The sequence below is a fragment of the Coregonus lavaretus genome, assembly GCF_964263955.1.
Source record: "Coregonus lavaretus genome assembly, chromosome: 20".
Classification (NCBI taxonomy): domain Eukaryota; kingdom Metazoa; phylum Chordata; class Actinopteri; order Salmoniformes; family Salmonidae; genus Coregonus; species Coregonus lavaretus.
In genome coordinates, this window is record NC_140007.1 from 36,349,916 (window position 1) to 36,487,039 (window position 137,124).

General features: G+C 43.1%; 2 protein-coding genes across 6 annotated transcripts; both read left to right on the top strand.

The window, feature by feature from the left end:
* Nucleotides 1-9,613: 9,613 nt before the first annotated feature.
* On the top strand, nt 9,614-57,247 carry src (v-src avian sarcoma (Schmidt-Ruppin A-2) viral oncogene homolog). Of its 3 annotated transcripts, none has more exons than XM_084184895.1 (11): nt 9,614-10,038; nt 45,315-45,546; nt 46,065-46,164; nt 51,761-51,859; nt 52,219-52,322; nt 53,229-53,378; nt 53,505-53,660; nt 53,952-54,208; nt 54,302-54,455; nt 54,634-54,765; nt 55,069-57,247. In XM_084184895.1, exons 2-11 carry the CDS (start codon nt 45,324-45,326, stop codon nt 55,275-55,277), a joined length of 1,584 nt encoding a protein of 527 aa, XP_084041021.1. In that variant the 5' UTR covers nt 9,614-10,038; nt 45,315-45,323; the 3' UTR covers nt 55,278-57,247. The 3 variants fall into 3 exon arrangements, with proteins under 3 accessions (XP_084041021.1, XP_084041022.1, XP_084041023.1); XM_084184896.1 differs by having other exon boundaries at nt 9,623-10,042; XM_084184897.1 differs by lacking the exon at nt 9,614-10,038 and adding an exon at nt 36,331-36,700.
* A 15,380-nt stretch (nt 57,248-72,627) lies between these two features.
* On the top strand, nt 72,628-121,686 carry mical1 (microtubule associated monooxygenase, calponin and LIM domain containing 1). Of its 3 annotated transcripts, none has more exons than XM_084185267.1 (26): nt 72,628-72,763; nt 73,181-73,251; nt 93,955-94,265; nt 94,531-94,738; nt 94,997-95,104; nt 95,290-95,385; nt 95,614-95,769; nt 96,570-96,670; nt 98,095-98,352; nt 102,463-102,578; nt 102,890-103,016; nt 103,716-103,803; nt 105,899-106,046; nt 106,323-106,519; nt 107,741-107,841; nt 108,260-108,313; nt 108,624-108,858; nt 110,081-110,151; nt 110,387-111,047; nt 112,703-112,918; nt 113,045-113,148; nt 113,367-113,480; nt 113,839-113,932; nt 118,580-118,673; nt 119,011-119,081; nt 120,278-121,686. In XM_084185267.1, exons 3-26 carry the CDS (start codon nt 94,008-94,010, stop codon nt 120,484-120,486), a joined length of 3,885 nt encoding a protein of 1,294 aa, XP_084041393.1. In that variant the 5' UTR covers nt 72,628-72,763; nt 73,181-73,251; nt 93,955-94,007; the 3' UTR covers nt 120,487-121,686. The 3 variants fall into 3 exon arrangements, with proteins under 3 accessions (XP_084041393.1, XP_084041392.1, XP_084041394.1); XM_084185266.1 differs by having other exon boundaries at nt 72,630-72,763; nt 73,161-73,251; XM_084185268.1 differs by having other exon boundaries at nt 72,630-72,763; nt 73,161-73,251; nt 112,709-112,918.
* Nucleotides 121,687-137,124: the final 15,438 nt, after the last annotated feature.

Genomic DNA, 137,124 nt, shown 5'->3' on the forward strand with positions numbered 1-137,124 from the left:
TCAGGAGCCTTTGGGTCCCAGTACCGTTTGCAGTGCAGTAGCAGAGAGAACAGTCTATGACTTGGGTAGCTGGAGTCTTTGACTATTTTTAGGGCCTTCCTCTGACATCGCCTGGTATACAGTGCCTTCGGAAAGTATTCAGACCCCTTGACTTTTTCCACATGTTGTTACGTTACAGTCACATTCTAAAATTGATGAAACTGTTTTTTTCCTCATCAATCTACACACAATACCCCATAATGACAAAGCAAAAACATATCACATTTACATAAGTATTCAGAACCTTTGCTCAGTACTTTGTTGAAGCACCTTTGGCAGCGATTACAGCCTCGAGTCTTCTTGGGTATGAAGCTACAAGCTTGGCACACCTGTATTTGGGGAGTTCTCCCATTCTTCTCTGCAGATCCTCTCAAGCTCTGTCAGGTTGGATGGGGAGCGTCGCTGCACAGCTATTTTCAGGTCTCTCCAGAGATGTTAGATCGGGTTCAAGTCCAGGCTCTGGCCGGGCCACTCAAGGACATTCAGAGACTTGTCCCGAAGCCACTCCTGCGTTGTCTTGGCTGTGTGCTTAGGGTCGTTGTCCTGTTAGAAGGAGAACCTTCGCCCCAGTCTGAGGTCCTGAGTGCTCTGGAGCAGGTTTACATCAAGGATCTCTCTGTACTTTTCTCTGTTCATCTTTCCCTCGATCCTGACTAGTCTCCCAGTCCCTACCTCTGAAAAACATCCCCACAGCATGATGCTGCAACCACCAGGCTTCACCGTAGGGATGGTATTGGCCAGGTTATGAGCTGTGCCTGGTTTCCTTCAGACTTGACGCTTCGCATTCAGACCGAAGAGTTTAATCTTGGTTTCATCAGACCAGAGAATCTTGTTTCTCATGGTCTGAGAGTCATTTAGATGCCTTTTGGCAAACTCCAAGCAGGCTGTCATGTGCCTTTTACTGCGGAGTGGCTTCCATCTGGCCACTCTACCAGAAAGGCCTGATTGGTGGAGTGCTGCAGAGATGGTTGTCCTTCTGGAAGGTTCTCTCATCTCCACAGAGGAACCTCCGGCGCTCTGATTCGCCGGTCTACTGAGCCACCGGTCTGAGCGCACCACGTTTGCAACACCGGAATGGAAACCCAATGCAACCTAATCACCTCCAGCGCACCTGCACCTCATCATCTCATCACCACCCCTATTTAGCCCTGGACTGTTCAGTACTGTGTTGTGTGTGATTGTTAAGTGTTGTGTTGTTTACTCTCTCTTTGTAATTCTCTTTCTCATTATTAAGTAAACCTTGACCTTGTTAATTCCTGCGTCTGCATCCTGCCTCTTCGTATATCAGTACTCGTCACAGGAAGAGTCTTGGTGGTTCCAAACTTCTTCCATTTAAGAATGATGGAGGCCACTGTGTTCTTCGGGACCTTCAATGCTGCATAAATGTTTTTTGTACCCTTCCCCAGATCTGTGCCTCAAAACAATCCTGTCTCAGAGCTCTACGGACAATTCCTTTGACCTCATGGCTTGGTTATTGCTCTGACATGCACTGTCAATTGTGGGATCATATATAGACAGGTGTGTGCCTTTCCAGATCATGTCCAATCAATTGAATTTACCACAGGTGGACTCCAATCAAGTTGTAGAAACATCTCAAGGATGATCAATGGAAACAGGATGCACCTGAGCTCAATTTCGAGTCTCATAGCAAAGGGTCTGAATACGTATGTAAATAAGGTATTTCAGTATTTGTTTTTTATAAATGTGAAAAAAATTCTAAAAACCTGTTTTCGCTTTGTCATTATGGGGTATTGTGTGTAGATTAATGAGAATTTGTATTTATTTAATCCATTTTAGAATAAGGCTGTAATGTAACAAAATGTGGAAAAAGTCAAGGGGTCTGAATACTTTCCGAGTGCACTGTAGAGGTCCTGGATAGAGCCTTACGGTCGGAGGCCAAGCAGTTGCCATACCAAGCGGTGATGCCGATTTATAGAATAACCAGTTAGATTTATATTTTCCATGTCCTTGTTCAGCCACGACTCGGAGAAACATAGGATATTACAGTTGTTCAGATCACGTTGATAGGATAGTCTCGTTTGGAGCTCGTCCAGTTTATTCTCCAGTGATTGCACATTCGCCAAAAGAACGGAGGGTAGAGGCGATTTATCCACTCGCCGACGTAGTCTTGTCAGTTATCGAAAATCACTTCAGGTCCTAGCTGTATCGAAGTGCCGTGAAAAGAGTGTGTCCAACCATGTTTTCCCCTCTCACTTGTACTAACACTTCCTGGTCACCTGAGTACATGTAATCATGTAACCAGTGACCCATAAATTCAAGTTTTTTATTAGTTGTGTGTATGGGATACGCATGGTATACACTGAGTATAGAAAACATTAAGAACACCTGCTCTTTCCATGACATAGACTGACCAGGTGAATCCAGGTGAAAGCTATAATCCCTTATTGATGCCACTTGTTAAATCCACTTCAATCAGTGTAGATGATGGGGAGGAGACAGGTTAAAGAAGGATTTTTAAGCCTTGAGAGAATTAGGAAGGTGTACATCATCCGATGAAATGCTTACTTGCAGGTTCCTTCTTGACAATGCAACAACAATAAGAAATAGTAAAAGTCGGGTTGGCATGCCGAATTTATTCAAGTAGTCTGTGATAGTCTGTAGTCCTTGCCACATGTGACGTGAGTCTGAGTTGTCAAACAGCACTTCAAGTTTGAGTCTGTATTGTCTTTTTGCGTCCCCTAAAGGATTTGCAGAGCTCGTACCTGCCATAACCCTGTGAGAGTGCTCCTAGTGTACAAGAAGTTAAAACACCCCTAAAACAGACAACTACACCACACGTTAAATGAGACACACAAGCAGGCCAAAATGGCTCCTACATGGCCCAACGTGAACACTCACTTAGAGAATAGAGAATTTTAAAATGCAAAGTATCTGCACTGACAAATCTTCAGCAGCACAGTGGCAACAACAAAAAAACTCCCTAGAAGGATGAGAATCCAACTCATTCAGAGGCTGTGCCCATCTGACTGCAAATTGTCAATGGCCGCATTCCTCTGCCCAGGCATTGCCGACGCCTGCCAGATCTTACAACGCCTGGATAGGTATTTTACATATCAGCGAACCAAATGATATGTTATAGCAATCTGTCAGTCGATGACACACTCAATGACGGGGCATGCAGTCATTGGTTGATGTATGCATCATTATGTATAATAAATGCATATCTAATTGTGTATATGTCCAGCCTTATCCCAATCACAGCCAATGTCAAAATTGTTGATACCTCCAAAATAGCGCATGTGTGCAGACTTCCCCTGTTTGCAGGCGGTGCTTAAATGCGGAACCATTCACTCTAAATCCTTCCGCTAAGGTGTCAGCATACTAGGTTTGGTCCTAGCAGAACTCGGCTAGGCGAAGTGAACGTCTGTGCCTCGCATACTCCCTTAAAAGACCTTTGCTTGAAAAACGAGAAAATAGCCAATTAGAGCCATTATGATAAATGTGTGGCAGAAGAGGTGGGACTCAGAGCCAAAGGGCCAGCATTTATATGCCATCCAAAGAAAGGTTGGTGGACCAAGATTCAAGGGTCAGATTAGGAAGGAAGAGGTGGTGTTTGCTCGGTTGCGTCTAGGACATTGTACTCGTTACTATATCTGTGTTGGAAAGCATGCGAATGGTTTGCGTACGGAGTGTATGGTTGATGAAACATTGAAGCATGTGTTGATGTCTTGTTGTAAGTACTGGTATGTGGAAGAGAGGGAAAGATTGATGTGTGGGTTTATTGAGGTTGGACGGGGATGGGGGGGTTGGAAGAGAATTGGGGGATAGGAGGGTTTGATAGAAGTTATTAGGGCTCTTTATTTGCTTAGTACAGGATTAGATAGGAGGGTTTATTTTAATGTTTGTTTGCTTGTTTGTTTGTTTATGTATTTAGTCTGTAAACTGTGATTGACTACACACTCCAGTACAGCAGGTGGCGGCATGCACCTCTAACGTTTGTTTGCGGACCTCCATAATATACACGGGGTAACCCAGACACGTCACAGGGGCTATGAAGCTGAAGCATCCGTTCAGAACGTATGGTAAGCTAAGCCAGATGTGATTTGTGTGCAGGAAACATGGCTCAAACCGACTGTGGAGTTTATCATACAGGGATATGTAGGGTTCGTAGGGACAGAGATGTAGGGGGGGGGGGGGGGGGGATGTACCACCTTCGTAAAGCAAGGACTTCCTTACAGGATGCTAGGCAAAGGTATTGAACAGGAATACAGTGCATTCGGAAAGCATTCAGACCCATTGACTTTTCCACATTTTGTTACGTTACAGCCGTAGTTTTTCCTCATCAATCTACACACAATACCCCATAATGACAAAGCGAAAACAGGTTTTTAGAAATGTAAATAAAAAACAGAAATACCTTATTTACATAAGTATTCAAACCCTTTTCTATGAGACTCGAAATTGAGCTCAGGTGCATCCTGTTTCAATTGATCATCCTTGAGATCTTTCTACAACTTCATTGGAGTCCACCTGTGATAGATTCAATTGATTGGACATGATTTGGAAAGCCACACACCTGTCTACATAAGGTCCGACAGTTGACAGTGCATGTCAGATAAAAAACCAAGCCATGAGGTTGAAGGAATTGTCCATAGAGCTCTGAGACAGGATTGTGTCGAGACACAGTTCTGGTGAAGGGTACCAAAATATTTCTGCAGCATTGAAGGTCCCCAAGAACACAGTGGCCTCCATCATTCTTAAATGGAAGAAGTTTGGAACCACCAAGACTTCCTATAGCTGGCCACCCGGCCAAACTGAGCAATCATGGGAGAAGGGCCATGGTTAGGGAGGTGACCAAGAACCCGATGGTTACTCTGACAGTGCTCCAGAGTTCCTCTGTGGAGATGGGAGAACCTTCCAGAAGGACAACCATCTCTGCAGCACTCCACCAATGGTAGAGTGGCCAGACGGAAACCACTCCTCAGTAAAAGGCACATGACAGCCCTCTTGGAGTTTGCCAAAAGGCACCTAAACAAGATTATTTGGTCTGATGAAACCAAGATTGAACTCTTTGGCCTGAATGCGAAGTGTCACGTCTGGAGGAAACCTGGAACCACCTGGAACCACGGTGAAGCAAGGTGGTGGCAGCATCATGCTGTGGGGATGTTTTTCAGCGGCAGGGACTGGGAGACTAGTCAGAATCGAGGGAAAGATGAATGGTGCAAAGTACAGAGAGATCCTTGATGAAAACCTGCTCCAGAGCGCTCAGGACCTCAGACTGGGGCGAAGGTTCACCTTCCAACAGGACTATGACCCTAAGCACACAGCCAAGACAACACAGGAGTGGCTTGAGGACAAGTCTCTGAATGTCCTTGAGTGGCCCAGCCAGAGCCCGGACTTGAACCCGATCAAGCATATCTGGAGAGACCTGCAAATAGCTGTGCAGCAACGCTCCCCATCCAACCTGACAGAGCTTAAAAGGATCTGCAGAGAAGAATGGGAGAAACTCCCCAAATACAGGTGTGCCAAGCTTGTAGCATCATACCCAAGAAGACTCGAGTCTGTAATTAAAATTTGATAGAAATGAGAGATATGGTGTGCCTGAATGATGTCTGAGGGACCAGGATTGATGTAGCCACAGGGAAAGAGTCTGCCTTGGACCTCACTCTGGTATCTAGTGTGATGGCAGGAATCTGTGAGTGGGAGGTATGGGAGGAGTCAACAGTAGGGAGTGATCATTACCCTATAGTTTGCACAGTAGGCCGAAGGCAGTAGGAGGTGTCAGTGGATGTAGGCAGGAAGGGCAAAGTGGGATCAGTTTCAGGAGCTGAGTGAGCAGGTGATGGCTCAGGTTGATATGAGAGGGGATGTGGATAGTATGAATAACTGGGTGAGAACAGCGTTAGTGGGGGCAGCTACTGAGGCTATACCTAAGAGTTCAGGGAGGAGGAGGAGGAAAGCAGTCCCATGGTGGACGGAGGAGTATGGGGCAATGGTGAGGAGTAGGAACAGGGCATTTAGAGTACTGAAAAGGACGCATAACTTCCAACATCTGATTCAGTATAAGCAGGCCCAGGCCCTGGTGAGGAGAACTATTCGTCAGGCAAAGAGGTCATGTTGCATCGGTTCTGTGACACCATTGGAAGGGTGACACCTGTGGGAGAAGTGAGGTGGATGATTAAGAGGATGAGTGGGATTATCCAGCGTTGACGAGGGGGAAAGATGTGGCAATAACAGATGAGGAGAAGGCACAGATGATGGACAAAGCGTTTGTCCAAGTGCATAGCTCTGCAGATTTGTTAGAGGAGGGGCAGAGGGGGAGAGAGAGAACGAGAACGAGAGAGGAGCATCCTGGAGTGCTGGATAGGAGGGAGGATGGAAATGATGCGTTGAATGCACCATTTACCAGGGCAGAGGTGAAAAGAGCAATAGGTAAGGCTGGGTTAACTTCACCTGGGAAAGATGAGGTGTGCTATGTTATGTTGGCCCATCTTAGTGATGAGGCACTGGATAAGGTATTGTTGTTGTACAACAGAGTGTGGGAGGAGGCGAAACTACCAGGCAGCTGGAAGGAGGCAGTAGTGGCACCAATCCGGAAGCCAGGGTAGGACCCAATGAGGCCAACAAGCTATCAGCCAATAGCTTTAACATCACATGTATGTAAGATTATGGAACATATGATTACGGAGAGGCTAACTTCCTTCCTGGAGAGTAGGTGGCTAGTAACACCACATCAGAGTGGGTTCAGGAAGGGTAGGGAAACTATGGACCCAGTACTCTGCTTAGAAGCAGGGGTCAGGAAGGCTCAGGTGAACAAGGAGACGGTTGTAGCTGTCTTTTTTTATGTAGACAAGGCGTATGATATGATGTGGAAGGAGTGGTTGTTAATCAAGCTTGATATTATGGGGGTAGGAGGAAGAATTTACAACTGGATAAATGATTTCCTGTTTGGAAGGTCTATCCAAGTGAGAGTGGGGAAGTCTCTATCAGGCAGCTACCTGGTGGATAAAAGTACACCTCAAGGGAGCGTGATTAGTCCTCTGTTGTTCTCAATCATGATCAGTTATGTTTACTCTCAGGTACAGCCGGATATTGGGAGGTCGTTCTTTTCAGATGATGAGGCCTTTTGGAAGAGGGGAAGAAATGTGCCATACATAGTCAGGAAGGTACAGGAAGGAATTGATGAAGTAGAGCGGTGGGCATTAATGTGGGGATTCAGGTTCTCTGTAGAGAAAACTCAGACAGTTTTCTTTACCAGGAGGAAGCTGGGAGATTATCTATGCTTGAGGTTATATGGGAGAAACTTGGAGAGGGTGGAGGCCTTCAGGTTCCTTGGGGTATACTTTGACACTAGACTGACCTGGGCAGAACACATTGAGAGAGTGGTGGGAAAGTGGGTGGAGGAAGTTGAGCCAGACAGAGAAGTTTATTTGCTCTGATTCATGTGCAGTGTTGATGAGTCTCCAGTCCTTTAGCTCACGTAGCAGACAAGACCTGCTTTATGAGGTGCTACATACCCATGGCAGGATTAGAGAGATGGGTAAACCAATAAGATTTACTTGAATCCCAGCCCATGTGGGGGTGGAGGGGAACAAGGCAGTTGATGTACTGGCTAAACAAGCAGTTACTAGTGGGGATGTTGATGTTGTAGTTTCAATGAGCAAGGCAGAGGCAAAAAGCCTGATATGGACAGTGATGGTGCAGAGATGACAGGAGAAGTGGAATAGAGAGAATGGGAGTGTGGTGCCAGGAAAATAACCTCTCACTCAACATCAACAAAACAAAGGAGATGATCGTGGACTTCAGGAAACAGCAGAGGGTGCACCCCCCTGTCCACATCGACGGGACCGCAGTGGAGAAGGAGGAAAGCTTCAAGTTCCTTGGCGTACACATCACGACAAACTGAAATGGTCCACCCACGCAGACAGTGTGGTGAAGGCGGCGCAACAGAGCCTCTTCAACCTCAGGAGGCTGAAGAAATGTGGCTTATCACCTAAAACCCTCACAAACTTTTACAGATGCACAATTGAGAGCATCCTTTCGGGCTGTATCACCGCCTGGTACGGCAACTGCACCGCCCACAACCGCAGGGATCTCCAGAGGATGGTGCGGTCTGCCGAACGCATTACCGGGGGCAAACTACCCACCCTCCAAGACACATACAGCACCCGATGTCACAGGAAGGCCAAAAAGATCATCAAGGACATCAACCACCCGAGCCACTGCCTGTTCACCTCGCTATCATCCAGAAGGCGAGGTCAGTACAGGTGCATCAGAGCTGGGACCGAGAGAATGAAAAACAGCTTCTATCTCAAGGCCATCAGACTGCTAAATAGCCATCACTAGCACATTAGAGGCTGCTGCTGCCTATTGAAATCACTGGCCACTTTAAGAAATTGATATTCTGTATCTTAGTCCATGCCGCTCTGTCATTGCTTGTCCATATATGTATATATTCTTAAATCCCATTCCTTACTTTTTTGTGTGTATTGGGTATATGTTGTGAAATTGTTAGATATTACTGCACTGTCGGAGCTAGAAGCACATTCATTTTGCTACACCCACTATAACATATGCTAAACACGTGTATGTGACAAATACAATTTGATTTGATTTGGGTTTTGATTTGACTAAGGGCAGGCATTTATTTCAAGTACAGAGGAAAGTCGACGAGGGGAGGAGGCTATTTTTACAAGATTAAGGGTGGGACACAGCCAGTTGAATAATACCTTAAATGTGATAGGAAAGCATCTAACAGGAAAGTGAGATTATTGCCAGGAAACAGAGACTGTGGAGCATGTATGACTGGAACGAATTGCAAAAATCTCTGAAGCTGGAGACTCTTATCTCCCTCACTAACTTTAAGCATCAGTTGTCAGAGCACCTTACCGATCACTGCACCTGTACACAGCCCATCTGAAATTAGCCCACCCAACTACCTCATCCCTATATTGTTATTTATTTTGCTCTTTTGCACCCCAGTATCTCTATTTGCACATCATCTCTTGCACATCTAGCATTCCAGTGTTAATACTATTGTAATTATTTTGCACTATAGCCTATTTATTGCCTTACCTCCATAACTTGCTACATTTGCACACACTGTATATATATTTTCTGTTGTATTTTTGACTTTATGTTTTTTACCCCATATGTAACTCTGTTGTTTTTATTGCACTGCTTTGCTTTATCTTGGCCAGGTCGCAGTTGTCAATGAGAACTTGTTCTCAACTGGCTTACCTGGTTAAATAAAGGTGAAAAAAACAAAAAAAACAAAAAAAATGTATCGCTACATTGTGGGCAGAGGTAAAGAGAGAGGCTGATATCTAGTATGAGGGAGAAGGTGACACAGGAAATTAGTTTAAAGAGTATATTGAGCAGAACGTCATTAGATATAGTCTCAAATATTTTGTTATCTTTTTTAAGAGAAACGGGGTTGGCAGATAGGATTTAGTTTCTGCCGGTCTCTGGCCCACATTCCAGTACGGTAGGTGGCGGTAATGCACCAAAAACGTCACAAAATGTCGTCATAATATATGCACAAACTGTTTCAGATGGGAAGCATGCGGACGCCTTTACCCCATCCTCCCCTCCTCCAATGTTTTGGTCCTGTATTCTCTTTGCTTGTGTGTGTGAGTGATAGGCCTACTACGTGCAGCAGTGTACGCAGTAGCCTAGATATTTTTCTACCACAAAATCTAGTCATATCTATCCTCTGATTTGAAGGCAGTTGGCAAAGAGCTGGATACTCTCTTTCATAATTAGGGATTCAAATGATTGCTGCAATCAGACTAGTTCCGACTGCTGCCCTGATTCTTAGGCAATCCCCGTCTTGACCTAGCCCGCCCCTCCGGTTGAATGGGATCCCTCCGCATCAGTTCGATAATCGATTCTCTGCTGTGAACGTCGTCTGAAATCGGTTATAATTTTTGGGTTTACTTCGATGACGGAGTCTGTGACATTTTGTGGTTACATTCGATGAACTATTGTCCATCTGGTAAATAAACAAGCAACGGCAATACACTGGTACTCGTCAGGGTAAGTAAGTGACTTGTTATTTTTGTATATAATGAAACCAATGATTGAACATAAACAATGTATCCCAAATGTATCCGGTCCGTCAAGTTGTATTGAAATCAAATACATTCTGATCTCAACATTGCCGCAATGCTTCTAATACAGCTGATGTGAAATAGCTCGCTGGATCAGGGTGTTCAAGAGGGTCTTTCTAATCCAATAAATTGTGTATTTTTAATGTAAGTAGGCTAATTGTGTCCCTAAAAGTTTACGTAGTTATTAAATAGCTAGTTTTATGATTGGTACAAAGCTGTGAAACTCCATTGACCATCACATTATTGGCTCTTCAAGTAGCTACATTCATGCCAATATATGTCAATCAGCAATACACTAGCCTGTGTGTGAGAGAGAGGAATATGTTATAAGGTGTAGCTATGTAGGCCAGCTCTCTGCCGGTGCCTATAGTCTACTTACTAAACTATGGGCTGTGTCATATGCTCGGAATTAGTGTTCTCCCACTCAAGATGAGTCAACGAGCCAAATATTGACTCTTGATGAAGCCTAGCATGTCTCTTTAAAGTTTTTGAACATACAAGTTATGTTTTCCTCATTGAGTATGGCTATGACTAAGGTTATAAAAAAACTGGTTTCAGTGTTGAGACTATAGGGAGTGGTACACTTGATAAAGTGATAGGATGGCCTTGTATTTATTCAACACAGCTGCCATAATCCTAAAACACACACATATACATCACACATTGTTTACACACCTGCCAAGTGTTGTCTTGCACCTTTTGATCTGCCTGAAGTCTAGATATTGTATGAACCAACAAAGGCAAAATCTTCTCTGTGACCGTGTCTCCAGGACTTCACCTAGAATTTCACCCAGTTAATTTTAGAATCACAAAGAATTGAACATTTCCCAAGGAATTATATTTTTGTTTAGAATGTGCCATTGAATTTGCCAGTAAATTGTGGATGATTAGATGAATTGAAGGACACATCCTTAATTGAATATGAACTATGAACCACTCCGTTTCTGTGATGATGAGAATACATGTAGGGCGCAAGAATAGCAAGCCCATATCTGTTTCTGCATTATTGAGGAATTATGTTGTTTGACAAGAGCATTCTGAATCAAATCAAATCAAATCACATTTTATTGGCCACATGCGCCGTATACAACAGGTGTAGACATTACAGTGAAATGCTTACTTACAGCCCTTAACCAACAATGCATTTTTTTTAATATAAAAAAGTAAAATAAAACAACAACAACAGAAAAGTGTTGAGAGAAAAAAAGAGCAGAAGTAAAATAAAATAACAGTAGGGAGGCTATATACAGGGGGGTACCGGTGCAAAGTCAATGTGCGGGGGCACCGGCTAGTTGAGGTAATATGTACATGTGGGTAGAGTTAAAGTGAATATGCATAAATAATTAACAGAGTAGCAGCAGCGTAAAAAGATGGGGTGGGGGGGCAGTGGAAATAGTCCGGGTAGCCATGATTAGCTGTTCAGGAGTCTTATGGCTTGGGGGTAGAAGCTGTTGAGAAGTCTTTTGGACCTGGACTCCGGTACCGCTTGCCGTGCGGTAGCAGAGAGAACAGTCTATGACTAGGGTGGCTGGAGTCTTTGACAATTTTGAGGGCCTTCCTCTGACACCGCCTGATATAGAGGTCCTGGATGGCAGGAAGCTTGGCCCCAGTGATGTACTGGGCCGTACGCACTACCCTCTGTAGTACCTTGCGGTCGGAGGCCGAGCAGATGCCATACCAGGCGGTGATGCAACCAGTCAGGATGCTCTCGATGGTGCAGATGTAGAATTTTTTGAGGATCTGAGGACCCATGCAAAATCTTCTCAGTCTCCTGAAGGGGGAATAGGCTTTGTCGTGCCCTCTTCATGACTGTCTTGGTGTGTTTGGACCATAATAGTTTGTTGGTGATGTGGACACCAAGGAACTTGAAGCTCTCAACCTGTTCCACTACAGCCCTGGCGATGAGAATGGGGGTGTGCTCAGTCCTCTTTTTTTTCCTGTAGTCCACAATCATCTCCTTTGTCTTGGTCACGTTGAGGGAGAGGTTGTTATCCTGGCACCACACGGCCAGGTCTCTGACCTCCTCCCTATAGGCTGTCTCATCGTTGTCGGTGATCAGGCCTACCACTGTTGTGTCGTCGGCAAACTTAATGATGGTGTTGGAGTCGTGCCTGGCCATGCAGTCATGGGTGAACAGGGAGTACAGGAGGGGACTGAGCACGCACCCCCTGAGGGGCCCCCGTGTTGAGGATCAGTGTGGCAGATGTGTTGTTACCTACCCTTACCACCCGGGGGCGGCCCGTCAGGAAGTCCAGGATCCAGTTGCAGAGGGAGGTGTTTAGTCCCAGGATCCTTAGCTTAGTGATGAGCTTTGAGGGCACTATGGTGTTGAATGCTGAGCTGTAGTCAATGAATAGCATTCTCACGTACAGTGAGGGAAAAAAGTATTTGATCCCCTGCTGATTTTGTACATTTGCCCACTGACAAAGACATGATCAGTCGATAATTTTAATGGTAGGTTTATTTGAACAGTGGGAGACAGAATAACAACAAAAAAATCCAGAAAAACGCATGTCAAAAATGTTATTGATTTGCATTTTAATGAGGGAAATAAGTATTTGACCCCTCTGCAAAACATGACTTAGTACTTGGTGGCAAAACCTTTGTTGGCAATCACAGAGGTCAGACGTTTCTTGTAGTTGGCCACCAGGTTTGCACACATCTCAGGAGGGATTTTGTCCCACTCCTCTTTGCAGATCTTCTGCAAATCATTAAGGTTTCGAGCCTGATGTTTGGCAACTCGAACCTTCAGCTCCCTCCACAGATTTTCTATGGGATTACGGTCTGGAGACTGGCTAGCCCACTCCAGGACCTTAATGTGCCTCTTCTTGAGCCACTCCTTTGTTGCCTTGGTTTTGGGTCATTGTCATGCTGGAATACCCATCCACGACCCATTTTCAATGCCCTGGCTGAGGGAAGGAGGTTTCTCACCCAAGATTTGATGGTACATGGCCCCGTCCATCGTCCCTTTGATGCGGTGAAGTTGTCCTGTCCCCTTAGCAGAAAAACACCCCCAAAGCATAATGTTTCCACCTCCATCTTTGACGGTGGAGATGGTGTTCTTGGGGTCATAGGCAGCATTCCTCCTCCTCCAAACACGGCGAGTTGAGTTGATGCCAAAGAGCTCGATTTTGGTCTCATCTGGCCACAACACTTTCACCCAGTTCTCCTCTGAATCATTCAGATGTTCATTGGCAAACTTGAGACGGGCCTGTATATGTGCTTTCTTGAGCAGGGGGACCTTGCGGGCGCTGCAGGATTTCAGTCCTTCACGGCGCAGTGTGTTACCAATTGTTTTCTTGGTGACTATGGTCCCAGCTGCCTTGAGATCTTTGACAAGATCCTCCTGTGTAGTTCTGGGCTGATTCCTCACCATTCTCATGATCATTACAACTCCACGAGGTGAGATCTTGCATGGAGCCCCAGGCCGAGGGAGATTGACAGTTATTTTGTGTTTCTTCCATTTGCGAATAATCGCACCAACTGTTGTGACCTTCTCACCAAGCTGCTTGGCGATGGTCTTGTAGCCCATTCCAGCCTTGTGTAGATCTACAATCTTGTCCCTGACATCCTTGGAGAGCTCTTTGGTCTTGGCCATGGTGGAGAGTTTGGAATCTGATTGATTGATTGCTTCTGTGGACAGGTGTCTTTTATACAGGTAACAAACTGAGATTAGGAGCACTCCCTTTAAGAGTGTGCTCCTAATCTCAGCTTGTTACCTGTATAAAAGACACCTGGGAGCCAGAAATCTTTCTGATTGAGAGGGGGTCAAATACTTATTTCCCTCATTCAAATGCAAATCTAAGGGGACAGGACAACTTCACCGCATCAAAGGGACGATGGACGGGGCCATGTACCGTCAAATCTTGGGTGAGAAACCTCCTTCCCTCAGCCAGGGCATTGAAAATGGGTCGTGGATGGGTATTCCAGCATGACAATGACCCAAAACCAAGGCAACAAAGCAGTGGCTCAAGAAGAGGCACATTAAGGTCCTGGAGTGGGCTAGCCAGTCTCCAGACCTTAATCCCATAGAACATCTGTGGAGGGAGCTGAAGGTTCGAGTTGCCAAACATCAGGCTCAAAACCTTAATGATTTGCAGAAGATCTGCAAAGAGGAGTGGGACAAAATCCCTCCTGAGATGTGTGCAAACCTGGTGGCCAACTACAAGAAACGTCTGACCTCTGTGATTGCCAACAAAGGTTTTGCCACCAAGTACTAAGTCATGTTTTGCAGAGGGGTCAAATACTTATTTCCCTCATTAAAATGCAAATCAATAACATTTTTGACATGCGTTTTTCTGGATTTTTTGTTGTTATTCTGTCTCTCACTGTTCAAATAAACCTACCATTAAAATTATAGACTGAACATTTCTTTGTCAGTGGGCAAACGTACAAAATCAGCAGGGGATCAAAAATGTTTTTCCCTCACTGTAGGTGTTCCTCTTGTCCAGGTGGGAATGGGCAGTGTGGAGTGCAATAGAGATTGCATCAACTGTGGATCTGTTGGGGCGGTATGCAAATTGGAGTGGGTCTAGGGTTTCTGGGATAATGGTGTTGTGAGCCATGACCAGCCTTTCAAAGCACTTCATGGCTACAGACGTCAGTGCTACGGGTCGGTAGTCATTTAGGCAGGATATCTTAGTGTCCTTGGACACAGGGACTATGGTGGTCTGCTTGAAACATGTTGGTATTACAGACTCAGTCAGGGACATGTTGAAAATGTCAGTGAAGACACTTGCCAGTTGGTCAGCACATGCTCGGAGTACACGTCCTGGTAATCCGTCTGGCCCTGCGGCCTTGTGAATGTTGACCTGCTTAAAAGTCTTACTCACATTGGCTACGTAGAGCGTGATCACATAGTCATCCGGAACAGCTGGTGCTCTCATGCATGCTTCAGTGTTGCTTGCCTCGAAGCGAGCATAGAAGTGGTTTAGCTCGTCTGGAAGTCTTCTGTCACTGGGCAGCTCGCGGCTGTGCTTCCCTTTGTAGTCTGTAATAGTTTTCAAGCCCTGCCACATCCGACGAGCGTCAGAGCCGGTGTAGTACAACTCAATCCTGTATTGACTCTTTGCCTGTTTGATGGTTCGTCGGAGGGCATAGCGGGATTTCTTATAAGCGTCCGGGTTAGAGTCCCGCTTCTTGAAAGCGGCAGCTCTACCCTTTAGCTCAGTGCGGATGTTGCCTTTAATCCATGGCTTCTGGTTGGGGTATGTACGTACGGTCGCTGTGGGGACGACGTCATCGATGCACTTATTGATGATTAATAAACTATTAATCTCTGTATAGGCTAGCCTATATCCCTTCCAAAATTCTGCTCATCTGTCACCAAAAATCTGACACGCAAACCAAACGTATACTCCAAGGAGATTTAGTTCTAATGCCCCAAATCATAAATGATGACGAGAAGAGCACTGCAGTGTTTTTAAGCACGCAAAATGTCATTTACATTTATTTATTTTGTACTAAAACAATGGGAGAATTCAATATGATTTTACTGCTCTCTTGGCAGCCATCCTCTCTCTCTGCAGGTCTTTTCAGGTGGCCTGTCATAAGTGTTTCATCAACATGCCTAACTGAATCTTCCCTGGATAAACGAAATGCCCCTTGGAATCCTTCAAAAGAATGTCCCTCAGTGAAAGCTCTGGAACTTTGTAGGCTCCAATGAGATCACAGGCAGAAATTCCTGTTAATTGGTGGATTGGCCCCTTTGTTCCCCCTATATACTGAAGCATTCTTTTTGACAGGGTAGTACACTACACTGGGCCTGGCGGTAGTCAATGACTCGCTTGTTTCCAAAGCGGGGCGTCCAAGCCTTGAGAATGATCTGCCTATGAACCAAGTTGTGACTTGCTCTGTTAAAATGTCTTTGGCCTTAACAAAAGCAGAAAAATGGAAAGGGCATTTAGAGGGGCCTTGTAGAGCGACTTGAGGAATGACTATTACTATGAGTACAGTTATGACCCTATACTGTTACCTTTTAATTGGAGAGTTAACCTTATTTGGCTGTAGGAGGCAAACTAGGCAAATAAAATGAAAACAGAACAGGCTAGCAGCTAGTTTGCTAGCAAGATAATTTCAACCGAGCTGCCCCAGTTTCCTCCAGGTCAGACGAGGATTAATTTCGCGTGAAGTTCTAACAACTTAATTGGCTATAATATTATGAGTAGGGGGGGGCTGGTTCTTGGGCCTGAGGAATAGGATAGTAATGATGCACAAATGGCGGGATGGTGAAAAGAAAAATCCAGACACAAGCGTAGACACGTGCTGTTTTGTTGGTCCAAGTAGAACAGCACAACGTTCCCTGATGGCTTATTGAGGAGTACTTAACAAACAACACTTATCTGATGCCAACAATGCCTAGAACAATCCCCCTTCAATTTAGCCTTCGGATTTATAATTCAGTCATAGCACTCACTGCAGTTGTATTGGTACTTTGGGCGGCTGGCGTGAGGACTGTGACAGCCTCCCACTGAACTCAATTAATTTTTCATGTGGTGAACATACCAAACTTATGTCGCTCTATCTGGCCCATTTTTGGTGATAATTAGTGCCCAGCAATTTTCAAGGGCAGCGATTTTAAGTGGTGGGTGGGGGATTGGAAATGCCACCTGTTCTCTATCTCTGTTGAAATGGGCTTTGTTTGGGGTAGTTATTCATACATGGTTGACGAGGACAACTTATTTTTCAAGTGAGCCCTGGTCAAGTGAGTCCTAACCCATCTTCAGGGCCTTAGAAGTCTAACCCTTGTTGTAATGTACTGACAGAGCTTCATGTAAAAGTGTGTTTGTGAACGTGTGCATGTAAAAGGGAATCAGACTTTATGACCTGACGTGTACAGTATTACCAAGTTTCACTTCCAGGTTACAGTCAGCTGAGCAGTGAACAGCCCGCAGGATGTTACGTCAGAATATTTACAGCGGGGAGAACAAGTATTTGATACACTGCTGATTTTGCAGGTTTTCCTACTTACAAAGCATGTAGAGGTCTGTAATTGTTATCATAGGTACACTTCAACTGTGAGAGACGGAATCTAAAACAAAAATCCAGAAAATCACATTATGAATTTTAAGTAATGAATTTGCATGTTATTGCATGACATAAGTATTTGATACATCAGAAAAGCAGAACTTAATATTTGGTACAGAAACCTTTGTTTGCAATTACAGAGATCATACGTTTCCTGTAGGTCTTGACCAGGTTTGCACACACTGCAGCAGGTATTTTGGCCCACTCCTCCATACAGACCTTCTCCAGATCCTTCAGGTTTCGGGGCTGTCGCTGGGCAATACGGACTTTCAGCTCCCTCCAAAGATTTTCTATTGGGTTCAGGTCTGGAGACTGGCTAGGCCACTCCAGGACCTTGAGATGCTTCTTATGGAGCCACTCCTTAGTTGCCCTGGCTGTGTGTTTTGGGTCGTTGTCATGCTGGAAGACCCAGCCACGACCCATCTTCAATGCTCTTACTGAGGGAAGGAGGTTGTTGGCCAAGATATCGCGATACATGGCCCCATCCATCCTTCCCTCAATACGGTGCAGTCGTCCTGTCCCCTTTGCAGAAAAGCATCCCCAAAGAATGATGTTTCCACCTCCATGCTTCACGGTTGGGATGGTGTTCTTGGGGTTGTACTCATCCTTCTTCTTCCTCCAAACACAGCGAGTGGAGTTTAGACCAAAAAGCTCTATTTTTGTCTCATCAGACCACATTACCTTCTCCCTTTCCTCCTCTGGATCATTCAGATGGTCATTGGCAAACTTCAGACGGGCCTGGACATGCGCTGGCTTGAGCAGGGGGACCTTGCGTGCGCTACAGGATTTTAATCCATGACGGCGTAGTGTGTTACTAATGGTTTTCTTTGAGACTGTGGTCCCAGCTCTCTTCAGGTCATTGACCAGGTCCTACCGTGTAGTTCTGGGCTGATCCCTCACCTTCCTCAAGATCATTTATGCCCCACGAGGGGAGATCTTGCATGGAGCCCCAGACTGAGGGTGATTGACCGTCATCTTGAACTTCTTCCATTTTCTAATAATTGCGCCAACAGTTGTTGCCTTCTCACCAAGCTGCTTGCCTATTGTCCTGTAGCCCATCCCAGCCTTGTGCAGGTCTACAATTTTATCCCTGATGTCCTTACACAGCTCTCTGGTCTTGGCCATTGTGGAGAGGTTGGCGTCTGTTTGATTGAGTGTGTGGACAGGTGTCTTTTATACAGGTAATGAGTTCAAACAGGTGCAGTTAATACAGGCAATGAGTGGAGAACAGGAGGGCTTCTTAAAGAAAAACTAACAGGTCTGTGAGAGCTGGAATTCTTACTGGTTGGTAGGTGATCAAATACTTATGTCATGCAATAAAATGCAAATGAATTACTTAAAAATCATACAATGTGATTTTCTGGATTTTTGTTTTAGATTCCATCTCTCACAGTTGAAGTGTACCTATGATAAAAATTACAGACCTCTACATGCTTTGTAAGTAGGAAAACCTGCAGAATCGGCAGTGTATCAAATACTTGTTCTCCCCACTGTACTTAAGGGTGCTCAATATGCCAAAGTCAAACCAATGTTAAATCGATATTGTTTGTGTTCAGCTTAGAAACCACTGTATATGATAATAAGCAGTCACTCACGCAGCCCTCTCTTCAAGCAGCTATCTGATAGCAGTCACTCACCCAGCCCTCTCTGCATGCAGCTATCTAATAGCAGTCACTCACCCAGCCCTCTCTTCAAGCAGCTATCTGATAGCAGTCACTCACCCAGCCCTCTCTGCATGCAGCTGTCTGATAGCAGTCACTCACCCAGCCCTCTCTGCATGCAGCTATCTGATAGCAGTCACTCACCCAGCCCTCTTTGCAAGCTATCTGAAGCCCTGTGGCTGGAGACATTTGAATGGACTATCTGATTGTGGTTCATTAAGTGGAACAGAACAGAGGAGGGACTGTCCTCTCATTCCTCCCAGGGTTCCAGGCTACTGAAGCTAGTCACTTCCTGTTCTGGCCTAGCCTACTCTGGGAACAGTGTGACCGGGACCATACATCTCATCTCAATCCCTCCACTGTTGCTTGGGAGTAGGGACGGGAGGGTTATCAGTCGAAATGTCTTGTTTGGATTTTCCTCTCACTCCCACCAGTTCTCTTGACAGGAAAAGGCTCATTTTCATTCAAAGAGATGTCTCTCTGTGTCTTTATGCAGTCACAGCTGGGCCACTAAGTCAAGTTGTATGACTGCATGACTGCTTGCTGCTTGCTTCCTCTTGGCCAAGGCTGCCTTGAAAAAGAGACTCCTATCTCAATGGGACCCGCCTGGTTAAATAAAGGATAAATGAACGTTGATATTCATACTCTATCCTCTTTAAGATGCTGGACCAGCCTAGGTCTTTGTTCCTCTCAGGGTCCCCTGCCTGAAAATCACTATATTGAAATGGGTTTTATGTAAATGTTGTATTGACAAAATGACCCCCTTAAGTTGGACTTGCTGGCCTTTACCATGCAGATGTAATCTAACTGAAGGCACAACACATAACCTTTTTGTCTGTACTGATCTGAAGTACCATGTCATTATGAGTACAAGAGGATGTAGGTAGATGACACGATCTCAGATCCAATCATTTTCAGGGGAATGGAAACACACTTCTCCTTTCTGGGTCGAGAGTGTGGCTATAGTGTCTCTTGGAACAGAATACAGACAAGAACTGCATGAATGTGATTCCTGTGAGGGCTATCCATTGAGAACAACCACTACAAGGCTACAGCAGGTCAGGGAGAAAAAGGTAAAAGGGAATTCTGTGTGTAGGAGGACTCGTAATTGAATCAGTAATGGGTGAAGCAGTGGCCGTAGTCCCCCTGATGCTTATCTGTGTAAGTGTGAGAGCCTCTCCCTGGGGTCCTCTTCCTCCTCATCAGTCTTGTCAAGAGGGTGCAACAGCATCTCTATTTCCTAAGGTGGCTGAAGAAACTCTGCATGCCGCCCTGTATCCTCTCCAAATACTACAGCTACACCATCGAGAGTACCCTGACCGGTTGCATCACGGCCTGGTACGGGAATTGCTCCATCCACAACCGCAAGGCCCTCCACCCGCCAGCGGGTAGTGAAGATGGCCCAGTACATCACTGGAACCATGCTCCCACCCATCCAGGACATCTACACGAAACGGTGCCTGAGGAAGGCACCCAGCATCATCAAGGACCCCACACACCCCAGCTATGAGCTGTTCTCTCCCTTACCATCGGGCAGATGGTATCAGAGCATGAGATCTGATACCAACAGGCTCAGAGACAGTTTCTATCTACAAGCCATCAGACTGCTGAACACTTGAACAGGACTGACCACCTGCTCTAATTCTCCACACCTTAGCACACATGTACTCACTCATGCACAGACACACACTCGGACCCCCCTTTGCTATCAGCATGACACAACAGGAACTGGGATTCGTCAGACCAGGCAATGCGTGCCCACTGGAGCCTCTACTTGTTTTTAACTGATAGGAGTGGAACCTGGTGTGGTCGTCTGCTGTAATAGCCCATCCGTGACAAGAACTGACGAGTTGTGCGTTCCGAGATGCCGTTCTGCACACCACTGTTGTACTGTGCCGTTATTTGCCTGTTTGTGGCCTGCCTGTTAGCTTGCACCATTCTTGCTATTCTCCTTTGACCTCTTATCAACAAGGTGTTTTCGCCCCCACAGGACTGCCGCTGACTGGATGTTTTTTGTTTGTCGCACCATTCTCTGTAAACCCTAGACACTGTCCTGCATGAAAAGCCCAGGAGGGCGGCTGTTTCTGAGATACTGGAACCGGCGCGCCTAGCACCGACGATCATACCACGCTCAAAGTCGCTTAGGTCACTCGTTTTGCCCATTCTAACGTTCAAGCAAACAGTAACTGAATGCCTGTCTGCCTGCTTTATATAATAAGCCACAGCCACGTGACTCACTTTGTGTAGGAGCGAACCATTTTCGTGTTGGTGTACCTAAACTGGCTACTGGATGTACATTCATGCTGCTGCTACCAGACTCTTATTATACTGCTCAATATATATATACTCATTCTGATTGGCTTGGCCTGGCTCCCCAGTGGGTGGGCCTATGCCCTCCCAGGCCCACGCATGGCTGCACTCCTGCCCAGTCATGTGAAATCCACAGATGAAGGCCTAATGAATTTATTTCAATTGACTGATTTCCTTATATGACCTGTAAACTGTAAATCTTTCGATTTGTTGCATGTTGCAGTTATATTTTTGTTCAGTATAAATGGACAGTAAAATACATGTTAGCATAAGTATAATACAACAGAAAGAACATTTATAGTCCAATATTTACACGTGTATTGGGGAAGGTGGGGCAAGTGTATATATATACAGTGAGCTCCATAATTCACTGGACAGTGACCATTCTTTTGTTATTTTGGTTCTGTACTCTAGCACTTTGAGTTTGAAAGGATACAATGACAATGAGGGTGAAGTGCAGACTGTCAGCTTTAATTTGAGGGTATTTTCATACATATCGGATGAACCGTTTACGAATTATAGAAGCTTTTGTACATGGTCCCCCCCATTTTCGGGCATCAAAAATCATTGGACAGTTTAACATAATGTAGAATAAAGTAATCATTGTTAATATTTGGTCGCATATCCTTTGCATGCAATGACTGCTTGAAGTCTGCGATGCATCGCCATCACCAGACGCTGGGTATCTTCCCTGGTGATGCTCTGCCAGTCCTGTACTGCAGCCATCTTCAGTTCCTGCTTGTTTCGGGGACTTATTGCCTTAAGTCTCCTCTTCAGCATGTAAAATGCATGTTCAATTGGATTCAGATCTGGTGATTGACTCGGCCAGTCAAGGTTTTTCCACTTTTTGGCCATCAAAAACCCCTTTGTTGCTCTAGCAGTATGTTTAGGGTCATTGTCTTGTTGCGTGATTAAGTGCCGTCCAATGAGTTTGGAGGCATTTGGTTTTATCTGAGCAGATAAAATATTTATGTAGACTTCAGAATTCATTGTTCTACTTCTGTCTGCAGTCACATCATCGATGAAGACAAGTGAGCCTGTTCCACTGGCAGCCATACAGGCCCAAGCCATAACACCCCCTCCACCATGTTTCATGGATGAGGTGGTATGCTTTGGATCATGGGCATTTCTTTTTTTTCTCCACACTTTTGTCTTTCCATCACTCTGGTACATGTTAATCTTTGTCTCATCTGTCCACAATATTTTTTTCCAGAACTCTTGGGGTTCTTTTAGGTGCTTTTTAGCAAACTGTAATCTTGCCTTTCTGTTCTTCAGGCTTATCAGTGGTTTGCATCTTGTAGTGTACCCTCTGTAGTCCTGCTGGTGTAGTCTTCTGCGTATGGTAGACTTTGACACATCTACAACTGCATCCAGGAGAGTGTTTTTGATCTGTTGGGCTGTTATCAGGGGTTTTTTCTTCACCATAGAGAGTATTCTCATCCACTACAGTGGTCTTCCTCTGTCTACCGGGTCTTTTGACATAATTGAGTTCACCGGTTGTTTTTTTCTTGTTAATGATGAACAAAACTGTTGACTTGGGCATGGCCAGGGTTTTTGCAATGTTCCTGAATGATTGATTTTCATTTCTGAGCCTTATGACGGCCAACTTCATTTGCATCGACACTGCTGTCTTCCTCATGTTGTCACACCCCAATAACAACCTCCAAAGGCAATAGCAACGTCTAGAATCATTACTATTCATCAACAGCTCTCCTGCATTCACTAACGACACAAATGAATACACCTGCCTAACGACACACATCTGTGAAGCCAATTTAACAAATACTTGTAGTACCTTAAAATGGGGGGACCATGTACAAAAGGTGCTGTCATTTCTAAACGGTTCATCCGATATGTATGAAAATACCCTCAAATTAAAGCTGACAGTCTGCACTTCACGCTCATTGTCATTGTATCCTTTCAAACTCAAAGTGCTAGAGTACAGAACCAAAATAACAAAACAATGGTCACTGTCCAATGAATTATGGAGCTCACTGTATATATAATATATATACATATGTATATATTATATATACAGTGAGCTCCATAATTCATTGGACAGTGACCATTGTTTTGTTATTTTGGTTCTGTACTCTAGCACTTTGAGTTTGAAAGGATACAATGACAATGAGCGTGAAGTGCAGACTGTCAGCTTTAATTTGAGGGTATTTTCATACATATCGGATGAACCGTTTAGAAATGACAGCACCTTTTGTACATGGTCCCCCCATTTTAAGGTACTACAAGTATTTGTTAAATTGGCTTCACAGATGTGTGTCGTTAGGCAGGTGTATTCATTTGTGTCGTTAGTGAATGCAGGAGAGCTGTTGATGAATAGTAATGATTCTAGACGTTGCTATTGCCTTTGGAGGTTGTTATTGGGGTGTGACAACATGAGGAAGACAGCAGTGTCGATGCAAATGAAGTTGGCCGTCATAAGGCTCAGAAATGAAAATCAATCATTCAGGAACATTGCAAAAACCCTGGCCATGCCCAAGTCAACAGTTTTGTTCATCATTAACAAGAAAAAAACAACCGGTGAACTCAATTATGTCAAAAGACCCGGTAGACAGAGGAAGACCACTGTAGTGGATGAGAATACTCTCTATGGTGAAGAAAAAACCCCTGATAACAGCCCAACAGATCAAAAACACTCTCCTGGATGCAGTTGTAGATGTGTCAAAGTCTACCATACGCAGAAGACTACACCAGCAGGACTACAGAGGGTACACTACAAGATGCAAACCACTGATAAGCCTGAAGAACAGAAAGGCAAGATTACAGTTTGCTAAAAAGCACCTAAAAGAACCCCAAGAGTTCTGGAAAAAAATATTGTGGACAGATGAGACAAAGATTAACATGTACCAGAGTGATGGAAAGACAAAAGTGTGGAGAAAAAAAAGAAATGCCCATGATCCAAAGCATACCACCTCATCCATGAAACATGGTGGAGGGGGTGTTATGGCTTGGGCCTGTATGGCTGCCAGTGGAACAGGCTCACTTGTCTTCATCGATGATGTGACTGCAGACAGAAGTAGAACAATGAATTCTGAAGTCTACATAAATATTTTATCTGCTCAGATAAAACCAAATGCCTCCAAACTCATTGGACGGCACTTAATCACGCAACAAGACAATGACCCTAAACATACTGCTAGAGCAACAAAGGGGTTTTTGATGGCCAAAAAGTGGAAAAACCTTGACTGGCCGAGTCAATCACCAGATCTGAATCCAATTGAACATGCATTTTACATGCTGAAGAGGAGACTTAAGGCAATAAGTCCCCGAAACAAGCAGGAACTGAAGATGGCTGCAGTACAGGACTGGCAGAGCATCACCAGGGAAGATACCCAGCGTCTGGTGATGGCGATGCATCGCAGACTTCAAGCAGTCATTGCATGCAAAGGATATGCGACCAAATATTAACAATGATTACTTTATTCTACATTATGTTAAACTGTCCAATGATTTTTGATGCCCGAAAATGGGGGGGACCATGTACAAAAGCTTCTATAATTCGTAAACGGTTCATCCGATATGTATGAAAATACCCTCAAATTAAAGCTGACAGTCTGCACTTCACCCTCATTGTCATTGTATCCTTTCAAACTCAAAGTGCTAGAGTACAGAACCAAAATAACAAAAGAATGGTCACTGTCCAGTGAATTATGGAGCTCACTGTATATATATACACTTGCCCCACCTTCCCCAATACACGTGTAAATATTGGACTATAAATGTTCTTTCTGTTGTATTATACTTATGCTAACATGTATTTTACTGTCCATTTATACTGAACAAAAATATAACTGCAACATGCAACAAATCGAAAGATTTACAGTTTACAGGTCATATAAGGAAATCAGTCAATTGAAATAAATTCATTAGGCCTTCATCTGTGGATTTCACATGACTGGGCAGGAGTGCAGCCATGCGTGGGCCTGGGAGGGCATAGGCCCACCCACTGGGGAGCCAGGCCAAGCCAATCAGAATGAGTTTTTCCCCAAATTCTTGTTAATCTAACTGCACTGTTAGACTTAAGGACAACAAAGTCAAGGTGTTGGAGTGTCCATCACAAAGCCCTGACCTCAATGCTATAGAAAATGTGTGGGCAGAACTGAAAAAGTGTATGCGAGCAAGGAGGCCTACAAACCTGACTCAGTTACACCAGCTCTGTCAGGATGAATGGGCCAAAATTCACCCAACTTATTGTTGGAAGCTTGTGGAAGGCTATCCGAAAGGTTTGACCCAAGTTAAACAATTTAAAGGCAATGCTACCAAATACTAATTGAGTGTATGTAAACTTCTGACCCATTGGGAATGTGATGAAAGAAATACAAGCTGAAATAAATCTCTACTATTATTCTGACATTTCACATTCTTAAACTAAAGTGGTGATCCTAACTGACCTAAGACAGGGAATTTTTACTAGGATTAAATGTCAGGAATTGTGAAAAACTGAGTTTAAATGTATTTGGCTAAGGTGTATGTAAACTTCTGACTTCAACTGTACATTTTGGTATTTTATTAGGATCCCAATTAGCTGTTGCAAAAACAGCAGCTACTCTTCCTGGGGTCCACACAAAACATGAAACATGACATAATACAGAACATTAATAGACAAGAACAGCTGAAGGACAGAACAACATAAAAACAATTTTTAAAGGCACACGTAGCCTACATATCAATACATACACACAACCTATCTAGGTCAAATAGGGGAGAGGCGTTGTGCCGTGAGGTGTTGCTTTATCTGTTTTTTTAACCAGGTTTGCTGTTTATTTGAGCAATACAGTGGCTTGCGAAGGTATTCACCCCCCTTGGCATTTTTCCTATTTTGTTGCCTTACAACCTGGAATTAAAATGGATTTTGGGGGGGTTTGTATCATTTGATTTACACAACATGCCTACCACTTTGAAGATGCAAAATATTTTTTCTTGTGATACAAACAACAAATAAGACAAAAAAAACAGAACACTTGAGCATGCATAACTATTCAACCCCCCAAAGTCAATACTTTGTAGACCCACCTTTTGCAGCAATTACAGCTGCAAGTCTATTGGGGTATGTCTCTATAAGCTTGGCACATCTAGCCACTGGGATTTTTGCCCATTCTTCAAGGCAAAACTGCTCCAGCTCCTTCAAGTTGGATGGGTTCCACTGGTGTACAGCAATCTTTATATCATACCACAGATTCTCAATTGGATTGAGGTCTGGGCTTTGACTAGGCCATTCCAAGACATTTAAATGCTTCCACTTAAACCACTCGAGTGTTGCTTTAGCAGTATGCTTAGGGTCATTGTCCTGCTGGAAGGTGCCAGTTTCAAATCTCTGGAAGACTGAAACTGGTTTCCCTCAAGAATTTCCCTGTATTTAGCGCAGTCCATCATTCCTTCAATTCTGAAAAGTTTCCCAGTCCCTGCCGATGAAAAACATCCCCACAGCATGATGCATGCTTCACTGTGGGGAGTACCTTCTTCCATATGTTTGGGGAGTCTCCCACATGCCTTTTGGCGAACACCAAACGTGTTTGCTTATTTTTTTCTCTAAGCAATGGCTTTTTTCTGGCCACTCTTCCGTAAAGCCCAGCTCTGTGGAGTGTACGGCTTAAAGTGGTCCTATGGACAGATACTCCAATCTCCGCTGTGGAGCTTTGCAGCTCCTTCAGGGTTATCTTTGGTCTCTTTGTTGCCTCTCTGATTAATGCCCTGCTTGCCTGGTCTGTGAGGTTTGGTGGGCAGCCCTCTCTTAGCAGGTTTGTTGTGGTGCCATATTCTTTCCATTTTTTAATAATGGATTTAATGATGCTCCGTGGGATGTTCAAAAGTTTCTGATATTTTCTTTATAACCCAATCCTGATCTGTACTTCTCCACAACTTTGTCCCTGACCTGTTTGGAGAGCTCCTTGGTCTTCATGGTGCCGCTTGCTTGGTGGTGCCCCTTGCTTAGTGGTGTTGCAGACTCTGGGGCCTTTTAGAACAGGTGTATATATACTGAGATCATGTGACAGATCATGTGACACTTAGATTGCACACAGGTGGACTTTATTTAACTAATTATGTGACTTCTGAAGGTAATTGGTTGCACAATATCTTATTTAGGGGCTTCATAGCAAAGGGGGTGAATACATACGCACGCACCACTTTTCCGTTATTTATTTTTTATACTTTTTTTAAACAAATTTTTTTTCACTTCACCAATTTGGACTATTTTGTGTATGTCCGTTACATGAAATCCAAATAAATATCCGTTTAAATTACAGGTTGTAATGCAACAAAATAGGAAAAATGCCAAGGGGGATGAATACTTTTGCAAGGCACTGTATGAGATGGAACGGAGTAATAATGGCTCTATATAATACTGTACGCTTTCTTGAATTTGTTCTGGATTTAGGGACTGTGAAAAGACCCCTGGTGGCATGTTTGGTGGGGTAAGTATATGTGTCAGAGCTGTGTGTAAGTTGACTATGCAAACAATTTGGGATTTTCAACACAATGTTTCTTATAAAAATAAGTGATGCAGTCAGGCTCTCCTCAACTCTTATCCAAGAGAGACTGGCATGCATAGTATTTATATCAGCCCTCTGATTACAATGAAGAGCAAGATGTGCCGCTCTGTTTTGAGCCAGCTGCAGCTTAACTAGGTCTTTCCTTGCATCACTGGACCACACGGCTGGACAATAATCAAGATTAGACTAAACTAAAGCCTGCAGAACTTGCTTTTTGGAGTGTGGTGTCTTTATTACGGACAGACCTCTCCTCATCTTTACAACCATTGAATCTATATGTTTTGACCATGATAGTTTACAATCTAAGGTAACGCCAAGTAATTTAGTCTCCTCAACTTGTTCAACAGCCACACCATTCATTAACAGATTCAGCTGAGGTCTAGAACTTAGGGAATGATTTGTACCAAATACAATTATCTTAGTTTTAGAGATGTTCAGGACCAGTTTATTAGTGGCCACCCATTCCAAAACAGACTGCAACTCTTTGTTAAGGGTTTCGGTGATTTCATTAGCTGTGGTTGCTGATGCGTATATGGTTGAATCATCAGCATACATGGACACACATACTTTGTTTAATGCCAATGGCAGGTCATTGGTAAAAATAGAAAAGAGTAGAGGGCCTAGAGAGCTGCCCTGTGGTACATGTTTGACATTAGAGAAGCTTCCATTAAAGAAAACTCTTTGAGTTCTATTAGATAGATAGCTCTGAATCCACGATATGGCAGAGGTTGAAAAGCCATAACACATACGTTTTTTCAACAACAGGTTATGGTAAATAATATCAAAGGCTGCACTGAAATCTAACAGTACAGCTCCCACAATCTTCTTATTATCAATTTCTTTCAACCAATCATCAGTCATTTGTGTCAGTGCAGTACATGTTGAGTGCCCTTCCCTATAAGCATGTTGAAAGTCTGTTGTTAATTTGTTTACAGAGAAATCGCATTGTATTTGGTCAAACACAATTTTTTCCAACAGTTTGCTAAGAGCTGGCAGCAAGCTTATAGGTGTACTGTTAGAACCAGTAAAGGCCGCTTTACCATTCTTGGGTAGCGGAATTACTTTGGCTTCTCTCCAGGCCTGAGGACAAAGACTTTCCTCTAGGCTCAGATTAAAGATATGACAGATAGGAGTGGCTATAGAGTCAGCTACCATCCTCAGTAGCTTTCCATCTAAGTTGTCAATGCCAGGAGGTTTGTCGTCATTGATCGATAACAATAATTTTTCCACCTCTCCCACACTAACTTTACAAAATTCAAACTTGCAATGCTTTTCTTTCATTTGTTTTATTATGCATGAATACGATGGCTCACTGTTCATTGTTGGCATTTCCTGCCTAGGTTTGCCCACTTTGCCAATGTAGTAATCATTAACATTCAGTAATCTTGCTCTGATTTGTCATCCTGAGGGTCCCAGAGATCAAATGTAGTATAGTTTTGTTTGATAAAATCAATTTTCATATTCAAATGTTGGAACTGGGTTCTACAGTTTGAGCCCCTGCTGTCTCTGGCTCCACACCCACCCCGCCAGGCCATCTAGATGTGTGAAAGTTAGTGTATAAGCTAATGATCCATCATTTATGACATTCCTGGGAGTGTGTAAACTTACATTTTGTATGACCATATCATTTTTGTATGTTCTCTATAGTTATGTAATTGAAAATGTATCAATTGACCAATTCGGCACATTTGGGCAGACGTGATACAGAATGGTCCAGTATTACAATGCTTCACTCGATCAATCTGAAACTTTGCACACACACTGTTGCCATCTACAGGCCAAAATCTAAATTGCTCCTAAACTGCAATATTATATTGTGGCCTTTCTCTTGCATTTCAAAGATGATGGAACAAAAAAAATACGCATGTTTATTTGTTTGTGTTATCTTTTACCAGATCTAATGTGTTATTCTCCTACATTAATTTCACATTTCCACAAACTTCAAAGTGTTTCCTTTCAAATGGTATCAAGAATAAGCATATACTTGCTTCAGGTCCTGAGCTACAGGCAGTTAGATTTGGGTATGTCATTTTAGGTGAAAATTGAGGGTCCGATCCATAAAAGGTTAACAATGCCGACACTCTCTTCCACATTTACTGGATTGGTGCAGAAGAGAACCTCCCCTGACAGTATGTATATTTTTCTGGTAAAGACCAGTATGTAGGGGATCTAGTTTCAGGCCTTTCTTTTATGCCTGCTACGCTAGGTTATGCAAATGCTAACCAAGGCGTGGAGGAGACCTGTTATGTTTTAATTATCATGCATGATGAGCACGTTTGTTTAATGTAGGGAGGGCCTCAACTGTTTTATTGTCATCTTGTTTGTCTACCACTGGCGTTGCTGGAGAAGCATTCTACTCTGTTACAAAGTGCTGAATCTATTGACAAACATTGGAAAAGTGTGGTTCAGCATCTACACCATATGTAGCCATATCGTCTTCCCCCTCCCCCTAATCTGTCCATTGTACGGGTCCCATTGGTGCAGTTACTGGCAAGATAATAGAACCGTGTTCCTGGAGAGCTACCGTACCGTCCTGTAGGTTTTCGCTCCAACCCTAATCTAGCGCACCTGCTTCTAATAATTCACTGGATGATAAACTGAATCAGGTTAGTTACAACTGGGATTGGATTGAAACCTACAGGAGGGTAGCTCTCCAGGAACAGGGTTGGAGAGCCCTGGAATAGATAGATATCTAAGTCCAACCCAAAATTGTGTCACCTAACTATTTCTAGGCTGTATCTGTGAGAACTGGTCTACACTCTCTGACCAACTCTCCCTGTTGGTACACAAAACAATAGACAACACAAGGAGTCCCGGGTCCATAACCCGGATGGGCCCCACAACAAAACAAAAAAAAGAGGCTCCTGCCACATGTGTAGCCTAATGTTGGTTCAAATCTATAATGAATGTTTGTACTTTTGTAGAAGGATAATTTTAGGATTGTTCTTGTCTCACTGAGGAAGTGTTCTTGGCAGCCTCAAAAGGGGAAGATATTAAGGAAACATTTAATATTTCCAGGCAAGTAACAAACCAAACACTGTCACCTGATTCAGTCCTGTCACCTGATTCAGTTGATTCTAAATCCAAACATCCACTAGCTTGTGGAAATTGGTGTTGTTGACGAGAACAGCAATCAATCTTCTTTTGGTTTAGTACTGCTTATTGGTTTCAAGAATGGAAACACTCTAACGTTTTTCCTACTCTAAGTTGTTGTGAAATGTGTCTCTTTCCTATTTGACATTGTGTGTTCCCTGGCTGATGGTGTGGGATGTTGGGATGTTCTGTGATTGAATCTGTGGCCTGTGGCATCATGAACTTCTATCCACGTCCTGGGTGTGGGGTGTCTCTACCTGCTCTCAGAACATTCCTCATGTGTGGTGTGTGAGAGGGAGTGGTGTCAGGACTTGTCTCATTCTCCACTCTGCATTCCACAGACATGACTGGGGCTCACACTGATATAACAAACCTGGGTGTACAGACACCTGAGAGTATACATGCATAGATGTAGACATGCACATGCAGTGTTCCCCAATGAGTATTTCCAAAAGCGGTGGCAAAGTTAGTGTGTGTGTGGTGGGGGGGGGATGTTTAAGCTTGCACTGAAAACATTATTTATTTTTGTATCATATCTTATGGAGTGGTGGCCGCTGCTAAATGAATATAGGGGAAACACTGACACGTGTACACACGCACACACACACACACACACCAAACCTCTTCACTACACACACCTGGTTGTCTCATTCCTCATACCTGTAATGGAGAGACTAATATTTGGACTTGTGTTTACACACACATGATTATGTTTAGAGTTGCTGTGAACTGCCATTTTACATCTATATGGTTGGGGCCTCAGATTTCAGAGGGACATGGAGTGTTCTTAAATGGTAACAGTACTAGGCACTTCTGCCTAGATCAGAAGTTAAACGGTCAAAGCCCTGAGTTAGTGAAGCATGCAGCACTCTCCACTCTCAGTGGATGCTAGCTGCTCAGAAGTTCCCTCTTTAAAATAAGATGAAAAAGAAGGATCATTGAAGGTTTAGGTTATACTTCAAAGCATCTCGGTGCTTTCTGTAGGTTTTTACATCGACATTTTGACTGGTTCTCCTTATTATCTAATGTTTCTGCCTCTGACATATTGATGTTGCATAGTGATATTTTAATCTGATCTGACAGTGTTCAGAATGTGAACAAACTAAATTATAGGGATGAACACATGTTGGCTTTCAATACATTTTTAACACAATGAGTCCCACTGTTGTGATTTAGGACTTCTAACCCCTTTTTAAACATTGTGTGTTCGAGCTACAGACTTCTGGGTTGTACAATTTGGATTCGACTATTTCTTCTGCATCCGTTGGTAGCATTAGTCTGTGTGATTAACGGGGGCTGAGCTAGAGCGGTGTTTTTGAGACAAGGGCGGATTCCGAAGGGGCCCGGGGCCTGGTCTCTTTTTTACAAAAACGTATTTAGAGTCAATGGTTTGAGCTACAAACTCCTAAAAGCTATCTATGGAAAGCTGAGACTCTCACGAACACGCACGTGTAACATGTTTTGCTCTATGACGCTCACAAGCTACACGAGTCATTAGAAGGAAAGGGGATGTTCTACATACGTGTAGAAGATCATAGGAAATCCCAGGACATAGTGTCTAATACTGTAATAAACTAACATTGTTGCTGTCACAAATTCCACACAGTTGTCACTGACTAGTTGAATATTCATTTCCCACTGAGCAATCAATTTCTGTTCTTACAGCATTCATATGAATTCATTTTTATCAGGTTTTTGCTTTGGTGGATCTTAGTTTTTACATTGACATTTGCCAATAAATCTCATGAATTCAACTATTTATGTCAAAATGTTTTGTGTTCTATTTGTAGCCTTGGTTGTCCTGAAAATAAAACGGTAAAACACTTCATTGTGAGGCTGGACTTGGAGATGAATAAAAGTCAGATAAATGAAAAGCCAATTTTTGCGAGGGTCTCGGGACTGATGGAGTTAAGAGGATCTGTGTGTTTTCCCACTACTTAGGGTTGACTAGTTCAATAACATTTTGGAAGCAGGGAAAGAGAGGATGTTTTTTTCCTTGTCATGTGCCATCATAGGCTGTGGAAGGAATTTGATTATTTTATTTCCCTCTGGAAATCTCCTGAAAGGATTGGAGAGGGAGAGAGTGAAGGAGAGAGAGAGAGGGTAAGAATGGGAGAAAGCTAAACCCTTAGAGGATTATATTTTTCTACCATCTCACGCTCTTGCTCTCTCTCTACTTGTCCCTCAAACACATGTCCATATTTAGATGAAGGGAAAGAGATTGGGAGGAGATGTGATTGTTTGGGGGCAATGGCAGGTGAACAGGGTACCCAAACATTACACAGACTTCCAGTAAGGCTTCCAGGATTCCAGTGTGAAGCTATGGCAAATCAGATTTAAACAATTCAACAATAAATCAACCATTGTATTCTTAGTCTAAATATACCACAGTGGAACAATGAGGCTTCTTATGGTCTCTATAGAACACTATTCACACACAAAGGTCACTGCAGTGCAGTCACTTCATTGCTGAGGCCCAGATGCTTAAAGAGACAGGTCAGTTAAATATTTTGATGAACCATCCCTTTAAGATCCTTAACTTTCAGGCAGGAGAAAGTGACTTAGGCTTGGGTTGCTTGCTTCAGTCTCTATTTATCTGAAGATATATGGCCAAGATAGCAGCCATGAATCCTAAGGCCAGGAAACCGAACACGCTTTTGTATAAACACGGTTTCACAAGATAACTGTAACCTAACAAACTGTTCTTATAACTGTCATGTCTCACGTATAGGAATGGCACAACTGCTGTTATAACGGCTACTTCGAAGCTGTCCTTTAACACAACAAGATTATGAACTGCTGTCTCACCTACCCAGTGTCTTCCTTACAGTTTAACAGTAGCCTCTGTAAACTGTAACCTATTTTTAAGGCTTCACTGCTGCTCTGAAGCTGTCCACATAAGTAGTGTTTTGGTTTGCTACCTTTTTATTAGTCCAGCAGTGATGATCACTTTTGGCACCCTAGGATTTATCTCTTTCATAGTCTTGTGATTCTAAGCAGTCGACCAATTTTAGTTTTTCAATTCCAAAATCTTTACGCATCATCAGAAACGGAAAGAGTTATATTTAGCAGATCCACATCCCAAACTTGTGTAAGCTAACCAGGTCGAAGCTGAGGAAATTATCTTAATTCTCCATGTCTGTCTCTTAAGAGCCTCTTCTAAGCCACTAGGAATGGTACAGCACAGTCTGGGTTGGGATGGAATATATTTAGGCCTATGGCTCAGCTCAGTCAGAGTTGCGTGGGAAATGGTGCTGTCTAACATGGGATTTGATATGCCCATGGAGGTCTAATCTGTGGACTGATGTGGGACTTGTGATTCAGATCAGATGGGCCAGGCTGGGCTGGGAGGCTCACTGCAGGGATGGAGTGATACTGGCATGCTGCACTCTGCTAGCTCTGCTCTGCTCTCGTCTTGCCACACTCTCTCATGTTTACATTTACATTTACGTCATTTAGCAGACGCTCTTATCCAGAGCGACTTACAAATAGGATTGTCACAGAATAGTTTGAATTGTCCTCTACTGACTTTGCTATGTCTCTGAATCATGGTTGCAGGGAGTGTGATAGAAGTTGCTTTTCTTTGCTATCGCTACACTCTCATTTTGTCACAGGATACTTTGTGATGCAATATTTTGATGTGTCCTATAATGAGTAACTTGACTGAATTATAGGAGCATGGAGAATGTGGAGTGGTATAAGTTGTGTTGGGCCAGTAACTGAGCGGTTAAGAGCGTTGAGCCAGTAACCGAAAGGTCGCTGGTTCGAATCCCCAAGCTGACCAGGATAAAAATCGATCTGTGCCCTTGAGCAAGGCACTTAACCCTAATTGCTCCTGTAAGTCGCTGTGGATAAGAGCGTCTGCTAAATGACTAAAATTAAAAATTAAATTAAAACAAATGATTAAAGACTGCAAAAGGAGGAAAGTAGGGAAAGATGGAAAAAGGGAGAAATATCTAACCTTTTTGTAGCTTGATGTGAAGGTAAAACTTTGAGACTTCACATTCACTTCTGTTGTTTTGGTTCATTCAGCACTCCCTTCCTCCACAACGTTCCTCCCTCCCTCCCTCCACGACGTCACAGGAACTGTCCCCTAAACGAATCCCCTCTAATACAAAATGGCCTAGATATTTTCGAGTTGAGCCTCAATTGCAAAAATATTTCATATGTGTTCCAGTGAGATTAAGAACTGGGGATAACAGGCCTTTAGAAAAACCATGGACCTGGGAACCCTGCCAGACCAGTGGCTCGTTTGTTGTTTTTCAAGTCGTAAAAATGTAACCTGCCTGTGGAGGGACCGGGTTTTAAGACCAACCAGCCTCAGCCTTTTTTGAGGGCAGTCTGACTTTTATGGTCACACTGACTGGATGTTTTGTTTTGAAAACAGTAAGTGATATGAACTTAGATTGGGTAAAGCAGAAATATCAGTGCTGCTGACACACACACACACACACACACACGCTTGAACAGTGAAAGGGATCAGGACTCACAGCCTCTGATCCTATTAAGAACCACAGTACAGTAAACTCCTAAGAGTCAACATGAGAAAAGGATGAACACTGTGTTTTTCTCTCTATCTGAGAAGCTTGCTGCCGTTTTCTGCACGTTTCTCTGACAAATAAGTGTGAGTGTACAAGTGCATCTGAGCCGTTGCTTGTGGAATGCGAGGAATCACCTCCATGGCAACGGCTGGTGTGTCTGTGTGGAGAGGTAAATATTGGCTCCACTAACTCTCCATCCTGACCTGGTGTCTCTCAGTGATTGGAGAGCAGAGCAGGGTCTCTTTCTCTGTCTTTCTGGGCTGACACAGCCTGTGGTGAGTGTCGACCGAGCCGCCCTGCTGTACTCAGGTCAGCACTCACTAGCAGCCAGTGTCCTCCTCTCACTGTGGGTGGATGTTTACATTTTGGCCCTTCCAAACATGGGAGAGCTATTTGGCCTAGAGTGTTCCTGGCTTGACTTGATACACACACTGTATCACATGAAAAGAGTTTGAACACAACAAGCTTGAGAGTGTTAAATTGTGTATGGATGGACTCCATTGAAACTACACAGTAATAATTCACCTATTAATGTCTTACTGAATAGGAAGTGTGCATGATGGATGTAGGCTAGGTCCTGTTACAAAGGTTGGCTGAATCGAATAGAGGGATGTGTAAACACTGCGTGCCATTTCAAATCCAATTTTATTTGTCACTTGGTAAACAACAGGTATAGACTAACAGTGAAATGCTGACTGACGGGCTCTTCCAAACAACGCAAAGAGGGAAATAAAAGATAAATAGTAGAAAAATGTTGTTTGTGGGAAGAAACAAAAAACCCTCATTCTGTACTTGAACTTTGTTAAGGGCTATGAACCAGAGCAGCTCTCTGTCTGAGCAGGATAAGCATGACTTAAGTTACCTAATGAGTTCTCTGACTGAATCCTAGCTCTGTGGCGTCTGTAGGGGAGATTTACTGTTGGGTGCCTACTCGTATTTAGCACACTGCAGCAGATGGATTTGTCTAGGCAGGATGAGATATGTGCTCGGCGGCAGTAGCTGCCTGCAGTGAGTACAACCGGTATATCCGGTCCTTTTAAATTGTATTGCAACCAATGTTCGGTTACAGCTAGTCCTGACTCCCCAGATGGAATGTCATCACGGCATATCCGAACGCGATTACGGAATTGATGTTGATAATCTGAGGAGAACAAGCGGATGGATTAGGGCTGCGATTGGTGGGCAGTGACGCAGGGAGGGCAGGGAAAGTGGGAGGCTTTGTCCCACTTTCCCTGCCCTCCCTGGCCACATAGAGAGCATTAAGATGAAGGAATACTTCCAAGGCCTGATCCAGGGCTGCGTCTGAAAACATTAAATCCTTGTTTTCTTCAATTCCTCTCAAAATGCGTTTGGAGGAGGAGGTCCAAGGTCCCTCCCTCGGACCTCCTCCAATTAACTTTGAGCATGGAATGGAGGAAACAAGGACTGGAGGAAGCAAGGATTTTATGGTTAGTAAATTTTTCAGACACAGCCCCATAGGGGTGTACTACGATGCTAGCTAGATCTACTTAGGATTCTGTGTGTCTGAAAATGTTATGAAGGTGGATATTGATCCTCCACCTGCCGTTACCTCCAGACAGGCATGTAACTGCACTTGCATTTCACACGTGGATTATCCCAGCAAGTCAAATGCTGAACTCTTCATTGATACAATGCTGAGGAAATTACCATGATAACAGCATTTTCGGCAGTTAAATGCAACATCAAAGCACGTGAATGCATCCAACTGGTATTTACGACTTCACAACTGGTAAATTCACACCTCACACTTGGTTACGAATGCAGCATTAGCCCCGAGTTACCCAGCCCCAGAGCAGGTTAGTTCTGAAGGATTCGTTGCCACTTTCGTCTCAACTGTTATCCTGAGTTGAACTCAGAGTTCGCCAAAGTTAGCTCGCTAACTCCTCTATCTCGCGTCATTGTACCCCTCAGGTTTAATGCTGCCTAGTCTTTGTTTTACTTGATGCCCTCCCCCTAAATTTACATTTTAATCATTTAGCAGACACTCTTTTTCAGAGCGACTTACAGGCACAATTAGGGTTAAGTGCCTTGCTCAAGGGCACATCACCTACCCTGCTCGGGGATTCAAACCAGCAGCCTTTTAGTTACTGGACCATCACTCTTAACCGCTAGTCTACCTGCTCCCCCTCAACCCACTTCTTCTCTAGAAGTTGATGTGTACCTTCCGCTTAAATGAGAACATTGAGCAATGACATGAAACCTAAGCCTCAGGGATATTTTACCTAGGATCCGATTTGTCGATACTTAATGTACAGTACCTCAGTTTTTGATATGAGTCTTTCTCTCTATTTTTTCTTTAGCATCCCTGTTGACTATACCTGTGGCTCAGATTTGTCTCCAGCTGATAACAATGGTAGTAGCCTGGGAAGCAGGTCACATGTTATTATGTAACAGGACAGAGTCATTCTGTATGTTGATTTGTTGTCTAGAACCTGTGTGGTTGGATGTACTATAAGTTGCATGCCAAGAGAAGGAAGAAGCACATCTAGAGTACATGTTTGTGTTTCCTGGCCTGAGCCTAAGAGCCTCAGTACAAACGTGATGGGTATCTCTCCAACAGTCTGGCATCTGTTGTTCTTCATTTCGGAAAGAAGGCTAGTGGATAGGATGGGGCTTTAATGTCAAACTTCACCACTGATGTCAGACTCAGACTGTCAGAGCAAGGCCACAATGACAGCTTTTTTTGGGGGGGACTCAGAACTTAAAACAGTCTATTTTTTCCCACAGGTGGTTCTCCTTTCACTGGAATGAGAGTGCAATACTATGTAAATATTGGCTTAAACATTCTCACTTCTAGTCAACAGTCTATCATCATTATAGTTGGCTATAGGGTTTCAATCTTAGCCTGAACAAATAGAATCAAGCCTGTATGCTGTTTTATTACTTTCATAATATAATAATATGCCATATGCTATTTTCTCCAAAGCGACTTACAGTAGTGTGTGTGCATACAAATTTGTTTGGGTGGCCCCAGCGAGAATCATACCCACAACCCTGGCGTTACAAACAACCACTATTCATGAGTAAATGAAGACTGCTTAATGATCAAAAATCTGTTCGCATCTGTTACAAGACCATGGTGCTTGCCTATGGAGCTGTGAGGGGAACGGCACCTCCGTATCTTCAGGCTCTGATCAGTCCCTACACCCAAACGAGGGCATTGCGTTCATCCACCTCTGGCCTGCTGGCTCCCCTTCCTCTGCGGAAGCATAGTTCCCGCTCAGCCCAGTCAAAACTGTTCGCTGCTCTGCTCTGGCACCCCAATGGTGGAACAAGCTCCCTCACGACGCCAGGACAGCGGAGTCACTCACCACCTTCCGGAGACATTTGAAACCCCACCTCTTTAAGGAATACCTGGGATAGGATAAAGTAATTATTCTACCCCCCCCCCCCCCCCTTAACAACAACCAAAAAAAATTGTAAAGTGGTTAACCCACTGGTTATAGGGTGAATGCACCAATTTGAAAGTCGCTCTGGATAAGAGCATCTGCTAAATGACGTAAATGTAAAAAATGTAAATGTAAAAAAGGGCTTCAAATTTATTTTACAGAAACACTAACTGAATTCATCAGGGAAATGTTATGAATGTGTTATTGAATTAATAGGAAATGTTCAGACAATGCACCGTCATAAATAGATGAATGACACAATAGCCTTTGAATTGTCTCAGTTTCACTTTCTTATTCAGAGATGATCCTTGTTATCCTTTCAGAAGAAACAGAAAAATGAAGAGAGCGAGAAAAAAACGTAATATACATAAGACAACCGGCAGCTAAATTAAAAGATTATTCCCCTGTTCAGCCAAAGCCCATGAGACTTGAAGGATTTGGAATCCGTTACCGGTTTCTTGTGCATAATTAAGCAAATCCATCATTCCCCCATGCCTTGTTGCCAGAGGGATTTTGCTGGGTTTCTTTCTGCCTCGTATTGGGTGGAGCAGGTGCTGAGTGCTTAGTTACCTCAGGCTTATTAGACCCAATGAGGCACAGACTGGACCTCACTGGTTTATCACAAAGAAAGGCAGAATCTGGGTGGTATAGTTCTTGCTATCTCTCTCTCTCGCACTCTCTCTCTCTGCGTTGTCTCTCTCTCTCTGTCTGTCTCGCTGTCTCTCTGTGTGTCTCTCTGTCTCTCTCTCTGTGTGTCTCTCTGTCTCTGTGTCTCTCTCTCTCTCTCTCTCTCTCTCTCTCTCTCTCTCTCTCTCTCTCTCTCTCTCTCTCTCTCTCTCTCTCTCTCTCTCTCTCTCTCTCTCTCGCTCTCTCTCTTTCTTTTCCTTTTCCCGCCCAAACATGATGGTCGCTTCATGACTTTAATGAACCATTTCCATATTTCCCGGTGGCTGTCATCTGTGGAGAGGCGGTGTGTGAAGAGAAATGAAAACACACGCAAGATTGTGGTCGACCTCGGTCCATAGCAAGCACAGTGTCTTGGGCATGGGCACAGTGCAGCCTGATTCAAACCATACAGTAGGGCTGAGCCAGCACAGTACGGTTCGGTTAGGATGTACAGTACCAGTCATAAGTTTGGACACACCTACTCATTCAAGGGTTTTTCTTTATTTTTACTATTTTCTACATTGTAGAATAATAGTGAAGACATCAAAACTATGAAATAACACATATGGAATCAAGTAGTAACCAAAAGAGTGTTAAACAAATTGAAATATATTTTATATTTGAGATTCTTCAAATAGCCACCCTTTGCTTTTATGACAGCACTCTACACACTCTTGGCATTCGCTCAACCAGCTTCACGTGGAATGCTTTTCCAACAGTCTTGAAGGAGTTCCCACATATGCTTAGCACTTGTTGGCTGCTTTTCCTTCACTCTGCCATCCGACTCATCCCAAACCATCTCAATTGGGTTGAGGTAGGGGGATTGTGGAGGCCAGGTCATCTGATGCAGCACTCCATCCTTCTTGGTAAAATAGCCCTTACACAGCCTGGAGGTGTGTTGGTTCATTGTCCTGTTGAAAAACAAATGATAGTCCCACTAAGCCCAAACCAGATGGGATGGCGTATCGCTGCAGAATGCTGTGGTAGCCATGCTGGTTAAGTGTGAATTCTAAATAAATCACAGACAGTGTCACCAGCAAAGCATCCCCACACCATAACACCTCCTCCTCTATGCTTTACGGTGGGAACTACACATGCGAAGATCATCTGTTCAACCACACCGCGTCTCACAAAGACACGGCGGTTGGAACCAAAAATCTCAAATTTGGACTCGAGGCCAAAGGACAAATTTCCACCTGTCTAATGTCCATTGCTTGTGTTTCTTGGCCCAAGCAGGTCTCTTCTTCTTATTGGTGTCCTTTAGTAGTGGTTTCTTTGCAGCAATTTGACCATGAAGGCCTGATTCACACAGTCCCCTCTGAACAGTTGATGTTGAGATGTGTCTGTGACTCGAACTCTGTGAAGCATTTATTTGGCCTGCAATTTCTAAGGCTGGTAACTCTAATGAACGTATCCTCTGTAGCAGAGGCAACTCTGGGTCTTCCATTCCTGTGGCGATCCTCATGAGAGCCAGTTTGATCATAGCGCTTGATGGTTTTTGCGACTGCACCTGAAGAAACTTTCAAATTTCTTGAAATGTTCCGTATTGTGATGATGGACTGTCGTTTCTCTTTGCTTATTTGAGCTGTTCTTGCCATAATATGGACTTGGTATTTTACTAAATAGGGCTGTCTTCTCTATACTCCCCCCCCCTACCTTGTCACAACACAACTGATTGGCTCAAACACATTAAGAGGGAAAGAAATTCCACAAATTAACTTTTAAGAAGGCACACCTGTTAATTGAAATGCATTCCAGGTGACTACCTCATGAAGCTGGTTGAGAGAATGCCAAGAGTGTGCAAAGCTGTCATCAAGGCAAAGGGTGGCTATTTGAAGAATCGCAAATATAAAATATATTTTGATTTGTTTAACACTTTTTTGAGTTACTACATGATTCCATATGTTTTATTTCATAGTTTTGATGTCTTCACTACTATTCTACAACGTAAAAAATAGTAAAAATAAAGAAAAACCCTAGGTGTAGGTGTGTCCAAACTTTTGACTGGTAGTGTATATGATGTGAATCAGGCATATTGTGTTTGATTGCAGGGTTCGCTGTGAGTGTGAGCTGACAATAGACTTCTTTGTTTGACCAGTAGTGTAATAGAGGATGGGTGGAATGCCCCAGAGCCAAGACTTACATTTACATTTTAGTCATTTAGCAGACGCTGTTATCCAGAGCGACTTACAATTAGTGAGTGCATACATTTTTCATACTGACCCCCCGTGGGACACGAACCCACAACCCTGGCGTTGCAAGCGCCATGCTCTACCAACTGAGCTACACTTAGAGACCTATCTGATGTTTACTTCACTCAGCTATCTGAGACTAGATTTGGTCAGGTTTGGTCAGATCTGACAAACAAGCTTTGTTGGAGTTTTGTTTTGGAGTATTGTGATAGAACACCTCTGGCTAGATGTTAATGGGATGAAATTTTGTTTTATTTTAAGTTGCTATATATATTGCATGCTATAGTCTAAAGCTGATTTTAGTATTGAGAAATTACGTTGATTGCCACTAATAACATGGTTTCAGCATATTCACAAGCGATAATGTATATTACTAAATAAATACCTGCGACATATCGTTCAAATAACTACTCCATCATAAAAGTGCCAGTTGTGTGAAATATGAAGGGTTTATTTGACTGAGTGAGACGGTGAGATGGGAGAGGAAATGGCTTATTAACCATGCAACCAGTCTAGTGGATGAGACACACAAAAGACAAAGACCGGCTTGCTGTGCCACCCGTCCTCTTTGTGTCTGCCCGAGTGTGTGTGCCCTCTAACCTGGCCAGACTGTTAGCTATTGTACAGTAGAACTACCCCGTTGTACAGACATACCCTTGGGTGACATATGGACCGCCTCTCTATCCTCATTGACCCCCGTGCTCTAACCACCAGCACCCCCCCCCCCCCCCCCCCCCACCCCCCCCGACACCGGCTGGGCTAGAAATGTAATGAGCCCCGCTGGTTCAGCTTTTCCCCCTCATGAAAATGTTTGTGTGAGAAAGATGGAGGATGGCAAGCTAGACGGGCTGCTGCTGTGTAGTGTACATTCCATCCATTGGAATCTCCTATGTTTGATAAGCAGCAAGAGGCTGGGTGCCTGCCAGGTGTGTGTGTGTGTCCTCTGACAGACGTGAAGCACGGATGGGTCTCACAAATTGAGAGAGGCGTGTTTTTCTTTGTGTGCCATACATTTTTTCAGCCTTGCTGTCTTAGCCTTGCTGTCTCAGCCTTGCTGTTTTAGCCTTGCTGTCTCAGCCTTGCTGTTTTAGCCTTGCTGTCTCAGCCTTGCTGTCTTAACCTTGCTGTTTTAGCCTTGCTGTTTTAGCCTTGCTGTCTCAGCCTTGCTGTTTTAGCCTTGCTGTCTCAGCCTTGCTGTCTCAGCCTTGCTGTCTCAGATTTGCTGTTTTAGCCTTGCTGTCTCAGCCTTGCTGTCTCAGCCTTGGTGTCTTAGCCTAGCCTTGCTGCTCTGCTTTAGCTTAGCAGGCTTACCAGTAAGACACATGTCTGTTGAATGAGACCACTACCACACACTGACTGACTCCATAGTTAGATCCACAAGATTGAAAGTAGCTGTAGTAGGGCTGGCACAATAACCGTGTAACTGCCGGTTATGGATGAAGGCAGTCATGCAAATAAAATAACTGTCCTAACTGTGTGGCGTGAACAGCTCACTGAAGACGGGGCGGCCGAGCATTTGTGCGGTTGAGTCCGTTTCTGCGAAAAAGAAAAGGAAAATGAATGCTATTCAACAGGTTATTACGGTAACCCCCGCGGTCATTTGGCTGACCAATAACCGTCATTTGAAAATGTATGCAGTATGAAAATGTATGCACTGACTGTAAGTCGCTCTGGATAAGAGTGTCTGCTAAATGACTAAAATGTAAATGTAAATGTAAAATTCCATGACTGTCACAGCCCTTGGTTGTAGTCTCATTAGTATGAATAGCACTAGTAATGGTAACAGTGGATTCAGCATAGGGCTCATTAGCCCACCTACTTCTACCATAACCATAGAGATGTCTGTTCTAGGGGTTATATTTCTATGGTCATAGCCCTGTCTGACCCCAGACAAGCAAAAACAAAAAGAGACGCTACCAGTAATTACCAAATTTCTAATCAACATTGACACTTTCTAGCCTGGGGCTTAGGTGACTACTACTTTGAAAAAACATGCCTCTTCTCTCCAAATTAGTATCTATCCCAAGCAAACCCCCACTGCTAGGCCTATATCCATCCATGACAGTAGTGGTGGGTTGAGTCCCTAAATTATCCTGGACATAGTGTAATGATTTCCGTGCACTAAGCTGTTATTAGAGAAGACTGAGATACTTAATGTGTTTATAACTGGAGTCTCTAAGAATGCAGGCAGGAAGCTGAGGAGGAGTAGAGAGCAAGAGTCTTCAAGCGATCTTTGCACCTTAAAGGGATACTTCAGGATTTTGGCAATGATTTTGGCTATTTTTATGTCTCTGCGTGCAATTTGAAGGAAGTTGCTAACTAGCATTAGTCCAATGACTGGAAGTCTATGGGTAGTTAGCATTAGCTTGCGAAGCTGCCTCTAACTTCCTTCATACTGGACACAGAGACATAAAAATGGTATCCACGAGTTCAACTGACTGGGGATTTTTCCAAAATTGTGAAGTATCCCTTTAATTGTGTGTTAAATAGTGTAAACACTCCTCATATGTCATTGGTATACTCTTGACAAAATCTCTTGTGGAACTGCAGTTTATTCTCATTGAGATAACGCCTCCTTTATTCATCCAGGTTATTCTCATTGAGATAACGCCTCCTTTATTCATCCAGGTTATTCTCATTGAGAACATCTCCTTTATTTATCTCAAGAGAGAACTGTTCTGTTTACAGCTGCTACAGTACTTATACACACTGATTCAGCAACATGTAAATATTTATGCTCAATTGAACTCTAGCCCATTATGTTTATGTGTCATTATGCCTTTATGTTTATGAGCCCATATGTAGCCACATGGCCAGATTGACTGAGTCACCTTGGGCAACATGATCACAGCATTCATCTGGAGCAAATGAGCTCGAGCGATGACACGGCATCAAGTCACACTATTCACTGGGTGGTAGGAGGGTGTGAATAAGAGGTTAGGTTGGGTACTGTACAACCAGCCCTTTGGGTACCATACTGTACAACCAGCCCTTTGATCTGACTGGGAGGGAGTCTATTGAGCCTGACTCATTAATTGGTGTAAAATCAACTGAGGACCGTGACTACGCCCTTTGCCATCGACTAGTGTTGTAGTGCCACTGCAAAACCATGATGGCGGAGAACAATATGTGCTCTGCCACTGAATACTGGAGGCCACACAGTGGCACAAAGCCATGATGAAAGCCATGATGGCATACACATCCATGTCCATATATACTTTAGTAGCTGATTTCTTGCTCTCTTAGCATGTTCTTGAACATTCTGTCATTTCTGTAACACCATTTCATACATTTCATTTTCAATGATCTCTCTTGGGGGGAAGAAGCCTCTCTGTTTGCTGTGCTGGGTTGTGTATTTAGTTGTGGATAGGTGGGTGTGGAGGCAGGTGGTGGAGGGGGGGGGGGCAGGGGGTGGAGGATGGGAGTGGGGCAGGGTCTCATAGCCGTGGCTGAGTGGTAGCTGAGGAGTGGCAGCTACAAGCTTAGGTTTAGCATGTATTATTACTGCACATGACACTGTATTGCTGTGGTTAAAACGTAGCAACTGTATGACTTCACATGTACTTCAGTTTCCACTCTTGGCCCTGCCCTCGGTTAAGCTGCCTAGGAGGGGAGGCCTAGTGTGAGAGGGTAGTTGGCTAAAAATACTGTAGCTATTCTAAGCCTTTACCATCCATGTAGAAAGGAGAAGAACTAGGTTTAACTAGTGAACTGTGTTCTATTTAAATATACACTTTAGTATATATTTTTTCCTGAATTGCAGAAGCTTATTCGTCTCTCTGTTTGTCTTATAGGCCTAGGCCATGGGGGGAACCAAGAGCAAGCCCAAAGACATCAGCTCGGGAGGAGGGGGCGGCAGCCACAACTTCAGCCCTGCCCAGCATACCCTCACACCCAATCGGAGCCCTGCAGTGGATGGGACACGCCAGCCCACTCAGCCCATGACCAATACCCCGGAGCTGGCCCTGTTTGGGGGCGCGGAGTCCACCAGTAGCATCACGTCTCCTAACAGAGGGACACTCGCAGGTAAGACACTAGGGCCCAGATAACCCACTAATAACCTAGTATGGCATATAAATAAATTATAAAAATTTTACATTTTACATTTTAGTCATTTAGCAGACGCTCTTATCCAGAGCGACTTACAGGAGCAATTAGGGTTAAGTGCCTTGCTCAAGGGCACATCGGCAGATTTTTCACCTAGTCGGCTCAGGGATTAGAACCAGCGACCTTTCGGTTACTGGCACAACGCTCTTAACCACTAAGCTACCTGCCTGCCGCCCAGAGGAGCATTTAAATCATTTAATTTCACTAAAGAAATAATTGTTATATAAAACGGATAGAGCTCCATTGGATGCCATTTATTCGATGCTACTGACTACTGTAGTATATGCAAATCTTATTCAGTACAATTTGAAACACAGCTTATTCGGGATATATGAATTGTACATATTGTGTATTTTTAAACATGGTATTGCTATATCACTTAATATTTCATGATCCTCTCCACTGAGATAAGTCTCTGTCTGCTCTCTCCCCCACAGGAGGAGTGACAACATTCGTGGCACTGTATGACTACGAGTCTCGCACTGCCTCCGATCTGTCTTTCAGGAAGGGCGAGCGGCTACAGATAGTAAACAACACGTGAGGCAACATCACACACACACACACACACACACACACACTGGGATGAGGATAATGTCACACCTACAGGGATAGACACAGCCATACCCCCCCACGTACATTTAGTAATAATGCCCGGGAAGCCAGGGTTTGGAGGATATAATATATCCTCCAAACACCGGCTTCGAGGGCATTATCACTTTTATACATCGGGTTACCAACATATTTATATAATGATTGACATATTTTCATTAAAAACGTTATTTTGATGAATTTATTCATACTATTTCATCCTTCCACAAGATAGTCCCGACACAAATCTAGGGTTGCTACCCAAGCCGGCTGGTTGTTCTTCCTTCTATCCGTTTGGTTGCCGGAGACGCGACCCAGTCGTTTGTTCTATTGCCATACTGGCTGGCAATGTTCTTATCCCTTGCTTGCTAGCTAGCCAACTACGGCTAACATACAGTCACGTCAAACAGTGCAGCCAGAATAACAGCAAAGTAGCTGCATTTGCATTTGTTTAAGCTGTTTTCTAGTGACATTAATTTGGATACATCCATAACAATGAGCTAATGATGTGCGATTTCACCTGTCATAGAAAATGTGCTCTCTCGCCAAGACACTGTTGTTCAGAGGAGCTAGCCAACAACACAGCTAACACAATCATTTCAAACTGAAGCTGGAAAGACTGCAAACTAGCTGCACTTCATTAAGTTTTACCTGTTTTCTATTGATATTTCTTTGTATATATCCATAAAAGTGATGCTGATTCATGATTTCGACTGGCTGAGAAAAGCTTCCTGCCTGTCTGTCTCGTCCCGACACGTTCATTACTATGTGACAGCTGGAGATCGAATTTGAATATTGAAACAATGTTGCAAATGTCGGAGAGACAGACCGGAAGGTTTACACAAATCTCTGCCGTTGAAAACTAAATGTTAGTCTAAAAGAAATGTGAGATAATGTCTAGATGCTTTTTATAGTGGAGATCAAGTTTATAAAGTGCCTGGCTGGGCTGATGAGACAGTGGATTGGGCAGTCAGATGGAACAGAGTAAATAGACATTTTAACGTCATAGATTTAGCTGGTGGTAACTTGTGGAATAGACACCGGCTGGAATGCGGTTTAAACCAATCAGCATTCAGGATTAGACCCACCCATTGTATACACACACACACACACACACACACACACACACACACACTCACTGTACTCTGCATGTCTGATCTCTCGCTGCGCTGGCTGGCTGTTCTGCCCCCAAACCCCCTCTGTACAGCCCGTAACCATAGGAACAGGCTCCCTTAATAAGGATCTGTTTTGTGTGAGCTGACAGGTTTTTGTTCTAGATTTACTATTTTCTCATGCTCATTCACAAAAGCACAGCTGTATGTCTCACTGGTGCTTCTACTTGGAGGCTGATATTTCTTTTGTTGCGACTAGCCCCTTTTTTCCCTCTACCTTAGTTGAATGCACTGATTACTTGATAAGACTGTCTGCTAAATAACTAAAATGTACGTGTTCAAATGATAAAAATGACTGTTCATTCATTCTGATAATGTAACCCAATCATGGGGAGTCAATCCGTGATGCTTTTACAAATTTTAGGCTTGCTCTAATCAATAGAAGTGCAGTGGACCATATTATTCTAGTTAGCCCCCAATACTGCAGCTATAACAAAGTGTTGACCTAGAAGGCCTGAGCTGAGAACAATAGAATGATAGAGGGTTGTTGTTGTTGTTGTTGTTGTTATTATTATTATATCTGCCACTGAAGCTGATGCAGCTTTACTCATAGTGTTTAAATTTTTAAATTTTTGTCATTTAGCAGACGCTCTTATCCAGAGCGACTTACAGTACTGAGTGCATACATTTTTCATACTGGTCCCCCGTGGGAATCGAACAACCTTGGCGTTGCGAGCGCCATGCTCTACCAACACTACCAACCTCTACCATGCTCTACCAACCTCTACCATGCTCTATCAACCTCTACCATGCTCTATCAACCTCTACCATGCTCTACCAACCTCTACCATGCTCTACCAACCTCTACCATGCTCTACCAACCTCTACCATGCTCTACCAACCTCTACCATGCTCTACCAACCTCTACCATGCTCTACCAACACTACTATGCTCTACCAACTCTACCAACACTACCAACCTCTACCATGCTCTACCAACCTCTACCAAACTCTACCAACACTACCAACCTCTACCATGCTCTACCAACCTCTACCAACCTCTACCAACCTCTACCATCCTCTACCATGCTCTACCAACCTCTACCATGCTCTACCATCCTCTACCATGCTCTACCATCCTCTACCAACACTACCATCCTCTACCATGCTCTTCCAACCTCTACCAACACTACCAACCTCTACCATGCTCTACCAACCTCTACCATGCTCTACCATCCTCTACCATGCTCTACCATCCTCTACCAACACTACCATCCTCTACCATGCTCTACCAACCTCTACCATCCTCTACCATGCTCTACCATGCTCTACCAACCTCTACCATGCTCTACCATCCTCTACCATGCTCTACCATCCTCTACCAACACTACCATCCTCTACCATGCTCTACCAACCTCTACCATCCTCTACCATGCTCTACCAACCTCTACCAACCTCTACCAACACTACCATGCTCTACCATGCTCTACCATGCTCTACCAACCTCTACCAACCTCTACCAACCTCTACCATGCTCTACCATCCTCTACCATCCTCTACCAAACCTCTACCAAACCTCTACCATGCTCTACCATCCTCTACCATGCTCTACCAACCTCTACCAACCTCTACCATCCTCTACCATGCTCTACCAACCTCTACCATGCTCTACCATGCTCTACCAACCTCTACCAACCTCTACCATGCTCTACCATGCTCTACCATCATCTACCAACCTCTACCATCCTCTACCAACCTCTACCAACCTCTACCATGCTCTACCAACCTCTACCATGCTATACCATCCTCTACCAACCTCTACCAACCTCTACCATCCTCTACCATGCTCTACCAACCTCTACCATGCTCTACCATCCTCTACCAACCTCTACCATGCTCTACCAACCTCTACCATGCTCTACCAACCTCTACCATCCTCTACCATCCTCTACCATCCTCTACCATCCTCTACCAACCTCTACCAACCTCTACCATCCTCTACCATGCTCTACCAACCTCTACCATCCTCTACCATCCTCTACCATCCTCTACCAACCTCTACCAACCTCTACCAACCTCTACCATGCTCTACCAACCTCTACCATGCTCTACCATGCTCTACCATCCTCTACCAACCTCTACCATGCTCTACCAACCTCTACCAACCTCTACCATGCTCTACCATGCTCTACCATCCTCTACCAACCTCTACCATGCTCTACCATGCTCTACCAACACTACCATGCTCTACCATGCTCTACCAACCTCTACCATGCTCTACCAACCTCTACCAACACTACCAACCTCTACCATGCTCTACCATGCTCTACCAACACTACCATCCTCTACCATGCTCTACCATCCTCTACCAACACTACCATCCTCTACCAACACTACCATCCTCTACCAACCTCTACCGTCCTCTACCATGCTCTACCAACCTCTACCATGCTCTACCAACCTCTACCATGCTCTACCATCCTCTACCATGCTCTACCATCCTCTACCATGCTCTACCATGCTCTACCATCCTCTACCAACACTACCATCCTCTACCATGCTCTACCAACCTCTACCAACCTCTACCATCCTATACCATGCTCTACCAACCTCTACCATCCTCTACCATGCTCTACCATCCTCTACCAACCTCTACCAACCTCTACCAACACTACCATGCTCTACCATCCTCTACCATGCTCTACCAACCTCTACCATGCTCTACTAACCTCTACTAACCTCTACCATGCTCTACCAACCTCTACCATCCTCTACCATGCTCTACCAACACTACCATGCTCCACCAACCTCTACCAACACTACCATGCTCTACCAACCTCTACCAACCTCTACCAACCTCTACCAACCTCTACCAACCTCTACCAAGCTCTACCGTCCTCTACCATGCTCTACCAACCTCTACCATGCTCTACCAACCTCTACCATGCTCTACCATCCTCTACCATGCTCTACCATCCTCTACCATGCTCTACCATCCTCTACCAACACTACCATCCTCTACCATGCTCTACCAACCTCTACCAACCTCTACCATCCTATACCATGCTCTACCAACCTCTACCATCCTCTACCATGCTCTACCATCCTCTACCAACCTCTACCAACCTCTACCAACACTACCATGCTCTACCATCCTCTACCATGCTCTACCAACCTCTACCATGCTCTACTAACCTCTACTAACCTCTACCATGCTCTACCAACCTCTACCATCCTCTACCATGCTCTACCAACACTACCATGCTCCACCAACCTCTACCAACACTACCATGCTCTACCAACCTCTACCAACCTCTACCAAGCTCTACCAACCTCTACCAACCTCTACCATGCTCTACCAACTGAGCCACACAGGACCTACAGTGTTGCCAGGACAAACACATAAGCCTAGTGAACCCCCCGATAATGTTTCATTATTATTTCCCATTTATGACCCAAACGCATTGTCTTAGCTTTAGGTAGCTTAGGGGGGGCAGGTTGCCTAGCGGTTAAGAGCGTTGGGCCAGTAACCGAAAGGTCGCTGGTTCGAATCCCCGAGCCAACTAGGTGAAAAATCTGTCGATGTGCCCTTGAGAAAGGCACTTAACCCTAATTGCTCCTTTAAGTCGCTCTGGATAAGAGTGTCTGCTAAATGGCTAATATGTCAATGTAATGATATGTATCATTATGCTTTCTTGATATTGATATTAGTTCTACACCACATTTTTGTGCTTCGAATCACCTTTTCTATTCTGTGTTTTAAATAAGCTCTCTTCTGTCTATACAATCAATGAAAATCCTGCTTTGATGTAAAAGTTTTAGACTAACTTCTGGTTTAATGGTGAGCTAGGCCTAAAGCTTCCGCTGTAGTGTTGGGATGAGGGGATGGTGGATAACTACTGTTGTTGTAATGATTCTGTTCTGTACACTGTATCTCTACAAATCGGCTTTGCTAACATGCTTTCTGTCTCTTTTTTTTAACCCCACCCACCCCCTTCACATCTCCTCTCTATCTCCCCAAACTTTTTCTCCATTGCATACCTTCATAATTGTATTTAGGAGAAAGTTGAACAGCAGGTTAGTGAAGCTTCTGTTGTCTTTGTGTGTCCCAGTGTGTTCATGTCACTAACGCATCATAGTAGCTTGTTCACATGATGATAACTTCCCTGCATTTGGTTAATGGTGTCATGGTACACGTTGGTGTTTGAATCCCCTGTGGATCCATTCCATTAGTATTCCTAGGAGTTGTAGGGCTGATTTCCTAGGACCAGTCCAGGAAACCTCCCTGTAATCTCCTCCTGTTGTTGAGTCCACTCATTAGGAATGTGTGTTAGTTTTTCACTGAGTACTGTCTTTAGAATCACTCCATGTGAAGTAGAATCACTGTGTAAAGTAGAACGTCAGTGAGATTCTGTTCCGTTCTTGTCTCCACAGAGAAGGGGACTGGTGGCTGGCTCGATCTCTGACTACGGGAGAAAGCGGTTACATCCCCAGCAATTATGTGGCTCCCTCTGACTCCATCCAGGCAGAAGAGTAAATCTCTCTCTCTGTATTTAATTGTAAATGGAATGCACCTTGAAGGTGTACATACTGTACAAGCTGACATGCATAGACACACATGATAATAACACACACAAATTAACCTCTGTAATGATTCCATTTCTCACCTTTATCCTACCAGTCATCTCAGATTGCCTATGGCTTCCAGGTAAGGGGCAGTAATCAGAATGCAATACTTCTTTGATTGGGGCATGCACAGAAGGAGTTTAAGTCACTTATTTTCAGAAGCCAGCACGGGCGGTTCTCTCTCTCTCTCTCACACAGCCACACCTTTTCCTCCCTCCTCTGAACCTGGTCCCTGTGTCTCGTGCTCTCTCCCCTCTCTTCCCTAGGTGGTATTTTGGGAAGATCACACGTCGCGACTCGGAGCGGCTCCTCTTGGGTTTGGAGAACAGGAAAGGGACGTTCTTGGTGAGAGAGAGCGAGACCACCAAAGGTGAGTGTCTGAGCCTAGCATCTCCAGTGGAAACACATCACAGATTACACCAAAGTGTCTCCACTGTCAATTAAGACCATATTGGAATGCCGGCCCATTGGCATTGTCCTTTTCTGGGGATGAAGCAGTGTAGCTGTGTAACCATGTTCTTTTAAAGTAGCTGTTTCACAGTTTTTTTTTTTTTTTTTTTTTTTTTTTTTTACATTTTAGTCATTTAGCAGACGCTCTTATCCAGAGCAACTTACAGTTAGTGAGTGCATACATTTTCATACTGGCCCCCCGTGGGAAACGAACCCACAACCCTGGCGTTGCAAGCGCCATGTTCTACCAACTGAGCTACAGGGGACTACGCTGCCGGTAACTGAGTGGGAGCAGTGGGGAGGACTCGGTGACTGAGTGGGACAGAAGTAGGTCATTGTGGAGCCAGGGGCGTGTTCAGCAGGGCACAATGGAGGGGAACAAGTATTCGGATAGAAATATGTTATTGGAACAAACATGCCTCTAGATAACATGTAGAATAAGGAATCATGTTGGCACTTTTCATGACATCTCTATCTGCAACGTTCGACAACCACAGGCCCTACCGCCTAGTTCAAACAGAGAGGGAAGAAGGGGGCATTCCCAGTGGGGCTTTGAGTTCACTCATCAGGCTGGCTCACTGGGCTGGTGCTGCCCTCTGGTGGCAGACTGGCTACAGTTTAGTTTTTGTGGGACCTGTCACAAGGGAAAGGAACTTGTGAACGCAAAAGGACACATTCAAACTACTCTTCCCTTGGAACCCAGGAAGAGGAGAAGTCGCTAAAGGCATCAGCTAATGGATTGAAGAATAAAGGATGAAGCAATATTTCCACCCCAAGGTTATCTTGCTTTCTTTACTGATTTCCTCTCTTATGTTCCTCTCCCCAGGTGCCTACTGTCTGTCAGTCCTGGACTATGACAACACTAAAGGGCTGAACGTGAAACATTACAAGATCAGGAAGCTGGACAGTGGAGGGTTCTACATCACCTCACGCACTCAGTTTAACAACCTACAGCAGCTTGTCGCTCACTACCACAGTAAGTCATTCCTTCTAAACAAGAAGAGAAAATGAGACTCTTTACATGTGAAGAACCAATAACAGTAACACTACCAGAAGATGATATTGGAGCTCACCATGTTTTCTTCCCTTCCCTTCCTCTCAGAGTATGCAGACGGACTGTGCCACTGTCTGACGGAGGTGTGTCCCGTACTTAAGCCTCAGACCCAGGGCCTGGCCCGTGATGCCTGGGAGATCCCCAGGGACTCCCTCCGCCTCGACCTCAAACTGGGACAGGGATGCTTCGGAGAGGTCTGGATGGGTAAGACAGTCTCTGTCCACTATCACTACTGTCTTTGGGATTTAATCAGCTACTGTAGGAATCAGTGTGATTCTTCTGATCTTCAGCCGACTCCCTAAACCAGCTGATCCACTCAGACAAAGCAGGGAGTATTGCCATGTAGAGGACCTCGAATGTCTATAGAGTGCATTTATCATTGCATCAAAAACACATTCCTTGGCAGTTGGTGTTATTTGACAGTTTTGAAAACATGATCTGATGACAATTGTTACTACAACGACATAACTAGCTGTGTAACTTTCGTCTGTGAAGGCACGTGGAATGGTACGACACGGGTAGCAATCAAGACCCTGAAGACCGGTACCATGTCCCCCGAGGCCTTCCTCCAGGAGGCTCAGGTCATGAAGAAGCTGAGACATGAGAAGCTTGTCCAGCTCTACGCTGTGGTGTCTGAAGAGCCCATCTATATTATTACTGAGTACATGGGACAAGGAAGCTTATTGGACTTCCTGAAGGGAGACATGGGCAAGATGCTCCGCCTTCCTCAGCTGGTGGACATGGCCTCACAGGTAAGAGAGTTTAGAGATGGTAAATACTGTCTAAGTGCCAACACACACACACTGTCTGTTTCAGTTAAACCAAAACCTGTGTCTCCTCTTCAGATTGCCTCAGGGATGGCGTACGTAGAAAGGATGAACTACGTCCACAGAGACCTAAGGGCTGCCAACATCCTAGTGGGAGACAACATGGTGTGTAAAGTGGCTGATTTCGGCCTGGCCCGTCTCATAGAGGACAACGAGTACACCGCCAGGCAGGGTAAGACCACTAGAGGGCGCTGATTACCATCTCTCTCTTTCTATTGTCTATCACCTCTCTCCTGTTTGTCTCACTCACCTCACTCTTAATCTTTCGGTTTTCAGACAAATTGGAATGCTGTCCTCAGACATTACTGAGATTTCTCTAGTTTAATGTGTGTCTCTCTTTCTTGTTGCAGGAGCAAAGTTCCCCATCAAGTGGACAGCCCCAGAAGCTGCACTGTATGGCCGCTTCACCATCAAGTCTGACGTCTGGTCCTTCGGGGTCTTGCTGACCGAGCTGGCCACCAAAGGCAGAGTCCCATATCCAGGTAGCTACCATGACTCTTCTAAAATGTCACTTAGTGAACAGATTCCATATGTGATGGAATTGCTTATCCCTCTCAGAGCACGTCCCTTGACTTCTTGCCGAAGACACACAGTGCTGGCAAGCAAGACTTCCTATGTGATGACACTGTTAACCTTTGAAACCATGAAGGTTGACGCAGTATCTTTGGGGTCATCATTCTGTGCCTGCGAATGGTTCCTGTATATTAATGTTTGTGTTCTCTTCTCTCCCTTTACCCTCTCTCTCTGTCTCCATCTCCCTCTTCCTCCCCTCCTCCCTCCCCCAGGCATGGTGAATCGGGAGGTGTTGGACCAGGTGGAGCGTGGTTACAGGATGCCCTGTCCAGCTGAGTGCCCTGAGTCCCTCCACGACCTCATGTTGACCTGCTGGAGGAAGGACGCCGAGGAGCGGCCCACCTTTGAGTACCTGCAGGGCTTTCTGGAAGACTATTTCACCTCCACTGAGCCCCAGTACCAGCCTGGGGAGAACCTGTAGGACTGGAGGGTCTGTAGCAGGGCTCAGGGTGGAAGAGTGGAACAGTGCTCTGGATACAACCAGAATAACCTCTGATGCTCTGACCTCTGTTGTGCACCTGGAACTGAACTGCCAATGGCCACACACACACTCCTGACTATCATTATCATTATTCATTGTGATGATATCATGATTTTGTTATCTTATTGATATCCTTCTGATTTGAAAAGGACAGTACGAATCTCCTGGTTTATTTTGAGTTGTGTTCATGTCTGTCAGTTACTATATGCTCCTATTGACGTTGTGCGGTAGCTCCAAACGCATCATTGGACATTTGACATGAGTAGCCACCTACTGTATGCATCTCTTTAGAGCTACACCTTTAGACGGCTAAAGGAAGCTGATTTCTCCTATCCCAATTGGTTCCTCTCTACAATGAGATTCCATGTTTGAGGATGTTTTCTTGTTGTGGTATGCTGGACACTGTCTTCCAAGATATACCCACAGACTGCTTGAGAAGCAACTCTGAGGGGTATTTTTTTCAGGATATCACTTACTGTATGTTATGTTTTTGATTAATTTTGTTATCAAACCTGGATTAACTGGAATATTTGACATTATTATCAGGCCACAGGCATTTCAGGTGAACATTTCTCCTCTACATTGTAGCCATTCTTGACTAAGCATTTATGATACTACTGACAGCTTGAGGAGTTGGCCGAGGTGGGCGGGACTTCGACTACGCAGAGACTTCCATAGAATTAGAATTTCTATACATGGAACACCTCTCCAGGCACTCCTAAAGAAGAGGAGATGGGAATGATTTGTTTGTTTGTTTGTTTATTTGCATTCTCTATTTACAACTTTTCTAGAAGAAGAAAAAAAGCCTACTGATGAACACAGTCTCCTCTCAGGACTGACACCATGAATCCTGCTGCAATGTTTTTGTGCCAATGATGAAAACTACTCTTTTCTACTCTCTTCTATTGTTTAAAGTGTATTTTTATTACTCTTGATTAACTTTTCTTACTACAAAGTTCAATAAGCGTTTCCCTGTAATTATATACTCCAATGATAATCAACTTATTTGTGAATCATGCTCAAACACTTGTGTACTGCATACCTAATAATACCATCCGTATTCCATCCCATATCTAAGGAATGGATTTTAAGTCTTTGGTTGTTCAAACATTCAGATTAAAACCCAGTCAATGTTCTACAATGGTTTTCAGTTATTTTCAGCAAAGGACTAACCATTAGACCTTTCACAATATATTCTTTGAAAAGTGTTATCAGTGCAGCTGCTGGTCATTTTGGAGGTAATTAATGTGGTTTTGTTTTCATGGAATGATGGAGAGATGATTCTGAAGATATGAGGATTGGCATTTTAAATATCCACTGTCATTGGGAAATTGTACATAAATATCCTTAATGCTAATATTTTTGTATATATCCTGTTTTTAATTTATTCATTTTTAAAGATACTTTTGGTTTGTAAGTCTGTTTTCAGCATCATTCTACCACTGGCCATCATGTCTACAGTACATCCCACAGTTATGGGGAACTGATCAGTGATGAAGTGAAGAAAGTTGTGTATTGTCTTTATATAATTACATCATCCTTATTTGTTCCACTTTTACCTTTACACTTTGTTCATATTGTGGCCATCTATCTGTAAAACTAGGTTCCGTGGTACTCTGCAATCAAAAATATATATAATGACTGACTGGTGACAGAAACTGCCAGAGGCATATGGTTGAAAACAATCTTTCATCAGGTTTCAACCTCCTCATCTTGTCAGAATAAGAGAACGCCTTTTTATATAGCCTCTAAAGGTGCCTCTGATTCTAATTCTGCTATCAAAAACTGTAGTCAAAACTCAATTTCTAAACTGCTATCAAAACTGAATCATACAGTTGAGGCCAAATATATTGGTACCCTTGCACCTTTCTTAACTTATTCCCTATTTCAAATAAAATAAGTTGAAATTGAAAAAAATAGATTTGGTCTCCACCTTGTTATTGAATTTTCAACATTGCAGAACCTATTTTATTTTTGTAAACTTAAGTTTACAATTTTACTTTAGAAAATAAAGACAAATGGCATGGACAAAATTGTCACCCATAGCTAGAACTTGGTTGCACAGCCTTTGCCAACAAAGGGTTCTTGTAGCTTGCTGCATCTTTCTACTTTTTATGTGTGTTTGTTGTGGTTGTTGTCGTACTGGATGACCCACAACCTTTAACAGAGACACAGTTTTTGGACACTTGGTCGAACATTGCACTCCAAAACACCTTGATAATCTTCTGATTTCATGATGTCTTGCACACATTCAAGTCCCCCAGTATCAGAGACAGCAAAGCAAACCCACAGCATTATCAAACCTCCCCCATAATTGATTGTAGGGAGGGTGTTATTTTCTTTGAATGCTTCATTTGGTCATTGGTGAACATAGGAAGACCCCACTGCTGAAGGAGACAAAAGAAAGCACTATTGAACTTCTCAAAAACCCACCTAAACAAGCCTAAATCCTGGGGGAAATGTTCTGTGGACCAATAAAACAAAATCGGAGCTCATTGGCAATACAAAATGTCATGTGTTTTGTTGTCCAATGTTCAACCCAGTGTCCAAAAACTGTGTCTCCATTGAAGGTTCTGGATCTTTCCAGCAGGATGACGACACCAAACACCCACATCAAAAAGCACCCAGGAATGGTTAAGGGATGCTGGACTGTTCTGGAGTTGCCAGTGAAGAGTCAGATCTAAAACATCAACAACCTATGGCGAGATCTGAAAACAGCAGTTGGTGGAAGGCACCCCTCAAATATTAAAGAATTAGAGCAGTTTGCTGCTGAAAAGTGGGCCAAAGTGCCAGTAGAAAGGTGCAGCAAGCTCATTGATGGCTACAAGATGCGTTTGTCTGCAGTTAGTGGCTTGCGAAAGTATTCACCCCCCTTCACATTTTTCCTATTTTGTTGCCTTACAACCTGGAATTCAAATTGATTTTTTGTGGGTTTCTATCATTTGATTTAACAACATGCCTACCACTTTGAAGATGCAAAATATTTTTATTGTGAAACAAACAAGAAATAAGACAACAAAACAGAACTTGAGCATGCATAACTATTCACCCCCCCAAAGTCAATACTTTGTAGAGCCACGTTTTGCAGCAATTACAGCAGCAAGTCTCTTGGGGTATGTCTCTATAAGCTTGGCACATCTAGCCATTGGGATTTTTTCCCATTCTTCAAGGCAAAACTGCTCCAGCTCCTTCAAGTTGGATGGGTTCCGCTGGTGTACAGCAATCTTTAAATCATACCACAGATTCTCAATTGGATTGAGGTCTGGGCTTTGACTAGGCCATTCCAAGACATTTAAATGTTTCCACTTAAACCACTCAAATGTTGCTTTAGCAGTATGCTTTGGGTCATTGTCCTGCTGGAAGGTGAACATCTGTCCCAGTCTCAAATCTCTGGAAGACTGAAACAGGTTTCCCTCAAGAATTTCCCTGTATTTAGCGCCATCCATCATTCCTTCAATTCTGACCAGTTTCCCAGTCCCTGCCGATGAAATACATCCCCACAGCATGATGCTGCCACCACCATGCTTCACTGTGGGGATTGTGTTCTCGGGGTGATGAGAGGTGTTGGGTTTGCGCCAGACATAGCGTTTTCCTTGATGGCCAAAAAGCTCCATTTTAGTCTAATCTGACCAGAGTACCTTCTTCCATATGTTTGGGGAGTCTCCCACATGCCTTTTGGCGAACACCAAACGTGTTTGCTTATTTTTTTCTTTAAGCAATTGCTTTTTTCTGGCCACTCTTCTGTAAAGCCCAGCTCTGTGGAGTGTACGGGTTAAAGTGGTCCTATGGACAGATACTCCAATCTCCACTGTGGAGCTTTGCAGCTCCTTCAGGGTTATCTTTGGTCTCTTTGTTGCCTCTCTGATTAATACCCTCCTTGCCAGGTCCGTGAGTTTTGGTGGGCGGCCCTCTCTTGGCAGGTTTGTTGTGGTGCCATATTCTTTCCATTTTTTAATAATGGATTTAATGGTGCTCACTGAGATGTTCAAAGTTTCTGATATTTTTTTATAACCCAACCCTGATCTGTACGTCTCCACAACTTTGTCCCTGACCTGTTTGGAGAGCTCCTTGGTCTTCATGGTGCCGCTTGCTTGGTGTTTCCCCTTGCTTAGTGTGGTGTTGCAGACTCTGGGGCCTTTCAGAACAGGTGTATATATATACTGAGATCATGTGACAGATCATGTGACACTTAGATTGCACACAGGTGGACTTCATTTAACTAATTATGTGACTTCTGAAGGTAATTGGTTGCACCAGATCTTATTTAGGGGCTTCATAGCAAAGGGGGTGAATACATACGCATGCACCACTTCTCCGTTATTTTTTTGAAAAATTTCACTTCACCAATTTGGACTATTTTGAGTATGCCCATGTTACGGATACAGGTATCCTGTATGTGTATTTGTGTTTTTCCTCTCCTTCTGCCCTAATCACAGGTGTTCTTTGTGTTCCTGATTGGAGTCGTTAGTGTGTCCCACCTGTCAGTCATCAGTTCATCAGCTGATTGCTGAGGTGGACCAATCAGTGGCCAGTTCTCCTGATTGCACCACCTGTTTCTGGTTTTCATTACCCAATCACATCACACATCCCCTTGTTTGAAAAGCCAGTCAGTTGTGTTTTCTGACAGAGACTCTTTTTGTGAGTGAGGATGGATACCGTGGTGTTGTGGGAAATTATTCTCTTATATTTTAGATGTGCTGTTAGCTTAATAAGAAAGCATTAATGATTAAACATAAAAGGTTTGTACTGTACTGATATAAATTGGCCAACATAACAAGCTGTGATTAATGTGAGGAGCTGTTAGGGAGTAGGGTGAGATAAGGCTTGTGACTCACACTGCCTCTTTGTTGAACTGTCCAAGGACATATGTACAAAGAGTACAGTTAGAGTGGGAAAGTACAGGAAAACTGTGTCTATGGGTGCTGACACTCTGGACAAGTTGCAAAACAACTGATGCCTGGCAACAGTGAAGCGCCAAGGGTCTGGGACCAGCCTGTGCGCCAACGATAGGCTGAGTAAGTCTAAACCACGCTCAGTCTCTACTCTGATAGGCCAGCAGGGAGCAGGAACTATCTCTGTCAGAGTATTTAAAGAAGAACTTATAACAATGGACCAGTTCTCTGAGTGCCCTGAGTGGTATTTCAGTGGACCCGTAAATACGAAGATCATATTTACCATTGAAGTGTTTTGCATTAATTAAAATACTAGTCTATTTTAGAAGATGTGTATTGACCTCTTTTTGTTCCAATACCAGATGATAACAGTGTCTTTTTTTTGTGTACTCACTCATTTGCTGTTTACTCCATATGGTAACTATGTTTGTTTGTTCCTGGGAAAAGGGGATTTTTAGCAAGTCGCCCTTGGGCATACACTACCCGTAGGAAAACTTTGTCTAAAAACACTAGTTAGACCTGACCGGACCACCCACTGTATTTTTGTGTAGTTAGTAGTAAGCTTAGCGGTTCTTGAGGCAGGCAAGATCAATTTAGGGTTTTTTGACATTATTGTTTCATTCCTTGGGTCCTGCTCAGCCCCTTTTCCCCAAACCTTTACCGTGTGTTTTATAATAAACATTTTTGTGTTTGACGGTAACTTTTTGGTTGTCAGCATATTTTGTTCTCACTGTTCGTTGGCAATATTCTAATTAGCATGAGTTATGTTACGGTTCTCTTTTCCATCCACCCTAGACTTTTAAAGCCACGGGGTTCGTAACATAACGTGGGGGCTCGTCTGGGATCTCTCAATGATACCCATGCCACTCATGCAAATTGGTTTAGTGTCTGGTTCACTGTTGAGCTTGGCAGCTGTGACTAGCTTGTCAGTGTTGCCAACTTAGTGACTTTGTCGCTACATTTAGCGAGTATTCAGACCCCTCTAGAGACACATTTTCAAAAAAGTGACTAGTGACAAATGTAGCGACTTTTTCTGGTGTTATTGGAGACTCTGACGTGAAAGAACGTATCATTCTTACTCTTCTCAACGAGCAGCGGGTACTGCCGTGGGGGCCCCACCCCCGTCCCAAAGCACTCACAGGCGGCCCAGTCCTCGAGTAGCTTTTTACTAACTTTTTGTCTCTCCCACAACGTTATTCCTCTCCTACATCGTCCATCACAATTACATGCACATGGCAAATTATGCAAATTAGGTGATGTCATTTAGCGACTTCTACCGACTTTTAGGACAGCCAATAGCTACTTTCCTTACTGAGGAGTTGGCAACACTGTAGCTTGTTTCGTGTGCAGTATTCGTCGGCTCGTGTTGCTAGCTTAAGATGGCTACTTTTGATTTGGATGCCTTTTTGGATAACCCTACGTTGGAGGTTTTTGATAATTGCCGTAGAGTGGATCTACAGGCTGTTAGAAATTGCATAATTCAAATCTGGTATTGGAATAATAGAAAACATAATCAAGAGATATTCAATCCAAGCTAAATGTATTATATGCTAAATGTATGTATGATAAGTATGATGGTTCGTATACGGGCTCACTGAAATACCACGTTATGTGAAACAATTCATATCAGTACAGTACAAACCTTTTATGCTTTAATCATTAATGCATTCCTTCTAAGCTATTCATCCCTCCAGTTATTAGAAAATAGATCCCCACAAGGGTTTGGCTGACCACTTTCCTATACCCATAGCGAGGGTTTTAGTGAAAGAGGAAGTTAGGAAAGTGGTGTTAGAGGTATTATTGAACGAACGAGTGCTTGAGTTACCACCGCCTGAGCCTGCTGCTCCAGTAGGGAATGTGGCTGCTGCTCCTATAAGCCCGTTGGTGTCTGAGGATGAGGGCGAGGCTAAGGCTCCAGCCACATTGCCCCGTTTTGACCCACTCTCCCCACTGTCAGACAGTGATGCCAGGATGGATGTCCGCTTGAGACGGCTCCAAATGGAGGCGTCAGAGAGGGCACAAATTAGGCGAGAAAAGTTGGAGATGCATAAGATGGAACTGGAAACGCGTAGACTTGATCAAGAACTGGAGATGCGTAAGATGGAACTGGAGGCAGAGACAGCGAGGTTAGTCTGCTCATGCTATGCCTGCTAGAGAGCTGTCCTCACCAGCTGTGTCTTCTGCTACTTTTGATATTAGTAGACAGCGCACCTTAGTACCTGTGTTTAGGGAGTCAGAGGTTGACTCCTATTTTAGTGTTTTTGAGCGTATAGTGGTAGCATTGAAATGGCCCGAAGAGGTATGGTGCCTATTACCTCAGTGTAAATTAACAGGTAAAGCCCAAGAGGTTCTGTCAGCGCTACCTCTTGAAGACAGCTTGAATTATGACGTGGTCAAAGCTACTGTTCTTCGTGCCTATGAGCTTGTTCCTGAGGCATATTGACAGAGATTTAGGTCTCATAAAAAAAGTATTCTACTCAGACTTATGTGGCGTTTGCTAGAGACAAAGGAAATCTGTTTGACAAATGGCACACTGCTAGTAAGGTAACTGATTTTAACTCTCTATGGGAGTTAATCTTGTTAGAAGAGTTTAAAAATTGCTTACCCGAATGCATTGTAGTTTACCTAGACGAACAGAAAGTATCCTCACTGTCGGAAGCGTCTGTACTGGCAGACGAGTTTGTGTTGACGCACAAGAGCGTGTTTTCGGCTCGTACGGAGAGCAGGGCCGCGGAGTTGCTAACTCTTAGCCGTAGTCGACCAGCAGTACATCCAGCACGCCCGAAAGATGTGCGTCACTGTTTCTATTGTCATAAGGTGGGACAAATGGTTAATGATTGCTTTCTGCTAAAACACAAACGGGATGGTTCTGCAAGCCAGGCCGCCAACGAGTGTTGGGCTGATTCGTACGGTTGTAAGGCCGGAATCAAAACAGATGCCTTATAGTAAATGTGGTTTGAAAGTCCCAGTCCAGATCGCAGTTATGAACCGTTCATTTTTGAGGGGTTTGTTTCCATATCAGATGACGAAGTGTCTCAACGTCCGGTTAGAATCCTTAGAGATACTGGTGCGGGCGGCGCAGTCGTTCATACTATCTGATGTGTTGCCCTTGTTCGATAATACATATTGTGGTTCCAGTGTGTTAGTACAGGGAATTGAAATGGGATTTGTGCCATTGCACTTTGTGAACGTACACTCTGAGTTAGTCAGTGGATTGTTCAGAGTTGGAGTACGTCCTATGTTGCCAGCAAAAGGTGTGACATTTATAATGGGCAACGATATTGCCGGAGGAAAGGTTATACCCGTATTGGAGGTATTTGATGAAAGTGACCAGTCTCTCTCCGAGGAGCTGGCACAGAGTTATCCACATGTGTTCCCCGCTTGTGCTGTCACACGTGCTCAAGCACAACAAGTGGGTGACGTGATAGATTTGTAGAGGACGATTCTATTCAGAGAGTGTGAGCCAGAGGATAGCTTGTGTGCTACCTCTGGTAAGGTCTGACCAACAGCCCAGGGAAGGGAAGAAGTATGTGGAACTTGTTGCTGATGCAATACAGTCACCAGTCACTCATGAGCAGCTGATTGCTAACCAAAAGGTTGACATTAGCCTGGCTAAATGTTTCTCTAGTGTTGTCTCAGAGGAGGAGCTAAAGAAGAAAAACATGGCATACTTCTTTGATGGTAATCTCCTCATGCGTAAATGGACATCCCATGGTGAGGCTGGCGGAGATTGGAATGCTGTTTACCAAATAGTGATACGGACTCCCGATAGAAAACGCCAATCTCGTGTGTGCCACATTAACATGTTGAAGACATACCACACCAGACCCATCACCCAGATAGACAGTCCAGAGAAACTGGCCGAGACGGCTGTCTCTATTGCTGCTGCGGCTGTAGTGGGAGGTCATGTTAATGATGTGGACAGAGATGGTTTGGAGTTGCGCAATACTCAGCAGCAGTGTGCTAGATTGCCCATTTCAGAGATGCTGCTGTCTCTCCCGTCAAGCCTGATTCATTTAACGGACGGACAGACAGACAGATGATATTGTGAGGCTATTACACAGCTTTCCATGTCTTTTTAATGATGTTCCTACACGCACAAACGTGTTAGAACATGACATTAAAAAGAATTCCAGGATGGCGTAGCAGTGCGGTCGTGTGTTCTGTTGTGTCCTCGTGTAAATAACCTGTTTTTTTGTTGTCTTTTTTCGTATTTCTTTATCTCACTTTACATCCTTTAACTAAATATACTTTCCTGCAACCCGCCTCACCCAATGTGGAACAGATTCTATTATTTCTTTATACCTTTAATCAAGAACCTACGGCTGAAACTAGCCAGCTAGCCAGCTAACTAGCTACTTGCTATTAGCCACCTTTAGTGGTCTTCAACGCTGTCCGTGGCCTGCACTACCTACCAGCCAGCTCTAGCCTGGACAATTATTGGCCAGTCTGCACAGCGTGCTATCGACCCAGAGCATATCAGATTTTCTGCTGGAATCACTGAATCGCTGGACCTTAACACCGGATCATCGCAACTAGCTAGCTGCAACCGAATGGCTGTTGTTGGCTAATCACTACTGTCTCGACGCACCAGTTAACCTTGAGCTAGCCTCGAGCCAGGCCCATCTCCCGGCTATCTACCTCTCTGTCAACCGGACGGGACCTCCTAGTGTCGACACGGAGCCCCGCCGATCCATCACGACTGGTCTGCCGACGTAGTCATCTGATGTGGTTTCAACAGGTTTCCCGTTGCTATGACCACGAAGATCCATCTGCTAGCCCCGGCCCGCTAGCACGCGCAATCAACAGCCGTGCCTCCTGCTCGCCTGTGCTGTAGCAGCCTACGAACTGCTCCTGGACTCACCTATTGCTGTTCACTGGACCTTATGATCACTCAGCTACACAGCTGATGCCTGCTGGACTGTTCCTTTACACGGTACCCCATTCTGTTTAGCCTCAGCCCAAAGTTTTGTCGCCATTACCAGTTGTTGTCTTAGCCCTCTCGAATAACACCTGTGATTGCGTTATGCCTCTCTCCCATGTCAATATGCCTAGCCTATTGCTGTTTGGGTTAGTTCTTATTGTACTATTTCACTGTAGAGCCCCCAGTCCCGCTCAACCTGCCTCAGATAGCTCCTTTGTCCCACCCCCCATACACGTGGAGACCGGCTCAATCGGTGCCTCCAGTGATGCTGTCTCTTTCATCGTTACCCAATGCTTAGGTGTACCTCCACTGTACTCATATCCTTCCATATCCTTGTCTGTACATAATGCCCTGAATCTATTCTACAATGCCCGGAAATCTGCCCCTTTTATTCTCTGTACCCAACGCACTAGAAAACCAGTTCTTAAAGCCTTTAGCAGTATCCTTATTATATTCCTCCGGTGATGTAGAGGTTAACCCAGGCCCAGTATTACATTTACATTTTAGTCATTTAGTAGACGCTCTTATCCAGAGCGACTTACAGTTAGATACCCTCAATCTCACACAAATTATCAAGGAACCTACCAGGTACAACCCTAAATCCGTAAACATGGGCACCCTCATAGATAGAATCCTGACTAATTTATCTGGCCTCCAACTGCTCTTAAACTCTAGTAAAACTAAATGCATGCTCTTCAATCGAACGCTGCTTGCACCCGCCCGCCCGACTAGAATCACTACTCTCGGCGGGTCTGACTTAGAATATGTGGACAACTACAAATACCTAGGTGTCTGGTTAGACCGTAAACTCTCCTTCCAGACTCACATTAAGCATCTCCAATCCAAAGTTAAATCTAGAATCGGCTTCCTATTTCGCAACAAAGCCTCCTTCACTCATGCTGCTAAACATGCCCTCGTAAAACTGACTATCCTACCGATCCTTGACTTTGGCGATGTCATTTACAAAATAGCCTCCAACACTCTACTCAGCAAATTGGATGTAGTCTATCACAGTGCCATCCGTTTAGTCACCAAAGCCCCATATACTACCCACCATTGTGACCTGTTCGCTCTCGTTGGCTGGCCCTCACTACATATTCGTCGCCAAACCCACTGGCTCCAGGTCATCTATAAATCACTTCTAGGCAAATCCCTGCCTTATCTTAGCTCATTGGTCACCATAGCAACACCCACCCGTATTATGCATTCCAGCAGGTACAGTATATCTCACTAGTCATCCCCAAAGCCAACACCTCCTTTGGCCGCCATTCCTTCCAGTTCTCTGCTGCAAATGACTGGAACGAACTGCAAAAATCTCTGAAGCTGGAGACTCTTATCTCCCTCACTAACTTTAAGCATCAGTTGTCAGAGCAGCTTACCGATCAATGCACCTCTACACAGCCCATCTGTAATTAGCCCACCCAATTACCTCATCCCCATATTGTTATTTACATTGTTATTTATTTTGCTCATTTGCACCCCAGTATCTCTATTTGCACATCATCTTCTGCACATCTACAGTGAGGGAAAAAAGTATTTGATCCCCTGCTGATTTTGTACGTTTGCCCACTGACAAAGAAATGATCAGTCTATAATTTTAATGGTAGGTTTATTTGAACAGTGAGAGACAGAATAACAACAAAAATATCCAGGAAAATGCATGTCAAACATGTTATACATTTATTTGCATTTTAATGAGGGAAATAAGTATTTGACCCCCTCTCAATCAGAAAGATTTCTGGCTCCCAGGTGTCTTTTATACAGGTAACGAGCTGAGATTAGGAGCACACTCTTAAAGGGAGTGCTCCTAATCTCAGCTTGTTACCTGTATAAAAGACACCTGTCCACAGAAGCAATCAATCAATCAGATTCCAAACTCTCCACCATGGCCAAGACCAAGATTGTAGACCTACACAAGGCTGGAATGGGCTACAAGACCATCGCCAAGCAGCTTGGTGAGACGGTGACAACAGTTGTTGCGATTATTCGCAAATGGAAGAAACACAAAGAACTGTCAATCTCCCTCGGCCTGGGGCTCCATGCAAGATCTCACCTCGTGGAGTTGCAATGATCATGAGAATGGTGAGGAATCAGCCCAGAACTACACGGGAGGATCTTGTCAATGATCTCAAGGCAGCTGGGACCATAGTCACCAATAAAACAATTGGTAACACACTACGCCGTGAAGGACTGAAATCCTGCAGCGCCCGCAAGGTCCCCCTGCTCAAGAAAGCACATATACAGGCCCGTCTGAAGTTTGCCAATGAACATCTGAATGATTCAGAGGAGAACTGGGTGAAACTGTTGTGGTCAGATGAGACCAAAATCGAGCTCTTTGGCATCAACTCAACTCGCCGTGTTTGGAGGAGGAGGAATGCTGCCTATGACCCCAAGAACACCATCCCCACCGTCAAACATGGAGGTGGAAACATTATGCTTTGGGGGTGTTTTTCTGCTAAGGGGACAGGACAACTTCACCGCATCAAAGGGACGATGGACGGGGCCATGTACCGTCAAATATTGGGTGAGAACCTCCTTCCCTCAGCCAGGGCATTGAAAATGGGTCGTGGATGGGATTTCCAGCATGACAATGACCCAAAACACACGGCCAAGGCAACAAAGGAGTGGCTCAAGAAGACACATTAAGGTCCTGGAGTGGCCTAGCTAGTCTCCAGACCTTAATCCCATAGAAAATCTGTGGAGGGAGCTGAAGGTCGAGTTGCCAAACGTCAGCCTCGAAACCTTAATGACTTGGAGAAGATCTGAAAGAGGAGTGGAACAAAATCCCTCCTGAGATGTGTGCAAACCTGGTGGCCAACTACAAGAAACGTCTGACCTCTGTGATTGCCAACAAGGGTTTTGCCACCAAGTACTAAATCATGTTTTGCAGAGGGGTCAAATACTTATTTCCCTCATTAAAATGCAAATCAATTGATAACATTTTTGACATGCGTTTGTCTGGATGTTTTTATTGTTATTCTGTCTCTCACTGTTCAAATAAACCTACCATTACAATTATAGACTGATCATGTCTTTGACAGTGGGCAAACGTACAAAATCAGCAGGGGATCAAATACTTTTTTTCCCTCACTTTCACTCCAGTGTTAATAATAAATTGTAATTATTTTGCACTATGGCCTATTTATTGCCTTACTTCCATAACTTACTACATTTGCACACACTGTATATAGATTTTCTACTGTGTTATTGACTGTACGTTTTCTTTATTCCATATGTAACTGTGTTGTTTTTATCGCACTGCTTTGCTTTATCTTGGCCAGGTCGCAGTTGTAAATGAGAACTTGTTCTCAACTGGCTTACCTGGTTAAATAAAAATAAATAAAACAAATAAATGTTGGAAACGCTGCACCTATCAAGCAACATGCTTATCGTGTCAACGTCTCTAAAAGAAAGATAATGAGGGATGAGGTCGGTTATTTGCTGGAGAATAACCTGGCTATGCCAAGTTTAAGTCCTTGGAGTTCTCCGTGCATTCTGGTTCCCAAACCTGATGGGACATCCAGGTTATGTACGGACTATCGAAAGGTAAATTCTGTCACAGTGCCCGACTCGTTCATGTTACCCAGACTGGATGACTGTATTGACACTGTGGGTGCTGCTACTTATGTAACCAAACTAGATCTTCTAAAAGGTTAACCTCACGTGCCTCCGACATCTCTGCCTTTGTGACCCCAGACCACTTCCTACAATATGCTGTCATGGCATTTGGTATGCGGAACGCACCAGCCACTTTCCAACGCCTGGTTAACGCAGTATTGGCTGGAGTTCCTAACTGTAGTGCCTACCTTGATGATCTGGTAATTTATTCAACTGAGTGGTCAGATCATATTAACACTCTAAGGGTAGTGTGTGAATGGCTAGCAGCCGCTTCTCTAACCCTGAACTTAGCAAAGTGCGAGTTTGGAAAGGCCACTGTTAATTATCTCGGCAAACAGGTCGGCCATTGTCAGGTGCACCCTGTTGATGCCAAGGTCTCGGCTGTAACTGCATTTCCAGCACCTACCACCAGAAGAGGGCTACGCCGCTTTTTAGGGATGGTTAGTTACTACCGTAGTTTCTGTAAAAATGTCTCTGCGGTAGTTGCTCCATTAACGGATTTGCTCAGTCCGGCGAGAAAATGTGTATGGTCTGCTGATTGTCACACTGCTTTCAACACTGCTAAAGCACTCTTATGTAGTACCCCTGTTCTTGCTGCTCCAGATTTTGAACGGCCGTTTAAACATGAGGAAGATGCTAGTGCCAGAGGTGCTGGTGCTGTTCTACTGCAGCCGGACCAGAGTGGAGTGGACCATCCTGTCTGTTATTTTTCGCGGAAATTTAACAAATGTCAAACTAACTATTCAACAATTGAACAAGAAGCTCTAGCTTTGTTGATGGCTCTGCAGTACTTCGAAGTCTATGTTGGTTCCAGTGCACTACCGGTGATAGTGTATACTGACCATAACCCCTTGGTTTTTCTCCACCGTACGTACAACCAGAACCAACGCCTTATGCGTTGGGCACTTGTAGTGCAACATTATAATTTGGAGATCCACCATAAAAAGGGTTCGGATAATGTGATGGCAGATGCTTTGTCTCGTGTTTAGAGATACAGGATTTATTTTCTATCCCGTGAGGATGTTTTTGCTCTTTGAATTTGTTTTGTGTGTTGTGATAGTACTAGAGTCGCTCTTTTAAGGGTGGGAGTGTTACGGATACAGGTATCCTGTATGTGTATTTGTGTTTTTCCTCTCAGGTGTTCTTTGTGTTCCTGATTGGAGGTCGTTGGTGTCCCCCCCCCTGTCAGTCATCAGTTCATCTGCTGATTGCTGAGGTGGACAAATCAGTGGCCACTTCTCCTGATTGCACCACCTGTTTCTGGATTTCATTACCCAATCACATCACACATCCCCTTGTTTTAAAAGCCAGTCAGTTGTGTTTTCTGACAGAGACTTCTTGTTTGTGAGTATGGATACTGTGGTGTGTTGTTTTTTTGTGTACGCACTTATTTGCTGTTTACTCCATATGGTAACTATGTTGTTTGTTCCTGGGAAAAGGGGATTTTTATCAAGTCGCCCTTGGGCATACACTACCCGTAGGAAAACTTTGTCTAAAAACACTAGTTAGACCTGACCGGACCACCCACTGTATTTTTGTGTAGTAAGCTTAGCGGTTCTTGACGCAGGCAAGATCAGTTTAGGGGTTTTTGACATTATTGTTTCATTCCTTGGGTCCTGCTTAGCCCCTTTTCCCCAAACCTTTACCATGTGTTTTTTATAATAAACATTTTTGTGTTTGACGGTAAGTTTTTGGTTGTCGGCGTATTTTTGTTCTCACTGTTCGTTGGCAATATTCTAATTAGCATGAGTTATGTTACGGGTCTCTTTTCCATCCACCCTAGACTTTTAAAGCCACGGGGTTCGTAACAGTCCATTGCATGAAATCTAAATAAAAATAAATTTAAAGTACAGGTTGTAACGCAACAAAATAGGAAAAACGCCAAGGGGGATGAATACTTCTGCAAGACACTGTATCTTGGCCAAAGGCTGTGCAACCAAGTACTAGCTATGGGTGACAATTTTGTCCATGCCATTTGTCTTTTATTTTCTAATTAAATTGGTTCTTCAATGTTGAGTTAGTGGTTACTAAACGTTCTGTTTATGTATTTCAACTTATTTGAGAATAAATAGCGAATTATTTAAGAGAAGTGCAAGGGTGCCACTATATTTGCCACAACTGTACATTTACATGTCAATGTCTCCTATTACTATGTACATTGATGGGAGGCTGGTTTGCGAACTGTTCCTCTGTTATTGTTACAATTAATGTTAGTGTTTTTATAGAAGACAGCTGATTTATATGTAACTGTGGATAGAAGACGTGCATCATAAATACAACTTTTTTTAATTTAGGTAAAACCAACTTCTGGAGACTGCCAAGATTTCATAAACCACTAAACGCATACACTGTTTTCTTCAGACATTATTAATCTTCTATAAGACTGCAATTATTAATTTGACTTGTTATTTTCTGTCCTGTGAACATATGGAGCAGCAGATTGACTTGTCTGTTGTCTTAATCCTAATGTAATCCCTATTGTTCATATTGAAAAACCAATGTCATGTCTCCTTTGGGTCTTTCTCCTCAGCCTATGCAGTTTTTGGATCTGTGATATTCCTACGTAAAATCTTTTTTACTGCATTCAGTTGACATTTTTTGAATTTCAGGCAATGTTTTTGCTGTTGTCTAAATACTACTGTATATTGTTTAAAATTCAAATGACAGTTGGAATAAAATTTGTAAATTGCCGACTAATCTGTCACTTTGTGATTTGTTGAAAACGCAGTAAATTATGTTTCTTATGTTGACTGTACTTCATCAAAATTGGTTGAGCAACCAGACAGTGAGTCAGTTGATGCTTTCCAATTTCCAGTAAATGGTGTCTAGCTACACATATAGAGAGAAATAGTAATGGCGTCTTTTTGTAGGCACTAACTCCGCCATGGTTCGTTGGACAAAGCCTATGGGGAACATTAATGTTTTTTTTGGATAGACTCCGAAAATAAGGTCTGTGGTAAACACAAGCTTGGGAGATCTTACACGTTTTGTTCTATGAGATCATGTTAATTAGCTATCGGCACTTTTTGTGAATTTTAAAGCATTTATGTAATAGAAAAAACAAAGCACATAAAGGCTTCATAATTCCTTAAGGTCGTGTTAACCAACTGATATTATCTCATAGAACAAAACATATGATCTCCTAAGCATGTGTTAACCTCAGACCTTATTTTCGGCATTTATCCCAAAACCCTATTTTCCGCATAGGAATGGCTGAACCAGAGGTAACTCATTTCCAGTTTTTAGGACTACAAGCTGGCGAGCTCTATTCTCCTGATCCGTAACAGACCTGATGCCAAATTGAACTTCAGGCCTACAACTGGAGCCCATTAGGCTTTCGTATCATTCTGAAGTGATGGCATCCTTTCAGTGAGTTTATACAGGGTGGAGGTAAAGGTGCAGTGACTCACTGTCATTTTATCCAAAAGCATCCTGGAGTTCAACGGACTTTGAGCTAGATTGGTCTAATTGCAAATCTTTGAGATACTAAACGGATATCATTTTTAGAGGTGTTGTAAACATACCATTCCTGATGTCATTTTTAGAGGTGTTGTAAACATTTTAAACAAATATGTCAAATACATATTTTATGTTATTGAGTAGCCTAGGCTAGATATTATATTAGGCTACTGTAGTCCTGTTTGTCACATCTTCATTCAATATTCGATATGATAGAGAACATGATAGAGAACAACATAAAAACATTGACATGAACATTTTAGTGTTATATTACTTTAAGTGAAGTGATATCCTGACATTGCATAATTGGCAGAAACTCAAGGAAGAGTTATCCTAATGCCTGGTGAGCGCGCGTACAGCGCAAGTGAGCAAATAAACGATTTCGGTTTTTCACTTCCTGATTTGAATGGAATAACCAATGAACGGACGATACACTGACCGATTTCTTTCGGGAATTCGCTTTCACTTAACAAAGACAGACCGAACAGTTCTAACTTCATGATTACGCTCTATTTATAACTTTACTCGACAAGGTAATGTATGAATTTATTTTGTAAATGTTGTCAACATGTTATGTTGTTGCCTTGTTGTGCTGATGCATTTTATTCGGAAACTTACTGACTGAATTCAGGGATAGACACAACCGAGTCCAGTAATATTCCAGATACTAGGCTACTTTGAAATATAAATCAGAATGTTCTGTTGGCAAGGATTGGCACACACCATATTATTCAGCAACACCTTTTCCTGTTATTTTCATTTATTATTGTATGAAGCAACCTTGGTAGTGTTTTTTTCTCGCTACCTCCCTCCCTCACTCTACCTCCCCACTTTCCCCTCCCTCCCTTCCTCCCTCTCTCTTTTGCTTTCTCTCTTTATATTGTGGCTACTGTTCCGCTGTCCCTGCCCCTTTACTGGTCCCAACTTTAGGCTGCTCTGTCATGTTACAGAGGCATCCAGCATCCTGACAATATACACAGCATTGGCAGACCCTTTGTTCTCAGCCAACGCATGTGATAGGGTAAGTCAACAAACATTTTCCACTGTTGTTCTCCTCAGAAGTATTGAAATAACTTGTTGATCATTGCTCAAGCACTTCATAAGGAAAGGTTCTTCCTCACTCTTCATGTTTTTTCTTCTTCTCTTGGCTATGTCCATATTTGTTATGCCAAGATTCTCTATGTTTACATTTTAGTTGACGCTCTTATCCAGAGCGATTTACAGTTAGTGAGTGCATACATTTTCATACTGGACCCCCGTGGGAATCGAACCCACAACCCTGGTGTTGCAAACGCCATGCTCTACCAACTGAGCTACACGGGACCAACATATGTTCTCTGTGAGTGTAGCATTCTTAACCACATCACCACAAGAATTAAGAACAGGTAAGACCTGTCTACTTCTTATCTTCCACCACAGTAGCCAACGCTGCTCTTTCGACAGTATGAGCAAGTATACTACTGTTGTCTCTCTTAAATTATATACTCAGGATATTGAGTATGAAGAAGAATGAAACAGCTTTATCAAATCAAAACCAAGTCAAATTGTATTGGTCGCATACACACACTGTATCTAGCAGATGTTATTGCGGGTGTAGCAAAATACTTGTGTCCCTAGTGCCAACAGTGCAGTAATGTCTGTTAGAAGTCTGCTGCATGACCAATAAGAAGTACCAAAATATGACATCCAAAATTAGGCTGAGCAAACAGTCATAGGAGTGTGACGGACACATGACTGAGAGAAGATGAGATGACGATGAAAAGCTGGGGACAGTAGGATGGTAGGACATTCAAGTTGCACACCACCATAACTGGCTATGAGACTATTGCAGCTCTGTGGGTGTAACATTTACTGACAATTTTGATACCTTCTGGAAACAAAGCTCGTATTATAAGGAGGATGGGATCCACCCAAATCATTTGGGTTCCTGGATCCTTTCACAGCATTATAAGGCTGCGTTGAGACAATGACTTGTCAATGACCCAAGTCCAGCTCATTTAATCCCTACCATTGTGTCATTGAGTTGTCATAATGCTTCATCAAATGTACATTATCCTAGGGGCGTTGGGAGACACAATGTAAATAACCTAATTTATGTCCCTCTTACCTCCCGGAATGCCTCTGCTGATCCTACAGCTATTGTATGCAGTAATCAAATGCCTGTGAACCAGAGTAAAACTGTTAGCACTGAGGTGGTGTGCCCTAGTAGGAAGTCCACTGTGTGCAGCTCACCCTGCACTAATAAAAACAACACAAGTATGTCTTAACTATGCTAAGCTTACAGTAAAGCAAGAAAAATAATCAAGCATCCCAGAAAAGTGTTAAAAATAGCCCACGTTAACATATGTAGCTTAAGAAACAAGGTTCATGAAATCAATAATTTGCTAGTAACAGATGACATTCATATTCTGACAATCTCTGAAACTCACTTAGATAATACCTTTGATGATACAGTGGTAGCAATACAAGGTTATGACATTTACAGAAAATACAGAATTGCCAACGGGGTGGTGTTGCGGTCTATATTCAGAACCACATTCCTGTAAAGCTTAGAGAGGATCTCATGTTAAATACTGTTGAAGTAATATGGCTACAGGTTCAACTACCTCACCTAAAGCTCATTCTGGCGGGAAACTGCTACAGACCACCAAGTGCTAACAGTCAGTATCTGGATAACATGTGAAATGCTTGATAATATATGTGATATCAATAGAGAGGTATACTTTCTGGGTGATTTAAATATTGACTGGCTTTCATCAGGCTGCCCACTCAAGAGAAAGCTTCAAACTGTAACTAGTGCCTGCAACCTGGTTCAGATTATCAATCAACCTACCAGGGTAGTTACGAACAGTACAGGAATGAAATCATCAACATGTATTGATCATATATTTACTAATGCTGCAGAAATTTGTTTGAAAGCAGTATCCAAATCCATCGGATTTAGTGATCACAAAATAGTAGCCATATCTAGGAAAACCAAAGTTCCAGAGGCTGGGCCTAATATTGTGTATAAGAGGTCATATAAGAAGTTTTGTAGTGATTCCTATGTTGTTGATGTGAAGAATATTTGTTGGTCCGTGGTGTGTAATGACGAGCAACCAGACGCTGCACTTGACACATTTTATGAAATTGCTTATCCCAGTTACTAATAAGAATGCACCCATGAAGAAAATGACTGTAAAACTGTTAATTTCCCGTGGATTGATGAGGAATTGAAAAATGGTATGGTTGAGAGGGATGAGGCAAAAGAGATGGCAGATAGGTCTGGCTGTACAACCGATTGGCAAACATACTGCAAATTGAGAAATCATGTGACCAAATGGAATAAAAAGAAGAAGAAACTACACTATGAAACAAAGACAAATGGACATAAGGAATGATAGTAAAAAGCTTTGGAGCACCTTAAGTGAAATTTTGGGCAAAAAGGCAAACTCCGCTCCATAATTAATTGAATCAGATGGCTCATTCATCACAAATCCCACTGATATTGCTAACTACTTTAATGATTTCTTCATTGGCAAGATTAGCAAACTTAGGCATGACATGCCAGCAACAAACGCTGACACAACATCCAAGTATATCTGACCAAATTATGAAATACAAGCGTTGTAATAGTTTTCCGTAAAGTAAGTGTTTAAGAGGTGAAAAAAGCCACCGGGGTCTGACAACTTGGATGGAAAATTACTGAGGATAGTAGCGGATGATATTGCCACTCCTATTTGCCATATCTTCAATTAAACCCTACTAGAAAGTGTGTGCCCTCAGCCATGGAGGGAAGCAAAAGTTATTCCCCTACCTAAGAATAGTGAAAGCCCCCTTAACTGGCTCAAATAGCCGACCAATCAGCCTGTTACCAACCCTTAGTAAACTTTTGGAAAAAATTGTGTTTGCTATTTTACAGTAAACAAATTGACAACAGACTTTCAGCATGCTTATAGGAAGGACATTCAACAAGCACAACACTTACACAAATGACTGATGATTGGCTGAGAGAAATTGATGATAAAAAGATTGGGGGGGCTGTTTTGTTAGACTTCAGTGTGGCTTTTGACATTTTCGATCATAGTCTGTTGCTGGAAAAACTTTTGTGTTATGGCTTTACACCCCCTGCTATATAGTGGATAAAGAGTTACCTGTCTAACAGAAAACAGGGTGTTCCTCTCCAACAAAATCCAGGTAGAATCAGGAATTCTCAAGGGCAGCTGCCTAGGCCCCTTACTTTTTTTCAGTCTTTACTAACGACATGCCACTGGCTTTGAGTAAAGCCAGTGAGTCTATGTATGCGGATGACTCAACACAATACAAGTCAGCTACCACAGCGACTGAAATGACAGCAACACTTAATAAAGAGCTGCAGTTCGTTTCAGAATGGGTGGAAAGGAATAAGTTAGTCCTAAATATAAAAAAAAACTACAAGCATTGTATTTGGGACAAATCATTCACTAAACCCTAAACCTCAACTAAATCTTGTAATGAATAATGTGGAAATTGAGCAAGTTGATGAGACTCCATTTCTTGGTGTAACGCTGGATTGTAAACTGTCATGGTCAAAACATATTGATACAACAGTAGCTAGGATGGGGAGAAGTCTGTCTATAATAAAGCGCTGCTCTGCATTCTTAACAGTGCTATCAACAAGGTAGGTCCTACAGGCCCTAGTTTTGTCGCACCTGGACTGCTGTTCAGTCGTGTGGTCAGGTGCCACAAAGACGGACTTAGGAAAATTGTAATTGGCTCAGAACAGGGCAGCACAGCGATTGACATGCATATTATTAATGTTAGCTTTCTGTGTACATCCAAGGGCCCCCTGGCTCAAAGTGGAGGAGAGATTGACTTCATCACTATTTGTGAGAGGTATTGACATGTTGAATGCACCGAGTTGTCTGTTTGAACTACTGGCACACAGCTCGGACACCCATGCATACCCCACAAGACATGCCACCAGAGGTCTCTTCACAGTCCCCAAGTCAAGAACAGACTATGGGAGGCGCACAGTACTACATAGAGCCATGACTACTTGGAACTCTATTCCACGTCAAGTAACTCATGCCAGCAGCAAAATTAGATTTAAAAAACAGATAAAAATACACCTTATGGAACAGCGGGGACTGTGAAGCAACACAAACATAGCCACATGCATACAAACACACAATAACATACGCACTATACACACATGTATACGTGGATTTTGTGTTATAGATGTGTGGTAGTAGAGTAGAGGCCTGAGGGCACACACTTAATATGTTGTGAAATCTGTTATGAATGTATTGTAATGTTTTTAAAATGTATAACTGCCTTAATTTTGCTGGACCCCAGGAAGAGTAGCTGCTGCCTTGGAAGCAGCTAATGGGGATCCATAATAAATACAAATTTACCGTTACTGTATTTGACACACTTTTTTTATTTGTTTCCCTAAGTAGGTCTATTGAGAGAGGGACTTTAACCTTGACTTTTGTGCCCACATGCAAGCTGGTATTTTCTTTGATAAGGAAGGATTAATCATTGTCTGAACACGAACACTTGCATTTGTAGCTTCTCTGGTAGTACCAGCTGTATGGCATGTACAGTGAGGGAAAAAAGTATTTGATCCCCTGCTGGTTTTGTACGTTTGCCCACTGACAAAGAAATGATCAGTCTATAATTTTAATGGTAGGTTTATTTGAACAGTGAGAGACAGAATAACAACAAAAAAGTCCAGAAAAACGCATGTCAAAAATGTTATAAATTGATTTACATTTTAATTAGGGAAATAAATATTTGACCCCTCTCAATCAGAAAGATTTCTGGCTCCCAGGTGTCTTTTATACAGGTAAAGAGCTGAGATTAGGAGCACACTCTTAAAGGGAGTGCTCCTAATCTCAGTTTGTTACCTGTATAAAAGACACCTGTCCACAGAAGCAATCAATCAATCAGATTCCAAACTCTCCACCATGGCCAAGACCAAAGAGCTCTCCAAGGAGGTCAGGGACAAGATTGTAGACCTACACAAGGCTGGAATGGGCTACAAGACCATCGCCAAGCAGCTTGGTGAGAAGGTGACAATGATGTGTATTTTTTATGGATTATCAGATGAAATTGAGTTAATCATGAACATATAGTTAACATTCTTTGTGGCTAACTGAATTGGGCCGTTTGTTTTTGTCTCTCTCTTCAAACACAGTGAAGGGAGCGGCACCAGGGTTGAATGGAGTTAAGGCTAGACCTTTGTCTCCTTGGTATCTTCTTGATTTATTACAGCTTGAGGGGGTGAGGTTTGTGTAATTTAGGGCCTGTCATGTTTAAGCTAAACATGAGTGTGTGTGCAAGACAGGGGAGCGGGTGACTGGTTGGAGTAATAGTTCAGCCGTCCTCAGGGACAAAGGAAGTGGGCGGAGCAATAAAAGAGCGGGAAAACTGAAGAGGACTATATAAGATGGAGGGAGACCTTAAGAATGGGTGAAACAAGGATGTCTACTATCGGCATATCTATTTATTGTGGCCATCGAGATGTTAGCTATTAAAATCAGATCCAATAATAATATCAGAGGATTAGAAATACAGGGCTTAAAAACAAAGGTGTCATTGTACGCTGATGATTCATGTTTTCTTTTAAATCCACAACTAGAATCCCTCCACAGCCTCATAGAGGATCTAGATACATTTTCTAACCTCTCTGGATTACAACCAAATTATGACAAATGTACTATATTACGTATTGGATCACTAAAAAATAAAAATTTTACATTACCATGTAGTTTACCAATAAAATGGTCTGATGGTGATGTGGATATACTCGGAATACATATCCCAAAGGAAATAAATGATCTCACTTCAATAAATTTTAATAGAAAGTTAGCAAAAATAGATAAGATCTTACTACCATGGAAAGGAAAATACCTGTCAATTTGTGGAAAAATCACCCTGATTAACTCTTTAGTATTATCCCAGTCTTGCCTACGCCTAGCGAACAGTTTTTTAAAATTATATGAGAAAAAAATATTCAATTTTATTTGGAACGGCAAGCCAGACAAAATTAAAAGAGCATATTTATATAATGAATATGAATTCGGAGGACAGAAATTATTAAATATTAAAGCATTAGACCTATCACTAAAAGCTTTAGTCATACAAAAGTTATACTTAAATCCGAACTGGTTCTCAAGCAAATTAGTAAGATTGTCTCACCCAATGTTCAAGAAAGGCCTTTTTCCCTTTATTCAGATTACAACCTCTCACTTTCAGTTATTTGAAAAGGAAATCATCTCCCAAATGTCACTATTTCTAAAACAAGCCATAGAAAGTTGGTTGCAATTTCAATTTAATCCTCCAGAAACGACAGAACAAATAATGCAACAAATATTGTGGTTAAATTCAAATATACTAATTGACAAAAAACCTTTTATTTTTTGACAGAATGTTTAAAAAAGGTATGATCTTCGTAAATGATATCATCGGTAGGACTGGTGGAGTTATGTCGCACATGCAGCTAACAAAAACATATGGAAATGTCTGCTCTACCCAAAATTACAACCAAATAATTGCAGCCTTACCGCAAAAGTGGAAGAGGAAAGTGGAAGGGGGAGAAAGTAAGGAACTTGTCTGTCGGCCTTGCATTAAAGAACATAATTGGTTAAGGAAAACTGTGATAAAATAAAAAAGTATATCAGTTTCACTTAAGGACCAAAGGATTGACAGCCGTCCCATATAGATTGCAAAATAGTTGGGAAGAGATCTTTGACGTACCGATCCCATGGCATAGTGTTTATGAACTGACACGCAAAACGACACCGGATTCAAAAATTAGAATCTTTCAATTTAAATTATGATATAAAATTCTTGCTACCAATAGAATGTTATTTATATGGGGGATACAATCTTCCCAGCTCTGCAGGTTTTGCTGTGAAGAGACAGAATCATTAGATCATTTGTTTTGGTTCTGTCCATTTGTAGCTTGTTTTTGGACACAGGTCCAGGAATGGCTAAAGGATTGCAATATTTACCTGGAACTAACCTTGCAGATAGCATTACTGGGTGATCTGAAAAGTCATAGTCAATCAATCAATAATATAATAATACTTTTAGCAAAAATGTTTATTTTTAGTTCACAATCTGTAGAAGCAATGAGAATAGAGAGGTTCAGAATTTTTGTGAAACATCACAGTACGGTTGAAATATATATGACAAATAGAAATCCTATATGGATGGTGTTAAGAGATAGATGGGAGGTATTGAATAGAGTTGAAGGATGGGACTAATAACAAATAACAACAAATAATAACAAAGATAGCTAATAATGTAAGCATACTGTGTCCATAATAAGTATATAGGTTGTATGTTGGGAGCTTTTGGGAAGGAGCACAGTTAGAAAGATATGGCATATAGAAGCAAACTGGATGGACACCATGAAAATGATCGGAGAGGTTGAGAGTAGAAGAAGTTCAGGAGCAAAAATAAATAAATATATATATATATACAGTGGGGAGAACAAGTATTTGATACACTGCCGATTTTGCAGGTTTTCCTACTTGCAAAGCATGTAGAGGTCTGTCATTTTTATCATAGGTACACTTCAACTGTGAGAGACGGAATCTAAAACAAAAATCAAGAAAATGACATTGTATGATTTTTAAGTAATTCATTTGCATTTTATTGCATGACATAAGTATTTGATCACCTACCAACCAGTAAGAATTCCGGCTCTCACAGACCTGTTAGTTTTTCTTTAAGAAGCCCTCCTGTTCTCCACTCATTACCTGTATTAACTGCACCTGTTTGAACTCATTACCTGTATAAAAGACACCTGTCCACACACTCAATCAAACAGACTCCAACCTCTCCACAATGGCCAAGACCAGAGAGCTGTGTAAGGACATCAGGGATACATTTGTAGACCTGCACAAGGCTGGGATGGGCTACAGGACAATAGGCAAGCAGCTTGGTGAGAAGGCAACAACTGTTGGTGCAATTATTAGAAAATGGAAGAAGTTCAAGATGACGGTCAATCACCCTCGGTCTGGGGCTCCATGCAAGATCTCACCTCGTGGGGCATCAATGATCATGAGGAAGGTGAGGGATCAGCCCAGAACTACACGGCAGGACCTGGTCAATGACCTGAAGAGAGCTGGGACCACAGTCTCAAAGAAAACCATTAGTAACACACTACGCCGTCATGGATTAAAATCCTGCAGCACACGCAAGGTCCCCCTGCTCAAGCCAGCGCATGTCCAGGCCCGTCTGAAGTTTGCCAATGACCATCTGGATGATCCAGAGGAGGAATGGGAGAAGGTCATGTGGTCTGATGAGACAAAAATAGAGCTTTTTGGTCTAAACTCCACTCGCCGTGTTTGGAGGAAGAAGGATGAGTACAACCCCAAGAACACCATCCCAACCGTGAAGCATGGAGGTGGAAACATCATTCTTTGGGGATGCTTTTCTGCAAAGGGGACAGGACGACTGCACCGTATTGAGGGGAAGATGGATGGGGCTATGTATCGCGAGATCTTGGCCAACAACCTCCTTCCCTCAGTAAGAGCATTGAAGATGGGTCGTGGCTGGGTCTTCCAGCATGACAACGACCCAAAACGCATAGCCAGGGCAACTAAGGAGTGGCTCCGTAAGAAGCATCTCAAGGTCCTGGAGTGGCCTAGCCAGTCTCCAGACCTGAACCCAATAGAACATCTTTGGAGGGAGCTGAAAGTCCGTATTGCCCAGCGACAGCCCCGAAACCTGAAGGATCTGGAGAAGGTCTGTATGGAGGAGTGGGCCAAAATCCCTGCTGCAGTGTGTGCAAACCTGGTCAAGACCTACAGGAAACATATGATCTCTGTAGTTGCAAACAAAGGTTTCTGTTCCAAATATTAAGTTCTGCTTTTCTGATGTATCAAATACTTATGTCATGCAATAAAATGCAAATTAATTACTTAAAAATCATACAATGTGATTTTCTGGATTTTTGTTTTAGATTCCGTCTCTCACAGTTGAAGTGTACCTATGATAAAAATTACAGACCTCTACATGCTTTGTAAGTAGGAAAACCTGCAAAATCGGCAGTGTATCATATACTTGTTCTCCCCACTGTATATAATATAATTATTGTAAAATTAACTCTGTCCATAAGGTGTAGATAGTAAGTATAGACCGGAAGTAGAGGCCTGGGCATTGTTGTTCACTAATTTACTCCAAGTAGGGAAAGGATGGTGGGGTTGAAAAGTAATAAAGGGGAGTATATATATAAAAAATAATTGGAAGTGGGATTGGAAGTGATGCAGACAATTACATTGATAGAAGATACAATCTATCTGCAATATTAAGCTGATCCACACCCCCCCCCCCCCCCCCCCCCCTCTACAGACGGGTATCGGCTTTGTTGAAAACTTTAATAAAGTCATTTCTTGATGCAACAAAAACTGTGTAAGACCTTATTTGTAATAAAGTATAGTGGTTATTTTCCACAACAACAACAGTTGGTGCGATTATTCGCAAATGGAAGAAACACAAAATAACTGTCAATCTCCCTCGGCCTGGGACTCAATGCAAGATCTCACCTCGTGGAGTTGCAATGATCATGAGAACGGTGAGGAATCAGCCCAGAACTACACAGGAGGATCTTGTCAATGATCTCAAGGCAGCTGGGACCATAGTCACCAAGAAAACAATTGGTAACACACTATGCCGTGAAGGACTGAAATCCTGCAGCGCCCGCAAGGTCCCCCTGCTCAAGAAAGCGCATATACAGGCCCGTCTGAAGTTTGCCAATGAACATCTGAATGATTCAGAGGAGAACTGGGTGAAAGTGTTGTGGTCAGATGAGACCAAAATGGAGCTCTTTGGCATCAACTCAACTCGCCGTGTTTGGAGGAGGAGGAATGCTGCCTATGACCCCAAGAACACCATCCCCACGTCAAACATGGAGGTGGAAACATTATGCTTTGGGGGTGTTTTTCTGCTAAGGGGACAGGACAACTTCACCGCATCAAAGGGACGATGGACGGGGCCATGTACCGTCAAATATTGGGTGAGAACTTCCTTCCCTCAGCCAGGGCATTGAAAATGGGTTGTGGATGGGTATTCCAGCATGACAATGATCCAAAACACACGGCCAAGGCAACAAAGGAGTGGCTCAAGAAGAAGCACATTAAGGTCCTGGAGTGGCCTAGCCAGTCTCCAGACCTTAATCCCATAGAAAATCTGTGGAGGGAGCTGAAGGTTCGAGTTGCCAAACGTCAGCCTCAACCTTAATGACTTGGAGAAGATCTGCAAAGAGGAGTGGGACAAAATCCCTCCTGAGATGTGTGCAAACCTGGTGGCCAACTACAAGAAACGTCTGACCTCTGTGATTGCCAACAAGGGTTTTGCCACCAAGTACTAAGTCATGTTTTGCAGAAGGGTCAAATACTTATTTCCCTCATTAAAATGCAAATCAATTTATAACATTTTTGACATGCGTTTTTCTGGATTTTTTTGTTGTTATTCTGTCTCTCACTGTTCAAATAAACCTACCATAAAAATTATAGACTGATCATGTCTTTGTCAGAGGGCAAACGTACAAAATCAGCAGGGGATCAAATACTTTTTTCCCTCACTGTACAAGTCACTACTGTTTTAATGCATGACTCATCGAAGAGCTTTGTGGTTATGAATTGAATGATGACTGGGTAATGATGTTGGTCATGATTTTGATCGTGTTTAGTCATCTCCAGTGAAGCAAGTTCCTGAGTAATTTGATAGATGGCATTTCTTTCTGTGTGACTCTTGGTAACAAAATTGAAGATGTGGATCTGACAGCTATAGGGTTGCAACTGTACATTCTGCACAGTCATTGCAGTGGAACTATTCTGCCCTACAAAGGCGAAATGCAGTAACTACGTAATTATTTTTACTGCAAAATCTGACTTCAAAGTCTTCTGTCTCGACAGACCGCAATTTCTGAATCTCCATTATATACTCTGATCAATTGGCTTGTTCTCAAATTAAATCAAATCAAATTTTATTTTCCACATGCGCCGAATACAACAGGTGAAATGCTTACTTACAAGCTCTTAACCAACAATGCATTTTTTAAAGATAGATATATTTTTTAAGTGTTAAGTAAAATAAATAAAAGCAAATAACTAAAGAGCAGCAGTAAAATAAAATAACAGTACGGAGACTATATACAGGGGGGTACCGGTGCAGAATCAATGTGCGGGGGCACCGGCTAGTCGAGGTAATTGAGGTAATATGTACATGTGGGTAGAGTTAAAGTGACTATGCATAAATAATAGACAGAGTTGCAGCAGCGTAAAAGAGGGGGGTGGGGGTGGGGGGGCAGTGCAAATAGTCCGGGTAGCAATGATTAGCTGTTCAGGAGTCGTATGGCTTGGGGGTAGAAGCTGTTGAGAAGCCTTTTGGACCTAGACTTGGCGCTCCGGTACCGCTTGCCGTGCGGTAGCAGAGAGAACAGTCTATGACTAGGGTGGCTGGAGTCTTTGACAATTTTGAGGGCCTTCCTCTGACACCGCCTGGTATAGAGGTCCTGGATGGCAGGAAGCTTGGCCCCAGTGATGTACTGGGCCGTACGCACTACCCTCTGTAGTGCCTTGCGGTCGGAGGCCGAGCAGTTGCCATACCAGGCGGTGATGCAACCAGTCAGGATGCTCTCGATGGTGCAGCTGTATAACCTTTTGAGGATCTGAGGACCCATGCCAAATCTTTTCAGTCTCCTGAGGGGGAATAGGCTTTGTCGTGCCCTCTTCACAACTGTCTTGGTGTGTTTGGACCATGATAGTTAGTTGGTGATGTGGACACCAAGGAACTTGAAGCTCTCAACCTGTTCCACTACAGCCTCGTCGATGAGAATGGGGGCGTGCTCAGTCCTCTTTTTTTTCCTGTAGTCCACAATCATCTCCTTTGTCTTGGTCACGTTGAGGGAGAGGTTGTTGTTCTTGTGTCAGGAAACTAAATACCACATTAATCAGATAATATACCTGGCCATTACAACCAATCAAATATTTCTGACCACATTCATAGTTACTGCGTTTTGCCTTTTGTAGGGCAGTTAATTCACACCATGTTAGATCAATGGATAACATCAAGCTGTCAACTAGCTGTTCTTTAGGTTTCAAACATGACATACAGCTACACAGCCAGACCAGTTACACATAGGTTGGAGTGGGACTGCTGTAGGATATATTGGCCAGTCAATCGTGAGTCATCTAAGCTGTGAACAGCAGTAATGATTTGATGGTGTAAGATGAGGCAGGGTTGAGGACAGGCCATGGTAGTAAGATTTAGCTTCATTAGCTCCATGACAGCACAACTATATGAGGGCCAAAGAGAAGTCAGGAAAGACATGGTTGCCCTGTTTCTAGGAGCTCCTAGCCAACTTTGCAGTATTTTTTGTTGTCATTTCCTACATTATTTGCTCAGACCGTTTCTTGCGTTATTACCTACAGCCGAAAATAACTTTGGGATATTAGATCGGCGGTCACTAGCATTTCTACCAGAAATTAGACTTCCCTGAATTGGTGTTTGAACTCCCCGAGGAAGTTCCATTCATCCTGGGGGCTGCACTAAAACGCTGATTCTGGAGAAGAGGAAGGAGGAGTGGGCTCCTAGTAAGACTCGGGAGGCGTGCATACAATCCACCTCTTCCGAGTATATTACTCTCTAACGTTCAGTACACAAGCTCAAGGAGAGAATCTCCTTCCAAAGAGACATCAGGGACTGTAACACTCTGTTTTACTGAATCATCCCCGTCCATTCAGCCAGTGGGGTTCTCCGTCCATTGTGCGGACAGGAAGAAAGAACTCTCCTGGAAAAAGAAAGGTGGAGGTGCATGTTTTATAATTAACTACTCATGTTGTGATTGTGGTAACGTACAGGATCTCAAATCCTTTTGTTCTCCCGATCTGGAATACCTCACCATCAAATGCAGACCGCTTTACCTCCCGAGATAATTTTCTTCGGTCATCGTCACTGCCGTGTATATTCCCGGGGTCTGCAGGGGTGTGTACTATGCCACTGCTTATAATTATAAGTTAAGTATAACTATAAGAAATGTAAGATGTGTCAAATAAATTATATCCAGCTCAGGGCTCCAGCTATGCATTTGGTTTGCTAGCTAAGTGGCTAGATGTCAAGATCATGCTTCTTGGTTACAGCAGAGACATTCAATCCCCTCCTGGAACAAGGTAACTGTTGCCTAAATTGTTTTGTGCGTCCCCCCCCCCCCCCCCCCCCCCCCCCAAAAAAAAAAAAAAAAAAACTTCTGGTAATACCGTATATGGTACAGAAATGGTATGACATGACAGTATAAAATAAATCTGGATGCCGCCCAACCCTAAACTACACTGGACTTTGTGCAAACTGGAAACCGCATATCCTGAGGCTGCATTTATTGTAGCTGGGGACTTTAATAAAGTAAATCTGAGAAAAATGCTACCGAAATTCTAGCAACACATCTCCTGTACTACTCGCACATTGAACACTCATTGCTACTCCCCCTTCCGGGGCGGCTAAAAGGCCCACCCTTCCCTTCGGCAAATCAGATCACGCCTCCATTTTGCTCCTTCCTTCCTAAAGGCAGAAACCTAAACAGGAAGTACCCGTGGCATGGACTGTTCAACGTTGGTCTGACCAATCGGAATCTACACTTCAAGATTGTTTTGATCACGAGGACTGGGAAATGTTCCAGGTTGGCTTTGAAAATAGTATTGATGTACACTATATATACAAAAGTATGTGGACACCCCTTCATATTAGTGGATTTGGCTATTTCAGCCACACCAGTTGCTGACAGGTGTATAAAATCGAGAAGCCGCACACAAGCCTAAGATCACCATGCGCAATGCCAAGCGTCGGCTGGAGTGGTGTAAAGCTCACCGCCATTGGACTGTGGAGCAGTGGAAACACGTCCTCTGGAGTGATGAAACACACTTCACCATCTGGCAGTCCGACAGACGAATCTGGGTTTGGTGAATGCCAGCAGAACTCTACCTGCCCGAATGCATAGTGCCAGCTGGAAAGTTTGGTGGAGGATGAATAATGGTCTGGGGATGTTTTTAATGGTTCGGGCTAGGCCCCTTAGTTCCAGTGAAGGGACATCTTAAAGCTTGACTGGTACTGTATATTACAAACACAGTGCATGTCAGTGCAAAAACCATGCCATGAGGTCGAAGGAATTGTCTGTAGAGCTCCAAGAAAGGATTGTGTCGAGGCACAGATCTGGGGAAGGGTACCAAAACATTTCTGCAGCATTGAAGGTCCCCAAGAACACAGTGGCCTCAATCATTCTTAAATGGAAGAAGTTTGGAACCACCAAGACTCTTTCTAGAGCTGGTCGCCCAGTCAAACTGAGCAATCGGGGGAGAAGGGCCTTGGTCTGGGAGGTGACCAAGAACCTGATGGTCACTCTGACAGAGCTCCAGAGATCCTCTGTGGAGATGGGAGAACCTTACAGAAGGACAACCATCACTGCAGCACTCCACCAATCAGGCCTTTATGGTAGAGCGGCCAGACGGAAACCACACCTCTGTAAAAGTCACATGACAGCCCACTTGGAGTTTGCCAAAAGGCACCTAAAGACTCCCAGACCATGAGAAACAAGATTCTCTGGTCTGATGAAGCCAAGATTGAACTCTTTGGCCTGAATGCTAAGCGTCACATTATTTTTTAAAAATCTTTATTTTAACAGGGAAAAACAGACTGAGACCTGGATCTCTTTTACGGCTGTGCCCTGTGTAAACATGTTGACGTACAGTTTTAGACATACAGACAAGAACATTTCAAACATACAAAACATAAAACACAATTCAACAGAAACAATCACAGACAACATCATATTGATCCTCCATAACATTTTTAAAATGGGCAAGGAACACCAGAGTGTCTAACTTAAGTTGGATCTGCAGTTTGTTCCATAAATAAGGTGCAAAGGAACTGAAGGCAGTCCTACCCAACTCTGTGGAGACCACAGAAGTCTCTAATGTAATCCACATCTGTGATCTGGTTTTAAAATTAGTATATCTAGTGGAAATTAATGATGATATATATGGAGGTAGTTTTAAAAGAAGTGCTTTATAAATAAACAAGAGAGCATGTTGCTCTCGCCTCACAGATAGAGAGGCCCAACCCACATGTTGATATAGGATACAGTGATGAGTTTTGTAACTATCACCCGTGATAAACCTGAGTGCACAATGGTAAATAGCATCCAGTGGTTTTAATGTGTTTGCCGATGCATGCATATAGATAATATCACCATAATCTAGAACGGACATAAAAGTAGCCTGCACAATTTGTTTTCTATTTACGGAGGACAGACAAGCCCTGTTTCTGTAAAGGAACCCTATCTTGAATTTTGAGCTTTTTTCCCAATTCAGTAACATGTTTTTTAAAAGAAAGCCTATCATCTAACCATACCCCTAACTATTTATATGCAGAGACCTGTTTGATTTGAGTACCGTCCAAGCTAGTGATTACAAAAGTGTTTCTAATTGAGAGTTTAGACCTAGAAAAAAACATGACATTTGTTTTCTTAGCGTTTAAAACAAGTTTAAGCTGTAAAAGAGACCACTGTAGTATCCTAAAATCAGACTCCAACTGCATTAAAGCTTGGTCCGCTGTTGGAGCAATAGAGTACATCACTGTGTCATCTGCATATAAATGGAATTTACAATATCTGACATCATCACCAATGTTGTTTATATAAAGTGAGAACAATAGTGGGCCAATTATTGAACCCTGAGGGACCCCTTTAAGTAACTGTAAGGGGTCAGACTTGACCCTGTCGACCATGACGGCCTGAGTTCTAACTTTAAAATAGTCATAAAACCATCGACAGGCATCAGTGCCCAGTCCTATAGATGACAGCTTACTCAAAAGGATAGCATGGTCTACAGTGTCAAAAGCTTTTGACAAATCTACAAACGACGCAGCACAGTGCGTTCTATCATCTAAGGCATTTGCAATATAATTTACAACAAGCATAGTAGCCGATGTGGTACTGTGTTTAGATCTAAAACCAGATTGATTGGGGCTAAAAATACAGTTAACAGAAAGAAAAGATTGTAACTGTTTGTTGACTATAGATTCTAGGATCTTTGCCAGACAAGGGAGCCTAGAGATGGGTCGATAGTTATCCAAATCACTACCGTCACCTCCCTTATGTAATGGCAGAACAAAAGCTGCTTTCCACACCTTAGGGATATTTCCTGTGCTTAATGTTAGATTAAAAATGTGTGTCACTGGACCAGCAATGATAGGTGCAGCACACTTAAGTAAGTACGGGTCTAAATTGTCAGCGCCTAAGGATTTCTTAGTATCAATGGCACACAGGGCAGCTAGAACCTCTGCTTCAGTTATTTTCTGGAAACTAAAAACAGGGTTACCATTTTTCAGAGTAACAGTTGAAAAGCAAGACGAAAAATCAACTAACTGGCCAGTACCACAATGGCCACTTTTCTTTTCAAATAAAAAACCAGCAGAGATGAAATGCTTATTAAAAGCATCACAAATATCTTTTTTTTTTCACTTAGAATACAGGAGTCTGAGATAATTTGCTTTGGAAGAGAAACAGCAGAATTCCCCCGTTTCAGTGAATTAACGGTTTTCCAGAATTTTGCAGGATCTCCTGCAGAATCTGTCATAGCATTAAGGAAGTAATTTGATTTTGCCTTTTTGACAGCTGCAGTACATTTATTTCTCAATTTCCTAAAAAACTGCCAATCAGCTGGAGTACCTGTTTTCCTCGCCAAGGCCCAGGCCCGATTCTTTTGCAGAAAAAGACCTGACAATTCAGGAGAGAACCAAGAACTGGTTCTGTTTCTTACTCTGTGCTTCTTAAGCGGGACATGTTTATCAGACATAGAGGTAACAATAGAAGAGAAAAAAGCAAGGGCTAAAACCGGGTCCAGAAAGCAGCAAGTGGATAAAAGCTCAGAGTGATATAAGTCAAGGATAAAAGCTTGCTGTGAGAAATGTTTATCATTTCTCTTAGAGATTATACAGGGATCAGAGTGTTTCAGCCTGGTATCTCTAATACAAGCAATAGAGCAGTGGTCACTGATATCATTTGAAAAAAACAAACATCTGGAGGAAACCAGGCACCATCCCTACGGTGAAGCATGGTGGTTGCAGCATCATGCTGTGGGGATGTTTTTCAGCGGCAGGGACTGGGAGACTAGTCAGGATCGAGGGAAAGATGAACGGATCAAAGTACAGAGAGATCCTTGATGAAAACCTGCTCCAGAGCACTCAGGACCTCAGACTGGCGCAAAGGTTCACCTTCCAACAGGACAACAACCCTAAGCACACAGCCAAGACAATGCAGGAGTGGCTTCGGGACAAGTCTCTGAATGTCCTTGAGTGGCCCAGCCAGAGCCTGGACTTGAATCCGATTGAACATCTCTGGAGAGACTTGAAAATAGCTGTGCAGCGATGCTCCCCAACCAACTTGACAGAGCTTGAGAGGATCTGCAGAGAAGAATGGGAGAACTCCCCAAATACAGGTGTGCCAAGCTTGTAGCGTCATACCCAAGAAGACTCGAGGCTGTAATCGCTGCCAAAGGTGCTTCAACAAAGTACTGAGTAAAGGGTCTGAATACTTATGTAAATGTGATATTTCATTATTATTATTATTTTTTATACATTTGCAAAAATGTCTTAACCTGTTTTTGCTTCGTCATTATGGGGTATTGTGTGTAGATTGAATCAGGAAAAACAGAACAATTTTATCCATTTTAGAATAAGGCCGTAACGTTACAAAATGCAGAAAAAGTCAAATGGGCTGAATACTTTCCGAATGCACTGTATATTCCAGACTCTGACTGCTCATTCTGATATTTCTTTCTTTAGATTTTTGGGATTTATGCTTATTGTTTTGTATTACTGCACTGTTGGAGATAGAAAGATAAGCATTTCGCTGCACCTGCAACATCTGCAAATATGTGTATGCGACCAATACAGTTTGATTTGAAAAAGGCTAAAGTACAGAGTTACTGTACTGAGAGGATGAGGATTTTCCACACATAGGCACAGTAGAGTAGAGCCTGTGATATTACCTATTCTGTACTTCCACAGAATAAACATGGACTCTCCGTCCATTGTATGAGGAGCTCTTGGTTTATGTTTGGTTATACTGTACAGAAGCCTATATTTCTCTCACAAGCACATATCTTTTTACAGCTCTCTGTGGTTTTAAAAAGCCCCTCACCCACTCTGACCAATAGGGTTTGTCTATCTGTCTCAGGTGTCTAGGAGATGATGCTGATTGTCATGTCACAACCAGGAAGTTATAGTATGTGTAAATGGTATCTCATCGACATGTTAATGTTTTTCCAGTATGTTGTTTTTCAAGTATGTGATACTAAGAGCTTTTCAGATCTCTTGACATCACCCTGCCCAGAGCACATGTTGACTAAGTGATTTAATTCTAACCAGCTGTTTAAGTAGAGCGTATAGCTTCTGTATAATGTGTGTGGCCAGTGAGGCTGAGTTTATCACACATCTGATCAGGGTGATGTGGCTAACCACTTTTGTCTCTGTTCCCTCTGGCAGAGACACTGGACCACAGATACAGTGCCTTGCAAAAGTATTCATCCCCCTAGGCATTTTTCCTATTTTGTTGCATTACAACCTGTAATTTAAATTGATTTTTATTTGGATTTCATGTAATGGACATACACAAAATAGTCCAAATTGGTGAAGTGAAATGAAAAAAATAACTTGTTTAGAAGAATTCAAAAAAATTAATAACAGAAAAGTGGTGCGTGCATATGTATTCTCCCCCTTTGCTATGAAGCCCCTAAAATAAGATCTGGTGCAACCAATTACCTTCAGAAGTCACATAATTAGTTAGATTGCACACAGGTGGACTTTTATTTAAGTGTCACATGATCTCAGTGTATATACACCTGTTCTGAAAGGCCCCAGAGTCTGCAACACCACACTAAGCAAGGGGCACCACCAAGCAAGCGGCACCATGAAGACCAAGGAGCTCTCCAAACAGGTCAGGGACAAAGTTGTGGAGAAGTACATATCAGGGTTGGGTTATAAAAAAATATCAGAAACTTTGAACATCCCAGTGAGCACCATTAAATCCATTATAAAAAAATGGAAAGAATATGGCACCATAACAAACCTGCCAAGAGAGGGCCGCCCACCAAAACTCACAGACCAAGCAAGGAGGGTATTAATCAGAGAGGCAACAAAGAGACCAAAGATAACCCTGAAGGAGCTGCAAAGCTCCACAGTGGAGATTGGAGAATCTAGCCATAGGACCACTTTAACCCGTACACTCCACAGAGCTGGGCTTTACAGAAGAGTGACCAGAAAAAAAGCAATTGCTTAAAGAAAAAAATAAGCAAACATGTTTGGTGTTCGCCAAAAGGCATGTGGGAGACTCCCCAAACATATGGAAGAAGGTACTCTGGTCAGATGAGACTAAAATTGAGCTTTTTGGCCATCAAGGAAAACGCTATGTCTGGCACAAACCCAACACCTATCATCACCCCGAGAACACAATCCCCACAGTGAAGCATGGTGGTGGCAGCATCAAGCTGTGGGGATGTTTTTCATCAGCAGGGACTGGGAAACTGGTCAGAATTGAAGGAATGATGGATGGCGCTAAATACAGGGAAATTCTTGAGGGAAACCTGTTTGTCTTCCAGAGATTTGAGACTGGGACGGCGGTTCACCTTCCAGCAGGACAATGACCCTAAGCATACTGCTAAAGCAACACTTGAGTGGGGTGGGGGGGGGGGGGGAATAGTTATGCGGGAATAGTTATGCACGCTCAAGTGTTCTGTTTTTTTGTCTTATTTATTGTTTGTTTCACAATAAAAAATATTTTGCATCTTCAAAGTGGTAGGCATGTTGTGTAAATCAAATCATTCAAACCCCCAAAAAATCCATTTTAATTCCAGGTTGTAAGGCAACAAAATAGGAAAAATGCCAAGGGGGGTGAATACTTTCGCAAGCCACTGTACAGGAAGTGTTTATTTTAGAGTAGTATCCTCACAATTGAGAGCGAACACTTGGCCTTAGGCTGATTGGCATATGTCCTCCATTGTACTGTCTATCTGTCCTCAAAGTGAATGTTGTGTTTTGTTCGTCCAGTGAAGAGGTCATGCATAACATCTACAGTTTCTACTTGTGAGGTTCAATCCTGAGCAAACATGTTTTATGCAACAACAACAAAAAAAGATTGGGTTCATGTTATATGGATAAAGGGACACATTTGACTTCAAATGTCCACTAACCACTGTCTTAGTTGTGTGTAATATATATCGTCACTAAGGTCAAACACCCTTCATGGTATCATTCAACAACATTAGGGAGCTGTCATAAAGACAGAACACATGGTTGGGGAAGTTAGCGATGACGTGGACTCAGGTGACTTTGAAAACATCTGATTTCAGTGTTGTATTTTCAGACAGAGGGAATTCTCACCAGTCATTGTGTCTGTTAGTCAGACCTCAGGACCACCTCCATAAATAACTCCAAACCCCAACGGCAATATTGCATCACTTTGTTAGCTAATCTTTGATTATATTAAGTGCTATAGCTGAGCTCAGTTATTTTTGGCAAGTTTTTCCAATTGTGATTGTTTTTTTTTGCCCAACTCTATCCCCTATTTTCAGAGGACAACTTTATTACTATAATGAATATATTTTTTTATCATATATTTGTATTCCCAGAAAATGGAAGATGAAACATTATATATATTGTAGGTTTCTCATGGTGTTGGTATTTGTTTTCTCCACAGTAAACTCCAGAGATTCTGAGCCAAGGCACCGGTACGCCACACCATCCACTACCATGGCGAACCAGGGCCCTACCAACCCGTCCCATGCCTTGTTTGACCAGTTCGTCCAAGCCCAGACCTGTAAGGAGGTGCAGCGTACCTTCTCAGAGCTCTGCCACCACCTACAGGTGGACCCCAGTGACTACCAGAGCTTCTACACCAAGCTCAAGGAGAGGCTCAACTACTGGAAGGCGAAGGCCCTCTGGGTCAAGCTGGACAAGCGGGCCCAACACCAAGACTACCAGCAAGGCGAAGTCTGTGCCAAAAACAAGGTGTGTATTTATTTATTCTCATTTAAGAGAAGAAGAGGAATACTCAAGAAGTTCTCTGAAGTAAAATACATTTGTACAAAGACGGTGGCTATGTAGCGTGGTTAAGGTTTCTACATCAGTGTTGTGTATCTACAGTGGCAGAGTACTGTCTGCTTTTAATATTATCAAGGTGCATTCAGCAACTGCAGAGCTTATTCTCTCTTTCCTCATTTCTTCCTTCCTCTTTTTTATTTCTCTTCTCTCTCTTTCCCCTCTCTCTCCTCAGTGCCTGGTGCTGGGTGCAGGGCCGTGCGGGCTGAGGACAGCCATAGAGCTGGCTCTGCTGGGGGCTCAGGTGGTGGTACTGGAGAAGAGAGACTCTTTCTCCCGGAATAACGTGCTGCACCTGTGGCCCTACACCATCTACGACCTGCGTGGGCTGGCTGCCAAGAAGTTCTACGGCAAATTTTGCACGGGGGCTCTGGATCACATCAGTATGTCCACCACTGCCATACTAGATCAACCTGATTTCCTGGTGTAATAATACCAATCATATTTATTTATTTATTACGCATGACTAAATCAAACCTGTCTCTTATCAGTTTGCTATGATGCTATTAAGGTTATTGAACATAGTGTATGAGTATGTGTCTGTATTATCAGGCATCAGTCAACTGTTTAAATTTAAGAGGATCGTTTTAATTCCCTGTGTGACAATATCATACATATTTGTACGTGTCTGTATCCTTCAGGTATCCGTCAGCTCCAGCTGATACTGCTAAAGGTGTCTCTTCTCCTGGGGGTGGAGGTTCACACAGGGGTGGAATTCAAAGGCTTTGTGGAGCCCTCAGGTGCCACAGGTACATCTAGACCCTCCCCCCGTTCCCTCCGTGTATTAGAGGAATAAAATACTAAATATTTACGTGGCAGTAAAAGCTTGTAGGGCAGTTGAAATAATTTGTCCGAAGTGTTCAGTATGAGTGGAAATAGACGTTAACTCTGCTCTTCATGTGGCTTTCCCTCTGTTGTTGTCTGTCTCCATCAGGCTGGATGGCCAAGATGTTTCCTGACAATCACCCTGCTGGGAAGTTCCAGTTTGATGTCTTCATATCTGCAGGAGGAGGAAGCTTCGTCCCGAATGGTGAGGAGAGAGGACACACTCACACTGTCATCCTACTGAACAGACTGTACACATTGTAGACCAGTGTATTATCATATGACTTCATCCCTGATGGTGAGGAGAGAGGACACACTCTGCTGTAGCTCCTATACAATGGATTTATTCAACTGAAACACTCAATTATATGCACCTGAATTCAGGCTGCATGCGCTTCTCCTCAATATGCACGTCTTTATCCCCACTCCCCAGGCTTCAGGAGGAAGGAGCTGCGAGGGAAGCTGGCCATCGGCATCACGTGTAACTTCATCAACCGTCACACAGCAGCCGAGGGCCAGGTGGAAGAGATCAGCGGTGTGGCCCGCATCTACAACCAGAAGTTCTTCCAGGACCTGCTCACAGAGACAGGTAGGATTCTATTCTATTCTACGACCTGAGTTTGGGTCTACTGAGCGCCAACATTCACATTTACATTTAAGTCATTTAGCAGACGCTCTTATCCAGAGCGACTTACAAATTGGTGCATTCACCTTAGGATAGCCAGTGGGACAACCACCCTTTTTTTCTTTGTCTTTTTTTTATGGGGGGGGGGTGGGGGAGGGGGGGGGGGGGGTAGAAGGATTACTGTTATACTATTCCAGGTATTCCTTAAAGAGGTAGGGTTTCAAGTGTCTCCGGAAGGTGGTCATTGACTCCGCTGTCCTGGCGTCAGAGCAGTGAATAGCTTTGACTGGGCTGAGCGGGAACTGTGCTTCCGTAGAGGTAGGGGGCTAGCAGGCCAGAGGTGGATGAACGTAGTGCCCTCATTTGGGTGTAGGGTCTGATCAGAGCCTGAAGGTAAGGAGGTGCCGTTCCCTTCACAGCTCCGTAGGCAAACACCATTGGTTTGTAGTAGAGTACTTCTACTGGTGGTTCCTGTGTAATGATGCTATTATCTTTGATGCACCCTGTCTTCTGTGCTCCGGTGCTGTTTCACTTGTCTTGTCATTGTCTTGTAACTAGTTTATTTCACTCATTCATTCCCTCTTTATCCCCCTTCTCTTGGTCGCTCTCTCTCTGTCTCTCTCTCTCTCTCTCTCTCTCTCTCTCTCTCTCTCTCTCTCTCTCTCTCTCTCTCTCTCTCTCTCTCTCTCTCTCTGTGTGTGTCTCCCTCTCTCTCTCTGTGTTTCTCTCTCACTCTTTGTGTCTCTCTCTCTCTCTCCCTCCAGGTATTGATCTGGAGAACATAGTCTACTATAAAGACGACACCCACTACTTTGTCATGACTGCCAAGAAGAAGAGCCTGTTAAAGATGGGGGTCATTAAACAGGTGAGGAAAACACATCCATTACTACCAGCAGCAGCAGGTCCATACTAGGCCTCTAGAGGTCAGATAGCTAGCAACAATGACAAGAAGCTGCCATGTGTGGAATCGTAGGTGGCTCGTTTCAGCTCGTATCTTGTTATTGATACCGTGTCTTGTTTTGAGGTGTTTTGACTGATGTCACGTCGATGCTAATATGGCTAAAATTAGCTAGCTAGCTAACCAACAACTGTTATGATGTATTTGAGAGACAAGAAGTACTCATTGTGCAAATGTATTTATCCATCTCTGGCTCCTCTGACCTCTGACATCTGCATCCTAATATAGTCCTCCCCACAGGCTGGGGGGCTTTCCTGCTCTAAGGGAATAGACGCTAATAAACCCTTTTAATGGAATTGATGTCTGTATAGCACTATACCTGTTCACTCACTCTTCTCACACTACAAGTCTGGAGGGACTAAGCTAGATAATCTTGTTTTGTCTTCAATGATTAGAACTCACACTGACTATAAAAAAAAAAAAAAAATGCTTTCCTCTGTGTCCTCTTATAGTTCAGTTGCCAACATGGGAGATGTTCTGCTCAATAACTGTTTAGTAATCATTCTATATACAGTATTTGTGCATGATTATGGGGGTTGTTTTTTTTGTAGTTCTTGTCACTGTTCCATTTTGTTTAAAGAGGCTGACTCACTGTGTGTGCTTTATGTGGAGCATATAATGCTTGGCTAGGATGATTGTACCCAATGTTTTCACATAAAGCAGCATCTAGATTCTAGTCAGTGATGGACATCTCTCAGATGTATGCCACCACCACCCCAGTGCTTGAATTAGGCCTATCTGCTTCCGTTGTACAGAGTACCAGCTCCTTCAATTTTCTTCTGCTTGAGTATGGCTAATAAGAACACCAGTACTGTAAACATTTAAATGAGTACCAGCCCCTAAGGCAGTGGTCTAAGGCACTGCATCGCAGTGCTAGCTGTGCCACTAGAGATCCTGGTTCGAATCCAGGCTCTGCTGTAGCCGGCCGCAACCGGGAGACCAATGGGGCGGCGCACAATTGGCCCAGCGTCGTCCAGGGTAGGGGAGGGAATGGCCGGCAGGGAGGTAGCTCAGTTGGTAGAGCATGGCGTTTGCAACGCCAGGGTTGTGGGTTCGATTCCCACGGGGGGCCAGTATGAAAATAAAAAAAGAATAATGTATGCACTAACTGTAAGTCGCTCTGGATAAGAGCGTCTGCTAAATGACGTAAATGTAAATGTTATTCATTCCACTTCAAGCACTGACCACCCCCAATGTGTCCCCCATAGAGATGCATTAATTTAAAATGTTTGTTCTATTTAATGATATGTTGTTCCCTCTGTGACCATCATAGATATAAGTGTTTTATATCTCTATGGTGACCACCTACAATATGTTCCCTCTGTCTCCAGGACTTTAGCGATGCCGACAAGCTCCTGGCCCAGGTCAACGTGGACCAGGAGGCCTTGTTCCGTTACGCCTACGACGCTGCCCAGTTCTCCACGGGCCACTGCCTGCCCGACATGCAGTTTGCCCAGAACCACGCGGGCCAGCCTGATGTGGCCATGTTCGACTTCACCTGTATGCACCGAGCTGAGAACGCCTCGCTGGTCAGGGAGAGAAAGGGAAAGAAACTACTCATGGGCCTGGTGGGAGACTGCCTGGTAGAGGTGAGAGGTCCTGCCAGTGTGCTGGATGTCTAGATTCACTCATGCGTAAACATGCTCCTGCACAGACGTGTGTGCGTGTGTGCGTGTGTGTGTGTGTGTGTGTGTGTGTGTGTGTGTGTGTGTGTGTGTGTGTGTGTGTGTGTACATACACTGAGTGTACAAAACATTCAGAACACCTGCTCGTTTCATGGCATAGACTGACCAGGTGAGTCCAGGTGAAAGCTACAGTGGGGGAAAAAAGTATTTAGTCAGCCACCAATTGTGCAAGTTCTCCCACTTAAAAAGATGAGAGAGGCCTGTAATTTTCAGCATAGGTACACGTCAACTATGACAGACAAATTTTTCTCCAGAAAATCACATTGTAGGATTTTTAATGAATTTATTTGCAAATTGTGGTGGAAAATAAGTATTTGGTCACCTACAAACAAGCAAGATTTTACAGACCTGTAACTTCTTCTTTAAGAGGCTCGTCTGTCCTCCACTCGTTACCTGTATTAATGGCACCTGTTTGAACTTGTTATCAGTATAAAAGACACCTGTCTACAACCTCAAACAGTCACACTCCAAACTCCACTATGGCCAAGACCAAAGAGCTGTCAAAGGACACCAGAAACAAAATTGTAGACCTGCACCAGGCTGGGAAGACTGAATCTGCAATAGGTAAGCAGCTTGGTTTGAAGAAATCAACTGTGGGAGCAATTATTAGGAAATGGAAGACATACAAGACCACTGATAATCTCCCTCGATCTGGGGCTCCACGCAAGATCTCACCCCGTGGGGTCAAAATGATCACAAGAACGGTGAGCAAAAATCCCAGAACCACACGGGGGGACCTAGTGAATGACCTGCAGAGAGCTGGGACCAAAGTAACAAAGCCTACCATCAGTAACACACTACGCCGCCAGGGACTCAAATCCTGCAGTACAAGACGTGTCCCCCTGCTTAAGCCAGTACATGTCCAGGCCCGTCTGAAGTTTGCTAGAGTGCATTTGGATGATCCAGAAGAGGATTGGGAGAATGTCATATGGTCAGATGAAACCAAAATAGAACTTTTTGGTAAAAACTCAACTCGTCGTGTTTGGAGGACAAAGAATGCTGAGTTGCATCCAAAGAACACCATACCTACTGTGAAGTAGGGGGGTGGAAACATCATGCTTTGGGGCTGTTTTTCTGCAAAGGGATCAGGACGACTGATCCGTGTAAAGGAAAGAATGAATGGGGCCATGTATCGTGAGATTTTGAGTGAAAACCTCCTTCCATCAGCAAGGGCATTGAAGATGAAACGTGGCTGGGTCTTTCAGCATGACAATGATCCCAAACACACCGCCCGGGCAACGAAGGAGTGGCTTCGTAAGAAGCATTTCAAGGTCCTGGAGTGGCCTAGCCAGTCTCCAGATCTCAACCCCATAGAAAATCTTTGGAGGGAGTTGAAAGTCCGTGTTGCCCAGCGACAGCCCCAAAACATCACTGCTCTAGAGGAGATCTGCATGGAGGAATGGGCCAAAATACCAGCAACAGTGTGTGAAAACCTTGTGAAGACTTACAGAAAACGTTTGACCTGTGTCATTGCCAACAAAGGGTATATAACAAAGTATTGAGAAACTTTTGTTATTGACCAAATACTTATTTTCCACCATAATTTGCAAATAAATTCATTAAAAATCCTACAATGTGATTTTCTGGATTTCTTTTTCTCATTTTGTCTGTCATAGTTGACGTGTACCTATGATGAAAATTACAGGCCTCTCTCATCTTTTTAAGTGGGAGAACTTGCACAATTGGTGGCTGACTAAGTCCTTTTTTCCCCACTGTATGTTATCTTGATGTCACTTGTTAAATCCACTTCAGTGTAGATGAAGGGGAGGAGACTGGTTAAAGAAGGACTTTTAAGCCTTGAGACACGGATTGTGTATGTGTGCCATTCAGAGGGTGAATGGGCAAGACAAAATATTTAATTGCCTTTGAACGGGGTATGGTAGTAGGTGCTAGGTGCACCGGTTTGAGTGTGTCAAGAACTACAACACTCCTGGGTTTTTCACGCTCAACAATTTCCTGGGTGCATCAAGAATGGTCCACCACCCAAAGGACATCCAGCCAACATGACACAACTGTGGAAGGCATTGGATTCAACATGGGCCAGCATCCCTGTGCAATGCATTTGACACCTTGTAGAGTCCATGCTCCAACGAATTGAGGCTGTTCTGAGGGCAAAAGGGGGTGCAACTCAATATTAGGAAGGTGTTCCTAATGTTTTGTACACTCAGTGTGTATACAGTATGTGTATGTATATAAACAGTGCATTCGGAAAGTATTCAGACCTCTTGACTTTTTCCACATTTTGTTACGTTACAGCTTTATTCTAAAATTGAAAGTAAAAACTCATCAACCTACACACAATACCCCATAATGACAAAGCAAAAACAGTTTTTTAGAAACATTTGCTAATTTATATTTAAAAACAGATACCTTATTTACATAAGTATTTAGACCCAATGCTGTGAGACTCGAAATTGAACTCCGGTGCATCCTGTTTCCGTTGATCATCCTTGATCTTTCTACAACTTGATTGGAGTCCACCTGTGGTAAATTCAATTGATTGGACATGATTTGGAAATGCATACACCTGTCTATAAAAGGTCCCACAGTTGATAGTGCATATCAGAGCAAAAACCAAGCCATGAGGTCGAAGGAATTGTCCGTAGAGCTCAGAGACAGGATTGTGTCGTAGGCACAGATCTGGGGAAGGGTACCAAAAAATGTCTGCAGCATTGAAGGTCCCCAAGAACAAAGTGGCCTCCATCATTCTTAAATGGAAGAAGTTTGGAACCACCAAGACTCTAGAAAGAGCTGGCCGCCCAGTCAAACTGAGCAATCGGGGGAGAAGGGCCTTCGTCAGGGAGGTGACCAAGAACCCAATGGTCACTCTGACAGAGCTCCAGAGTTCCTCTGTGGAGATGGGAGAACCTTCCAGAAGGACAACCATCTCTGCAGCACTCCACCAATCAGGCCTTTATGGTAGAGCGGCCAGACGGAAACCACACCTCCGTAAAAGTCACATGACAGCCTGCTTGGAGTTTGCCAAAAGGCACCTAAAGGATTCTCAGACCATGAGAAACAAGATTCTCTGGTCTGACGAAACCAAGATTGAACTCTTTGGCCTGAATGCCAAGCATCACGTCTGGAGGAAACCAGGCACTGCTCATCACCTGGCCAATACCATCCCTATGGTGAAGCATGGTGGTAGTAGCATCATGCTGTGGGGATGTTTTTTAGCAGCAGGGACTGGGAGACTAGTCAGGGTCGAGGAAAAGATGAACGGATCAAAGTACAGAGAGATCCTTGATGAAAACCTGCTCCAGAGCACTCAGGACCTCAGACTGGGGCGACGGTTCACCTTCCAACAGGACTACGACCCTAAGCACACATCCAAGACAACACAGGAGTGGCTTAGGGACAAGTCGCTGAATGTCCTTGAATGGCCCAGCCAGAGCCCGGACTTGAACCCGATCGAACATCTCTGGAGATACCTGAAAATAGCTGTGCAGCAACGCTCCCCATCCAACCTGACAGAGCTTGAGAGTATCTGCAGAGAAGAATGGGAGAAACTCCCCAAATACAGGTGTGCCAAGCTTGTAGCGTCATACACAAGAAGACTTGAGGCTGTAATCGCTGCCAAAGGTGCTTCAACAAAGTACTGAGTTAAAGGGTCTGAATACTTATGTAAATGTCATATTTTTGTATTGTTTTTTTATACGTTTGCAAAAATTTCTAAAAACCTGTTTTTGCTTTGTCATTATGGGGTATTGTGTATAGATTGATGAGGGGAAAAAACTATTCAATCCATTTTAGAATAGGTGGAATACAATAGGTCCAATACAAAATGTGGAAAAAGTCAAGGGGTCTGAATACTTTCCGAATGCACTGTATATATTATACACACAGAGCTCTGTTAAGAAATGAGGCATTCAATCAGCTTAATGCATCAGCTTGTGGGTGTTAAATCAGCACAGAGAATCATACCTTTATTTCCTTACTTTTAAATCTGATAAGTTGCCATGTCAATACACAGGAAAATTAAGAATTCTAAAGGATGTGTGTGTGTGTCCACAGCCGTTCTGGCCTCTGGGAACAGGTATTGCCCGTGGGTTCCTAGCTGCCTTCGACACAGCGTGGATGGTTAGGAGCTGGGGCAAGGAAAGACCCCACCTGGAAGTCCTTGCTGAACGGTAAATAAGCTTTTTCTATATGATCAATAACACCACCTTTAAAAGCATGTGACCATCCCTCTTCGCTGTATAGAAGGGATGACCCTGGCTGGGCTTCTCAGAGAGAACTCTTCAACTGGTAATGCCGCTCTAGTCTTGTAACTGTATATCTTTGAACATCCATTACTTCACAAGCAACTGCTTGTAAAAATCTTACTGTACATACCCATCAGAATCTTCTGTTCCTTAGTCGGAGCGTCTTCTTCAGGTCCATAGTGAGTTTCTGAGGTAGAGCTATCTCTTAAAATATGTCTTTCCCTCTGACTGAATAGAGAGAGTATCTACCAGCTCCTGTCCCAGACCACGCCAGAGAACATCAGTAAGAACTATAGCGCCTTCAGCATAGACCCGGCTACACGCTACCAGCACGTCAACCTCAACTCCGTCAAGGCCAACCAGGTCAGAAACAGAAATATCATCCATTCTAGTCCTTCTATTTCTATAGTCAGCGCCGACACAAACCTATACTCATGCCTGATTCACATTATTGGGCTGACCAGAACTGCACAGTGCTGGCTTGGATATTTTCTTTTTTCAGCACGGTTCCAGCAACTATAGGGGATGCGTAACCAGGTCAGCTCAGTAATGTTCGGGTTGGTACGATAGTGGGAAAGGGTGTGACTGCTTCTCTGTATCAACGCTAGCAAAGTGAACTGTATATTGTTCTGTGTAACATTGTAAACAAGTTTTGAATTGAATCAGTGCTGCTCTGCCATTTTGCCTGATATTTCCTATAGTATACATGCATAGTCAGGAAACCGCTGTGTGTGTGTGTATATCGTGGTGAGCCGGCTGGGAAAGGGTATTGATCTGAAAGGCTTTAGAGAGCTTTCACAAACTACAAGATCAATTACACTGCATTAAACCAAACCCCAGCTTCTGCCTTTATGATCCCTGCTGTGTTCTTAGCCTGGTCCCAGGTCTGTTTGTGTTGTATAGCCAACTCATATGCTTGTTGCTTGACAATGACCATAGGAGTTGGCAAGACAGCACAAACGTATGTGTTACCAGGCTACTATGTTCTGGCTTTAGTGTGAAGTTGATCTCAACTGTTGTGTCCTATTGTTTATTGTGATTCCCTCTCTTTGCATTACGAAGGTGAAACACCTCTATGACGTGGAAGAACACCTTATTTCTGGCAGACCCACCAAGAAGGACAAAGGCAAGTGGTCTCACTTGCGACAAGGTCAGTCTGGCTTCACTTTACTAGAGCAATAATGCATGAGGGGCAGGGGTGTGATTCATTTAGGTTTTGGCACGGCTGTGCTGTGCTGAGATCATGGGCACGAAGAGACTACAACCCATTAAATACATGTAAAAAAAGTAAAATAATAATGTTTCCTGATCTTTCTTATATATCTCAGATAGATATAGGTCAGACACTTCAGAACAAACTGCCCTTAGTCCCCCCCCAAAAAAATCTATCTGTTGTTCTATGTAGTGAATCTGTTATTCAATGCGTTTGTATGGGCTAATAGCAGTAAGGCCACAAAAAAAACAAAAAAACGTATTTGATGCTTCAAGGGGTCTTAAAATTCAAAATCAATCTTGGTATGACCTTCTTAAAACAATTCCATATACAGTGGGGAGAACAAGTATTTGATACACTGATTTTGCAGGTTTTCCTACTTACAAAGCATGTACAGGTCTGTAATTTTTATCATAGGTACACTTCAACTGTGAGAGACGGAATCTAAAACAAAAATCCAGAAAATCACATTGTATGATTTTTAAGTAATTAATTAGCATTTTATTGCATGACATAAGTATTTGATCACCTACCAACCAGTAAGAATTCCGGCTCTCACAGACCTGTTTGTTTTTCTTTAAGAAGCCCTCCTGTTCTCCACTCATTACCTGTATTAACTGCACCTGTTTGAACTCGTTACCTGTATAAAAGACACCTGTCCACACACTCAATCAAACAGACTCCAACCTCTCCACAATGGCCAAGACCAGAGAGCTGTGTAAGGACATCAGGGATAAAATTGTAGACCTGCACAAGGCTGGGATGGGCTACAGGATAAAAGGCAAGCAGCTTGGTGAGAAGGCAACAACTGTTGGCACAATTATTAGAAAATGGAAGAAGTTCAAGATGACGGTCAATCACCCTCGGTCTGGGGCTCCATGCAAGATCTCACCTCGTGGGGCATCAATGATCATGAGGAAGGTGAGGGATCAGCCCAGAACTACACGGCAGGACCTGGTCAATGACCTGAAGAGAGCTGGGAACACAGTCTCAAAGAAAACCATTAGTAACACACTATGCCGTCATGGATTAAAATCCTGCAGCGCACGCAAGGTCCCCCTGCTCAAGCCAGCGCATGTCCATGCCCGTCTGAAGTTTGCCAATGACCATCTGGATGATCCAGAGGAGGAATGGAAGAAGGTCATGTGGTCTGATGAGACAAAAATAGAGCTTTTTGGTCTAAACTCCACTCGCTGTGTTTGGAGGAAGAAGAAGGATGAGTACAACCCCAAGAACACCATCCCAACCGTGAAGCATGGAGGTGGAAACATCATTCTTTGGGGATGCTTTTCTGCAAAGGGGACAGGACGACTGCACAGTATTGAGGGGAGGATGGGTGGGGCCATGTATCACGAGATCTTGGCCAACAACCTCCTTCCCTCAGTAAGAGCATTGAAGATGGGTCGTGGCTGGGTCTTCCAGCATGACAACGACCCGAAACACACAGCCAGGGCAACTAAGGAGTGGCTCCGTAAGAAGCATCTCTAGGTCCTGGAGTGGCCTAGCCAGTCTCCAGACCTGAACCCAATAGAAAATCTTTGGAGGGAGCTGAAAGTCCGTATTGCCCAGCGACAGCCCAGAAACCTGAAGGATCTGGAGAAGGTCTGTATGGAGGAGTGGGCCAAAATCCCTGCTGCAGTGTGTGCAAACCTGGTCAAGACCTACAGGAAACATATGATCTCTGTAATTACAAACAAAGGTTTCTGTACCAAATATTAAGTTCTGTTTTTCTGATGTATCAAATACTTATGTCATGCAATAAAATGCAAATTAATTACTTAAAAATTATACAATGTGATTTTCTGGATTCCATCTTTCACAGTTGATGTGTACCTATGATAAAAATTACAGACCTCTACATGCTTTGTAAGTAGGAAAACCTGCAAAATCGGCAGTGTCTCAAATACTTGTTCTCCCCACTGTAGCTTAGGAGAATGTATTAATCAAAGCATTATTTCAACGCCTGCCTTGATGCAATGTCGCTATGTTTCATCGTCCTAATGCAGTGTTCATATGTGTGTTCATGGCCCAGATTCGATTGGAGCGTTTGAGGTGCTTTTGAAGTGGTGCCAGCAGCACACTGCAGGGTACGACAGGGTGAAGGTGAAAGATCTGAACCAGTCCTGGAGGTCTGGCCTGGCCCTGTGTGCCCTCATCCACACATTCAGACCCCATGTCATGTGAGTCTCTTGGCTTTACAAGGGGGGCAAGTCAACATATCCACCACCAATGTAGAAAATGCACAAGTAGTACTACAGAAGGAAAAACTTACCCATAAGCCTACAGTCAAATTTCATTGATCTGAGGTGCTTTTCCTGTTCAAGTTATTCATGGTACTAACTGTCCAATAAGAAAACAAACTTCTGTGTTCTGTTACAAATAGTTTTGCTATTGTGTGCCCTACTGAACATGCCCGTGGCCAACATAGTAACTATCCCTCACCTCTCCCTCCACAGTGACATGTCCTCTCTGGAGGAGTCTAATGCGGTCTACAATAACCAGCTGGCCTTCAACTTCCTGGAGAGAGAGCTGGGCATCCCTCCCATAATGTCAGCCAGTGACATGTCTTCCAAGGGACAGATAGACAAGCTCTCCATGGTGCACTACCTCACACAGATCCATGATGCCTTCAACGAAAGGACTCCTACTAAAGGTATGCATTAGGGCAATGATTGTCATACGTAATTATCACCATGATTGTTTGTTTGATTACTTGTAGCCTTGACTCCAGCTATCTGGAACAAGAATGTTGTGTTGGTCTATTTTCACGAGACTACATGATGTATATTTATATAATTTTCTGTTACTGTGACATTGTTATCTTGTCATTGAGCATAGTTATATTCATTACATAAAGATGTTTTGGCCATATTTCTAGTAGGCATTTCTTAAAACGCTGGACCAAGATTAACCGTATCAATAGCCTATTATTAGTGAAAGGAATTGAATCTGGCCCCAAGTCGGTTGTTTAGACAGTACACAGCTTATGTAACCCCGTTTGTACAAAGGCTCAGGTGTTTTTCCCTCTGAAATGTGTTTGATGTTGATAAAAGGGAGAGGGCTGTCATTGTCCCTTTAAAAGCATTACCCAGCATACCTCTGGTTAGAGTAGCTGGGGCTGAGCTCATAACCAGCCCTGATTGGCTGCCGGGGTTATGCCGCTCTCCTGCACTCAGTGGGTAAGCCAGGCAGCAGCCAAAGCAAACAGCATCAGCCTCTGAGGAAATGGCTTATCAGGCTTGGGTGGGACTAGCCTCACCTAAAAGAGATCTAGCTACTATTCCTGCTGTGAGGAGTACAGATTTTCCTGGGCTGTTTTTGCTGCCAAAGGTATTTCTGGTAAATACTAGCAGAGTGTGTAGGAGGGATATTTTCAGTGGGATCCAGCATTTGGAAGCAGGCTTGGAGAGCGGTTGTGACATGCTCCGCTTGGCTTTGTCTTGTCTCTGTGATGCTGTAGGTAGCGTGCCACTCTGTAAGGGGATCGGCTGGCTGGCTGACACACAGATGAGCATGCAGGAGGGACCTGGCCTGTCTGTCACGGGGGCGCTTGCTGTAACCTTATCTGAGCGCCAGAGGGAGAGTGGGGAGTGAAGTCTCATGGCACAGAGTTCTCTTAGGGGGATTGACAAGTTGAATTAAATTACATCTCCTACAAAGCCTGGTTTTCAACAGCAGTGTAGAGAAGCTCTGTGTGTACTATAAGATGACTGACAGCATTTTTACATAAGAGAGATTGGTAATTAAAAGGCAGAACACCCTGTTTATATACAAGAAGCTGTGTTAGTTTGGTGGCTGTGAAACATGTTTGTTGTTCCGCCAGAACAGAGCAGGAGGATACTAAAGCGTGTGTGTTTGTCTCTCTCTGCTGCAGAACCTCAGAGCCTTCCCCTGAAGCCGTCTAAAACCCTGTCTTTTCGGTCTGCTGTGTTCTTCCTCAACAACCTCAAGCACAACTCTCTGCAGCGACGCAAGGTAAGGCTCAGGCAAGCAGCTGCATGTTGTCACTGAAACCACTGTAGTTGGCAGTTTAGTGTTTATTTAATATCAGGGATTGAGTGGATAAGAACATTTGTGCAAAAGCAATTGTCTGTTGGGTTAAAAGGGGAGTAGGCCAACCTCAAGTTCATATGGACGTCATTATTTTTCATGCAACTCCCTGCAGAGCCGCTAGGTGAGCTAAGACAAGCAGCTGCATGTTGTCATACTGCATGAGGTTTACAATTTATTTTGGCCTTTGTTGGCCTTTTCCAAAATCAACTGTAATGGCAAAGATACTTTTCAAACATGCAAGATATTATCTAAAGCATTGTTCATTTTGAGGTAATCCGTTATTCAGTTACATAATTGAATCCATAAACGTGGTCACATGACTGTTTTGTCTTTTACACAGGAGAGACTGGCAACCAAGAAAGAAAAAAAAGGGATGATGGGAGAGGAAGAAGATGTGAGTAGTTCAGGACTACTCCAACTGCTATACTATAACATGTTTCTGTGCTTTGTTATTGAACTACTAATATCACTGGCTGTTGTTCCTCTATTTGATTACTACTGGGATACAGCACCCAGAGACATGTACAGAGTGAAGACCTTTGTAAGAGTTGTTGAGCCCACCAGATTTGTCATTTTGTATTGTCTTTATTTGGCCTTCAGGACTACTCCCTAATGTTAAACCATAAGCACATGTTTTTATGCTATGTTATTGAACTACTGTAGAAATATTACTGTTGCTCTCAATCCCCCCCCCCCCCCCACAGCCTGTAGCTCCTCTCTCAGCCCCTGAGGTGACCCCTGACCCTGTGAACCCTGACCCTGAGCTGAGCCTGACGTCAGGCATCAGCAGCAATGAGGAGTGTTACTTCTGTGGCCAGCGGGTCTATGTTCTGGAGAGGATCAGTACTGAGGGAAAGTTCTTCCACCGTAGCTGCTTCACCTGCCATCAGTGCGGCACCACCCTTAGACTGGGCGGGTATACCTTCAGCCAGCACACTGGTGAGTAGTGAGCACCGCTTGAACCACAGCCTATACTCGGGTACTATTTTTCAGGGCAATAGGCTAGTGGGCAATCTGCAATTTATTACTAAGATCCCAATGAGCCTTTTTAATATATATATATTTTTTTTTTACAAGATTCTATAATTGAACATAATGTTACTGTACAATAGAACAATATAACATATTGTTACTGTACAATAGTACAATAGAACATCATGTTACTTTACAATAGAACATCATGTTACTGTTAACTAGAACAATATAACATATTGTTACTGTACAATATAACGTCATGTTACTTTACAATAGAACAATAGAACATCATGTTACTGTACAATAGAACATCATGTTACTGTACAATAGAACATGTTACTGTACAATAGAACATCATATTACTGTACAATAGAACATCATATTACTGTACAATAGAACATCATGTTACTGTACAATAGAACATCGTGTTACTGTACAATAGAACATCATATTACTGTACAATAGAACATTGTGTTACTGTACAATAGAACATCGTGTTACTGTACAATAGAACATCATATTACTGTACAATAGAACATCGTGTTACTGTACAATAGAACATCATATTACTGTACAATAGAACATCATGTTACTGTACAATAGAACATCATATTACTGTACAATAGAACATCATATTACTGTACAATAGAACATCATATTACTGTACAATAGAACATCATATTACTGTACAATAGAACATGTTAATGTACAATATAACATTGTGTTACTGTACAATAGAACAATAGAACATCATGTTACTGTACAATAGATCATGTTACTGTATAGTAGAACATGTTACTGTACAATATAACATCATGTTACTGTACAATAGAATAGTCATTATTTACTCAAGCATGGAAAATATTCTGTGTGAAATGTTTTGTAAAATTGTATCTGTATCAAATTACTCCCTCTTTTATCAATACAGAAACAGAATATAGCTATGTCTAGTCCAAAAGCTGCCGTACCTGTAGTAAGTTAAAACTTACATTTCCGGATGATAAATACAGCACAGTTAACTTGATTTATGCACCATATGAAAAATTCATGGAAGATACCCTTTTACATGTTTTATGGTTCATGTGAAAAGGGGAACAGGAGAAAAGGTTGTCAAATAGGGTCTCTCTCTAACGTGCCAGATCCAGACTCTCTGAAAGCTGTTGTTTACCTTCTCATGTGCCCTCAGGGAAGTTCTACTGTGAGCTGCACTCTGAACAGCTAGAGATGGAGAACGGGAAACAATGCCCATCCCTTCAGGTGGGTTTCTGTTCTAAGTTTGAGCAGATGGTAAATTAAACTGTTCTGTTGCATACCATGTTGCCAGCTTGTGGCTTACCTGTCTATGTCTGTACAATAAGCACAGCTAGTGGGTATAAGTAGTACATTGGTGTTGAGTCACAAGACTGGTTCATTTCACAGGGCATGTTTAATCACATGATACAATGCCTATGCTACAGTGCTTCTTCAATTCGTTCAAATTTTTTCCTTCCAGGAAACCATAGAAGATCACAATGAGAAGAAGAGAGGTGTGAATGGGATCTCCAGTGAAGGGCACTCCCCTTGTCCCTCTGAAGATGATGATGAAGAGTACTCTCTAGACTTGGGTCCTCCTAAACCAATGGATCCTCAGGGTCAGGAACACCCCAGCAGCAAACAATCTAATCCTGTAGAGGAGCCCAATGTCCCACCAAATCCACCCATAGACGTTTTCCCGACAAAAGGGTTTAAGGCCTGTGAGGTGGAGGAAGAGGAGGAGGGGAAGGAGAGGGTCGAGGATCCCCCCTCATACCCCCTGACCCCTGTCCCAAAACCTCGCCTCTCTTGCTTGGACATCCCCAGCCCTCAGGCCTCCCCTCCTGTACCCAAACCACGCACCATCCTCCCCACCCCAAAAAGGGACATGTCACCGGCCCATGTAGAGGAGAAGGGGTCCCTCAGAGCAGCAGGAGAGAAAGGGACCCCCAAGGCAGCCACAGCCCCTGACTCTGGGGCGAAGCAGTCCCTGCGGAAGCTGCAGCTCACCGATGAGGAGAAGAACCAGCTAGTCAACCTGAGCTTCAGCCTGGACTCTGACTTGGAGACACCAGAGACACCTGGTTCTTCCTCTTGCTCCTCAGCCACAGCAGGGGGTCCCAGCCCACCCAAACCTCCAGGTATTCCTCTTCTCTTTTATGATTGCTTTTGTTTGTTTTGATCTCTTCTACTGTGTTTTAACTGTAAAATTGTTGCAATTTTAAACGGGAATGATTGAATATACAGTGCATTCGGAAAGTGTTCAGACCCCTTTACTTATTACACATGTTGTTATGTTACAGCCTTATTCTAAAATGGATTAAATTGTTTTTTTCATCAATCTACACACAATGCCCTGTAATGACAAATCAAAACCTAGGTTTTTAGAAATGTTAGCAAATTTATTAAAAGAAAAAAACGGAAATATGACATTTACATAAGTATTCAGACCGTTTACTCAGTACTTTGTTGAAGCACCTTTGGCAGCGATTACAGCCTCACGTTTTCTTGGGTATGACGCTACAAGCTTGGCACACCTGTATTTGGAGTTTCTCCCATTCTTCTCTGCAGATCCTCTCAAGCTCTGTTGGGTTGGATGGGGAGCGTCGCTGCACAGCTATTTTCAGGTCTCTCCAGAGATGTTCGATCGGGTTCAAGTACGGGCTCTGGCTGGGCCACTCAAGGACATTCAGCGACTTGTCCCGAAGCCACTCCTGTGTTGTCTTGGCTGTGTGCTTAGGGTCGTAGTCCTGTTGGAAGGTGAACCTTCGCCCCAGTCTGAGGTCCTGAGCGCTCTGGAGCAGGTTTTCATCAAGGATCTCGCTGTACTTTGCTCCGTTCATCTTTCCCTCGACCCTGACTAGTCTCCCAGTCCCTGCTGCTAAAAAACATCCCCACAGCATGATGCTACTACCACCATGCTTCACCGTAGGGATGGTATTGGCCAGGTGATGAGCAGTGCCTGGTTTCCTCCAGACGTGACGCTTGGCATTCAGGCCAAAGAGTTCAATCTTGGTTTCGTCAGACCAGAGAATCTTGTTTCTCATGGTCTGAGAATCCTTTAGGTGCCTTTTGGCAAACTCCAAGCAGGCTGTCATTTGCCTTTTACAGAGGAGTGGCTTCCGTCTGGCCACTCTACCATAAAGACCTTATTGGTGGAGTGCTGCAGAGATGGTTGTCCTTCTGGAAGCGCCTCCCATCTCCACAGAGGAACTCTGAAGCTCTGTCAGTGACCATCGGGTTGGTTCTTGGTTTCGCCGGGTGGCCAGCTCTAGGAAGAGTCTTGGTGGTTCCAAACTTCTTCCATTTAAGAATGGAGGCCACTGTGTTCTTGGGGACCTTCAATGCTGCAGAAATGTTTTGTACCCTTCCCCAGATCCGTGCCTCGACATAATTCTGTCTCGGAGCTCTATGGACAATTCCTTCGACCTCATGGCTTGGTTTTTGCTCTGACATGCACTGTCAACTGTGGGACCTTATATAGACAGGTGTGTGCCTTTCCAAATCATGTCCAATCAATTGAATTTACCACAGGTTGACTCCAATCAAGTTGTAGAAACATCTCAAGGAGGATCAATGGAAACAGGATGCACCTGAGCACAATTTCAAAGATTGATGAGGAAAAACATTTATTTAATAAATTTTAGAATAAGGCTGTAACGTAACAAAAGGTGGAAAAGTGAAGGGGTCTGAATACTTTCCGAATGCACAAAGCTTCCTTTTGAGGGATGATAAAAAATTATGTTCAAAATGACCACAGTCGGTAGCTTGAGAGTTAAATCGAGTTTGATTTGAGGTGCAGATTGCCAGGAGGAGGGCTACTGGAGTGGGGGCCCGAGGGTGGCTGGACGCATCCGGGATCACAGGAACCGCCGTTGCTTTAGGAAGAAAGAGGAGCCTGCGGAGGGCCAGGGTCAACACCGCAGGGTCCGCTCCAAGTTCTCCCCCTGGAACCTCTCCTCCCCTCGGCCGAGGAGGGACTACCGCTTCAGCGTCCTCAACAGCCACCCAGGTAAAGCTCCCGGTAAAGACTGTGGTGTTACCTGATCTAGACCCCCAAAGAGCAACCAGCAGTTGTTCATACGCATGTTCTTCATATCTGTCCTGAATGAATTATTTTATTTCTCTAACTTCACAGAAGTACACTATGGCCACAGTGTATCCGAAGAAGATGGTGCTGAAGATGATGAAGATGAGTTGGATATGTTTGGAGTAGATGGCATGGATTTATATGATGATAAGGTAAGGACTGGGACTTGTTTAGCTGGCATTTTTATTCCATATATGGAATTTCATATATTTATTATTATTATTATTATTATTATTATTACTATTATTATTATTATTATTATTATTATTATTATTATTATTATTATTATTAGCTACACACACACACACACATACACATACACACACACACACACACACACACACACACACCCTTACTCTGCTGTCTCTAGTTCCAGACCGTCCCTTCAGACCCTGTGGAGGCTGAAAAGCTAGAGCTGCTGAAGATGAGGACTTTGGAGCGTCGGGCCAAGACGTGTGAGATACAGCGCTTCCACAAAGCCCAGGTCAGTTCACAGTTCACCAAGTTATCTGATCTGCTTTGGAATATTTAAAGGGATACTGCGCGATTCAGGCAATGAAGCCGTTTTTCTACTTACCCAGAGTCATGAACTCTTGGTGGATACAATTTTTATGTCTCTGCGTGCAGACATTACGCTAACTCTAGTTAGTATTGGCTCGCGAAACTACCTCTAACTTCCTTCATACTGCACGCAGAGACATATAAATGGTATCCACGAGTTCATCTGACTCTGGGTAAGTAAACATTTTTCCCAGACTCTCGCAGTATCCCTTTAACACTGGATGCAGTATTGACGATTGCTGCTTATCCAATGTTACCCATCTTTTGCTTGTACTCTCCAGTCTATCCAGAGGCGACTGGAGGAGATCGAGGTGACGTATAAAGAGCTGGAGGATAAAGGTGTGGTGCTGGAGCAGGTACTCAGAGGAGAGGAAGGTGGGAACTCCGACAGATCATTTGCTCTAGCTAACACAATGACCACTAACAATAACTAGGAAAATGTTGACCTTAGCTTGCCCTGAACAAGAGATTTGACTTTTCATATTTGATCCTTTGATGTTCTGATGGAGGTAATTATACCGAAACATTGGTATTAGGCTGACTTTAGTAAGCCAGCAATGTACAGCTGGACTTTTTAGTCTTTCGCCCTTTACCAATCACATACAGTGCCTTCGGAAAGTATTCAGACCCCTTGACTTTTTCCACATTTTGTTTTACGTTACAGCCTGAATTTAAAATGGATAAAATTTAGATTTTGTGTCACTGGCCTACACACAATACCCCATAATGTCAAAGTGGAATTATGTTTACAAATTAATTAAAAATGAAACGCTGAAATGTCTTGAGTCAATAAGTATTAAACCCCTTTGTTATGGCAAACCTAAATAAGTTCAGGAGTAAAAATGTGCTTAACAAGTCACATAAGTTGCATGGACTCACTCTGTGTGCAATAATAGTGTTTAACATGATTTGTGAATGACTACCTCATCTCTGTACCCCACACATACAATTATCTGTAAGGTCCCTCTGTCGAGCAGTGAATTTCAAACACAGATTCAACCACAAAGACCAGAGAGGTTTTCCAATGCCTCGCAAAGAAGGGCACCTATTGGTAGGTGGGTACAAAATATGTTTTAAAAAATAACAGCATTACCCTTTGAACATGGTAAAGTGACAGTGCATTCGGAAAGTATTCAGACCCCTCGACATTTAACATTTTGTTACGTTACAGCTTTAATCTAAAATTGAATAAATATCAATCTACACACAATACCCCATAATGACCAAGCAAAAACAGTTTTGCAAATTTATTAAAAACACTTACATTAGTATTCAGACCCCTTACTCAGTACTTTGTTGAAGCGCCGTTGGCAGCGATTACAGCCTAGAGTTTTCTTGGGTATGATGCTACAAGCTTGGCACACCTGTATTTGGGGAGTTTCTCCCATTCTTCTCTGCAGATCCTCTCAAGCGTCGCTGCACAGCTATTTTCAGGTCTCTCCAAAGATGTTAGATTGGGTTCAAGTCCGGGTTCTGGCTGGGCCACTCAAGGACATTCAGAGACTTGTCCCGAAACCACTCCTGTGTTGTCTTGGCTGTGTGCTTAGGGTCGTTGTCCTGTTGGAAGGTGAACCTTCGCCCCAGTCTGAGGTCCTGAGCGCTCTGGAGCAGGTTTTCATCAAGGATCTCTCTGTACTTTTCTCCGTTCATCTTTCCCTCGATCCTGACTAGTCTCCCTGCCGCTGAAAAACATCCCACAGCATGATGCTGCCACCACCGTGCTTCACCGGAGGGATAGTGCCAGGTGTCCTCCAGACGTGAGCCTTGGCTTTCAGGCCAAAGAGTTCAATCTTGGTTTCATCAGACCAGAGAATCTTGTTTCTCATGGTCTGAGAGTCCTTTAGGTGCCTTTTGGCAAACTCCAAGCAGGCTGTCATGTGCCTTTTACTGAGGAGTGGCTTCCATCGGGCCACTCTACCATAACGACCTGATTGGTGGAGTGCTGCAGAGATGGTTGTCCTTCTGGAAGCTCCTCCCATCTCCACAGAGGAACTCTGGAGCTCTGTCAGTGACCATCGGATTCTTGTTCACCTCCCTGACCAAGGCCCTTCTCCCCCGATTGCTCAGTTTGGCCGGGCGGCCAGATCTAGGAAGAGTCTTGGTGGTTCCAAACTTCTTCCATTTAAGAATGATGGAGGCCACTGTGTTCTTGGGGACCTTCAATGCTGCAGAAATGTTTTGGTACCCTTCCCCAGATCTGTGCCTCGAGACAATCCAGTCACGGAGCTCTACAGACAATTCCTTCGGCCTCATGGCTTGGTCTTTGCTCTGACATGCACTGTCAACTGTGGGGACTTATATAGACAGGTGTGTGCCTTTCCAAATCATGTCCAATCGATTGAATTTACCACAGGTGGACTCCATTCAAGTTGTAGAAACACCTCAAGGATGATCAATAGAAACAGGATGCACCTGAGCTTAATTTGGAGTCTCATAGTAAAGGGTCTGAATACTTATGTAAATGTGAGTCATTTCAGGAAACTAGGCTTATGTCGCGCGTCACTACTTCAAAGGAGTGCCATTTTTTATCAAAATACGTTTTTTGGCAGAAATGCCTTTTTGAACATGTGAACTTTCATTTGCCTTAATAATAAACTTGTATGCTATCTGTAAATACGAATACAATTGTTAAATTATGAGCCTAGTTGGTTTAGCCACGGAAAAAGACAGCAACCTTCCCGCTAGCCATGATTGGCTGAGATAATGAGTGGGCTGGACATGCCGAGAAATTAGTTTGGATTGATCTGCCATGTAGCACGCTTCTGTCTATAATATGAGCTGGTCAGTATGTGTAGGTAATCCTTTCTAACGTGCCTTTTCTGAAAGATATCACATAGTAGAACTGTATAAGTGTTGCTCTCCACTTTCTGGAGGACAGAGTTTTTTGAAATCAGTTGAGTATGATAGCTAAGGAGATGGAGAAAATTCTGGCGTTTAATTACACATATGCAGACTGAGTCGAAAAGAGAACACACAGAATGCTGTTGTATAAAACACCTGTCTCCGGATTATTTCTTCAAACTAAGGGCAACTATGGCATCCGTGACAGAGTGGGATAAGCGTCCATCCCTGTATACGGGTAAGAGAGTCTAGCTAGCTACATTTTCAGATATTACACGTTTCTAATTTTGTCAGAAAGTCATTTTCATTTTAAGTTAAAGTGAACTGTTCGCTAGCTAGCTAACGTTAGCTGGCTGGCTAACTAGCTAACATTACGTGTATGATCTGTGTAGTAATATTCTTTGTATCTCAGAACCATTTGCATTGCTAGTTATAGCGTAATGTTAGCTAGCTACCATTGAACCTGGTTGGTTAGCTACCTGCAGATTCAGGCAGGGTAGTAAGGTAATGAGTTGGGATTATGGTTCATTGTTTAGCTAGCTAGCTACATGTGTAAAAGACTCCACTATGCAAGTAACTATTTCAATAGAATGTTTATGATGTCACTGCGACAGCTGTCGATATATACGTAGCTAGTAAATTCGCTCTGGCTATCTACTCCGATTTCAGAGCACTCTCGTCTGAGTGAGGTTACACGTTTATCAACTTTCAAAGCAGAATTACTTTCCCATTGTTCCTGAATTGTAGTGTATGATATACCATTTTCTAGCTCTGAGTCTCTACTTTTATCCAATGTAAAAAACACAATTTCAAATTTTGCTACATAAGACCGAATCGAGCAGATCGGTCATAAATAAGTTATTTCAGCATTGTATTTTTATAAATGTGCACGATTTTCTAAAAACGTGTTTTTGCTTTGTCATTATGGGGTATTGTGTGTAGATTGATGAGGATTTCTTTTTAAAAATCAATTTTAGAGTAAGGCTGTAACATAACAAAATGTGGAAAAACGGAAGGGGTCTGAATACTTTCCAAATGCACTGTATTAATTACACTTTGGATGGTGTATCAATACACCCAGTCACTACAAAGATACAGGCGTCCTTCCTAACTCAGTTGACGGAGAGGAAGGAAACCGCTCAGGGATTTCACCATGAGGCCAATGGTGTCTTTAAAACAGTTAGAGTTTAATGGCTGTGATAGGTGAAAACTGTGGATGGATCAATAACATTTTAGTTACTCCATAATACTAACCTTAGTGACAGAGTGAAAAGAAGGAAGCCTGTACAGAATAAACATATTCCAAAACATGCATCCTGTTTGCAATAAGGCACTAAAGTAAAACTGCAAAAAATGTGGCAAAGAAATGAACTTTATGTCCTGAATACAAAGTGTTGTTTGGGGCAAATCCAACACATCACTGAATACCACTCTTCATATTTTCAAGCATGGTGGTGGCTGCATCATGTTATGGGTATACTTTTAATCGGCAAAGACTAGGGAGGTTTTTAGGATAAAAAGAAACAGAATAGAGCTAAGCAAAGGCAAAATCCTAGAGGAAAACCAGCTTCAGTCTGCTTTCCAACAGACACTGGGAGAGAAATTCACCTTTCAGCAGGACAATAACATAAAACACAAGACCAAATATACACAGGAGTTGCTTAGCAAGACGACATTGAACGTTCCAGAGTGGCCTAGTTACAGTTTGACTTAAATCAACTTGAACATGGCTGTCTAGCAATGATCAACAACCAACTTGACAGAGCTTTAATAATTTTTTTAAGAATAATGTGCAACTATTGTACAATCCAGGTGTGCAAAGCTCTTAGAGACTTACCCAGAAAGACTCACAGCTGTAATTGCTGCCAAAGGTGATTCTAACAGGTATTGGCTCAGGGGTGTGAATACTTATGTAAATTAGATCTTTCATTTTCAATACATTAGCAGAAATGTCTAAACATGTTTTTTCACTGTCATTATGGGGTATTGTGTGTGTAGATGTGTATAAATAAATAAATAATAACATTTAATCCATTTTTGATTCAGGCTGTAACACAACAAATGTGTGGAATAAGTCAAGGGGTAGGAATACTTTCTGAAGGCACTGTAATCCCCTTCCTTATTTTCACCAACGAATGGTGGAAAATACTTTTGACATTCACCCTCTGTTTCCTCCCCCAGGCAGCTGTGGTTCTCCTGAGATGATCGACCAGTGGGTCCATCTGGTCCACCAAAAGAACGCTCTGGTCTCTGAGGAGTCAGACCTTATGGTGGCGTGAGTATATAGCCCCGTTTTTATTTTATTGACATTTTTATTCATCACATTTCAATACTTATTGAGTAAAGCTTTGTTTTCTGTGTAGCGCATAAGTTCCCAAGCCAGTGGGGACACAGCAGCAGACGTCCCTCTCTCCACACTGTCACTATTGTATGATCTGACCCTTATTCAACAGTTACTTCCTTGTTTTGTTGCCTCATGAGCTTTTGTCAGTGTGGGGGTTTGCTCACAGTTTACTATAAGGCTCCATTGACTGAAAACAGCCAGAAGCAGTCTTCTAGGTTGAGTCCCCCTGTTCTTATCAAGCTGGTGTTTCCTTCTCTTGGCCGCTCAGGTCTCGACAGCTAGAGCTGGAGGACAAACAGAGCACGCTAGAGATGGAGCTCAGACAATACGAGCTGGATGGTAAGTTACCCTACACAAACAGTTTCTTGTCTATATGATGTTCACTGTATTTCAATGTGAGACAAAGACCGAAACGTTGCATTTGTGTCACTAACCACGTTTCCATCCACAGTTTTTATGCGAGTAAAGTCATACAATATTTTTTAAAAATCATGACAGCTGTGATGGAAACAGGAAGTTTCGGTACAACTTTATAAATGCAGACAGATCATTTGTTGGTTTGACATGGTGTGATCTTTTTGTGTAAAATAAATTATGTGAAAAATGGCAGTGTAAACACCTTTATGCGCAAATATTTATATAATATCCATTATATCGAAGTAAACTTGGAGTCACACGATGACATGGTGTGTGGTCCTCCCACTATGACTCTGAAAACCATGCAGTTTAAATTAGGCTATAGATTAAATAAGTTATGATGAACTTCACAGGGTGGTGAAAGTGCACGGTATGAGCTTGATGCTTCTTTCCAATAAATGTTGAGGGTCTTATTCTGGTGACATGATGATCGATGCTTGACTGCCGTTTCGACAAATAAAAACATTCTCTCTCTTATCCATTATCTCATCATGTAGACTAGCCTACCCACAGAGCAGTGGAGGCTGGTGGGACAGGCTCATTGTAATGGCTGGAATGGAATCAAATGGCACGGAGTCAAACGTGGTTTCCATATGTTTGATGTGTTTGATACCATTCCATTAATTCCATTCCAGCCATTACAATGAGCCCGTCCTCCTATAGCTCCTCCCACCAGCTTCCACTGCCGCAGAGCCTACCCTCACTGTCTGTAAGCTGTTGGCTAGAGCGCATGTGCCATGACCAGAGTAGTATTTGCTATTTAACGCACTGGTAGAGTTGAAAATGTGATAGAAACACATTGAACATTTCGATTTTTATCCGGTACATGAAAACTTATGTGAAAAAGTACATTTTGTGTGCACTACATCATCACACACTGTGTTTTATTCCTAACAAGTCCGTTTTGTTGGAAACACACCACTGGTGGGAATATTTTCTTTATGTGGATTTGAGAATATTTGCATGAAAGTCTGTCGCCAATTGGATGGAAACCTAGCTACTGATAGTATTGTTGAGAGATCACTTATTGGGAGCAGCAAATAGTGTGCGGATAGACTTCTTTCTGTTCAGCTCCTGTTCAAAGTTTGTCATTTTCATTGTGTCCGTGTCCACCCCAGACTCTGAGAAGACGGCGGAGCAGCAGGCAGAAGAGGACCGTGTGCTGCAGGATATGCTGGAGGTGGTGGACATGAGGAACTCTCTGGTGGCCTTCCTGGACGAGAAGAGACTCAAAGAGATGGAGAGTGATGAGCAGCAGGCCACCTCGCTGCTAGAGGTCAAGAGATACCCTACAGCCACAGCAGGGGCACAGGTGTACTGGGCGTGAGGGCGACTTGGGACGTAATATACACCGGCTGTACAAAACTTTAGGAACACCTCAGAACAAACTCAATTTGTCGGTGCATGGACACTACAAGGTGTCGAAAGCGTTCCACAGGGATGCTGGCCCAAGTTGACTCCAATGCTTTCCACAGTTGTGTCAAGTTGGCTGGATATCCTTTGGGTGGTGGACCTTTCTTGATACACACGGGAAACTGTTGAGCGTGAAAAACCGGTGCGTCTGGCACCTTCTACCATACCCCGTTCAAAGGCACTTAAATATTTTGTCTTGCCCATTCACCCTCTGAATGGCACACATACACAATCTTTAACCGGTCTCCTCCCCTTCATCTACACTGATTTGAAGTGGATTTAACAAGTGACATGAATAAGGGATCATAGCTTTCACCTGGTCAGTCTGTCATGGAAAGAGCAGGTGTTCCTAATGTTTTGTACACTCAGTGTATATGCACACACACACATACAAACAGTAACACACATACACGTACAGGTACACCCACTGCCACAAACACACACACACACATAAAAACATGTGCAGTTACATACACACTTAAATATATTAAGAGAGACTTGCTGCTTACAGACACACACACATATTCTTGCATTTGCAAAGCCAAAGATGTATTTCTCCACAAGTGTTGTGCTCAGTGTTGAGCCACAGTGTACTGACCGAATCCAGAGGCAACGACACAGACCCTGGCCTGGAGAACTGGCTGTCCTTCCTGGCCTGTCCCCACGGGCAGTCCATCCGCAGTCAAGGCAGTCCTGCTCCAGCAACCGCCCTAGGACAGAGGGACCACCACAGCCAGCTGAACTCACACCAACCTCACTGAGGACCTGCTGACAATACAAAGCTAAGGACCCAAAGTCGCAGGTTCTTAACACAGGGTGGACTATGGAGATATTATATTCTGTGGGTTGGACAGTATTGTTTAAATGGATTCATGCTCATTTATTTGTGCAACCCTGAATGAGCGAGTTCTGCTAAGCACAAAGGTAATGAGCTTATTGCAATTCTACTTTTGTATATTAGATGCAGTATAATACAACAAAATTAGTAGTTTGAGATTGGTCCATAAAAATTAGTTTATAAAATATATATTAAAGGGTCAGTGCCGTTAACGTGATTTTCCAGTTTTCTTAATGATATTTCCACACTGAGGTCAAAATAACACTCTGAAATTGTGAAAATTATAATGCCCTTTTTGTGTAAGAGCTGTTTGAAAAAAATTGCTGGAATTTCAGCCTGTTCAGGGAAGGGGAGGTGGACTTTTTGGCTCAGATCATGACATCACAATCTGATCAGATTATTCTGACCAATGACCTGTCATCTTATATTTGCGTATGTATCCTCCTACTTTGAAGGGGTAAGAGGGGTAGGCCATAGAATGAGGAATTCTAATATAATTTAATAGGATCTCTATGGTGTAGGTTCTCTCGTGTCTAGACCAGGGCTCTAACTTGATTCAGTTTATCAACCAGCTATATTAGAATCGGGTGTGCTAGATTAGGGTTGGAGCGAAAACCTACAGGATGGTAGCTCTCCAGGAACAGGGTTGGAGAGCCCTGGTCTAGATGATGCTATCTACCAATCAGGGCTGTGTATGTAAATACATTAACATTTGTATAAACACGATCAGACTGAGCATTTCAGTGGAAAAGGAGGCTCAGGGAAATAAATGATAAAAAATATAATTGTAATGAAATAAAAACACTGATTTTATTAGACGTACAGTGATGATTTAAAAAAATAACACTAAGACTGCATGGGGGCTTTAAATGGATGAGATTAATATTGCTATTACTTATTATTATTTTTTATTATTTTTAATTTTGTTAGCACTTTTCAGTGACTCACGTGGATTGCTTTGCATGTTACATTGATAGTTAATGTTATTCTCAGGGGTTAACGGGGCTCTCTAGGAATCAGTGTTGGATATGTCACAAAATGACCTTTTTATATATTGATCACTTCATGGATATGTGTGGTACTAAGACTAAATTCTGGTAGTTTTCCACTAATTGGTCTTTTGACCAATCACATCCGATCTTTCACATCAGATCGTTTTCAGAGCTGATCTGATTGGTCAAAAGATCAGAATTTGGCTGCCTGTCTAAACGCAGCCTATGATGGTGTATGGGTGAAATGCATTCGGAAGTATTTTTTGTTGTTGTTGACTATAGCCATTAGCCATCATTTGTCATTTGCAAATCTCTGTAAATAAATATGTTAACAGTATGGCCAAGTTTAATATAGGGAAAACTGTTGTGCGTGAGACCCAGCCTTAGGCCTATGTATCTTCCAGTTCAAGGCTGCCATATTGTGCTGCCAGGACAGTACTTTGCAGAATATCAAATAAAGAATGCACTTTCAGCTCCTTTTACTAAGGGCTCTATTTAATCTGTATTGCTGAAGCGGTACAGATTGCGCAGTAGAAATGTAAAGGTAATTTCCGATTGAGCGGACATATGCAGCGTTTACTGCGAATGCAGTCTCCGCTAACGCAGGAAACTTGCCTTTAAATTTCAATCATGCTGCAATGCTGAACTTCCGTGATACATATTGAATAGACAAGAACCCTTACAGTGTATTCGGAAAGTATTCAGACCCCTTTACTTTTTCCACATTTTGTTACATTACAGCCTTATTCTAAAATGGATTGGGGCCTCTTGAGTGGTGCAGCGGTCTAAGGCACTGCATCGCAGTGCTTGTGGCGTCACTACAGACCCGGGTTCGATCCCAGGCTGTGTCACAGCCGGCCGTGACCGGGAGACCAATGAGGCGGCGCACAATTGGCCCAGCATCGTCCGGGTTAGGGGAGGGTTTGGCCGGCCGGGATGTCCCTGTCCCATCGCGCTCTAGCGACTCCTTGTGGCGGGCCGGGCGCCTGCAAACTGACTTCGGTCGCCAGTTGTACAGTGTTTCCTCCGACACATTGGTGCAGCTGGCTTCCGGGTTAAGCGAGCAGTGCGGCTTGGCAGGGTCGTGTTTTGGAGGATGCATGGCTCTCGACCTTCGCCTCTCCCAAGTCCATACGGGAGTTGCAGTGATGGGACAAGACTGTAACTACCAATTGGATATCACGGAAAAGGGGTAAAAAGTAACAAACAAAAACATTTGATTACATAGTTTTTTTCCCTCAATCTACACGTAATACCCTATGATGACAAAGCAAAAACAGGTTTTTAGAAATTTTTGCAAATGTATTAAAAATAAAATACGGAAATATTACATTTACATAAGTATCCAGAACCTTTACTCAGTACTTTGTTGAAGCACCTTTGTCAGCAATTACAGCCTTGACTGTTCTTAGGTATGATGCTACAAGCTTGGCACACCTGTATTTGGGAAATTTCTCCCATTCTTCTCTGCAGATACTCTCAAGCTCTGTCAGGTTGTATGGGGAGTGTCACGGCACAGCTATTTTCAGGTCTCTCCAGAGATGTTCGATCGGGTTCAAGTCCGGGCTCTGGCTGGGCCACTCAAGGACATTCAGAGACTTGTCCCGAAGCCACTCCTGCGTTGTCTTGGCTGTGTGGTTAGGGTCACTGTCCTGTTGGAAGGAGAACCTTCGCCCCAGTCTGAGGTTCTGAGCGCTCTGGAGCAGGTTTTCATCAAGGATCTCTCTGTACTTTTCTCTGTTCATCTTTCCCTCAATCCTGACTAGTCTCCAGTCCCTGCCGCTGAAAAACATCCCCACAGCATGATGCTGCCACCACCATGCTTCACCGTAGGGATGGTGCCAGGTTTCCTCCAGACGTGACGCTTGGCATTCAGGCCAAAGAGTTCAATCTTGGTTTCATCAGAACAGAGAATCTTGTTTCTCATGGTCTGAGAGTCTTTAGGTGCCTTTTGTCAAACTCCAAGCGGGCTGTCATGTGCCTTTTACTGAGGAGTGGCTTCCGTCTGGACACCACAATGGCCTGATTGGTGGAGTGCTGCATAGATGGTTGTCCTTCTGGAAGGTTCTCCCATCTCCACAGAGGAACTCTGGAACTCTGTCAGTGATTATCGTGTTCTTGGTCACCTCCCTGACCAAGGCCCTTCTCCCCCGATTGCTCAGTTTGGCCGGGCGGCCAGCTCTAGGAAGAGTCTTGGTGGTTCCAAACTTCTTCCATTTAAGAATGATGGAGGCCACTGTGTACTTGGGGACCTTCAAAGCTGCAGAAATGTTTTGTACCCTTCTTCAGATCTGTGCCTCGACACAATCCTGTCTCGGAGCTCTACGGACAATTCCTTCGACCTCATGGCTTGGTTTTTGCTCTGACATGCACTGTCAACTGTGGGACCTTATATAGACAGGTGTGTGCCTTTCCAAATCAAATCTTATTTGTCACATGCGCCGAATACAACAGGTGTAGACCTTAGTGAAATGCTTACTTACAAGCCCTTAACCAACAATGCAGTTTTAAGAAAAATAAGTGTTAAGTAAAAAATAGAAAAGTAAAAAATAAAAAGAGCAGCAGTAAATAACAGTAGCAAGGCTATATACAGTGGGTACCGGTACAGAGTCAATGTGCAGGGGCACAGGTTAGTCGAGGTAATTTAGGTAATATATACATGTAGGTAATCATGTCCAATTAATTGAATTTACCACAGGTGGACTCCAATCAAGTTGTAGAAACATCTCAAGGATGATCAATGGAAACCGGATGCACTTGAGCTCAATTTCAAGTCTCATAGCAAAGGGTCTGAATACCTATGTAAATAAGGTATTTTTGTCATACGTTTTTTATAATTTTTCTAACATTTCTAAAAACCTGTTTTCGCTTTGTCATTATGGGGTATTGTGTGTAGATAGATGAGGGGGGGGGGAATAGGCTGTAACTTAACAAAATGTTCGAAAAGGGAAGGGGTCTGAATACTTTCCGAATGCACTGTAGTCATTAGATCATCATACAGTGGGGAAAAAAAGTATTTAGTCAGCCACCAATTGTGCAAGTTCTCCACTTAAAAAGATGAGAGAGGCCTGTAATTTTCATCATAGGTACACGTCAACTATGACAGACAAATTGAGAGAAAAAAACTCTGAAAATCACATTGTAGGATTTTTAATGAATTTATTTGCAAATTATGGTGGAAAATAAGTATTTGGTCACCTACAAACAAGCAAGATTTCTGGCTCTCACAGACCTGTAACTTCTTCTTTAAGAGGCTCCTCTGTCCTCCACTCGTTACCGGTATTAATGGCACCTGTTTGAACTTGTTATCAGTATAAAAGACACCTGTCCACAACCTCAAACAGTCACACTCCAAACTCCACTATGGCCAAGACCAAAGAGCTGTCAAAGAACACCAGAAAAAAAATTGTAGACCTGCACCAGGCTGGGAAGACTGAATCTGCAATAGGTAAGCAGCTTGGTTTGAAGAAATCAACTGTGGGAGCAATTATTAGGAAATGGAAGACATACAAGACCACTGATAATCTCCCTTGATCTGTGGCTCCACGCAAGATCTCACCCCGTGGGGTCAAAATGATCACAAGAACGGTGAGCAAAAATCCCAGAACCACACGGGGGGACATAGTGAATGACCTGCAGAGAGCTGGGACCAAAGTAACAAAGCCTACCATCAGTAACACACTACGCCGCCAGGGACTCAAATCCTGCAGTGCCAGACATGTCCCCCTGCTTAAGCCAGTACATGTCCAGGCCCGTCTGAAGTTTGCTAGAGTGCATTTGGATGATCCAGAAGAGGATTGGGAGAATGTCATATGGTCAGATGAAACCAAAATAGAACTTTTTGGTAAAAACTCAACTCGTCGTGTTTGGACGACAAAGAATGCTGAGTTGCATCCAAAGAACACCATACCTACTGTGAAGCATGGGGGTGGAAACATCATGCTTTGGGGCTGTTTTTCTGCAAAGGGACCAGGACGACTGATCCGTGTAAAGGAAAGAATGAATGGGGCCATGTATCGTGAGATTTTGAGTGAAAACCTCCTTCCATCAGCAAGGGCATTGAAGATGAAACGTGGCTGGGTCTTTCAGCATGACAATGATCCCAAACACACCGCCTGGGCAACGAAGGAGTGGCTTCGTAAGAAGCATTTCAAGGTCCTGGAGTGGCCTAGCCAGTCTCCAGATCTCAACCCCATAGAAAATCTTTGGAGGGAGTTGAAAGTCCGTGTTGCCCAGCGACAGCCCCAAAACATCACTGCTCTAGAGGAGATCTGCATGGAGGAATGGGCCAAAATACCAGCAACAGTGTGTGAAAACCTTGTGAAGACTTACAGAAAACGTTTGACCTGTGTCATTGCCAACAAAGGGTATATAACAAAGTATTGAGAAACTTTTGTTATTGACCAAATACTTATTTTCCACCATAATTTGCAAATAAATTCATTAAAAATCCTACAATGTGATTTTCTGGATTTCTTTTTCTCATTTTGTCTGTCATAGTTGACGTGTACCTATGATGAAAATTACAGGCCTCTCTCATCTTTTTAAGTGGGAGAACTTGCACAATTGGTGGCTGACTAAATACTTTTTTCCCCCACTGTACGTACAGTATTGGAGTTGTTTGCTTTATAAGACTTGTGTTGACTGTTTTTACATCATGTTTCCATGTTGTTTTGATGCTGGTCCTAATGATTACCACTAGAGAGCATACCTACCTTGTTTGACAGAGTTTGTAGAGACGTGACTTCACAAATTGCCCATGAACTCCTATAAATTCAGCGAGTGTTGGATGTAGTCTACAGTTTATTCTGATGGCACTGGCATTGAATTGACTTTCAAGACATATCTAGTATAAAGAAGTATTGTATTTTGTTTCACATCAAATTGAACTTGCTCAGTGATGCCTGCTAGCAGTGCAAAACAACTATATCCAGCCTTGGACTGTGTATAAAAACCTGAATATAATACTGGAAGTAATAAAATACATACTATTTTATTAATTAAATCAGTGATGTGTTCTTCACAGGTGTTTGCAATTGTATTTGCTGAAGCACTGTTATGTGATGTCCAATGCACCATTCTGCAACTAGGCAGCAGTTGCTCAATACCTGCAGGTGGAGGTCTTCCAGGTCATCCAGTAGATATCGATTGGCTTTGATCCTGTAAATCAGGATGGCCCAGCATCTCTATGTGGTCAACAGCGTGCAGCTCACTGTCATTAGATCTAAGTGCAGATGTGCTATTAGCAGGCCGCTGTTATTAAGCCTATAGCTGCTTTTACCGCATCCATGGCATGAGGGTTGGCACATGAGGTTATGCCACCTACTGAAGAGGTTATGTCACCTACTGAAGGAGCTGGTGCTCTGAGGTGCAGAGGTGAGCTCAAAGTGGACCAACTCACTCAGCCACACAACACGAACAACCTGCAGAGAAATAGGCCTCTTGTTGAAGTGTTATGCAAATGTCTCCACTCTCTGCTACCAAACGTAATGAACCGACTTGCAGCCTTAATGAGTTAGATGTTCAATTATTGTATGATCATGTGCCAGATTCACTAAGGCTGCGTTTACACAGGCAGCTCAATTCTGATCTTTTCTCCAATTATTGGCTAAATGTTGATCTGATTGATCAAAAGACAAATTAGTGGAAAAATATCAAAATTGGGTTGCCTGTGTAAACGCAGCCTAATTGATGCCAAACAAAGCCCCATTTGCAGGCCCAACAAAGAGGGCAGGTGAAGCATTATACTGCAAATGTTTCTTTATTATTCAAACCTTTTATTGCTAATTGTCTCTCCTTGCAAAAGCATGTACATTTACCGAGGTGAATAGCCTACCTGTCCCTATTTTTTTAAATCTCATGCAGGTTTTATGAGTATAAATATGAACCCTCATCCTCCGTATTTATTATTCAGCAAATGGAGAAGAGGTAATGAGATTAATTTGATGTTAAGAATAGACTACCTGCCTCTGAACACTACTTTGGATGTTTTGCCATTGGTTATAATTAGATATGTGCGCATTTATGTATATGCATTTTGTATGGCACTCATTTCTTAGGTGTTTTACATAATGTTATCAAGCTTTCATGATTTTGCACATTCATGCGTAACTGAATCAGGGTTGCATGTTGTGTGCATGAATTAAGCATGCTACACCATCATCATGCTGCACTGTGGCGTCATCATATAGCAACTCAACTTTTATCAAGGGAGTTATTATCTTTCGATTTCAGGTGAATTGTTTCGCTCAAAAGGTTTTGACTACCATCATGATATACGCAATCGCACAACACTCTCCTAATGCCAATTGTCCTTATTTCTTGTGCCTAAGACGCCTCCCTAGCATACCGCCAGTTATATAAGATATTGACATTGGGCCTACAGGTCATCCTGAGTTTATGAGTAATCCTGCTTTACCATTGACATGGGTCGGTTGGCTCACCATTGTTGTCAGATTGAGTTGTTGATTGGAACAATGCAACTACTAGAGTGCTATGTAACATGTTAATACAATGTAGTTACTGAGGAATTACATTGTTACTACACAGGTACGGCCACTACTTTATGTGTGAAGAAAAGCCTTGTGTTGATTTCTGTGGGGATGTAGATTGTGAATGACATCACTAGGGCAATCATATCAGGGAGAGGGGTTAGATTATAGAGAACCTTGTAACCTCTGTTGTTTTATAGGGTTAGAATCTGGATTATGAAGGGAAGATCATTATAAGAGGAGTTCGATGACCTCATTGACACGTCTCACCAATCCCAGTGTACCCATTTATCTTCTTATTCCTGAGGAGTCAACATAACGCATACCCGTTCAAACCGTTTGGGGGCGTTTTCACTATTCTAGAATTATAGGTCGTGTTTTCTCTATTCTAGAATGATAGGTCAAGTGTTTTTTTCAATTCAAGAATTATACACTACATGACCAAAAGTATGTGGACACCTGCTCGTCGAACATCTCCTTCCAAGATCATGGGCATTAATATGGAGTTGGTCTCCCCTTTGCTGCTATAACAGCCTCCACTCTTCTGGGAAGGCTTTCCACTAGATGTTGGAACATTGTGGCGGGGACTTGCTTCCATTCAGCCACAAGAGCATTAGTGAGGTCAGGCACTGATGTTGGGCGATTAGGTCTGGCTCGCAGTCGGCGTTACAGTTCATCCCAAAGGTGTTCGATGGGGTTGAGGTCAGGGCTCTGTGCAGGCCAGTCAAGTTCTTCCACACCGATCTCGACAAACAATTTCTGATGGACCTCGCTTTGTGCACGGGGTTATTGTCATGCTGAAACAGGAAAGGGCCTTCCCCAAATCGTTGCCACAAAAATGGAAGCACAGAATCGTTTAGAATGTAATTGTATGCTGTAGCGTTAAGATTTGCCTTCACTGGAACTAAGGGGCCTAGCCCGAACCATGAAAAACAGCCCCAGACTATTATTCCTCCTCTACCAAACTTTACAGTTGGCACTATGCATTGGGGCAGGTAGCATTCTCCTGGCATTCGCCAAACCCAGATTAGTCCGTCGGACAGCCAGATGGTGAGGTGTGATTCATCACTCCAGAGAACGCGTTTCTACTGCTCCAGAGTCCAATGGCGGCGAGCTTTACACCACTCCAGCCGACGCTTGGCATTGCGCATTGTGATCTTAGGCTTGTATGCAGCTGCTCAGCCATGGAAACCCATTTCATAAAGCTCCCGACGAACAGTTCTTGTGCTGACGTTGCTTCTAGAGGCAGTTTGGAACTCGGTAGTGAGTGGTGCAACCGAGGACAGACGATTTTAACGCGCTTCAGCACTTGTCAGTCCCATTGTGTGAGCTTGTGTGGCCTACCACTTAGCGGCTGAGCCGTTGTTGCTCCTAGAAGTTTCCACTTCACAATAACAGCACTTACAGTTGACCGGGGCAGCTCTAGCAGGGCAGAAATTTGACGAACTGACTTGTTGGAAGGGTGGCATCCTATGACGATGCCATGTTGAAAGTCACTGAGCACTTCAGTAAGGCCATTCTATTGCCAATGTTTGTCTATGGAGATTGCATGGCTATGTTCTCGATTTTATACACCTGTCAGCAATGGGTATGGCTGAAATAGCTAGGGGTAAAGTGACTGCATAGTCAATAAACCTGACATCCTGGATACTACTCTTATTCTTCCTGTCATAACTATGCACTCTTCCCATTGATTTCACAGTTATAAAATTGACTTAATGTAGTCTATGTACAGTCTAACATTTCATTATCAAGATCAGACAGTGTCTGTGTTTCAGTAACACAGACACTGTCATGCATTTCAAACAGCTAATTTTGCTGAAAGTATTCAAGATGACAATTGTTCTTATCGTTCTAGGAACCCTTGATTACAGTGCTTGCATACAACACTTCCGATATACATTTCATGGCCAAAGCTACAAAGGGTCATCCAAATTATTAACCTTGGGCTCTAAGTCTGAATGGGTGAGTATGGCAAGCTGGGCAAGTGCGAATGATGCCATCTTGGAAATCTGGGCAAGGGAGGATGCAAAACATACCCAAAAAATTATGATATTTTCACAATATGAGGTCGAAATAACACTCTGAAATTGTGAAAATTATCATAATGCCCTTTTTGTGTAAGAGCTGTTTGAAAAAATGCCTGTAATTTCAGCCTGTTGAGGTGGGATGGAGTTCTTGGCCCAGATCATGACGTCCCAATCTATTCTGATTATAATAGACCAATGACTTTTCATCTGGGTAAAGGGTTGGGCTTTAGACAATTCTATCAGCCAATCAGCACGGTGTATGTAAATATCTTCACATTTGTTTCCTAATACCCACACGATAAGACTGAGCATTTGAATGGCCAAAAGAGGCTCAGGGAAATAAATTACAAAAAATATATGTTGGAGTTATTTTCATTAAATAAACACACACAATGATTTTATTAGGCATACAGTGATGATTTAAAAATACAATTAAGAGACTGCATGGGGGCTTTAAGCATCGTTTGCCAGTACACAAGTGATGGTCATTTTTGAGTTAGTGTTATTAGGCACAGATGAGCTCTAGAATGGACCTTTGGTTTGATTGTCAATGAGGTTGTGCAACAGATTTATTTTAGGGTGGACTGCTTTGCCAGGTCTTGGGTAACTTGGCATGGCTTGAGTGTGAGCCCTTCAGCTGAGGCGAGTTCAGTACAGGATAATACTGTACCCTCATCATCGTTATCATGCAACAGCTCTTCAGTACTCATCTCTGCAACCAAGGTTAAACCTCTATTCAACCAAGTATCCATATTACTTAGATAACATGTTGCTGCTATACCTGTGTAATAACACTAATTACCATAGTAACAACGTTGTACACTTATTACACAGGTATAAGGGCTACTTAATGTAAAGTTCTGCTTTCCAGGTTTTGAAAAGTGCATGCCATACATGCTCTGCCAAATGTAATGGTATGTTCACATAGCATTGCTATTTTTCATTCTTGGTGATGTTTGATATTGGAGCTACTGCATCAGAATCGTCCATGATGTCCTCAAGGTTGAAGATAACGAGTTTCTTTAACCTAGGATGTCCTATGCTCCCAACAGTCCCCCAATGACAATCATCTCCTGGTGAAATGAAATGTTTCAATGATCATGTCCATGATAACAACATAATAATATAATAATAATATGCCATTTAGCAGACGCTTTTATCCAAAGCGACTTACAGTCATGCGTGCATACATTTTTGTGTATGGGTGGTCCCGGGGATCGAACCCACTACCTTGGCGTTACAAGCGCCGTGCTCTACCAGCTGAGCTACAGAGGACCACATGAACTAAACCTGTAAACCAGCAAATGAAAGCTCTCCAACACGAGCGAAGTGGATGTTCTGTATTTACTTGCAGCTGTCAGTTAATGCTCTCTTGCTTTTGTAAACCAATATACTGACAGATTAGATGACAAGCTCAGGTGCACATGGATTACAAGTCTGTTTAATATGTTAACCCTAAACGCGCCAACAGGGGTACATTTAGACTCCAAGGGGTCAAAAATGTTTTTTATCCTTCTGAAATTGTAGGACTTTGTCAAGCAACTAGTTACCGAATTTTTTATTTTTTTTGTATACTAGTGGTGCGCGGCTAAACTGAAAATGTGGGCTCAATAGTAAACTTTGTGATAAATGCACCAAATCTGGCACAGAGGTAGATGTATGCAACAACCTAGGCAATAGTTACAGGGGAGAATAATGAGCCAATTGGAAGCTGGGGATGATTAGGTGGTCATGATGGTATGAGGGCCAGATTGGGAATTTAGCCAGGACACTGGGGTTAACACAACCTACTCTTACGATAAGTGCCATGGGATCTTTAGTGATACCCGTTTAACGTCTCATCAGAAAGACGGCACCCTACACAGGGCAATGTCCCCAATCACTGCCCTGGGGCATTGGGATATTTTTTGGGGACCAGAGGAAAGAGTGCCTCCTACTGGCCCACCAACACCACTTCCAGCAGCATCTGGTCTCCAATCAATGGACCAACCCTGCTTAGCTTCAGAGGCAAGCCAGCGGTGGGATGCAGGTGGTATGCTGCTGGCAAATACATATTTAGCTACCAATGTCTCTATACCAAGTTGAGAGTCTCATCTTTCAGATGCAATTGGAACTGAGTTACCCCCGTTGTTGAACAGGATCATTAAAGAACCAATGGTTAATGTGTTATAATCATTGCATAGAAATGTAATTGTATTGTAAGGTCTGATCTCATTATTACTGAAACAGGATACAAGTGGAAAATATAAAGATCCAGTCCATTTACAAAATTGGAGGCCCCTTACACTTCAGTGTTGTGATGCAAAAATCCTAGCAAAATGTATAGCGCATAGAATTAAAAAGGTATTGTCGGATATTATTCATTCTAATCAGACAGGTTTTTTACATGGAAGATACATTGGAGATAATATAAGGCAAGTATTGGAAACACTATGGAAAATATGGGAAACCAGGCCTGCTATTCATAGCAGACTTCGAAAAGGCATTTGATAAAGTTCGACTGGGGTTTATATATAAATGCCTGGAGCATTTCAATTTTGGAGAATCTCTTATAAAATGGGTCAAAATCATGTATAGTAACCCTAGGTGTAAAATAGTAAATAATGGCTATTTCTCAGAAAGTTTAAAACTGTCGAGGAGTGAAACAAGGTTGTCCACTATCGGCATATCTATTTATTGTGGCCATCGAGATGTTAGCTATTAAAATCAGATCCAATAATAATATCAGAGGATTAGAAATACAGGGCTTAAAAACAAAGGTGTCATTGTACGCTGATGATTCATGTTTTATTTTAAATCCACAACTAGAATCCCTCCACAGCCTCATAGAGGATCTAGATACATTTTCTAACCTCTGGATTACAACCAAATTATGACAAATGTACTATATTACGTATTGGAACACTAAAAAATACAATTTTTACATTACCATGTAGTTTACCAATAAAATGGTCTGATGGTGATGTGGATATACTCGGAATACATATCCCAAAGGAAATAAATGATCTCACTTCAATAAATTTTAATAGAAAGTTAGCAAAAATAGATAAGATCTTACTACCATGGAAAGGAAAATACCTGTCAATTTGTGGAAAAATCACCCTGATTAACTCTTTAGTATTATCCCAGTTTACCTATTTGCTTATGGTCTTGCCTACGCCTAGCGAACAGTTTTTTAAATTATATGAGAAAAATATTCAATTTTATTTGGAACGGCAAGCCAGACAAAATTAAAAGGGCATATTTATATAATGAATATGAATTCGGAGGACAGAAATTATTAAATATTAAAGCATTAGACCTATCACTAAAAGCTTCAGTCATACAAAAGTTATACTTAAATCCGAACTGGTTCTCAAGCAAATTAGTAAGATTGTCTCACCCAATGTTCAAGAAAGGCCTTTTTCCATTTATTCAGATTACAACCTCTCACTTTCAGTTATTTGAAAAGGAAATAATCTCCCAAATATCACTATTTCTAAAACAAGCCATAGAAAGTTGGTTGCAATTTCAATTTAATCCTCCAGAAACGACAGAACAAATAATGCAACAAATATTGTGGTTAAATTCAAATATACTAATTGACAAAAAAACTTTATTTTTTGACAGAATGTTTAAAAAAGGTATAATATTCGTAAATGATATCATCGGTAGGACTGGTGGAGTTATGTCGCACATGCAGCTAACAAAAACATATGGAAATGTCTGCTCTACCCAAAATTACAACCAAATAATTGCAGCCTTACCGCAAAAGTGGAAGAGGAAAGTGGAAGGGGGAGGAACTTGTCTGTCGGCCTTGCATTAAATAACATAATTGGTTAAGGAAAACTGTGATAAATAAAAAAGTATATCAGTTTCACTTAAGGACCAAAGGATTGACAGCCGTCCCATATAGATTGCAAAATAGATGGGAAGAGATCTTTGACGTACCGATCCCATGGCATAGTGTTTATGAACTGACACGCAAAACGACACAGGATTCAAAAATTAGAATCTTTCTATTTAAATTATTATATAAAATTCTTGCTACCAATAGAATGTTATTTATATGGGGGATACAATCTTCCCAGCTCTACAGATTTTGCTGTGAAGAGACAGAATCATTGTTTTGGTTCTGTCCATTTGTAGCTTGTTTTTGGACACAGGTCCAGGAATGGCTAAAGGATTGCAATATTTACCTGGAGCTAACCTTGCAGATAGCATTACTGGGTGATCTGAAAAGTCATAGTCAATCAATCAATAATATAATAATACTTTTAGCAAAAATGTTTATTTTTAATTCACAATCTGTAGAAGCAATGAGAATAGAAAGGTTCAGAACTTTTGTAAAACATCACAGTACGGTTGAAATATATATGGCAAATAGAAATTCTATATGGATGGTGTTAAGAGATAGATGGGAGGTATTGAATAGAGTTGAAGGATGGGACTAATAACAAATAACAACAAATAATAACAAAGATAGCTAATAATGTAAGCATACTGTGTCCATAATAAGTATATAGGTTGTATGTTGGGAGCTTTTGGGAAAGAGCACAGTTAGAAAGATATGGCATATAGAAGCAAACCGGATGGACATCATGAAAATGATTGGAGAGGTTGAGAGTAGAAGAAGTTCAGGAGCAAAAAAAAAATATATATATATATATAATAGAATTATTGTAAAATTAACTCTGTCCATAAGGTGTAGATAGTAAGTATAGACCGGAAGTAGAGGCCTGGGCATTGTTGTTCACTAATTTACTCCAAGTAGGGAAAGGATGGTGGGGTTGAAAAGTAATAAAGGGGAGTATATATACAGTGGGGAGAACAAGTATTTGATACACTGCCAATTTTGCAGGTTTTGCTACTTACAAAGCATGTAGAGGTTTGTAATTTTTATCATAGGTACACTTCAAATGTGAGAGACGGAATCTAAAACAAAAATCCAGAAAATCACATTGTATGATTTTTAAGTAATTAATTTGCATTTTGTTGCATGACATAAGTATTTGATCACCTACCAAACAGTAAGAATTCCGGCTCTCACAGACCTGTTAGTTTTTCTTTAAGAAGCCCTCCTGTTCTCCACTCATTACCTGTATTAACTGCACCTGTTTGAACTCGTTACTTGTATAAAAGACACCTGTCCACACACTCAATCAAACAGACTCCAACCTCTCCACAATAGCCAAGACCAGAGAGCTGTGTAAGGACATCAGGGATAAAATTGTAGACCTGCACAAGGCTGGGATGGGCTACAGGACAATAGGCAAGCAGCTTGGTGAGAAGGCAACAACTGTTGGCGCAATTATTAGAAAATGGAAGAAGTTCAAGATGACGGTCAATCACCCTCGGTCTGGGGCTCCATGCAAGATCTCACCTTGTGGGGCATCAATGATCATGAGGAAGGTGAGGGATCCGCCCAGAACTACACGGCAGGACCTGGTCAATGACCTGAAGAGAGCTGGGACCACAGTCTCAAAGAAAACCATTAGTAACACACTACGCCGTCATGGATTCAAATCCTGCAGCGTACGCAAGGTCCCCCTGCTCAAGCCAGCGCATGTCCAGGCCCGTCTGAAGTTTGCCAATGACCATCTGGATGATCCAGAGGAGGAATGGGAGAAGGTAATGTGATCTGATGAGACAAAAATATAGCTTTTTGGTCTAAACTCCACTCGCCGTGTTTGGAGGAAGAAGAAGGATGAGTACAACCCCAAGAACACCATCCCAACCGTGAAGCATGGAGGTGGAAACATCATTCTTTGGGGATGCTTTTCTGCAAAGGGGACAGGACGACTGCACCGTATTGAGGGGAGGATGGATGGGGCCATGTATCGCGAGATCTTGGCCAACAACCTCCTTCCCTCAGTAAGAGCATTGAAGATGGGTCGTGGCTGGGTCTTCCAGCATGACAACGACCCGAAACACACAGCCAGGGCAACTAAGGAGTGGCTCCGTAAGAAGCATCTCAAGGTCCTGGAGTGGCCTAGCCAGTCTCCAGACCTGAACCCAATAGAAAATCTTTGGAGGGAGCTGAAAGTCCGTATTGCCCAGCGACAGCCCCGAAACCTGAAGGTCTGTATGGAGGAGTGGGCCAAAATCCCTGCTGCAGTGTGTGCAAACCTGGTCAAGACCTACAGGAAATGTATGATCTCTGTAATTGCAAACAAAGGTTTCTGTACCAGATATTAAGTTCTGCTTTTCTGATGTATCAAA

Excerpts from the sequence above, each read along its gene's own strand:
- src (XM_084184895.1), top strand. The coding sequence starts at position 45,324 with ATGGGGGGAACCAAGAGCAAGCCCAAAGACATCAGCTCGGGAGGAGGG. Across the intron at positions 54,209-54,301 it reads TGGTGGACATGGCCTCACAG|ATTGCCTCAGGGATGGCGTA; the intron begins GTAAGAGAGTTT and ends TCTCCTCTTCAG. Across the intron at positions 54,766-55,068 it reads AGGCAGAGTCCCATATCCAG|GCATGGTGAATCGGGAGGTG; the intron begins GTAGCTACCATG and ends TCCCTCCCCCAG.
- mical1 (XM_084185267.1), top strand. The coding sequence starts at position 94,008 with ATGGCGAACCAGGGCCCTACCAACCCGTCCCATGCCTTGTTTGACCAG. Across the intron at positions 95,770-96,569 it reads GGACCTGCTCACAGAGACAG|GTATTGATCTGGAGAACATA; the intron begins GTAGGATTCTAT and ends CTCTCCCTCCAG. Across the intron at positions 113,933-118,579 it reads GGTACTCAGAGGAGAGGAAG|GCAGCTGTGGTTCTCCTGAG; the intron begins GTGGGAACTCCG and ends TTCCTCCCCCAG.